The sequence below is a fragment of the Monomorium pharaonis genome, chromosome 4, assembly GCF_013373865.1.
Source record: "Monomorium pharaonis isolate MP-MQ-018 chromosome 4, ASM1337386v2, whole genome shotgun sequence".
In the NCBI taxonomy this organism is placed as follows: Eukaryota; Metazoa; Arthropoda; class Insecta; order Hymenoptera; family Formicidae; genus Monomorium; species Monomorium pharaonis.
In genome coordinates, this window is record NC_050470.1 from 6,147,901 (window position 1) to 6,292,079 (window position 144,179).

Here is a 144,179-nt window from a genome sequence, read left to right on the forward strand (position 1 = left end):
AGATATTTTTCATGCATTGGTAGCGAAAACGTTTTTTTCGGCATCTTTCCATATACACATACATCTGTTGTTATTTTTCATTTCTGAAAGTATTTTTAAAAATCTGAAAAAATCATGAAACGTCTTTGGTATTCAACATTTTTCACAATAATTAAATAGGAAAAAGCAATGATTTGTCAAAATTTTTTTAAAGAAACATTGTTTTGACCAATAACATTTTCTGTAAATAATTAAGTTACTAGTAAAATTACTTATAAAAAAAATCACATATTATATAGCAATTAAGTTTGTTGACAGGATAATCTTAAAGATAAGGAAAAGGACTGGTTACAAGAGAGCCATCGTTTTCCCACGATAGTCCTTCTTAATTACAAAGCTCTTTAAAATTCGATAAAATTTTCTGTGCCTCTTATTACAACTTTGTGAATCGATAGATTAAATAAACAATGTAAACAAGGCTAATCATAAATAATCTCAAGATATTGATATAGACATTATAATTTTTAAAATAATAAAAAATTGTATTAAATTTATATGAAAATGATTACAAAATAATATACACGTTAAGTGTCAGAATATTATTTTTGAATGTTTAAAGTTATCTCACAATCCTTGTTTTAGAATTTTATTAGGATTCTTAGGGGTAGCATGTTAAAATGATTAAAAAATGTCATTTTTTGGTCAAAGAATTGAAAGCTAATTGTCTCGTTACCATGATATCTGACACGGAACAGAAGAGGAGCGTGTCATAATTTCGACAGGGTGGTTTTGCTGTCAGTATCGAAACTCTCGGGTAACGGAGTTAAAACGCAAACAAAACAATGCATTTTTCCCTGGGTAACAGGAGGAGGAGGAGATTCTCCTCGGCCCTTTTTGACTGCGCGACTTCGACGAGTCGAAACTAACATAATCCAGACGCGCTTCTAGAGGCGCCCGGAACCCTTGACGCGCCCGTGTGGCTGGAATTCGAAAAATCGCCCCCTCGAAACTCGAACTTTGTACAGCGCATTTAGACATATACATATACATCATACTGTCACAATTTACACACACACTCATATATGTATATATATATATAATTTTATATATACATATAAAATTATATAATATTATAATTTAATCTATTACTAATTCGAGTGCAACTATCTCTAAAATTGAAAGAATAATTAACTGTTAATATCAAAAATCTTTGAAAACAAAATATTGTCTCATATGTAAATTTGTTTAACTATTTTACTTTTATGTGTTTTATTAAAAAATATGTATGTGGGTGGAATGAAATATAGAAAATTAAATATTTGAGACAGAAAAAGAAAGAGAGAGAGGGAGAGAGAGATTACATTTTACATGATATTTTAAAAGTATTAATATAGAAAAAATCACAAAACAGTTATTCCCACGAAGTCTTCTTGTTAACTGACGCGATCTTATTAATGCGCCCTGTTAGTCACGCGTGTAATTATATACATGCACAAGAGTGGCGCGTGCGTGGACATACGTTGGGCTTCATGCGTGGTAGGCGCCAAAAGATAGCAAGGCAGGCGCCTTCTTAACTGTGGGAAAGAAGCGCCGGCGTCTGGAGAGTCCTGCGGAGCCGCCGTGTGAGCGTCCTCACGACGAATTTCTTAACTAACTTTTGCTCTTTAGTTTGACTACAGATAACGCTGTTTCTTAAGAAAATGATCAACAAATATTCTCAGAAATGTAAATCTCTTGTAACATCTCTTGTAAAATCAGAATTTTTATATAATAGAGAAGTTAATAACTTTTAATTAACAATTATTTATAATTACTTTTATAGAATTTATCTCGATACAAATTTTTATTATAAAATATGTAAAGTTTTGTAATATGTTTATAATTGAAAATATAATTGAACAATTTATTCCAATAAAACGATTATACATAATCAATTATTCTAGCATGATGAAATATATATAAATATAAAATCTCGTTTTATATAACTCAAATTAATCAATTATTTACATGGAATATTTTGAAAATTTCTGAACTATTAGTATAATGTAAAATTTTAACATTGTAATTATAAATACCGAATCTTTATATGATAGCTTGACCGAGAGAACATTGCGAGAGATATTTACATTTAAATTTGCGTAAATTTTATTATTCGTATCAGATAAATTATTAGAAATTGAAGATTGCGAACTGAAGATCAAAATTTGGTCGATCAGATTATTCTAATTTCAATTTGTTTTGTTTTAATTGATTGAATTCTAATCTTCAATTCGTAATCCTCAATCTCTAATGTGCAGTATAATATAAGCTTATGACGCATTAGAATTGACAACCGGTTAATCAAGCATCCAAAATAAGCAGAATCGATGCATTTTGATTGCTCGCACGCTAAACTGTAGTCGTGAAAAGAGATCTCGGCATAATGCGGTGTCCAATTGCAAGACGGACCGTGTTGCTGCATAAATGGGCCCTTTGTGCTGTCGTCTCGCGTCTAAATAGCCGCATGCGGCCTCGGATGCTCTATCTGTGATAGTTTATAGAAAAATCTCGCACGGTGGCGTGTATTGACCAAAGCACGTGGGGGGTCCTCATGCCGCCCATGGTGAGGCGTCTGCATTTTCGGAATCTGCTCTTTTTCTTGTCACTATCGATGACTGCTACACATTACTAGACAATACCAGAACGTTACTATAATAGGGATCTTACAGGTAGCACCTAAAAAAAGTTAATGTGTACATTAGTGAGTTCCGGTCGATTTCAACAAAAGAAAGATCTTCAGATGGTGTCAGCAATATAATAATCGTAAATTTTTTCCTATAGGTTTATCTCTCTCTCTCTCTCCAAAATTGGTTTTTCTTTTTTTCTTGGCTGTATTTTTTTTTCTTTAATGCAAAACGTCTCAATAATTGATTGATATTATATAACATTCTCGTGACTAACGAGTTAAAACAATATCAGTGTCAATAAAAATCATTTTAAAATTTTAAAATTGACGTTTAATTTAATAATTTCTCCAATTTAATACTTTTAGCTCTAAATTGTATCCATATATCTAAATAACTTTTTTGTAATTATATAATTAAACATTAAAGAATAGAAGAAAATTAATTTATTTTAAACATTGCATTAAAAACTTATTCTATTTTATCTATTTTATATGTCAATAAAAATCATTTTAAAATTTTAAAATTGACGTTTAATTTAATAATTTCTCCAATTTAATACTTTTAGCTCTAAATTGTATCCATATATCTAAATAACTTTTTTGTAATTATATAATTAAACATTAAAAAATAGAAGAAAATTAATTTATTTTAAAACTGCATTAAAAAATTATTCTATTTTATCTGGAGTTTTGAATAAAATTCCTTGAAAATTCGAGATTTCTCAAAGTCTTCTTTTATAAAAAAAAAGTTGAACGGACCTGACATTAGATCTTTAAATTGTGTATAGAATCAAAATTCTATCAATCAAACAATTTTGTATAGAATCTGATTAATGCTGTGCGAATATACTAATATGTTAAGGAATAAAATAAGGTATTAGTTTCTGTTATTATATTTTTTTATTTGTATCTATCTTTTGATCATAGTGCCTGCAAAAACTTATAATAAATTTTTTTATTTTATTAATGTAAATTTACATTTTGTGTGCATATCTAAAAGGATTTATGAACAAGATGTTAACCTATGCGTTTTCAACTTTATTTAAAGATATAAGAATCATATTGAATAGAATAGAAAAAATATACTTAAAATTAATGACATTATGTGTTAAAGAAAACTTTAACAAACTCATAAACAGTTAAAGTCTGGAAAACGTACTGTTTGATGTTGTCTGCATATATCCAAGCTTACAGAATAGCAGATGAGGATGCTCTCTATTATGCTTGAAGAGGTCAGCTTGACTACGCGTTTCTGCGCTTAAATGCATCGAAGATTTTTGTCGTTTTCCCGTGAGTGGCCCAGACAATTGCGTGTATCTGGATGTCTAGACGACGGGTCGTTTCACGTTTTTTCTGTTGAAACAGAAATCACGTTAATTTGAGTCTTTTCCGTTGCTTAGTGCTGACAATTGCCGACGGAAAACATTCACAAAGAATAATCTCTATTTTTTCAATATTAAATTTAATATAAACTTTGCTTTTAGTTATTATTTGGGATATTATTTGATAAATATTTTTTATTTTGTTCTTAATATAAGTTTTTTAGCTTAGTTTAGTTTAATTGAAAGAATGTGAAGATCAAATGCTGTATTAACTGAGATTTGTAGTTGTATCGCAAATCAAACTGTGATAGTTTTCAACATTTTACAAACATGTTTAGAAAGATTGAAGAATATTTTTAAATTTATAAATTATCTATTTAATAAAATTTATTTATTTTTGTTTACCTTTGTGCAATGAGTAGATGAGATATATTATTATTATATTAATTCTACTTTTAATTTTTATTAATTTGTAATAAATTTTGAAGCGATCCAAGAGCATGCACGGTAAAAAAATATACCAATTAATTATACTGTACGCTGCTTCCAGGAAAAACGATGGTGATTAATCGGGGGAGAATAAGAGGGAGCGTATTGCGCAAATGATCGTTTAATCGTTGCTTTTAGAAACGCGGCTCGCAGCAGGCTTTGATTGGTTGGATTCGTCTCGTATAGGCGGGTCTTTCGTACTCTCCTCCGCCTTGCGTTACCAACGACTATGGCTGTCACGACGCAAAAAGATATTTTGCTGTGCTCTCAATTATTTAGACGTTTTCGATATTAATCATTATTATATGTCGCAGTCGTCGCTCTCATGTCGACTGTATTTTTTTATACGATTTCTATCAAGAAAAATTGATAGTCGAAAGGTTTTTAATAGGCCAATTAAAGTTGATTCACTTTCTTAAATTATAACAAATTTGGATTTACATATTTTTTCGCGATTATTTATAAAGTGGAAATGTAAAATTAAAATCTTATATTCTGCAGTGTGTAATTCTGGAAAAAATATGGAAAGTTTTTAAAATAAATTTACATATTTTGAATTTTAATAATTATGTTGAATTAATTTTCAATTACTCAGTCTATTCAAATTTTTTTTATTTAAAATTTTACATATTTCAAATTTTATGTTAACTTTTATACATGTTTTTATTATTTACTTTGTAAGAGATCTATTATAAAACCAATATTGAATATTGAATACATTTAGAAGTCGTTAATCAATACTTTCTAACGTATTAACTCAAAAGTACATGTTATAACAATTATAATAATTTAAAAATACTTATCCATGACATTCTTTTTCAATAAATTACTTCGTGAAAATTTCCAATACACGGAGTTATCGTACGCAACAGTGGTAGTGAAAATCGTCAATCGTACACCAACGCATCCTCACACTCACATCAGTGTATCGCCATGACGTTCCTGTGCGACGGGACCAACACTTGACTCCCTTGCAAGACCAAGTCACATTATACGTCTGCCCTCCGACCCGACCACTCAACCGTGACCATCCCTCGAAACAGGGATAGTGCATCGATAAACGACTTCGCTATTTTTGCAAATTTTACAGATACTTATATGTATCATTGGACATAGTGATGTGTTCGTCTAGTGACAGCAAGTTTTATGGTTGATAATATCGTAAACAAATTTTTAAGATGCAAGTTTAGAAGTCTCAGTACGATCTCATGATTAGATTTGATAAAATATACCATAATGGTGTAACGAATTTCCAAGCTCTGCAAAGTAAAAGTAGAACTTTAATTGTTAAGCTTCATTAGAAGTTTAGAAGGATGAGACTGACTTAAAAAAAATACAATGTGCTGATAATTTTTTTGAAATAGTGACATTTAACGCATCATAAGTGATTCATTTGAAAATAGGAAAATGCTTTAGAATGTTGTCCTCTTCGGTGTCGACTCCATTCAGCGTTCGTGACATTCTCAACGAAGATCAACAACTTGGCGTTATGGATTGTTACGGGCATCATCAAAATCAAACTCAACAACATGTGCATCAAGAATATTATTCGTATAACGTTGTCCCTGAAAATAATTGGGAAATGGATAAGTTTAAGGATCAACCAATGCCTAGTTATCCACATTATTCGGATCTCAATCATGTTCACCAGTTGAGTCAGGTGGTACCACCGTATCAAGAGACTTCTATCACTGAAGACGGTACGTATATTTTATTATAAAAGGTGGTTGAAAGATGTATTATTTGTTCATTATATAATTATTTACATGTAAAGAATAGTTTTGCTAAAATATTAAAAAATTTATCAGATCTAAGATACACATCTAAAAATAATTTTATTTAATCATCAAAATAATTACACAAAACATTTATACATGACGAACACAATACAAAAAGATTCCACGTTACTTAATTATTTTAATGGTCTAATAAAATTATTTTTAGATTTGTATTCAGCTAAATTTTTAGATATTTAGCAATCTGTTCTTTTTATGCATATAGGTATATACCAGAGCCTTTTTTATATCAAGATATTATTCTGCGTAATAATGTTTTTTTACCAAACGAGAAAGTAGTAATTTTGACAAATAATAAAATATATTTACAACAAAAATTTTCGTTATAAATTATTGCTGCAAATTATTCGTGCATGTAAATATTTTTTTTAATGTTACATATGCTGATTTATAAAAAACAAATATTGTTAGAAGACAAATTATGAAAAGAATAAAATTAATTTTTAGATTTTAGAAACTATATTACATGAATCAATTTAAGAATTAGTTCTGAGATATACTTTGCTAGCATTACCTCTCGTATATGAGTTTTAGTTTTAGTTCTGAGTTTTAATTTTAATTGGTAAAAATTATTAATTATAATAAATTCTCTAAAGATAATGTTTATTTAATAAATTATTTTTATAGGTAATATTGTAACGTCCAGTAAGACAGAACTGCGCAAAAGTCAATCTGGTAAGAGAACAAAGCGGAAGCCAAGAGTACTGTTTTCACAAGTAGGTTTGATTCTTTTTAATAACTAAAATCTATAGTGCGGATAGTAATTTAATAAAATAATTTTATACAAATAATTTTATGTATGGATTTAAATTATTTTTAAATGTATTTTTTGCAAAAAAAATTTTTATTAGAGACATTACGGATAAAATAAATATTATAAGACAAATAAAATAAGCCTACAATCCATTTCGCAGACACAAGTTTATGAATTGGAGCAGCGATTCAAGCAGCAAAGATATCTGAGTGCACCTGAAAGAGAAATGTTGGCTCAGACATTGAAGCTAACTAGCACTCAAGTGAAGATTTGGTTCCAGAATCGACGATACAAAAACAAACGCGCCCGGATCGAGGACGCCGAGAAGTTACAAGCACAAAACATGAAGAATCAACCTTTGAAAAAGATCGCTGTGCCGATTCTTATTAAGGATGGTAAACCCAACGTACAAGAATCTTACAATGCACCTTATTGGTCAAATATCAGATCAGATTTGAGCACTTCGATACAGACAGATTTTAGGACAAACGAAATTCGTCTCAGTCCTGACTTTAGATCCAACTCGACCGAGGTGAGGATTGACTCCAACATTAGCCCGGAATATAAGCCGGAAGTAAACTCAGATATGCCCGGAAGATCAAGCCTGAACGATATGCCGGACAGGCAGCATGTTCCAGAATACAGGAGCAATTTTGTGACGGAAACTCCGCCGAATGTGCACGATTGCAATCGATTAATCAAGACCGAATTTAAGACATGCGCGAACGTCAATGAAACCGTATCGTATCCAGATCTGAAAACCGTTCAGTCTGACAACAAACAGCTTATGACTGATAGGCGGATGCCTATGGAAATCTCTAATGGCGAGTATGGGTTTTCGAATTACATTACTCCTACCAATTACCAAATGCAGTACGTGAATTATATGGAGCAAGTACCTATGGATCAAAATCTGCAACGACTGTGGTAGGTGTGCGCCCAAGAGAGAATTGTCTGACGCGAAAATTCTGAGTAATTAAAATCGTATTACTGTTTCTATCTTCGGATCTACAGTTCTGTTGATAAGAACAATTTAGATTTAGTAATAACAATTAAATTGTCACTTTCAAATAGCTAATTAATTATATGCTATTATAAAGAATTTTACATTTATTGATAAATATTTAAATTTTATTATCAATTCAATTATCAATATTAATAATTGATGAGTTTAGAATTGAGGTGATGATTGATAAAGAAAGATAATTTAATCTTCGAAAATTGTTAATTTTTATTTTTTTATTATGTATATGGTATTTTTTTTAGGCATGTAACATAATAAAAAGGTGAAATATTCATTAATCCTCCTGTAATTATCTAAAAAATTAAACACTGTTACGTTAATAAATCAATGTTAAATTAAATCGCTGAATTTTTGGCGAAGGCCAATGCTGAAAAGAAACAATACACCAAAATAATTAACCAAAGATATAACCTTTAATTATTATATGTAAGCGATTAATGTTATGTTAAAAATATGCTTAGAGTGTATTATAGAGAATAAGCTTACAATATTGGCAGCTGTTTTTTAGTTGATTAAGATTTTCTCTTCGAAATAGTAACGTACCGTACAAGAGAGCGGAAATTGCTTCAAGTGGCCTTTGCGGAAACATCAAGCACTTTTCCGCGTATGTTATGTGCCTTCGAAAGTTTTTTCCTTTGACTTTCAAGTGCAGACGCTAGTCGTGCAATAAATTAATTTGGTTTAAATAGTTTCTTGCTGAACAGGAACAGAATTGTGTATATTTGTCATTATTGTCAACAAATTACAAGAAATGTTCAGTTTTCTATTAAACGTATAACACAAGTAAAATAAAAGTGTTGTACTTTTCCTATATACATGTACTATACTTACTAGGATTACTTCAACTGGACTCTTAAAATTTTACGTGTAATATTAAAATAATTAGTTACGAATACGATAGAATAATTAATTTGACTTTGTTATGATTAATATTTACAAAAATTCTGCGAGAAAACAAGGTTTTAAATTATATATTTAGTAACACAGATAATATTTTTATTTTATTTAAAAAACAGATTAAACGTTTATCTTATAAAAAATTAATGAATACAATCTTAATATTAAGCAAGAAATATTTTACAATTAGAAAATAGCAATTGTATAACTGATGTTATGTGAGCATAAAATGTACGTAAGTATACTGAGGAAAAATGTTGATTTTAAAGTATTAGTTTATTACATTATTAAATTCGTAATGTCAAATTATAACTAATTTGAGTTTTAACCATAAATTGCTTTCCTTAGGTGCATACATTAATATAAATAATGTTTAATTTAGAACTAAACAATTGAACTACAGAAATTGTTTTGATTATATGAAGTTATTTTTCACATCACATATTTTATGTTAAAATAATAAATTTTTTTACACACGGAAATTAAAAATAACAAAATATTATGTAATTTAATTTAATCTAAGCATTTAATCACCCACAGCTACGGTCTCATTTGTGTTCATAATTTTGTATTATTTTATTTTATGTTTCTGTTATCTTATTACACTTAATAAAATTGTTATTACAATTGATATTGTAAGAAATCAAATATTGTGTGTTTGTGTGTGCATATTATTTATTTGACGTATTTGCTACCAATTTAATACATGCATCTATATATATGCTTCGAATATTTACGACTGATGTCGATTTCCGCCGAATTAAATTTAATCCAGATTCCTCTTGTGAGTTCGCGGTTCGATACCGAAATATGGCGAAATGGCTTTTATAAATAGGTGAGTTCTGACAGCTTGAGCGAAGCCATGGGCGCCTTTTGGGTTATCGCGCGAACACGACGGGTCATCTGGCAGTCAAGTGCTGCCCACATAAGACGATTTATATCAGTGTAATCGCGTTGATGGTGCTACTGGTGCCATAAAGGGCCATGGGAACAAGCTGATAAGAATGTCACTGTTAATTTTATAAGACTCACGTGGCCATATTGTATCTACCTAAATGAAATGCAACCTGCACCGCAATCCCGTTCCCGATATAAACCTACAGGCTGCACCTGTGATATGTAGGTTTCAGTCTGCTGAGATAAATTTGTACAATTCTCTCACTAGTACATATCATGCACACGAACAAAAACAAAAATTTATGTACTACAAAAAAATTTTTTTTGATGAAATTTACGTCAAAAGACACAAAAGTGAAAATAGATAAATTTGTTGGTCAATTACATAAATCTGCCACGTATTCAGAATTAAATAGTTGTTAATTTTTAAAGATTAAATGAATTAATTTTTTGAGTACCATATCCTCTCTCGCATTTCTCATACTTATAACGTCAATGCATCACTGCATCACTCCACATGCACCGTATATCTATGTCCTGTGATCAACCCAACTCCATTACGATATCATGTATTCAGATAATCAATCACGAAACATTCAACATAGAAATTCGATCCTATTTGCTTGTAAGCCGAAGGGGAACCGCGACGAACGTTTGCGCGAAGTCCCAACACAGAAAGCACGCGACGCTGTGCAAATAGATGAACATATGCATAAAAGGGCCAATGTCTACAAATCAAAAAACTGTAGTTATAAATGGGGAGTTTTTTTATATAGAGATCATTAATCATCCTTCTCAGTTAAAAAAAATTGAAAAGAATTACGGAACAGAAAAATCTACTTGTTGCGCTTTATATTGAAAAAAATTAACCACATGATGAAAAATAGATGAAATATAAACACAAATATTTAATTTTGTTTATTAAAAATTAAAATTGTGTTACTTTATTTTGAATATTGCTGATTTATTAATGGTAATAGATTAAGGAATGATATTAATCTAGAAATTTGAAATATTTAATATTGCTTTTTTAAATTTTTAAATATTTTGCATTTATTTAAGCATTAAAAATTTTATTATACCTTATTCAAAATACAATAAAGAAATTGTTTTTGAAGATGCTTTCTTCGCATATTTATGTTCATTTTCAATATACATCCATCATGTATAATGTATGTCCATCAACAATGTAAATTAACTTTTATCGGTTTAATTTATCCTTTATCTTTTTCTAAGAATTTTTAAGAAGTTCTAAGAATTATAAAAAGATAAAAAATAAGTCAAATTAAAGATTAAAGTTATTATTGACAAAAATGGACGTTAGTCTCTATTTTGATAATAATTTATAAATGCATAGCAAAGTTATCGAGATAAATGATATATTTTTCATTAAAGACTTTTAATGTTTATTTAAATCTATCTACATTTTTGTATATGTGTGTGTATCTCTCTAAAATTATAATTATAATATATTAAAAATAAATGCATTTATTGTCATGGAGGACTCTGTCTTACCGTGTGTGAAACTGTAACCGTTTGTCGCTTGCATCCGAGGACTGAGAGATCAAGGGATGTAAAACGTACGCTTCTCTCAAAGACCTAAATATCTGCTTTACCAGCTTATGAAACAGTCATTTTCAGTTGCCTTTTATCATTAACATGTCCTGCACTCTGTAATTTGCCTCAAAGAATATTTTCAAAATATTAAAATATGAATTACATATATTTCTTTTTGTTTAAATTTCTACCTTTTTTCAAGAAATTTTATGTACTTTTAAATTGATTAAAAATTGGGGTGAGATTGTCTTTAATGTGATTGTTATTAATGAAACATTATCATCGTTTTATTATTTTAAAGGCAGTTTATGTTTTCTTCACAAAATTTATTGTTTTGCTTTTATATTTGTGCAATTAAATTACATATAATTTGTAATATCGAGATGGAACTAACATAAACAATATATCTTTTTGTTCTCAGAGTACAAAGAAGTCGCTAGTGAAGACCGACAGTAACCAGCCCTCGTAATTCGTAAGTACGAAAAATCTATGAAATATTTGAAAGAATTTCTTTGAGTCGTGGCGGCTGCATGAAACACCGCTGATTGGCTGCTCGTACGCCAATTTTCCTCGACGGCGCTTCGCCACGAAAAATCGCTAAATTGCTTCTTTGAAATGCCGGAAAAGCGAAGGAAACGGTTACCTTCGTAGTTCGCTCGACAAGTTCTTCTTGGTAGACTTCAAGCGTCGTTACTCGCTTGATGATCCGCGCGATGTACTCGGGCTGATTTTCTCCTACCTCCATAAATCTACAAAGTAGAGCAAGCATCGAGAAAAAGAAATATTTTTGCGAGTCTATATAAGAATGCGTGTTAAATTTAGAAAATACAATGAAATATATAATTTTATTCTTATGATTTAATAAAAACACATTTAATTTTAATTTATCAATTTTTGTTATTACTTTTTTGTGAACATTTTCACATTTTAGAAAACATTAGTTAACATCATTAGATTTTCTGTTTTTTTGTAACCATAACGCCTTATATCTTTTAGTAATTTTATAAAAAACTTTATTTAGAAGAAAATTATTAAATTATTTTATTTATTCTATAATATTAGTTAACTTTGAAAGAGAAGATGATGTTATCTTTCTCTTCATTGTACAATAACTTTGTCAATCAATACTTTTAATTGAAAACTTAACATTTTTATTCGGCAATATGTGATAATACACCTAAATTTAAAAAGAATAAAAAGTATGCATAGTATAATGTTGAACTATAATTTGAAAAAGTTTCAAAATGCTCAAAAGTAAAAATATTTCATAACAAATTTTGGTTGTTATGTATTGATATATTAGCGCTACAGCATAACTATAAGCTATTATAAATAATTATATAAATAATCATTAGAATTATTTATGTAATAATGAAGAAATTAGGTCATAATATAAAAAAGCTATTTAATCTACATGTGTGTAAAATGATACGTGAGATTTAAATATTTGAATCATGTCAAACTGGTAAATCATATTTGTCTCTAACGTTGCGTTTCGAATGTTTTCGGCGAAATCGGAGAGGTGTCCCCTTTAACGTCTTCAATAGTCCATGTGACACTCCGGCTCCTAGGTCTCCTTGGCAACCATCTCAATTGAAACGCGTGTCAGAAGTCGGAAGAATGGTATATAAGAGAGATAGGAAAAAGTGACGACCAAGACGAAAGTAACGACTGAAATCTCAAACTTGGAACCGGCAATTTCGTTTATATTACTTTGAGGGGACGGCGAAATCAAATTTACATCATACATTTTTTGTATTTATAAAAGTAAAGAGAGCTTGTTACATCTCTGTAGCTTTTTTGTGACAATAACGGATTTATTACGTTTTCGATACGTTTTTTTAAATAATTTGTGTTAAAAAATATCTCACGAGATCCCTAAAATATTGTTGAGTCATACTTTATGTAGAAAAAGGTCTGCATTATACTTTTAAATTTGATTATTCATTTTACATCTATTGTAAAAGATACTGCACGCGCTTGAAAAAATCAGACTTTTTTACCGTGTACGTAAATGGCTCGTGCAAATTGAGAATGGCCGCTATGTAGTCCCAAGCGGCTGAATTGTCCTTTTTGTACGATTTTTTTAAATGAGATTCAAATTGATCCCGCTTTGGTAATTTTTTTGCAATAAATCTAACTTTCGATGTACTTATCTACGAATTTATTAAAACAGAATATTTAGTCAGAAATGTTGTAAGACTATCTCTCTCTTATTTTAATTTGGCTTTTATTTTTTGAATATTAAAATAAGTTTTTAAAATAAAAACAAATTAAAATTCTTAAATTCTAATTTAAGTCTTTGCAAATTCTTGACAAAGACAAAATTTAAGATATTTATTTTAAAAGAGTATGAAACATTTTATATACATAATAGCAACAATTACAGTAATTAACATTTTTATTAATAATTACGAAATATAATAAATTGTTATAAATAATATCTTTTTATTATATATGAGATGAAAGGTATGTTTCTATTTACTGTTTCTGTACTGAGAAAAAGCACTTATATACAATATAACTATATATTATAAGTGATATAATATCATTTATTTATAATGATATTTAATCATTTATTTATAAAATATAAACTTATTTTAATATAAAAATATAATTTTTATACAGCAAAATAAAATTTTATATTCTTAGCAAAGAAAAACAGTAAGGAAAATGAAATTTTGTTCTTTTACACAGATATTTTACAGAAATGTATATTTCATTATCGCAATCAATTTCTTTATAACTAATCAATATCTGAGAAAACATCACATTTATTTCTGAATATTTTGATTTTTTTCTCAATATAATGTAAAAAAATTAAAAACGAAAAATTTATAAAAAGAAAAACGTTTATCTTAATTTTACTTTTAAATGTATTATATATATTATGCATACTGAGTTACAGTACTTTATTATTCAACCGATAGATTTTACGTTAATTTTGCAAGTTTCTATTCAGTATTATTTAACGTGTGAAGCTTTCTCGTAACAAACGAAAGACGTGCGCTTGGAGAACGGTATAGCGAGGGGTTAAGGCGTAGAGTCATAGAGGGTGATCAAGGGAGAGGGTGGTCTTGCGCTATTAACAGCTAATGAAAATTAGCTTTCGTCGGTTGATTGAGCGTTAAATCGTTCCTTTCTCGTTTTACGAGACAAGTCCATCAGTGGTGCACTCGAACGAGCGTACTTCTGCTTCAAATTGTGAGCTTGTTACCGTCGCGTCGATAGCAAATTCCTGAATCAACGATTGAAAATAGTTTGTTGTATTCGGAACTAATATATCTGAAGTTCTAGATAGGTTTTATTATAATTAAATATTTAACTCTAAAGAAATGAAAATTGCTAATCGATAATATTGTATTATTTTTGAAGTGAATTGCAATTTAGAATTTTATTAAAATTCTAAATTGCAATTTTTTATTAATTTTGTAAACATCCGTTTTATTGATAGACTTATTTTATTAGGCGCGCCATGTATTTATTTTATTTTTGTAACTCTTTATTTAACTATTTAGTATTACGTCACAAATAAGAGGTTTATAGCATTATTGAAATAGTTTCAATTTATTTAAAAAAAAACTAGAGCAACACATTTTCATTGCAACAATTAACACGATGACTTCTATCCGTGCTAATCTGTGCTCTATAGTTTAAACGTACGCGAAAATCAGTGAGGCTGTATAGACTTTATAGTCGCTTCTGCAGTCCATTATTGCTTCGTTTAGAACAGTTCTAAACATTGTAAAGCCATAATGCTCTTGCGCTAAACGAGGCCTTGTGTCGATGCACAGTTGTTCTTAGTGCCATGCAAAACTCATCGTAATAATTTGCGGCTTACGTCACGAATATTGTGCTGACCACTACAGTTTATTGATACTCAAAAATGTAAATTACGGAGCAAATGGATGGTAGATCATCTGAGTTTTTTTTACCGCTTGCCAAAACTGTGTTTACATAAAATACCTTTCATTTAACTCTGGGAAAAATAGTTTTCTCAAAATATGATTATAGCCCACTTTGGGGCCCACGATTAAGTAATCAAATTATTTGGATTACTCGTAACCTTTTACGTTTATTTTTTTTAATTAACCCTGTATTAACTAAAAATTACAATTAGTTATTTTATCTATTTCAAATTTTTTTTAAATTATATTAGTTAAATCTCTCAATTAGTTTCGTCGATATTCAGTTACGCAAAGATAATTTTTACTTAGAAACAATCCAAATAATTTGATTACTTAATCGTGGGCCCAAAAGTAGATTGTAACCGTATTTTTAGAAAACTATTATTTGGGAAAAATATTATTTCTTTAATTATATTATTTTGTTTATTTATTATAAAGTACTTTTTATTAAATACTTCTATTTTTATACAGATATAACAGATGTTAAAAAGTACAGCTTAAATCTTCTATAATTCTAACTGAAAAATCTAATTATTTCTGTTATGTGTAAGCATGCAATTAAAGCTTAAGTAATCTAAACAAATAAATTACAAACTACTACTACTACTTGACATTCGGAGACAGTTCCATAAGTAAGAATTTACACGGCGGAATGTAAAAGACTTCGGCGAAGGCAATGTAACACTTTTGTTTACAACAGATGAGTGTCAGATCTAGGTTTTTTCTCGTCCGTCGGCCTGCTCGTCTCCGCGTCTGAATAAACATATCTGATGTCTGCTAGGCCCACCCAGACACAGCCATTAAAACTCTTATGAGAAAGTCAGTTGCAATATCACCAAAAGAAAGCCTATTTTCTACCTGCGACTTATATTTATTAAAATTGAAAAAACTTTGAGGAGAGGGAGGGAAATTGAAAAAAAGAAAGCTCCACGGTATATTCTTGTCAATATACATATATTTGAAGACATTTACGCATCTGTATTTAAACGGTAAATTCAGTTTGAACATGGTACACGCGTGGCGCATATTAAACAAGTTTAATTATAATTAAATATTTGTAAATTTATTTTACATTTTACATTGCACACGTTTCCGCTAATTGCATTTCTAATAATTGCACATATTCCGTTAGTAATTTGAACATATTTTTCTTTAAAGATTTATTTTAAAAAATGGTGCTCCGCAATTTCTACGCGTCAAATATTCTTGCAATTAAAATTAAAAGCACAGTAATTTAGCATGTTACAATATAATAATTGTGCAACGTAATTTTTATCTGAAAGTTTAAAGAATCAAAAGATTAACACGTTCCATGCCATGACCTTACAGATTTATATTGAACTTTTTGATTAGACAGTTTTATATTTTAATTATAAAAAAATGTAATAAAATAATTTCTAATGTTGTATATGTAAATAAATAATTACGATATATAGTGCATTATTAATGCATTAAGCCTTTTCTTCCTTATAATAATTTTTGTAATTTTTAACTATTATGAAATATATTTTACTTAATAAATATAAAAGATGTAGGTTTACGCGGCATGAACAAATTACCTATTGTCGTCGCAGAACGTGTTAATAGGAAGCTAACAGAAGTATTAAATTACCAGAAAAAATATAGGAGATTTAATATTTCATATTTTATACATTTATTTACAGACTAATTTACATGGTAGTTTTTATATCGCCATTGAATTACAATAAATACGCGTGCGATGATCTCAGACAGCTACAAGATGATTGGTAAATCCAGTTATTTATACGTGTTAATGTAATTCTGAAAAAAGGGCTTTTTATGCACACAAAGTGTTCATAGATCGAAATGCAATTGAAAAACTTCGAGAAAACAATTAAGTTGGAGCATATTTTGCAACTGAGCTATTTAATAAAAACTATCAGAAATTATTAATAACAATTAGCATAGGTATATCAAATGTTGAACATATATTTTTATTTTCTACTTTAAAAAATGCAAGATATACTTCTTGACTTTGATTTATAATAATAAATGTAATAAATATGATTTTCACGCTGTTGTTTTAAGTCCTTCAATTCATTTCAAACAAAGTAAACATTATAAATTTTCCAAAAAAGTCTTCTCAACACTCTTCATAATACGCCTATCTAAAAAGTATTATCATTTTCTAAACGATAATATTTTGCTTTTTTTTTTCATGAAGTACCATCATCTTCGTCTTTAAACAGTTGTCGGTACTTCTCAAAAGTAGTCTATTGTTCACTTTTCGTCTTTGATTTTCGAGATTTGATTTGGATCGAAATCGGGTGTGATCGGGCTTTGTACCTGAACATGAGTGGTATGTAGGGGCGGGCAGAGTAGCGGGTGATACGGCAGACAATAATACGGGAAACCGCCGAGCGCTTTGTTCGCGGGATGAATTTGCGGGCTCGACATTTGCCCGGGAAGTTGTCCGGAACCACGAAGAGGCAATCCCCTCAGATGCTCGTCCGGATGCACGAGAACGCGTACAGCCACGCGCCTGGCGCTTCCAGAGTTTACGAGAGCGCCCAATTCTTGCTGCTGGCGCCGCTTGGTCTTATATCTAAAGTCAGTTAATGAAATCGTAATTAGGAAAAAAATGTTAATAATAAAATCAATTTTATTTTTCTAAAATTATATTTTCAAAACTTTTGTATTAAGTCTAAATAAGTAATGAGATGTGCCAGCATATAATAAAAGACTGCAAACCGTCGATTCTGAAACCAGATCTTGACTTGCGTCTCCGTCAATTTTAAGCCACGTGCCAGATCTGCCCTTTCCGGACCTGACAGGTATTTTTGAGCGGCAAATCGTCTTTCCAGCTCATAGACTTGCGCATGCGAAAATGCTGCCCTGCTACGTTTTTTTCTGTTCTGCAAGCTCTGGCTTGAATTTTGCGATTCGTACGCGTCATCCTCCGTCTCATCTGTAAGATAGGTGAACAAACTTCTATTTTATAAATAAAATTGCGATCTGTTGCTATTATAGATAAATTTTGATCAATAGAGGCACATTAAAAAATAGTTTTTATTATAATTTCCATAAAATTTTGATTTTATCACACACATTCTAACTTATATCTTTAAGTCATTATAGTTTATTAAAAGAACAGAGCTTTTAAGCTTTCACATATCGACGAACGGCGGAGCCTCATTTTTCGAATAACGCGAGCTTGCTGTTCAAATTCATTTGCGGATAAATATTTAGATTTGCGCGAGAATCTGCAACTATACCGTAAAGCAATCGTTTAGCCCGAAAGTCAGAGTAACCATCAGCAGCCATAGAGACGGTGAACGATCGGAGAGAGAAAGAGCGAGAGAGAACTTCGTTGCTTTTGATGTCTCGTACAAACATTAACACATGTACTCGCTACTCCGACATGTTTACGCTTCTGTTCCGCGGTAATTCTCCTCTAAGTTTAACCAGTGGCACTAGAGTACAATCGTATTGCAGATCAGACTAGCTTCTTCTACTTGGCAACGCGCTTGAGCCGCTACTTTGCGATACATACCTCTTACTAAGAACAAAAAATAATGTGCTTTTTAATCCAGATAATAAAAATTATTACATTGCTAAGAAAATAATAGCTATGCTTTAATTTTAAAGTATATCTTGAGCAGATTTTTTTTATCTATGTAACATGAAGAACTCTAACTCCCACACATTCAAAACTGAAAATAGTAAATCTTAAATAAAAATGATCTCAAAAAAATGTGTTTTCTTCGTCCATTTTGTCCTCGAAATTCAAATCAAGTTGTATGTCAAACAAAAGGCTAATTAGAAGTTATCAGAGTATCTCTTATCTGCATAAACATTTATTATTTATTATCTTGAAAAAGTTAACAATATAACAATATTTAGTAACATTAAAATGAATAAAATTAAAGCTCAAAGTTATATTATGCGCTATATTATACATTCCAATTTCAATATTGTTTTCGGGATAACATGCGGATGATACTACAAAATTTCCTTCTACATAAAATAAACATGTCAAACTCAATATAACGTTATTTTCAGAAATTATATTTCTTTAGACGCCATTTCTAAGAGATTAATTCAACAAAAAATGAAACAGGTTTTTTCTTGTGCAGAATTTCAAGGCAAACAATTTTTATTCCAAAACATTTTTCATATTTGCATCTTCGAAAAATTTTAGCAAACATTTTTGGAAATAATTTCATCTCTTTAAAACATTAAACAAGAGGTTGAATTTTCAATAGTAATCAGAAAATTATTTCGACCAATTTTAGTAAAAAATCTACTCTTATTTAAAAAGTTTTAACATGTTTGTGTCTATTGTTAAAGAATTAATATTTTGATATATAAAATATACTGTGTTTAGAAATAATATTGAAAAATTTATCTTTAATTATTATAATGATTTATTGAATGAAGTATTTCGAAAAAGACAAGTGCTTCTATGTATTTTGAAATAATATATAAAAAAAGTTGTTAAATTTATATTTTCCACACCAGAAAGCATACGCGTATAAATCGCGAAGTTTTCCAATAGTATCATAATTATTTCGCGCTCGAAACGCTCATCCTACGTCAATGTTTATCGTCGGTGGTCAGCAAGAGAGACGCGGAGCATTTAGAGAGATCTATATTTGATCACTTTCGACGTCGACTAGATGCCATCTCGTCCGGCTAATGCGTCCATCCTTCGGTGCTCGTCAAACATCCTATGGATGTTTATATCGAGTCTATATCGAGAGTTCAGTTCCAGGCGAGCAAGTGGCGTCGACTGACTCTGATTACACCGATGATCCTTCGAGACCACTAAAACGCTTTTCGGCTCCTCCGTCGCGATCGGCAAGGACGCGAAAATCGGAAAGGGTTTTCTCACTTATTACCGTAATAAGTGGTTAAGAACGATTTGCCGTGACAACGACGATTCTTTCGACTATCCATTACCATATTAAATGACTGGAGAGATTTCCCCTCGAAAGTGGACTCGTAATTTTCTGAGTGCACCTTGAATCGGTGCCAGCTCGTGTCTACCTCTTCACCCTCGAGCCGCTGCAAACAATATGCTATCGCACAATTTCAAGGGACGATTCTTCGCTTGAGAGTAGACATTTCTTTATAATATAAATTATTTTACGTTTGGTGTTATTTTTACACGTCCTATTTTTACAAAATTACTATTAAAATTTTACATGTATATATGTGCGTCTGTTTTTTTATACATTTTTTTATAATATATTTTGAAATTGTCAATTATGTTTTCTTGACTTTCCTAATACATATGTAATAGTATTCTCTTTTTCTTACAATACAATACGTGCAATTGGCGTAAAATTATTATAAAATATATACGATCTTATATTACAATTTAATACATAGAATTTGCTAAATCTGGAATGTGAAAAAATGAATGGATCACAGTTAATGATGGTTCATATTTTATATCTTAGATGTTAAAAAAATGTTTGTACCTTTTATTATTATTATTGTTATTATTATTATTATTATTATTATTATTATCATAAAGGAATACAAATTCTGCAGAATAGAAATCCTGCGTACATCTTCTCATGAATGCTGTTAATCATGATTGATTTCACAAAGCAGTTAGTGCGAGGGAGAGTATCTGTTTACCCACATACTAAGATAACACTATTCGACCACGTAATTCTATACTTTCGTGTCAGTAACAAGGGCGAGTATTACGAAAAAATGGATGCGACACAGAGGGATGCAAAGGTAAACTATCTCTGTCTTGCGTACATAGCGCAACATACATATGGTACAAGAGCAACTCAATTAAATATAAAATATTACTGTTTTATGGTGTGTAACATAAAATGGCAATACTTTATATTTGTGTGCAACACACAGTGCACACAACGCGTATAGTATTAGCGGATGCAAACGATTAACTAAGAATTATTGCTATTCTATATGGAACATAGCGCTACATCAGTCACGAATAAATCAATCACGAACGTTTACTCGGAAATGGTTAGCGATCGTAACCTTGATCTAAAACGGTTTGGTCTGAACGATGGTAATCCGCGAATCCTTGCGTGCTCGAGGCACAGAGGAACAGAGTGTGGCCAGAGATCGAACAAGTGCAAGAAGTAGCCGGTACTTGTGACGTCTGCCGAGTCGAGTGCCACTTATGCTACTAAAATTACATTCAATTACGTTATCTGCGCTCGGGTTAACTTTAAAAACCCTTGAAAAGAGCTCGCCTGTTACGCGCGTATCTGCTCAAATGACCTCTTAAGCCCGCATCCTCGTGCCCGATACCAAGATTCTCCGGCAGGTCCCCATCTTTCAGGATCTCGAAGATATTGTTTTCAATCGCAACACATTTTACATATCACCTTAATTTCTTCTTTCAAAAATTTGATTTTATTTTTCTGGGAATTTTACGTAATTAAAAACCAAATGCTATGACATTTATTATATCTTCTAATTTTCTTTTTTAAAGAAAAATTGCTTTGTAGTTACATGCATGTGAAGTTATCTATCAATTATTACTTGTGCAGATTATTTTACTGAATTTAGTACAGCAAAATTTATTAGGAAAATTGGAATTATGGAAAATTTAAATACGTACTGCTATTTTGATATCGTACACTCCAGGATAAAAAGAAATCGCAGACAACACATTTTTGGTTGCAAAATTTATAATTTATGCATAATTTATGCAAATAGGATCACATACCTAGATATTTATTTTTACTCATGTCTAAGGCTTCATCTTGCTGTCTATGAGAAGTCTCGATCGGTTCTTTAACAGGCTGGTACGTCAGGTTTCCCAAACTCTCTAAGTGATTCTTGAAGGTTCTTTCCGTCAAGTGCGAAATGCCTCCGAAATTCGATAAATTCGCTTGCGCCAGGTTTCTCCTCAAGATGTCCAGCTCGTGCGCCATGCTCAACTCCGGGGTGGGCAATCTCGGATAATGAATCACCTGATCGTGATCGTAGCTTCCGTCAAGCTGCTCGTTCTCCACGCGCTCGTACTCGCGATTATGTCTTCTTATCGGTGTGGAGACAGCGGCCTGGATTTTCTCCAAGTCACATCTCCTCGAATCCGCGCAAGAGTTTCTCCGGCTCAAGATGTCAGCGATACTGAAGGGAGTCGGTTGAAAGGGTTTCGGCGAGGCTTCGCTGCGCTTGTCGTCCTCCATCACTTCGTACTTCGCTATCTCTACTGCGTTCTCTTCGTGACAATCACAGTGAGAGCTGCCTCGAAACAGTTCTTTCTGTGCACTCGATGTCTCCTCTCTTTCAGACTTTTTTCCCTTTTTCTTCAATCTTCTTCATAGTTACAACTATCATTGATTAGCCACACACAAGAAAGCTCCTTGCGTCACATGTTACAAATTTCCACCGTATAAGTTCATCACTGTCTTGTTTTTTTCTTCTCACAAACTTGGACTTCTTTCACTCGTATAAACTTGTCGGAAAAAATCGAAAGATTTTACGTCGAATTTTTTCAATCACGCATGCTGTCATTCTCGCTTCTCCGTCGACACGTTGGACTGGAGGATCGGCTGACGAATGCTAGGCGCCTTCCGTGTTCACATAATCCCTGGAGGGCCTCGAACAGCCAGAGGATCGCCAGTAGGCCGACTGGCGTTATTAATTGTTATTCCCGAGTGCTCGACCCTTCCGATTCGAGTGTGCTTCGGTCAAGTGTGCTTGTCGCCCGCGAAGACTTATTTTTCGAATTACCACACTCAACCCGCAGCTCTCCCTTCCTCCCTTGAGAAGAGCCTCCCTCTTTTACTCGACCAACCCCCACCTAAGAGACGCTTTGCTCTCTTCTCGCCCTTCTCTTCGTCTCTCTCTCTCTCTCTCTCTCTCTCTCTCTCTCTCTCTCTCTCTCTCTCTCTCTCTCTCGCGGTCTTTTTCTTCCCGGTTCTCTTTTTGTTTCGCGAAGTTCTCTACTTTCACGTAGATGATCTCACTCGTGATAATTTTGTCTGTTCATCGAAAAATGAAACTTAATTTATTATTTAAGTCCAACGACGCTTTCATCAGTTATCGATCACTTTCTCACTGCGTCTCATAGAAATAATTTTTCTCTCCTCTCCTTAACAAGCTCGGTGATGCTCTTCGACACCCACCCTCTCGATCCTCGGCTCTCCTACGTGAGCTTGCACGCGCGAATACCGCGCGTTCTGAGGTAGGTGGAGCTTTGGCTGTTCTACGTGCGATCGGACGTAACGCTTCCGTCACGACGCAAGCCTCGCCCTACGGCCAATCCACAGCTTTTCCCGCGACGTCGCTTTTCCGTGGTGGCCAATCCAGGCGGAGGCACGAGTCGAGAAAGATTCTGCCACGGAGTGGGATCGCGGGAGATTTTTAGATCATTGTGATCGTCGCGACCCCGCCGGAAACGTACGGGCACTTTAGAGATTTTCTCGTTTTGTCATCCGTGTTAGCGAAGATGATAAAAGGATGCTTAAGTTCTTGCGACGAAGCAATCACTCACGATCATTATATATGACAACAGTTTTGTTGTTGATGTATGCTTCATGATCACTTATACTCGCATGCGATTAAAGTGTGCGTCAACACATTAGGAAAGTAGTTAACAGATCAATCTATTGATCCTATTATCTTTTTTTACAAAATGTGACAAAGTTGTCTTATAATTTCTCAATCAATATTTTAACATTCTTTTCTGTTGATTCATCTTTCTCGAGCGTTATATCAATCGTTTCTGTTTAGTTATCACGTTTACGTAGTAATTATTTTAATAAAAATATTTTTTTATCAAATTTAAAGTTTTTCTACTGAATAAGCTAAAGTCAAACAATCTATAATTTATATCACAGAATTCAGAATAAAATTAACATTATTATGTAATATGAAAGATGTTTGACAAATTAGAAAAAAATATATATAATGTAAAGTATGCACACACATATCAAAATGCATGATAAAATTACAAAAAAATATTGTCTTATTAAATCTAACGCAAATTAGGTACATCTGAAATGGATACTTTTAATACTTCTTTACAAATTGATAAGGTATCTTAATGTTGAAGTGCTTTATTTTTTGCGTGAAAAGTGAAACATTTTGATATCAAAGTATGATAACATTTGTTTCGAAAGCTCGAGTCGCCAGTCAACGAAAAATGATCAAAATTAGTATCGCGGACGACAGTTTCAAAAAGTTATTCCATTCTCTTTGTACATAGGTACAAGCCGAATGGTAGATGCCTACGTACTTCTCGTCTCGATACGATACGAGAGAAACTGCGCGGTGCATATATAGGGTGTACTTTACATAACAATCGCCGCTAAAGACTCGCGGTATTGTGCGCCACGTGCTGGCACCCGAGTTCCTATGGCGGTTTAATTAAGTGTGAACCACAGGAACGTGGATTACGCCTGAGTTGATCCGATGATGACCTCGCGCGCTCGAGATATCGATGAGAAAATACTTTCGCTCTCTAACTCTCTCTCTCTCTTTCTACCGTTGTTGCGTTGTCCATCATTCGCATTTTCGTTGGAAAGATGCATATATATCGATAGCAAATTCTATTGACACAAAAATAATTAAAGTATTAATACAAATTATATTATGTTCTTATAAAAAGAGAGAGTTATTTATATGATAGACTTATTTTATTTGCACAAATTGAAGATTTTTTTAAGATGATTATTTTTTAATTGAAAGCAACTTTGTCCACGTTAAGCTGTCAAGTAGGTAACAATGGAAAACTGTACGCAATGTTATAACATAATGATTAAAATAATATAAAAATTTTTTTCTATATTTTTTAATAAATGAAAAATATTTAGTATAGCCGTCGTTAAAATTTTTTTCATTATTCATGGTATATATTATGTAGTCACTTTTACATGAAATTATTTGACAATTATCTTTTTATTCGATTCTGTATATACAACAAAAGAAACCAATCAGACAATTAAATTACGAATGACATAAGAATATCCGCGAATTGTGATAATTACCTGCAATCAACAAACTGTTTTTAAGGATATATCGTGTATCGAGTAGCCTTAAATATTGGATCGGAAATTGAAAAAATGCCATCCGCCATTTGCTCGTTACACTCTGTTATACATAAACGATCTCAGGCCAATCTTAAGTCTACATACCGAGACCTCTTTTTTCTGGATCCGATCTAATCAATAATAAATTATAGGGGGATGGTGGTACATCTCTCCCCTAAAGCTAAGGCTCTGACCCTCCCGCTCAATTGGTCGCAATTCTTAAAGACCTTAATTGGCGCGGAAAATTATACCTTATTTCAGTTACCCCCGAACAAGACCGGCGTCCGCCCTTTGCCGTCATCCTTTACTCGACCTCGCTATACTTTGTTGCCTCTCGTCTTCTCCTCCTTCGCTTGATTTCTGCCACTCGGATATTTCTTTTTCCGCCATGAGCAATCGTCCGAAATATCGAAATCGCGCGATGACGAGCATCTAGAGCAAATGGAATTTTTACTGAGAGACACATCGCAAGAGATAGGTCGACCAATTACGAGACGAAGTGTCGGTCGTTTATGAAGTGAAATATCTGTCAGCTAACATCTCGCCAACATCCGTCTGCCAACTCCGGCAGTCGTCATTCATACGACAAGTCAGTCCCGTTGCGCAAAAAGTCACTGGCCTTAGCGTTTCGTCTCGCGAACGGAGCCTCGCGGTTACCCTTTTAACAAGCTCGTCGTCGCCTGTCGCGCGAAGAGAGCGACTGGAGATGTCTCATAAAATCAAATAGTTCCGTACGTGGCTTCTTCCGAGCCCGATTTAACCGGCAGTCAATAAAGGCTGCGGACTAACGGCGGAGCTCGTTCAACGACCGTATCGGAACGAAAGCGAAACGTTAACGTAAACTGAAAAACAATCGTCGACCACGGCGGCTGTCACTCCAACGAGGAGTTTGGCATCCGCGTGGCAGAGTCATCTGTTCCCTACGCGGTCGCGATCGTTTATTTTTCCAGAATGGTCGCTAAAACACCCTCGTTCCGTTCGGTCCTCCAAGTAATTTTAACTATTTATAACGCGGTCCACGAGTTATTGGGACATTTTTTTTTTTTTTACAGAGAGAGGTGCTACGGCGAATCGATAAGTAGCTTATTAGGGCTTATTTACGTAATCTGTATGTCGCGGTTCTAAAGTCTGCAATTTTATATATTTTCTAATTGAACAATACTAATTGAAATAATCCCTTGTCACACAAGCTTGTTTATAGTTCAGGAGAATATTTGACAGTTCTTTCATAAATTGCATAAAGTTATTTTTTTCATAATATGACGAAACATAATTTTCATGTAACGTATAGTTGTTATAATTTATAAAATTTATAAAATATAGCATTTTAATTCAAATTTTTATTTTATTAATTTTATAAAATTTAACAAAACAGAGAAATTATATAAAATGTACAAAAACATTTAAAAAATCTACAATTTTATAATTTAAAATTTATAATTGCTGTACCATATACTGGCATTATGAAGATTCTTAACTTCAATAAATATATATGCATGTATATTTTAATCGTACAATGAGAATAATGGCCTGAAAAATCAAGAGAAGAAGCTAATCATACGGGACTCACGATGCAGAAGCGCAGTAAAGAGAAAAAAGGAGAGAGAAAAGAGAGAGGAAGCGTGAATGAGCGGGAGTGGCGGCGGCAGCATACACTAAGCACTAATATTACGTCTCTGGACTGACAGACGCGCGGACTTTAAAACCCAAGACTAACAAACAGTTAGCAGTCATCCGGTCTTCTTGCTTTTATATTCTTATGCGTACGTTCACGCGCGGGGCCGCCCATATCGCGCGCCAACGCTCGCGCGAGTAGAGCTCTCCTTCTCCCGCACCCACGGTTACTTTCGCGTCGTCAAACGGCGATCGAAATTTCCTGCTCGTCTTCGCCGAAGGCAGAGACGAGATTTCCTGTCGACGGGGAATTCAAGGCGAAGTCGAGCCCTCGTCAAAGCTGAGAGCGATTTTCGTCGCCGCAGGAATGGCCATTCTTAGATATCGTTCGCAGAAGGATTGCTTTTATCCATGGTATCTGCAGAGATCATCACACACGCAGATTGGCAGTCACACATATTTGTGTGTGAATTTTATTACCCGTTATCCGTGATTTTATTAAAAGGATAATTCATACACTTTTATTAAATAATAAATACCCTACAATACTTCAATATCTCAATGGTTTTACACACTTTCTCGCATCTCACGAAAAATTAAGTATCTCAGTGAGAAAAATTGTGAATGAATTTTTAAAATGCATTTTACATAAAGAAGAAAGCTAAAGCTTTTTGTCTTTTAGTTTTCTCTTTACAATATTTGTTCCTAAATTACATACAATTGAAAGTTGATATATATATTTTTTAAAGTGCTGTGCTTGATAAAACCATCATCAGAATTTAATAAGAACAAATTATTATAAAGTAGGCTTTTTAAGCTTTACATTTTTTTGCAAAAATTATATTAAACTTCTTGTATAAAAATTTATTTATTTATTATAAAATATTTTGTAAGTTTCATTGTCTTTAAACCGTTTTTAATTAAAGAATTTTTAATTAAAGAGGAAAAAAGAAAAGAAGTAAAAGAATTGTTTTAATGTATTTGATTTGTACAATTTTTTTCAACAATTAAACAATTTTTTTACACTTTTTTTATGTAAGATGCAAGAAATCTCAAGTGTAGTCGTTTGAACTTTTGAGCGGTAAATCAATTCTTTATTGCAAATTATACTTGCATTTCAAGAGAACTGAAAAAAACTATCTGTGATATCATTGTAAGAGCAATTCATTGGAGCATTAATGGTTAAGAATCGGTTAAGAACTTATTGGCCTGTATTCAAAACACACTTATAACAATATTAGCATGTTGTTTGCATCATTCTATTTTTGTTTTATGTATAATGAACGATAAAGATAGAATGATGTTTTATAAGCATCCTAATTATAAATACGTTCTAAATATGTGAATTGTTTCTTTATGTTGACTTCTTGAACATGTTCTCTACATATTACAATTTCATCCCAAATCTTTGTACATAATAATTATGTTCTATTACTTTCGTGAATATTAATAGACAATTATGTCTCTTTTTTGTTTAAAAATATAATATAATTTTATATATATAGTTATCTATGCTACATATACTATTTTGAAATTGTAAATATAAAATAATTTATTATTTATTGTTTGGTTTATAATTTGTAATTTGAAATATGAAGAGCTATTTTATCAATGTCAGTATAGATTATTACGTAGGAAAATTAATGATTATATTTATTAATAAATATGAAATTATGTAAATTAATATGAATTAATGAATATAAAAATTATGTAAAGATACTTTATTATCAAGAGATACTTAATGTATATACATCAAATGTGAAATTCACATGAGAACATATCTCTTTTGATAATCGAAATATTCGTCGCGATTATTTTATCGTCAGGAGATAAGAAAAGAGAATTCTCATATATTGATATTTGTTTAATGTTCATGCAATTTCTACTCTATCAACCGATGCGAAAGGGGGTTCTCAAGTATACCGATGTGGTTGTTTTGGATCTCACCACAGATGGCTGACGATGGTCGTGGTTTCCCTTCTACTGAATCTCCTGCACATTTAGCTTTACCAGTAGAACGAATCTTAATAGCCCATAAATCCCCCGTTTTTTTCCCTAGAAACCATATCTTTTTCTTATTTTTAACCAAGCGAGTGTGAATAATCGAATAATTATCTCTCTGAGTCGTAATTAGGCCACCACGAAGGACCTTTTTTCGAAAGCCATCGTGCACGGGAATTAAAAATCGCGGGTAACGGAATAACATTTCGTATAATGACACGTATATTTTACAACAAATTGTTTTGCATTCTTTAAGATAGATCGTCGTGTGACATACCTAATTATAATTATTATTAAAATGTGTCAAATACAAATTCTAGATAGAATGAATATTCAACTAGAATTTTAGAAGATACTAGAAACTAGAAATGCCATTAAATTAAACAAAATTATATTGAATTTTATTTAAGATATATATTTAATCTATGAAAAAATAGAGCATGCAAAACCAGTTTCGCACGCGCAGAGTTAGAGCGCATTTATTTGTTATACTTTTAGGAGTAAGATTGCATATTACGCGCGAAGAGTTAACAAGCTTGAAGAGATTTGTTGAAATGTCGTCATCGTCAATGTCGTATCTTTTTCGCGGATAATCCTTTCACCTCACCTCAAGGACTACGAACAGGAAAAAGAAGAGATTGGTCGGTTGAAGTGAGCGATTCGCGAAAGGAAGAGGACAAGGAAGAAATAAAGAGTATGGCGGACGCGGAGCGTGGCGGGATCCCGGTAACTCCCGGGGATCATGATTAATCAATTAGCGATCTTGGGAGCCCCTTTAAAAATCGACGCCGGGGAAAGAGAGGGTTCGGGACAAAAAAAAAAGGATAGCTGCCCAAAGGAGCCGCCGATGACGCGGCTGAATCCGCTGCATGACCGCCACTGTCAACCGATTTTCGAAAAAATTCGATCACGTCGATTGTTTGCCCTGCCGATCGCACCGCGTTTGGATTCTACCTCATCTTCTGCCTACCTTAACAGAGTTCTTCATTAACCGACAAATTCTATTATGTCGACTGAAAGAGAGAATTCCTCCTTCGTCTAGCAATCTGTTTCGATCCGTTGAATTGCGTAATTAAGTTGTAAGTGGATTAACTTTGAAAGCTATAAGGAATTCGGACGAGCCTTCAGAAACATTGACTTTGACATTTTACAGCATTTTCATAGCGGAAATGGATTTCAAAAAATCAAGTTATTTGAAACGCGTAACCGATTAATAAAATTTTAAAAAATAATGGTGTTACAATTCTTTAAAAAAATTACGTTGATATGAAAGAAATTGTCCATGTATTGCAGTTTGAAAAATTACGAAAATTAAATTTTAATCGTTCGAATATCATTCGCGTTAATAAAAATCATGCTGTAACATCCAAGTTGCATATGGCATCCGCGTGTTTTCAGCATGCGGACGTGTTCGATCATAGGAAGCCTGAATTTTATTATAGGTCCAAAAGCGGCCGCACAAACCCTTCAGGTCACTCAGGACGGTTATCTCCTCCTTCCTGAAAGCTTTTTATTTTATTGCTGCATCCTTCTATAATGCATACCTCGGATCGTGTTCTTACTTTTATTACGAGCCCGCGTCGGCAGTCTTTGATTTAATTAACTCTTAAAGTTCTGTTACCTTGTCCGTTACCAACACGTTCCCCAAACGGTAAAAAGATAGAAATATCAAGAAAGAAAACTATTCTAAACCGATGTTATATGAAAAAGCTAACATCGAGATTCTTTACGGGTAACAACAACAGGTAAATAACTATAATAAACATGGTTTTATCTTTACTTGCTCCTTGATTTTCTTCTGTGTTTAGAACACGAATTTTATCAGCTTTTTTATCAAACTTTATCTCGTATTGATATAAATTAATAAACATACGTTATTATAGGCTCAAGATTAATAATAAATGTAATTACAAATAATAATTATATTAGTACTTATATTGACGGTTGCAGCTTTGTGTTTAAAGTTAAAATTGTTCTGTTATTATCGTACTTTTTTTCGAGTAAGCCCTCCTGATCATTATAAAATCGATTAATGAAGTAGACAGTACATATACGGAGGGGAAGCTATTATTTCTATTATTTTATTTAACATTCGAAGCAGCTTTGCTGTCTAGAAACTGTATGAGGTAAACACAACCTTATATTATCGAAGATAATTTTCTCGCTCCCGTCCACGTACCGCATTCACGAGGCTACACTACCACGAGTTATTGCGAGTCGGATATCTGACTTAGTTATTATGTAGTTAGATATTTACAGCTTTATGTCGCAAAGAGAAAAACTGTTTGAAGAACTAATGGAAGACGACCGATCAATTAAATGATTATTAATCGCTTGAGCTGATGTATAAATGCACCGACGGATAGGCTCATCTTTCCTTAACGATAACTACCGCATTTCTCATGCCTGTAATTTTAAACGACGTTTTTTTTCTTCTCGAAAACGTGGATGTCTTATCAGAAGAATCGTCCAAAGGCAAGTGTAAGAAAAAAGGCAAGAGCCACAACAAATTAATAATTCAAATTTCAAATATTGAATAATTTATCGATTGATATTATCAAATTGTAACATTTCATAATATAACTCTTTGTTGTCCAAGATAGTAGTTTTATTTTATGTTTGAACATGTTAAACCATGTGAGAGAAAGTACTGCAAAATTTTTACGCTTGTGTATTTATGATGTTAATTGCGATTAATCATTATTTGATTGCGATTAATCACGCATTACATGTTTTCTAGTTATATTAGTATTAAAGTAGATATAGATTCGAAATACGGTTAGAAAAAAATATGGAAATGAATTTGAGATCTCAAATATTTAATTAAATTTAAGACTTTTGTTCTTTACATACAAAACTTGTATCGCGTCATTTGATATTAATTTCTGCATTATTTTTTATTGAATAAAACTGTAGTGAACTTTGCAAAAGTCTAAAAAATTGAGGAACGATCTCGTAGGGATGAATTTAAGAAGATCGGACAACAGGATAGATCGTTGACGGATAAGCGAGAGTTTTCCAAGTTCAGCACTACGAAACGATCGATCCTGTCATCGAGCTGGGTAGTGAGAAAATTACTGGTAAGACTCCTCGGCTAATTGTTTAATTAGGGTCTCCGTATATCTACGTAGGATCTACTCGGGGATGGGAGGAGAGAGGGGGACAAGGAGAAAGGGAGGTACACTGATCTCCAGGATCGCTCGATCTTCTCGCGCCTTTGGGACCAGGCATTCGCGTGACCCGCTAATTTCCCTAATAGATTAAGTATCGGAAGAGGTTGTCATTTGGCTGGCACGCTAAGTGAGGCGAGCACCGAGCACCATTGTTTCACAAACAAAAGCCGGCCGCTTTGCGAGTCATGGCGGCGCTCTTTGAACGCCCCTCGACCAATCAGCGGCCGCCTTTAGAGCGCCAAGTACAAAAGAAACCGGCCGGAGATGATTGAGATTTTCTGTGTGTATTGCCGCTGCCTTATACATCTTACAAAGAGAGAAAGAGACGAAGGTACGAAGAAAGGAAGGAGAGAAAGCACGGTGTGACGGAGCGTAAGAGAGGAGAGACACGAGTTTGTTGGAAATAGATGAATAGAGAAACAACGCCGGCTATCGATCGATAAGAGAAGGAAAAGAGACTAATGAGCACATTCGTAATTTGTAATGTCATGCAATTTTTGTGCAAAGAATATTTATATATTTATAATTGTTGTAGCAGCCAGAAAAAATGTATTTGCGAAACACATGGCGAATAAAAAGCAATACAATAGGGTGTTCATGTTTGCAAAAAAGTTTGCCATTAAACATGCTCGCTAATGGATTACTGTTTCTGTACGCATATCTACGGTACGTTTCGCGATGCCTAAATGCAGCGTTTCACGGAAACGTACTTACGGAGCACACGCGTCCGGTACTCAACTGTTTCCATGGAACAGAACGGTGACGGTTCAACTGTGAACAATTCTGTTTACGTGTCGAAGGAAAATAATGGCTCTTTTGAAATTCAGTACAGAATAGCACAGTCATCGCATAGTCGAAATAACATTAACAGAAATTCCAAAGGGGTCGACCTCTTTGTGCTAAGATTCATCCGACTTTCATCTAAAGATTCTACATATATTATTTACATCGGAATTAAATTAACGTTTCAACAGATATAAAAGTCGCATTTAGAATTTAAAAAAATTTCACAGAAAATTTAGATTCTATGGCATCCAATAATTAAATAATTCATCCAATAATTAAAGATTATCGACAAACTACGACATTGTAACTACAACAAACCGCAACTCGCTTATCGATCCTTTTTTCCATAGAAAGGCCGAATTACCAAACACGCTTTCATCAAAATATCAGATATCGTAAAGCTGTCGAGAGAAGCGAGAAAATGAGTGATCAGAGAATCAAGAGATACTACCATGTGCACGAGCTGGTGACTTGCGAGCACACAAGATTTCCAGATATCAATCAAACGTCTAAATCAATCAAATTCTGAGCAGGTTTAATCAATAGCTTGAATTATGTAATAAAATGTTTTTATTTACTTATTTATTGTCCCCTCTAAGGGGAGATATTGCAAAGCAAAATCCGAATTCTGAAAATCAAATTTATGAAAGAAACGTTTAAGGAAATTACATTTAAATTTGTCAATCAAAAATAAAATGAAAGATCTCTATCTACCTATAATTTAAAGAAATTTTTGCAAATAAACATAGTGAAAATTATAAAAATTTATGCCCAAGCGCGCATTGTTTAAAGGCTCTCATAAAATATACAAACGCTCATTTGAGCTTCATTAAAATACAAATTAAATATTATAATATTAATCTACAGATGTTTAGTTACTGTTGAAACTAGCGAAATTAAAACATTAATTTTTTAATTTAATTTCTAGGATAAAAAACCTTATGTCAGTTATTTATATCAATTGTTTTGTAAAAACAATTTTTACACATTTTAGAATTATTGAAAAAGTTTTTTTTTTATATATTTTATTTTAATTTCAATGATAACTAAACATCTACAAAATTTATATCTAATTTTATTATCTTTTTGTCTCTGATCACTGAGTGTCTATATTTTATAAAAATTGTAAAATAATAAATGCTCAAAGAGAGACATTAATTTTTTTTTTTTTTTTTTTTTTTTTTAATAATAAAAAACCAAAATGTACTACATATGCTGGTAATTCTATTCAAAGGTCTTGATCAAAGCATTACTGGTCTTCTTTCATCAACGATATCTTTTTTAATGTTAATGCTCATTTTCGACGAAATTCTTGAAACTTCTTGGTTCATTGCACCGTCATAAATATTGCAATAATCAGAAAGAACGTGTGCCATTGTTGTCTCGTCAAAGTTTTCGACGGAAGGGTATGTATAAATTATAATAGGGTGCACGAAAATGAGTATTCGAAGTTTACCGGCTCGTAGAACTGTATTTTTTTATGTCATTTTTTTCTTTAGTTACCGAAAACCTTGCAGACGAATAATCGTAACCGCGTATAAAATTTTTTTTATAAAGAGACGAGACAAACCGTTAAAAATTTTATGTTGAAAATGCACAATTTTGTATCCTTTTTGTGTGGCTAAAAAATTCCATTGCAGAGAGAAAAGAGTTACCACTTGTGCTGGAAATTGTAGTTTTTTTCTTTTATTATCGAAAACATTTCAGATGAATAGTTGCAACCGTGTATAAGATAAAAAATTTCTTAATTTCATCATAAGAAGACGAAACTTCAAGCCGTAGAAAATTTCGTATAAATATACAGTTCGTATCCTTTTCGTGTTGCCAAAAAATTTCATCGCAGAAAGAAAAGAGTTGCCACTTGTGCTGGACATTTTGGCGATGCATTATTTATAAATCTATAGCTGCTATCGTTTTCAGCTGAGGCGTCACTAACACAGGCTTGACAAAATTCCATATTTTGGGGGTAAAGTCCATGTCAATAGTAAAACCAGTATCTTTATCAGCATTCTCTGAAAAAAATTAATATAAAATTTAGTTGACATTGATATCTACAAAGTTTTTATTTAAAAAATGTATATTACATAATAATTAATTTAAATTTAAAAAAACAACAAATTCTTGATAACAAACTAAAATATATATCACTTAAATTTTATTTCTTAAAAATACAGCAGTTGTACAATAATTTCGAAGAAATAGATGTAGTTTCTTTTTAATTGCTGTAATTTAAAGATTTTATACATTTCTTTTTAAATACATCACTTGAGTTGAGTTACATAACGCAATTTTATATTATTTTTTGAAGGAAAAATTAAACTATTATCACTTGAAAAAAGAAAACATTTGAAAGAATTACAAACATAAGTATCATTTAGATTTTATTTTAAAAAATGAAAGATATTGCTACTTGGACTTTTTGATTTACAATAGTTTTTTTCGAGGAGCACATCGGTGCCTTAAAAAAATTTTTTTTTTATAAGTAATTTTGTTTAGATAAGATAGACGCGAAAAGAGAACAGGGACAAAAAACGAACGACGGCGGAACCGTGCGCGGGGGTGAGCGGAGTTAATGTGGAAGAAGAGGAGGCCCCTCGCGGACTTACGACCCTCAGTCGACCGCGGGCCGGACTAATGATCGAAGAAAGAAGCCGCCTAAACGACCCGTGTCCTCGGGTGTTAGGCTCTCTTTGGATCGCGTCTCGATTCGCCGTAGAATCTAAAAGGCTCCCTCGTTACCGACTGCCGAAGACGCCGGCCGTGAGAGTCGCAAATTTTTGCGTTCGCAAAGGACGGAAGTGCGCGAGATTGAAACCGATATACGACGATCAAAGTGAACTGCGTTATAAAATCGTAAATAGCATCACGCAAAATTTAGAGCACATTTGTGGAATGTATAAAAAAATATTCAGTCCCAAGTATACGATTTCATATCAACGTTATTGTCGGTACAAAATATGTGTCTCTAATAATTAGAAATAATTCTCACATTTTTCTCATACTTTTCTTTCAGTAATGAATCATCTGTCTTGAATGATTCTTGTCGGACTGTTGTAAATATTCTAGGCATTTCAGGCTTGAGACATCGGAGCGAAAGAATGGTTACCCTAACTCGCGCCGGTTATCTACGGAATTCCGATTATTCTCGCGATGTGGCCGACCGATAAGGAAAGTAATTAATATTAATTTTTACGTTTCGGTGATACCGGCAATTTTCTACAATTAACAAAGTACAAACACCGTTACTTCTCTGCAGCACAAACGTCATCCCGCAGACGTCCCGCGGCGACGGGTATCGAAGCGACGAAAAAACGCGCACGTACATACATACATCGAGCGATTAACCAAACGAGACAGGGGTCTCCCCGTATCGAACATTATCTGGCCCATGTCGAAACACCAGTGAGCGATTTCGTCCGTCTTGTTCGTTCCCTCGCTCGTTTCGTCCTCGTCATACCCCCGTGACACGTTTTAACCCCGTCCTGCTCGCACTCCTCAACGCAATGCCCACCGGTCGTCCTTGTCGCACGCTTCCCTTCCTTTCCTTGCCACACCTTCTATCACTCAGTCTTCCTCTCTCTCTCTTTCCCTCGTTCTCCAATTCCCCCCTCACCTGTTATCCCTTTCCCTCTTGCAGATCCATACAAGACTCGCCTCGTCCTTCTCCCTCGCGCCGTTCAGGTTTATCCACCCTCGACGACCCTCTCGCTCGCGCCCGAGCGACGCGCATGGCGCGTATAATTTTCATATAGTTCCCTCTCGCTCCCAGCCGTCGGCCGGCGAGCGAGCCGCCGGCTCTCTCGCGCCTGTGGCGGCGCGGATGAAGGAGAGCGGCGCCCTTTGAAGTCCAGTTGGGAGCCAATTACACGAGTCACACAGGGCCGCACGCACCGCGTGGCGCGGCACGGCGCGGCTGCAGCACCGAAAATATTATTGCGCCCTCGCGCGCTCGGAGATCGATTAAAATCGAGAATTATGATCGTAGACGCGCGGAACGCGCCGTAGAAAAGGCACGGTGGTTGGGGACGGGGGATTAAGCGCTTAAATTAATTAACGATTGGACCGACACTGACGGCTGTGCACGGAAGCGGATGGGACTCGCGGTAAGCGACATCGATTCGTCTATCTCATCTAGCGATGAGTTCGACGTGTGATATGCTGGGACTCGAAGTGTAAGAAAATATTTTTCATTTGCTCCACAAAAGTGAAAAACTTAATGATGGAAGAAGCTATTTTGCGACTATTTGTTGAAATTGAAAAATTCTGATCGTTTAAACTCGATTAGCTTTATTTAAATAATTATTTCTTTATTTAGGAATTGTTACTTTATATAAGATTTTTACGCTTTTTCGATTAAAACCAAATAATCGTCCTTGCGTCAAATCTTTTAACTGTGTATAGTTGTTAATTCGTATGATAATTTTTAGTTAAGCATCGGTTTAAGTAATAAAGATTGTAATAACTAAGAATATTATTACTTGCTTGTAATGAACCTAGCTTATCGCTCATGATCTGAGCAACTTGTTAACGCTTATTAGACACGTAAATGCCTATTAATATGATGGTAATGCGAAGGCATCGAAAGGATCGAAGGCCGGCATCATACGCGTTTTGATACGAATCGTTAACCGTGACTAAACGACTAATTATCTTGTCCAAGTTTTTATGTTGTACGAATCGATCATACGCGCCGATAAAATATTCGTCGTTCATATACTCATACCAACGCGATATCAACGCGTAATCCACTTGATTTATTCTATCTTTGGATTTATTCCATTAAAATATTTCATATAAATTATAATGTAAAGCTTATATAAAAATTTGAGGTTGAAATATTTAGGTGTAGCAAAGAGCACGAGTTTCCTACGAGAAATTTTTACCCCTATAGAAAATTTGCTTTGAACGTGCCTCAGACGTCGTTTTCAAACAATGGACAATGAAAGGTAGAAGAATCGCCGGCGATTGCGTGCTCAATTTCTTGAAATCAATGTCACAAATTGAAGATCACAATCCTGCGCTTCCGGACATGCTTTACTAACGAAAGGATCAAAAATCAATTTCGAGAATGAATCACGGCACTTTGCGTTTATTGTTGCTCCAACCATGCACGTGCCTATCTACGACACGGTGCTTGGTACGGCGCACCATAGCGGCCCGATGCCTACAAACACCCACATGTTTTCGTATCCACGCGAGAATGAGAGAGAGAGGGGGAGAGAGAGAGATTGTGTGAGGTGGGCAGCGGGAGAGGGAAGGAGGGGAAGGGGGAGACTTGCGAGAAGGAGGTAGGGTGTGCATAGTGTCGGTCGTAAAGTTGCAAAAGCTCGCGTGCTAAAACGCAACCTCGGCCAACGTACAGACCAACGAGAGTGGCAAAGCCCGGGTTTCATCGTCGTTTCAAATACCCGAGCCGAGCTGTCACGAACGATCTTCTCTCGTGACGAAGTTCGCGGCTATTTGACCCTCCGCGCTGTGGTAACCTGCTTTGCACCCGAGTAGCGTGCACGCCGCATGCTTAACGAGAAGTGCATCTACGTGGAAAACCCCGGCGATTTCACTGGCGTGTCCGCGGATAGAATGCCTACGGTGTATATATCCGAGTATCTGTCGTGGTTAAAAAGAGGGATATATTTTTTATGACGTTATAAAAATAAAATTATAGTTAACGCTTGTAAAACAGAAAGCTAGTTAATCGTTTCGTTGAACTCTCTTTGTAAGCAGAGATTTTTATCTCTCGTTGTATTTTACTGCATTTTGTGAATTAGTTATTGTTGCCACGCGTGCGTCGCCGTCGGAATATCCTCCGTCGTTATGATACTCTGCTTTCATTACTTTCAATCGCTCTGCAAAAGTTTGTCTATTGACAGAGATTCGAGGTGTTGGTAATCGTAGCACAGCGTCAACTCAATTATACTTCTTATCTCATACGGCACGAGACCACCCAAACGGTGCGTCCGTTGCCCATCCGACGACGACTGCAAGTACGCCTCGAATCCTCCCTTTTCCCATTCTCGTGGGTAGAACCAACAGAAAGGGGCAAAACAGATAGGTAAGGGAAAAGAGAGAGAGAGAGAGATAGCGAGATTTGCGGTAGAAGAATGGACCAGGTGGCGTAAGAAATTAGTGGTGGCCAAGCAAGCACAGGCGTTCTCGCCCTCGAGGTCCCTAATAGCCTGAATCGTATTGACGATGCCACCCCTGCAGTTTCCCCCGCTTCCTCCTCGTTGCATTACCCTCGGCATCTATAGCTCAATTTGCCGACACCTCGCTAAGTATAGGTTGGGTGGGTGGTCCTTCCTTGGGACCACGGGACCACGAGCGCGGCGGAGTGAATCTGACCCGGGATACGATAGGTGAGACAGAGCGCGCGGGAGGGTGAGAGCCTCGAATTGAGAGAGGCGAGGGGATTGCAGCTCATATATCTATCGGGCCATGAGACAATGGGGCTCTCGATCGTGCCAGCGTCTTCTGATCGGCCGTGAAGAGCGCAGAAAACGCCGCCTGTCCCACCCACCGCTTCGACTTCGCGCGCGAGCGTATTTACGCATCGGATGCGCCGAATTCACGTTCTTCGTTTTGCACATGTCCGGTACCACCTACGCGCACCATGCGCGAATCGGTTGACAATTGTTTAAAAAAAAACGTCTGCGTTTTCAAATTGCAATAGAATCAAATCGTTACTGCAAAATAGGATGCAATTATATCAGGCAAAATACTTCTACATTTGTGTTAGAGAACCTCTTCTCAAATGCTTTTTAAAATCGGATATCATCGAGGATTTTGATGTTAAGGTGTGACTCATTTGAATATGTTGCTGTGTTAAACTATGCTAATTCTCGTGGACGTAAGCAAGGCATTTTTGTTGGTTTTATTGAGATCCACGCTAGACGTGCCACATTTTAAGAATCCTCGTACTTTCGCCACCACCGTCCACCAATTTGACGCGCGATCGTTCGTGATGGCGGTCCAGATGGCGAATGGCATTGTCTGGAAACGTTTCGTGAAGTGGTCAATATTAGTGCCAGACACAACACCTTTTGACGCTGATGGGAACATTTCTCTGCGAAATATGCTCCCGGATGGAGAAATCATCTTAATACGAAGGATGCGGTGATGTATTAAGACGGCAGACCGACACGTTTAATTGACGTTCTCATTTGCATGAAACACGTCCAATGCGTTAACCGCTATTACAAGACGTTAACGTATTCCTTTGTCATTTTAAGCATCGCAATAAATACAGGAATACTTATAGTTCGTTATATATACAATCAGATTACTTTTAAAGTCGCCTTTATGTCTTGTTTTTTTTTTTGCGATATGTAAACTTGTATAATATATAATAAACCGTTATTTACCTTTTTATTTTCTTATTTATCTTTTTTACCGAGATTTTTTTTGTTTATCGCGCTAAATACATATATTGCGTTAGAAATTTAAGACTATATATATTCTTGCTGTCTTCTACATTTCTGCATTTCTGCTTCATCGAGTACTTTGGGAATTAAGGACAATACGGCGCTTCGTTCTTAAAAAATTATTTTACGCAATGTAAGTAAAACGTCTTTCTTACTGCTTCCTCCGCTATTTAGCGCGCCTAGACAACCTGTCTCGGTATGCACGTACAATGAACATCTCTTCTATCTTTTATCGCGCAGAACCAAAGACGCAGAGTCGGCGTACGATTAGCGAGAATAATATTGCGGTCTCCTGACCGCAGTACTTTTCCGGCTCGTCATTAATGTTTGTATGATAATGGCGAAGGTGTGGAGAAATAAGAGATACTCAGGAAGAGAGAGAAAGAAAGAAAGATAGAGATTGTGTGCGTGTGTGTGTACTAAGAACCCGATGGCGAAGCGGGACGGAAGAAAGAGCGAGCGACGAACGCGAAGGAGAGGAACATGAAGCGAGGAAGGAAACGAGAAGAGAGTGGGCGCGCGGAGAGAAAGAGAAGCGCGGTGGGAAGGAGGTGGAAAAAGGACGTGGAACGGAGGTACGGAGAGGGAGGAAAGCGGTCCTTTTGATGGGGCCTTTGTCGGGTCTCGCGGCGCTTTGCGATTTGCAACTAAAATCGTCGCCCTCCCTGCCCGCGCCCGCCGCTCTGCGCCTCGCCGAGTGATTTGCTGCGAATTTATTAATGCGACGATCGCGCGACGATCGAACGCGCACGTTCACGCGTTCGGGCCGCTCCGGACCTTACAGCACGCGTGCTGTATTCAATCGAGCTTCTGAATTTTCAGGTCGAACGCAATCTTTTGTCGCTTTTTTGCTGATTAAACTATGTAGGTAATTTTCGCGGGGGCATTTAAATCCGAAGTGCGAGAATTAGCATAATTTAAAACGCAGATACCTATTACCGAAATTTCATCGCAGTTTTTATGCAGTTTTATGCTCCGATTTGAATGATAATAAGATGGAGGGCTGTAATGTTTGAAAATTTAAGAATCAAGACGAAGCATAAGTATGAACATCCAACAGTTTTACAGTTGACGCATTTAAATATATTAAAATATAAAATCCAAAATTTTTTCCACCGATCGGAAGATTACAAGAGTGCGCGGCAAAAGGAATCCTGCCAGGATCCCCGTAGCCCATTCCGAAAGTCGGCGAGTCGGTCGGCAATGCAACACACCGTCGAACAATTTCGCGAGGCATCGCGGCCTGTTGCGGGTCCGCCGCCGTATGGTAACAGGCACACGGGGAAGATCGGCGAGAACGTAGATCGTCGAACCACATAGAGTCGAAGAATATGAGCGTGGAAATATGAATAATATAAGCGCGAGAAGGACGGCGGCTGCGAAGCGAGAGCGGCGACGCCGAGGAGGGAGAAAAAGAGAGAAACCAAGAGAGCGAGGCACTCTTGGTAGGCAGCGGCTGAGGAGAAGGAAGAAACGCGAAGGAGCGCGGGTAGGGACCACCCCGTGGCTCGTCGGCTCGTTTGATCTTCTCCCACCTCGGGACGGTCCTTTACCCCCTGCTATCCCCCTCCGAGCGGGTCCCGAGTCGTCTCGTTCCCGCTCATTCGCCAGCCGATATCGTCGTCTCGCTCGATCTGCCGTCTCGCTTCCGCGCGGCTCGGCCCTCTCTCTTCCTTCTCTCGTCTCGTGATCTCTCACCTGCGGAGAAGAGGCGTCCGACACGTCAGAATCACACCTTCTACGACTACCCGCTCACTAATAATCCGAAGCTCCGTGCTGTGGTCCTTTTCTCGGGATCCGTGGAATCCTTCGAGAAACGATGGACGCCTTTTGTCTCTGCCGTGAGCGCCGCACGGATGCATCTTCTGGGTATCGGCAGCATAATAAAACTGAGGATTGCTAATTTGTCAAGTAATTTATTTTAGTTAAGTCTGTCTTAATTTTTGAGGAGCACGGTCGGAAAATTACGAAAGAAAATTATGCGGGATATTCCATGTCTAATATAGATTATCAATTATTCTTGTTTAACAAATTTTGATTTAAAAATGACACAATTGAAAAAAACTTTGAAAAACTAAAATAGAATATTTATAAATGGATAATATTTATAAAAATATAATAAAATTTTTTATTACACAATTTAAAATAAACATTTTTTATTACTATATTTTCAAGCTATTAATACTTTTTATATATTGAAATATGTAGAATATAATGTATAAGAAGTTAAAGAGAATGCAAATTATGCTCATTTATCAAACTTTAAGTGTAGAGAAATCGATTTGATACTCATAAAAGAATCTGTGGTTGTGAGATACATATATTATATTTGGAAATACTTAATAGTAATATAGCGTTATGCTCGGACTAAGAGCGAAAAAAAATTATGACATTATTCCTGGAAAAAATGTTAATTGATTAATTTTATCCGCTCGATCTGCACGTTGTAATATAACGACTACTGAAAAATTAAACATGGAACACGATCGTGTCTCGCGAAAGCATCCGGTCACTTTTTGCTCTTTTTTTATTCTTCTTCGGCGAAGAAGATGTCACTATCGAGTAGATTTGCCAAAATGGAGCCAAATTTCTCAAAAGGAAATCCGTGGCACGAATATCGGGCATCGGCGTGTTGTGTATGGCTGGGTGTTATTCGAAGGCGCTACTTAATTATCTCGCAGCCTCTAATCTGCCTGAGCCGACATACACACGCCACGCAGCGCATCTAGCGCGGACGTTACCTCGGCCCGGCCTATGCCTAAATCTAAATCTCCCTTAACTGGAGGGCAGACTGCATAACGATCGTATTCAAAATATTACGCATTCTGACGCACGAGCGCCTGTGTGTATCGACAATGGCCCGAAGGGACTCATATAAAATTATTTGAACAATGTATTTTCGAGTGAAGGATCGTGAGTGACACTATAATTTAACCATTCATCTCCTCGCGCAAATAATGAAACATTCGGGGGATTCGAAAATTCCTTCCTATAAATTTACTTACACAAAGGGATCTTAAAATCGATAGCATAAAAATCTAAATTGCCAGATTTTTTAGAAATCGCGAGATTCAAATGGACCTGAGAACGTTTTGTTTTGACAAATTGCAAAATTCAAGGAATCAGAAGTCTCCCGCAGGAGACCCCAGACTGAATTGATAGATTCGAACGCGTGATGTGTGCATCCTTCGAGGAATCTTAGGAATCCTAGAGCAGTCGTGAAGGACTCGTGGCGACTCACCGAGCCACCGGATCGAACCCGATTCGAGTGATCCGATGATGTACACGAGCCTCGGGAACACGACGGAGCATCCTGAAACGCGGCATCGCATTAGCGGGGGGGGGGGCGCGCGGAGAACGCCACCGATAAATTTCTCGTGAAACTGGAATGCCGGGGACCACCTTCACGCTTACGAGTTACAACACCTCCTTTCTCGACCGCCGTCGCCGCCGCCGCCGCCGCCGATCGGACAAACTGCCGGACGGCCGGTGATCTATAGTGGTGTCCCGGCACCGCTCGGTACAATAACCGAAGTGAGAGCGAGAGTGTAGAGTATCCGGTGGTCTGTAATCAGGAGCCGAGCCGCTGGCAGACCCTACCTCTCGGTCCCGGGGCCTCCTCACCATTAACCTATCCGATACCCGTTCCGTTCCGTCAACCTGACGTCATCGTAATTCGTGATCATTCTATACGCACGCATAGCACCTCGCGAGCAAACGCCGTCCACCACGAGTGATCCGCGAAACAAGGTGGAATTAACGCACACGGAGGGCCTTTTTGCGGGGAATCGGCTGTGTTATTAGATTACCGCTTCTCCCCGTGAACGCTGGTGCACCATCCTCTTGTTAGCGGGCAGGCGGTGCGCCATCGTCATGGCGTTTCGCCACGACATCCCACGGTGGCAGTTTTCTCGCGTCACGCGCGTTTTAAAATCTTTAATATCATATATTAAATCAATCCTCTTTCACTTCGAGTTTCGTTCTCGTTAATTATTGCAAAAATTTAGGGCAGAAACGCGACGCGGGTAGCATATAAAATAACCAGCGCCGGAGGAAACCAAAGTTTCGAGTAATTCAAACTCCGTCAGGGGGGAAAAAAAAAGGAAAAAAACTTCAAAGTAAGCGTTGCACTTTGTATACCGCGTCCCCGTCCTTGTGCTTTTCCACCGCGCCACGGTTCCGCCGCGGCAACGCACGTATAACGCGGCAGTGTTCGTTAGCGTCCGGCTGTTGAATATCATGGCTTTTTAGCCTGCAGGTGTCATTAGGGTGCGGACGGACGAACGAACGCTGATTGGTCTCGGCCGATCGCCCTCGGGGACACCGGCCCATCAGCTGTCCCATTCGCGCCAACGATGCCGACGACGAACGGAACGGCTCGCACGCTTATGCGCTTCCATTTACTTCCATCTTCGTGGAACGCGCGGTTTCTCTCGCGAGCCGCCGGCTTTCCCAGACCCGTCTTTTACCCGATAAAACGCAAGTGTGAAGGGGTTAATCACTTAGCGTTTCAGTTTCCCAGATTCCCAGACTTCTCGGTCTGTCTGCTCTCGCGCGACTTATTAATTACACGTGTGGCGAGGTGCGCCACGATAGATTTGATTTTTTTATTTATTTTTTTTTGCGAAAAAACATGACACACTTGATAAACAGAATGAGGCGAAGCTCTCTCTTATGAACGTGCGAACGCTGTAACTTGAGAAATTATACGTAAGCTATAGGTTACAAAAATACTTCTTTTCTCCAGAATCACTTCTTTCCTCCGGAATCTTGGGCGAACCGCGTTCCTGCGCTCTATTATCCAAACATATAATACATATTTGTAGGGTATAGATTATCCCGCGCGTTACACTCATTACTGTCGAAATCATAAATCATAAAAATCCGTTATATTCACTCATCGTCGGTTACCTAACCGAGGCAACGTTTTGCAGAATTCTAACCGCGCGAATAATATATCGTCTTGATCCCCCACCCAACTCTCGCCTAAACACTCCCACATATTAATCTTCCATCGTCGGGGCTCTCGTTAGTTGGAGCCGTAGCGCGCAGCTAGTCCACCCGAAAGAAGTCCTCCCGCCGTGTAAATGGACCTCGTTGGCGAAGACGAGATGAAAGACCGCGCAGGTAGAAATCAGCCACGTGAAAGAAGTCAGTCTATGAGGGAATCGAGAGAAAAAGAGAGAGAGAGAGAGGGAGGGAACAGCGAGCGAAAAATAGGAGCGCGGGCGGGCGAGAGGATATCGGCGTGCTAGGATCGGCGGCTCGCCGTCGCCGCCGCGGCGAGAGGGGAGATATCGCATTAACGAGGCCCGCTGATGGGCCGGAGCCTAGATCCACGTCTAATTACATCCGCGCGGGGAGCGCGGGGGGGGGGGGGAGAGACTCGTTTCTCGCGTGCTGAAACGGTTCGAATCGAAATTATGGATCTGCGGCGCTCTCCCCGCGCCGCGCCGGCCGGCCGGTCGGCCGGCTTGACTGACGCATGACTGGCTGGCGGGTTAAGCGAGTCAACGAGTAAATGAGTCCGAATTACGTGGGCGTGTCAATGCCGGGAAAATGAGCTCTCCGCCGAGGTATCTTCCGGCGGAGTTTGTTATGCAAAACAACGCCGGATAATGTTCCCGCACGCGCGGTCTTGCCTGGCGATCGGTAGCACGGGTCGCCGACACGTGCGACGATCGCATGTAAGCGTTTTTCTCGCGTAAGGGACAAATTAACGTGGCGTGAGAGACGCGGGTTAGACTGTGCCCGAGGAGGTCATTCCAAGTTTTATGTATCTTGACTTGCGGGGAGTTCATATTATATTTAGAATGCAGGTGTGCTTTACCGTAGAAAATTCATCTAATAGCCGACGATCTCATTTATCATCAATGGGCTGTCGTTCTTGTCACTTTGGATACCTGAGCAAGTCGTTAGCCGTAAACTAGAAGGATCGCTCCAGAATGATGTCTGATGGCGACTGGAATCTGGATGCCAACGATTTTTACACGCGATGATTTATCGTCCTTCCCCCCCCTTTTTTTTTTACTTTTGCGACATACATAACAGCGACGTATGAAAAGATTAAATAAATGTCTACACGAGCTACTCGGTAAATTTTAAGCTGCGAATTAGTGTTTTCGAATAATTGCTACTTGTCGTTTCTCAGTATTATAGCGGAATCGCCGGGGAGAAAACTCACGAAATTCAATTAAACGAAATGAAGAGACAAGTTTTTAATCGGGCCAATTGGAGACTTCGTTCAGGAGTGCGCCAAATAAACGAGGACAGTTTGCCCGCCGCCGATAATTACCACGAAATTAATATTTCGATAATATGATGTGTAATAACATTCGTTTCGCGTTTAATCTGCACGTTGAATAAACTCGGTCCCCGGGATCCGCATTAACGAGCACCGTTTCGCAATGCCATTTAATTACGGAGCAATATATCGAGAATAATTAAGAAGGTAGAAAAGAGGGGATCTCACGATGTTAAACTTTAAATTAAAAAAAAAATTGCGTCCAATACCAGGAGGTAAAAAGTGCCGTGTACGATCTTATGTCGCGTATATCCATGTCGCGATCGTGATAATAAAAACACATTAAAACTTATAAAGATATGGGTACACGGAGTCCAGTTAAATTGCGATTAAACGATAATTCGTTAATGTCGCGCGTTATCTGCGCGATTTCATAGATACGCGTTTAATGCGCTTCAAAAGATATGGGAGAGGCGGGAGGGAGAGAGAGAGAGACAATGAATGATATCGCACGCTCATTCCGATCGGAGATCACCTGGAATTATTGGTGTATCGGATATATCGAGAAAATTGGCGGTGGTCATCATCGCCATTATGAATTCTTTATTTGGATGTTGCGGCGTCTGAATTACAGGGCGGTATGGGCTACCTTGCTTACTGCTTCATATATGGGCCCGTCAATATCAGCGATGGCTACGAACGTCCTCGCATTCGTTCAAGTTCATATGAAAGTCGCCTTACTTTGCTACGATCTGGGTGTCGTAAAATGATTTGTTACGAAATAAAACATTTCTCACGTTTTACGCGCTCAATCATCCTTCCGGGTAGTAACTTTAAATACTTTTGTTCTTAAAGCATTCCAATTTCTTATAATAGTGAATCACGAAATTATCGAAGCCCTCGCTTTGACGATGATCGCATGTATCGATCAGGCCGATCGTAACGAGCGCAATAAACAGTCGATTTCTTAAAGTGCTGGATATTTTGAGAAATTTTCGCAGATAGGAATTTACGTATAAACGTGGGGAAGCTTGGAAATATTTTTCACATAAAATATATAAGTGCCATAAATAGAGCGCGGCTAATCGCATATCAGCGATGAGACTTGCAATGCATGATATACGAGCAGATAGCTCGACATTACCAGCCTGCTTCCTGTTACTTGAATATCTGATGCTAAACGAAACCATTTGATGCGAGGCCTCGTTAATGAGTCTATCATTAACTTGTCGTCATTATCTCTGATATAAAACGCGTGCTACTGCCACAGCAATAGATTAATCGAGTCAAATCTAGAATGTTTATAACGGATGTGAATACGTGTGTTACGCGGGTTAAGTATATGCTGATTATATGCCACCTCTCGGGTGTACTTGAGTGCTCTCTTTCAACGTTTCTAAAGGCCCGGCGGCTTTTGCAAGTGTCTAGCTTACGATGTTAACCTTGCTGCTACATTGGAGTTCTTTCTTTGACATAAGTATACTCACCAAATGTTTTATTTTTAATCGTAAAGTTTTTCTTATTTACCAAAGTTTCTTCGTAGTTAAAAAAATAGTATAAAGAACTAACCTTCATAAGGAAATGCGATCAATCTTTGGTTAACAATGACTGGATTACTTAAATATATATTTGTAGTTTTCCATAGAAATAGTGTTATTAAACAATATTTAAATATTGCATAATATTAATTATCTAGAAACTATATTGAGTTTATTTTGAATTGCTTAAAGGAATATGTATAATATTGTTGATTGTTTAGGAGCCGCTTTACATCGCAAGAATAGAAAAAGTCGAACTCAACCACTACTTTTTTCCTGCGGTTTCTATCTAAAGTAGATTATTTTATTTTAATAAGTCTTTCGTTAATCTCTAAAAATTCGTGATGTACAACAATTATTTATCAAATTATAATTAAAGAGAAATTGATTTCACCTACTAAATTGTAAGTGTAGGCAAGCAATAAATATGTTTTTAACATCGTAAAAATAATTTGCGGTCTCGAATTTATTTTACATGAAAAGATAGAAATGTATATGTTCTCTAGGTGTAGTTTCGATACTTCGCGGTTCGCAGGTCCCAAGTTCTAATCTATCGGTAGCAAAAGCGTTTGGTTATGATGAGTACCAGACTCTGTACCGGCGGATACAACGAGGAAAAGACCCGCGAAATGACTTCATCTTAATAAATTACATCTCTTGAGTAAACCTCGCGAATGGCTTCAAAAAGATTCTCAGAAGAGCCGCAACGCGTTACGCGCTATTTTTGGAGAATAATTCCTTTTCATCTCTATGCACCGCGTCTCTGCAGCTTGCATGCTCCGACGCACGTCAAGCCTTTTTTACGTACGGTATTACGCAAAGCGTAGTAAAATGTAAATCTTTCCTCGTTACACGCTTTGTGCGAATTTTGTTATCTTACGTCTTCTTCGATCCAATGGAGAAGAAATCACATTTTAATAATATGAATATGTACTTTTAAAAATAAAATTAGTTTTGTATTTTATTTTACTTACATGTGATGTTTTTTTTTTTATTTACGTGCAGGATATTGTAGAAGAATTGAATGGAAAGAAGGTTAGAAAAAAAGTTGGTACAGAAACAGTTTCGGTAATGTTTCCATTTATTTAGCTTCGCTATACACTGTACTAAGTCGGTTTACACACGCGCTCCTAGTTCTTAGTCTCACGCACCTCACTATCACTTTACGAATCGCCGTATGCAGATATACATTTTACTCGCGCCTAAAATTCATTAATTAAACTCATAATCAGGTATATTGCAGTGTCCCATCTATGCTTATGGTTTCTTTTAACTCTAATTATGTATAACGAACTCTCTATCATACCTATACGTAACATTATCGAGGAATCGATGTATACCTATATACAGTATATGTACACAATGGCGCCACAACGCGTGGTTATTTATAATTTATGGAATAATACTCATTTAATAATTTATTATCGACGGTTTTTTTTAGCCAACCTTCCTCACGGCTCCCGTTCCTCAATTTTTTTTCTCCGTTTTATAATAAATACAATATAATACACCGCGCTCTGCGCGTAAAATTGCAGCGGACTATGATATGCTTTCCATTTAAAGCCGTAAATTACGACATAAGAACGCCACATTTTTTCCAGTTCTAACAAGCACAACGAAAATTCCTTTTGAAAATTTCAAACTGATATTTCCTCCCCCTCCGTTAAATGTTTCAATATATAGAATCGTAACTGTTTTATTTCTAATGTATAGAATATTTTCTGAAAAATTGAATGCAGTAACAATGTAAACAACATTTATAGTTTTACAGTTTTACAGTTTTGAGGAAAATGAAGTAAACGTTGAATCATAATAGATTATTGGACAGATAGCGTTAAGGATATTTAAAAAGATGTTACATATAATATATCGCGTAGACTTTCCTCAACTTCTTCAAGGAAGGACATTAAAGTGCCTTAAGAAACCAAATCACATATAAAGTAAAGACTACAAAAAATACCCTCGTTGACGCATGAAACAGTTTCCCGTACGTGCTTGCCTGAATTATAACATAAAATTATGTATCATGGTTCGATCTTTCCTCTCGGTCGATGATACTTGATTACACGAGTAATTGTCCGTTGTCCGATTCCCCCGTCGAGCCTCGATTGCACACAGAAGGTCGAAATGGCGATTTCGAGTCGACCTCTACGATTTCTCGTCCATAGAATTTGGCAATGGTCGTTTCTTTAAGATTCCCAGGTCTTGCACGTTCTCTAGGAAAGTCTTGTGATGCTGGGCGACCAAAAGTGGATTCACAGTCTGCACGTCCTTCTTAAGCTCCTCCATGTCCCTCTTGAGCTTCGCCCTCCTGTTTTGGAACCACGTGATCACTTGAGCATTGCTCAGACCCAGCTGAGCGGCGATCTCGTCCCTGTCGGCCGGACTCAAGTACTTCTGATACAGGAATCTTTTCTCCAGCTCAAAGATCTGCTGATTCGTGAACGCCGTCCGACTCTTGCGCTTCTTCTTCGGCTGCTGGCGATTGTTGAATAGGTTCAAGTGATTGGCTTGCTCTGCAACACAAGAAATTAGACATGGTTAGAGACGCGTTTATGTACTTATTTCCTCAACATATCGTGTGGCAAATCGATACATAAAATATATACACAGGGTTAACGTCACTCAAGTTTTTTTTTTGTAATTTCAATTAGTCTGTTTTAGGTTGTTTTTAGTATCTTTAATGAACCATATCTTTGTCGTTCTTTCGAGCATGAAATATCACCCTCGTATTTTTTAAATAATTTTAATGCGAATACCATTTAAATATATACAAAACGATTTATTTCACCTTTTTACAAACGTGCATAATCAAATTTCAAATCTGCAATTTAGCTGAAAATAGGTGTTCCATAATAAGAAGCAAGTGATAATCGGCAAAAATAATTAAAGGACGTTTTATGACGAGGTATAATTTTATCGGAGATCCGTACGATTTCTCACGGAAAGATCTGAAAGTGATTCTGCCTTCGTGGTAGCACCGCACCGCACCGCATCGGTTATCGCGCGCGCCGGATAATGAATGAGCGAAGGCGCGGGTATTGCGCAAACGAACCGTCGATTCAGCAGCAATTAAATCCTAACGATAACGAGACCGTCGGTCCCGGCGAGCCGTGTCTCTCGGGAACGCAACGCGATAATTAGCTACCGATACGAATAGGTGTATTAAGATTGTATCGCTTGACATTGTCTGAGTAATCGCTCGCGAGGCTACGTGGCGGAAAAAATTCTTCCTCCGTGAAAACGCGTTAGGCGTAAAATACGGTCTCTCGAGCCGTAAGAGAGAGAAAATAGAATATTGGGAAATGAAATGAACGTTCAGTCCGCACCGCGGAGCTTTTATCGTTTTCGCCACTTACTTAACGCACATTATGCGTAGTTAATCCCGCGTATGGGAATAAGGCAAGATAAGATAGAGAGACATGATAAAAATATATATTATAGTAGATTGATCCGGCGTGTACATGGAGTTTCTCTATATATTGCATAAATTTACAAATGCATTAATAAATACAGAGATATGTATACATTATGTGATACAATCGGGACAAGATAATTACCAATTTAATTTCAGATTGCTTATGAGCGACACATATCAATCAGAGATTGAAGTATGTACAGCTGCAAATAATTATGTTTTGGGAAACAGATTTACAAAGTTGACCTTTATACTTTTTTAATCGTTCCGGTACTTTGTTTATACGTATTGCAGTTTTGATTTAAGTAAATATGTTAACAGCACATGACTCGTTTCCTTTGCATTCTACCTCAGTCTACTTCAGTTTCTCGAAAAAAATTGATAGGCCTGTTCTTTTTCGCAAGTTAGAATGAGAAAAAATATATTTGTCTTACTCTACCCTATTGCATTAGTGCAGCAGTGTAGCGAAAAAGAACAAGCCATATATTCTTCTGCATAAAGTGCAATTTCTGAAAAATTATACATGTACGATACATACACGTAATGATCGGCGTTTCATGATCCCGTAGCGATCGAGATATGCAAAACGAATCGAAGTTTTCTCAAACGGCCGCCGTTAGAATTGTAGTTCAGGGAATCGTCTCTAAGGGCTACAAATTAAATGTATTTTCGAGACATGGAAGGGTTCTCCCCATAAAAGTATTACGCATTCGTTACGGTGCTCAGTCCACGGAATTCCGAGAGCTATAACTATCATAGTTCCCGTTTACTGGCTAAGGCTGTAGTTTCAAAATGTTTCTACCAGACGTTCGCCTTTAGCCCCAAAGCAATTTGTAAGTTATAAGAGATCAGCCATATGCGGATATAAATAATGTCATTTTGCGGTAATGCTGTATGTGCGCAACGCACACTTCTAAATAGAATATAATACAACCTGTTAATTGATCGTGTATAACTTTTAGATGTATCTAGATTAAAAATGCAAATTTTTTAATTAAATAATTGAGCAACTTATTTTTAAATCATTAAAGTATTAGAATATATTAATGCGTATCTTTTATTACAATCTTCTTATGTATTGAAATACTTGCTAGGAGATTGGACCTGAGCTTTAAACAATTTTTTAAGTAAATAGTCTATAAATATATAATTAAATTTACATATAATTAACTCTTATGAGATTTAAAAAATGTAAAAATAGCAAACTTTAAGATTTCAATAATGGAAAGATAATAAATTGATGAGCTCTTCGTTGTCAAGCTAAAATATAAAATATTTAAGAAAACTGTATCTATAGGGTGTCCCCTATAGCCAACTTGACTACTTAAAGGTTAAAAATTTCTGCCGTATCTTATCGAGCTCGTTGTAAGCAATTTTCTTGAAAACCAGCTTGTTATTATAAATTAATTGCCGGTTTAAATAGCCAATTGAAGCAATCATCTGTGCGCTATCTTATCTGATACTGTTTCAGAAAGGTGAACACTGTAATCAAATTTTTTCGAATACACGTTACAGCGTTATCTGTCAAGCACGAGAAATTGATTTATTTAAATATATGCTGATTATTTCTATAGATATATGATCTCCTTAGATTAGATCGTGGAAAATCCTATCTCGACGGTGTGTAAAGCTTGACAGGAAAATTGCCGTATCGATTCCATCGACTAATCGCTTCCTCGCGAAGTAGCCTAAAATAACCGCCCGTCGTCGTATCCTGTTAGCGGATGATGCCGCGTAATACCGGTTTCCGTTTTATAATTTTCGTTATGCTCGCGCTGATCCTCGGAGCGAGGAAAATATTGTCAATTAACGTCGTTATCCAATAACCGGAGCGACCCCGGTGCATTTTTTACTTCGCGTAATGTTTACCGGAGAATGTATACGCGATGGCCGTTTTCGCAATGGCGTTAGCCATTAGGAAATAATCGAATCGAATGATGAGAGATAGAGAGAAAGAGAGAGAGGAGAGAGGCGGGCGCGATGAGTCGTGGACAAAGTAGCCGAGGAGTCGCTCCAGGATCAAAGGCCGCCGCCATCGGTCACACCTGCGCAACCCGACCGTACAGTCTACTTTAAAAACTCTCGCTGACCGGCACGGGCGGTATCATGCACATATAAGGTGACTGGATGGTCTCATTTTCGGGGGAAACAGTCCACCTTATTTGAAAGAAAGAATATAGTTTGCGTTCTTACCATCTTAATCATTTTACTACGCTAATTGGAGATGGGAGTATGCGCGCTCGGTGTTGAGCGCAACTCGAAAATGCGGAGTAACACGTGTTTCGTTCAATCCTCAACATGCCCGGCTTGTCTAATAGCCGACATTTATGTTCAGAGTTAATTAACCGTTGGTCTAAACATTTCAGAATCTTGACGCTTGCTGAGAAAATGGCGAACGTTAATTATGGACATACCGTATCTGTAATTTTTCATTACTTTCTGTCAAACATATTCTTAATTGCGCTTGTGTTTGGAAATGTTTGATTAAATCGATGAAGGCATGTAATGGTTATACTGAAGAAACAAAAATGCAATTAACTTTATGCACGAGCAATAAGTAAATTGAACATACAGCTGGAATGTCTAGCGAATATTCCATTCGTTAATATATTAATTTAGTTATATTTACGACTGAAATCAATATTACATAGATAGCAATATTAATAACTAGTGCGCGCGTACAGAAGAAAATTAATTTCCGATCTACAAACTTCAGGAAAATAATTAAAGAGGAGATTATCAAGCACTTTGTAACGAAGGCGAGCGAAAGGTATACTGATTCGATTACATGTACTGCAACCCAAATACAACGTACGTATTCACATATTTAAAAAATACAGAAGGAAAGAAGTTAAAAATTCTGACATCATATAATATAAAAGTGTATATACTAAATTGACGTATACGTCATTTTTATACAATAATTATCCAAATTATGATGTTTTGTATCTAGTAATATTCATTTTATATCAGTCTATATTATTTACAATTTTATATTATTCCTGGATTAATTGGATTAATTATACATTCTTTGATTTCTTATTTACGTTGTTTGCACTTGTTCGAGTCTAATGATTATTTTTAGCTTCTAAAATCAGATTTGAAAATATATTGACAAATGAAATCGAAGACAAAGCGAACGAGAATTTTGCACGACAAAGATGTTGAGACACGACGATGAAACGGTGAGCGAACGGACGAATGGACGGACGGAAGAAGCGTCGAGATATTAGTTTCTGCGGTCGGTTCTCCGCAGAGATTTAATTCGTTTGATGTTCACGATTCGCCGCTTCGGCTGTCTTTTCGCAACTCGTGTCTTCTTCTCACTCTTTCTCTTCCACTTTCCAAACAGTTTTAAGAGCCATCGTCGATGCTTTCTTTTCTAAAAGATTTTCTCACCCTTTTGTCGGTAAACATTTTGGATCCTATAAACTTTATCCTTTAAGAGCGAATATTATTCACGTTTTATTAGAGGAATAAAATACTATCTACTAAAATATATTTAAAAAATGCACCTTATACATGAAATATTGAATTTTATTACATTAGTTGAAACTTTTCAAAATTATAAACGATTAAAGATCTAAATTCTTTACACGTATACATTTATAGATGCGCATTGGAGACAATTGCATACAAATAAATTCCTGATAAAGGGTAGCCGACGCGACCACCTGCCGTGCGTAAACCATATTCGTGTATGACATCTACTAGGGCCACAGATGGCGGCGAAATTCGTTTGATTAATGTGCTGACTTGGCCGAAAATTTGGTTTAATTACGCGAACCGGTATACTTTCGTATATCTGTGCTTTATCTCCTTATGAACTTAATTTAACCGCTCTCATAATAATTCGCAACAATTAATAACAGATTGATTCTCTTATCACTAAAATAACGTATAATCTGTAAAGAGTAACCCAATTTTAAAAAGTGAGTTATATAGTTCTTCATAAACTATATTATGTATGAGGCATTCTTTTTATATAAAATTCACATTTCTATATAATTTATAACCTTATAGTTAGAGAAAAAAAGACTGCGGCGTTAATAATATAAATCGTGTTATAGAATTTTACTAAATTTTTTATATAATATTGACTTTCTTAGCCTAGACACAGAATGCATAATCAAATATTAATAATTGATCGAAAAATTAGAAGAACGTGAGTTATGCATCGAAACTTTTTATATCTAAATTAACCTTAAATACAATCATAAAGATGAAAATAATCCTTCAAAATAATATTAGAATATTTAACTATAAAAATGCACCTAATTTATAATATTTTTATTGTCAATTTGCAATCGAATTCTCTACAGCAAAATTGTCGATGAAAAATTGTTATTCGCTAGAAATTTTCTAAACAATGAGTACAATAATCTGTCGTAAACAAAGACTACATATCATAATGTTAAAGAAATGTATGTTAGAAGAAAAATATGTTAAAGAAATTCTTGGAATTTGATTTATCGCGGCACAACGACATAGGGGAAAACAGCCTTAGAGCAAAGCGACATGATATGTCTCGCGAAAGACCAACAAAACCGTTGCGCGGCCATCTTGGTTACGCTCGAGCAAGATTCACTCGAGTAGAATAGTGACGGAGTTAAGAGGCGCGACGATCTTGAAACAGCTTAACTGGCGTCTCGTCGAGTAGATTATTCGACAACAGTTTCTTGTTAAGTTGAATTTTACGGTCAAACTGCAAACGGCCTGTGACGCAACAAAGAAAATCGTTGCGCTGTTAACGAGTTCCGGTGTACTTTCGATACATTTATTTTTCGTTGCTCATCCGCGACGCTCAAGGTGGTTGAGATTAACATTTAATTCCGGTCGCCTACGGTTACAAGATATTGTCCAAGTATTTCTTGTTGCGCTAAAATATATTTTTTGATATTGAAATTTCTTCCAGTAACGATTTTGATCTGAGCAATTAGCGTCATAATCTGCTTGAGAGCAAAAAAGAAGAAAAGAAGTGTATGTATTGTTGCGATGGCATGATATATTAACACTTTCTGTACGGCGCTAGTTTTAGATAACTTGTTCATTACGCCGTGTGAGTCACCAATGATCTATTTCTAGTTGTGTTCATTGTACTTTGTTAAATACAATATAATTATTAAAAATTATAAAAATAAAAAAAGCTTGCTAACATTGCATCGTATATCATAATTATGACATTAGAAATTGTTTTATAATCACGTTACTTTTTATAGCTAAAATATCAAATAGCCTGAACGGAAAGTTCAGCATGGGTTCCCAGGGATTCACGAGGCATGAAATTCATCATTTTCAAGTCTTCGAGTGACGTTAATTATTCCGGGACTCTTTCGGGAATCGGCGTAAAAATTCCCTCGAAGAGATAATTTAGCGGATTTATTTTGACGCGCGCAAATTCGGCATCCGCGGTATGCTTAACGGGTTTAGGTAATGTATTTATTACAATTGCGAATTGCAGCGATCCTGTCGGACGAGAGAGCTGATTCTAGCGCGAGCGTAAATCACGCGACGCATGTTTGTTCGGTATGCCGACAACGTGTCCACGCGACGATACCGCTATCGCGTAAAGAAAGATCGAAATGGGATAACGATGTGTGCAATGCATCACTCGAATTCTTCCCTGTGTTTATGACATAACGTGATGTTCCCAACACTTCTTATTATTGTGTGGATAACTAGTCTCTCGAGATATTTTGACGTCTTTATCGGTGCGCGGGAGCAAAAAAGAAAAAAAAAATCAAATCGTTACACCGTCTTGACGTGCTTTTGACGGTACTCTTACATTACATGTTTTTATAAGTGACACCACATGCCGGCGGCAGTCTTTTGTGCCACCACTGGGAGTAGTTGAAAACGTAATTCTGTTACCCGAGAGTTTTGTTTCATTAAACGCTTTAATATCTTTGATACTAATCTTAAAATCATTCGCGAATAAACTATAATATTCTTATGTAATTACTTATTGTATTAAAATAATTATTGACTTTCTTCTGATTATTAATAAGAATGAAACTAGTAATTATTATAAATACTAATATCCTTTAGAATTACGTTAGTATCAAAAGGTGAATACTAAATTTTTATTTAACAAAAATTAATTTAAAAACTTCTTTAGTGCGTAGCAAACCATAGATAATAGCAAATCATTAATTTTATTTGCAAATTATTTAATTTTGTTTTAAAATAAATATTGGAATAATTGATTAATTATATTAACAAATAAATTATAAAATAAATAATACAGTTCTTTTCGAAATTATATGATTTTAATTTTTTTTTAAACATGGAAATTATCATCAAAATTAATTCATTACTTTGATATAAAATGTAAAGAACAGTATATTCAATGAATATATCTTATAGTGTTAAATAATTTTTGCGGCAATGAATTGGTTGGTGTACACTCAGCCCTCGGTTCTAGTTGTTTTTGTCTTTTGCGGTGTACGCCGCCACCGCACTGTATACACGTGGTTTATTGTCATTTCGAACGATGAGATTTCAGTGGTTAGGGAGCGTTATGTGTCGTATTGTCCATCGAAATGCGATCACGAGAAGTACTAGAGAATAATAGGCGCGAATTGTCAATTAATTAATCCCACAATTAATGGCAAGCGTATAGAGACGATATTTGGATTTCGTGAGATTCTCATTGAGATATTTCAAAGCGTGAATCAAGTGACATTAAAACATGTTTAATTAAATGAATACCATTTTACTTAATATTATATCTTAATACATATCGAATGCCGTTATCATAAATTAAATTTGCAGTTTAAAATGACTCATAAGAATCTCTTCATCGTTTAATAATTTGCAAGACAATGTCGAATATATCATACTTATTCGTATAATCTTCCCTCGTATTATTAAAGCGCGCGTTGCGATTAACGTGAGAATGTGCAAAGTGCCGCGCGATTATGATATCTCAGTCATTAGTGTGTGATCGTAATCGACTATATTTTCGCGAGATAAAAGAAAGTAAAAGAATAAGAGAAAAGACAAAGATCGGGCATCAGAGCGCGTGAAACATTTATGAAATAAATAACGTAATTTATTATTTATTATTTTATTTGTAAAATTGACAATTATTTAATGCGCGAAAAAAATAATTTTCTGAAATGTTGATTTACTTGGAGCGTTCCTATAATTTGAATATATTTATGTTTTACAGATCAACGTAGTTGCAAAGTCCACAACTCCTGCAAATGCTGCACATCGTACTGGTGAGTGAGAAATAAGAAACATTTCTTTAAATTTAAAATATTGGATCTATGTCTGTATCAAGTTAAGAATTAAAAATATTGAATAAGATTAATATAATATTTCCTAGATCTATTATTTTAAAATAGATGGGCTAAAACAAGTTACTGCTACATGATCTAACAATTTAATCATGGGACTTATACAGATAAAATTTTCAAGAAACATAATTGAGAGCGATAAAACTATAGATTATGATATATTAAGAACAAGATTTTTTTTAATATTTAATATCGGATTTATTATAATTGTTTAAAAATATCGAGTCCACTCCTTAAATACCTAAATAAAGGAAAAGAAAAAATAAAGCAATAGAAAATAAAATATTGGTATTCTATATCTATTGGTAGGCTATAAAATTTTTATTTCAATTTTTAACTTGCTTCATGTTTACATCTCATGAACGATGAAGATAAGAAACAGCGAATAAGATGTTTTTGTAATGTTCATATTTGAAATGAAAAAATTATAAATCGTTAAAGAAAATGGATATTGCGAAGTGTGTGTGTGTGTGTGTGTCGACGGGTTAAATCGAGGAATAAAAGCTGGGTTCGCTTCTTGCTTAGAGATCGGATCGCGAATGTATAACGGGCGAAACAAACAGTCGCTCGTGCCACACGTCCGCGTCCCGCGATATTTCGCTAATAAGTCGTCCGCCCGCTACAAGTGAGCATTCGAAGAATATACGAAGAGACACGCAAAAAGAGGCGGGACTGCGACACCGTGGAGCAATTTGGAAGTGTCTTCCGTCGGTCGGCAGTCATTTGTCTCCCGACAGCATCTCCGGGAGTCTGCTCTCCCTGCCGCCGTCCCTCTCCGGCTCTCTCTCTCTCTCTCGCTCTCTCTTTCTCTCGCTCCTGCCCCGGCTTACTACCCCGGCTCTTAACCCGAGGGGCTTTGCCCACATGTCAACGATATATTTTCTGCCGGCCCACAAATCGTTTAGCGGGTAATTTTGAAATTGGAACACTTATTTAGTCGTTTAGACCCAAGGGCATAACCGCAGCCCCGAGTTCGAGATTTATCGTTTGATTTTTCGCCGGTTTGTAAGCGCGACCTGCCACTTCGCTTTCCTGCTCCTTCTTTTCCAGCTTGCGTCTCTGCGCCTAAGTGCGAGCGACAAAGTTACGGTGTCGTTCATCTTGCGTTTTCTTATTGCACCATTCGAAAGAAGAGACAGATCGTTAATGTGAGATCGACGAGTCGTCATTTATAAGAGCGTAACCCGTTCGATCAAAACCCGTTCGATGTTGAATCCAATTTTCATTCAGATTGAAAACACATTAGCGATTCCAGCCAAGATTTCAGAACATAAAAATTAAATTAAAATCGTGTATCGGAAATTACAATTAATTTTTTACAGGATATTTACATTGAAGCAAATCTGATCATGATGTTATTTTCTATTTGATTTCTGTATATACTTCTAAAATTTCTTTTAATTCGGATAATAAATTCCTACAAATTTTTTTTGATGATTTTTAAAGTACTTTTATAAGTAATTTTCAGAATTATTCTTATTATACTTCTTTTATCTTTTAGTTTTTCAATTTCTTATCTGCAAATTTTTTTAAATGTCTGGAGAATGAAAATATATTTAATATATGATTTCAAAATTAAAAATTTTTTAAATTAAACTTTAAAATAAAAATCGATATTGCAGATAATTTTTTCTACAGATTTTTACACGAATATAAATTTTTCTGACAACTGAGATTTAAAAAAGAAAAATTACTTTTGTGTTTAAAAAAAGATTAAAATTGACCTCGTGATAAACTCACTTTTATCCTCATTCAGAGAAACCGCATCTAATCCTGAGTTAATCGCTTCCGGAGTATTTCAAAATCGCCTCGGTCGTATTATCGAAGTATAACGGATGCTGCTCGAATCGTTATTTAACGAAGAAACGAAGTGCAAGAGTCTCGTTTCAGCGCAGAGGACGTAAAATACAGTAACTCGACTGCCACATAAGGATCCCCTCGGGAATACGGCGTGTCGGCTCACACGCCACGGCTAGGCTCATAAAGACACGTACGGAAGAGAAGAGGGACGTAGGGCGTGGAGCGAAAAAAATGCTTAGTGGCTTCTAATTGCAGAAGTGACGACGCCGTAACTAATGACCGGGAGACGACGTCCTTTGTCAGTCGCGACGAAACGCTCGCGTCCTTCTACGAGGTGCGGACGCGGGCCGTTTAAAATACCTGGAAGAAAAGTCGCTTCCTCGGTTCGGCGACAAATTTTTCTTTCGCTCGTCGCGATTTCGAGAACTCGCGCTCGATTTTATTTTCGTACGAAGAGTATCTCTCGACTTTTGTCATCACAGAGAACAATATTTTATTTGCCGAGGCATTTAAAAAAAGATTTTTTTTTCACCTACAGTGACAGACCTACAGTGGCATATATGAACTACTTATATTTCTAGAGAAAAAAGATTTTTCAAATTTTTAAAATATACTAATTATTATAAATCGCGTTGTATGTACATTAGTACTCTTTAAAACTTTAATTCTTAATAATATTTCAGATAGAAAGTTTAGGAAATAGTTTGTGTTTTCAAATTCTATATACCTATAATCAATTTAATTACAATATCATTAAATGTTGAAGTTTTCATTTTAAATCTTCTGTAGAACAATAGTATCGTTGGTTTATGTTGTCCGTCTGCTTAGATTCTATGAAATAGTACTTCAGATACCTCACATATAAACTGTAGTTGCTTATACGTGGTTGCGTGGCATTAATTTAAATTGAAAATACCAGCGTAGTAAAGTTTAATGCAATTTGCGGGGAGCAGCGTTTGCGAGGACGATTCCGTGAATTTCAAGAACGACGTAATACACGACGTAACGTCGTAGCTTTGAGATGTCTCTTTCGTATCTCTCTAAATAACAGCGGCTTCAAGGATCGTTTGGCCGCGACTCTCTGATCCTATTAGCTCAGACTTCTTTCTCAGATTTTCATTCCTCTCGCTGCACATCTTCCTCCTCTCGTCCCTTTCGCACGCGTAACCCCTTTATACCGGTCTCTCGCGTCTATTTCCGGCGTCTCTCTGGTCCTTTACTCGCTTTTAGCGGCTTTGAAACCGTTGAAAAACAGGCAGTCGATTCACGTGCCGCTGATTAGCGTAATTACGAGAGAAATTCTTTAGCCCGGCTGGATTGTCACGCTATCCCTCCCTTTTTTCCTTCCTCAAGACTAACGTCCGAGGTCTTCCGCCATTAGCCTCATTACCTTTACAAACACAATGATCCATATTCTCATCGTGTATTTAACGCTGAATGCGATTTCCCGACTCTGAATTCTATCTCGTATAAAGATCGCGTGATACAAACGCGCAGTGAAGAAGTTGCACAAATCTAATGTAAATCTCGTTAGGGGCAATTACGCACGAGTGTACGTCTGTTGTATTTCAAAAAGTACATATTCACCTGTACTTTCTCTCTATCGAAATAAAACTTACTATCAACAAGAATTCTTCAATTTTTTTCGTATTAATCATAATTTGATATAAATCTAAATAGAAAGATGATTGATTTATTTCTTTTCTTAATCTTTCATAAATTGGTTCTTAAAAAAGAAATTGTTTAAAAAAATATTGATTTACATTCAAAAATAAAACTATTTAATTTTTCCAAAAAAAGCTGTTGTATTTAATTTTTTGAAGAAGAAACTATTATTATTTCTTTTAAATACACGAATATGGATCACTATGTACGAAAAATGTTTCAAAGGAGCGCCAAATTTATGGACGATCGCGTGTTCCGAGCACATTCCTTCAGGCGAGTCAGAATTCGGTTAGAGAATGTATATGTTGCGGTAAAGTACAGGTAAAGTTATGTTCAGGTGAGTCGGGTAGAGGTAGCGACACGTCCGGTACTTTCGTAATAAACGATAAGCGCTGCTTCGATCAGGCGGTTAGGCACGCGCTAAAAGATACAGGGTGTATCTAATACATCTAAGAGACACATAGGGGGGAAATTACCGCGGGCAAAAGGAAGAAATATTATGCAAACTTGCGCGTGTAAAATAATCCAGGCCAGAGCGTGGGCCGTCGTGACAAATGGGAAGAAATAGAGGGATAAAAAGCGCAGAGAAGCGTTTGTTTCCGCGCAAAGATATCGTACAACGTTAGGTAGGATGCATGTCGTTTAATACGTAATCAGTGTCCGTTCTATTCTATTACTCCCGTATTGCACGTGAAATAAATGCGACTCGGCGAGTTGTGAATAAACTAAAGCGGTCCCTGAGAGCGGTACCTTGCACGTACTTTAGGTACACCTTATAACAACGCACGGCGAAGGGCCGCCTTGGTAAATCCACATCAGGGGTGAATAAGTCAGCTCGGCTTGTAAGTCCGAGCGAGGAAGACGAAGGAGAGAGCCAACTGTTCGCGTCTTCATCAACGACACCGAGGTGGGGGACCACCCATCAGGAGCAATATCGTTTCATCAGCCGCTAATATCACCGCTTCGAGTGGTTCAACACCTTATAACGCCAGGTGGGACGTTAGTGGCGCCGCAGGAAGTCCTAATGAAGACAAATCTCACCCAAAATGGCGGCCGAACTTATTTCCTGCTCCGCCTCTTTCTCTCTCCGTCTATCCCTCTTCGTTCGTCTTGTCGCCTTTCCATCGCCGGTCCCCTTTTCTCCCTTGTGAATCAATTTGGCAGCGGTACTTTTAACATTTTCCGCCGCGCGATTGAGATAAGAGAGGAATACGAATTGAAACGACAATTTTAATCGATTGGACAATCTTAATCGTGCGCGTGGGCCGCGATGTTGTTTGCTTCTGCAAACGTGAAGATTCGAATTTAATCTGCACTTTACGTCATGTTAGTTTCTTTAAAAGTTATTTTTAAACGGTTATAAGTTTTTATCCTTATTCATAAGTTACATCCTTCTTTTTTCTATTTAGATTCAAAATAAATTTTATCTAGATTTACTTAAATAAATAAATAAGTTAAACAAAGTGCACAAATAAATAAATCATATATATATACGTATATAAAATTTTATTCGTAATCTAAAAACAAACTTTATTTAGTTGTAAAATTTATAATATTTAGTTTTATAATTACATTGTAAAGATATTAATCTCTAAATTTGCATTTTATATTTATGCACTATCATCCTAACAACACCGAGATCCTTTGTGCTTTTTGGCAAAAAAACCGTAAAAAACTCAACCGATCGTGTAAAAAGAACGTCAATATAAATAGTAATAAATGAACCGCGACAATAGTTTAGAATATATCCGAAGGAATAAAAATAGCTTTACTTTTATTTAGACAACAAAGAACAAAGACTTTTTGTTTCGCGATCTGGTATCATTAGCCGATGCTGGGTAGGAAGTTACGTAGCGAGAAACTTTTCGTAATCATACTATCACGTATATTTGCATATGTAAGTGGGATTGTACGCGCGTATACACGCTTTGGAGGCGATAGTCGCTGGATCGACGCTAGCTGGCTATCGATCGTACATCCATCGTGTTACAGGCAGTAACGGAAATAAACGGCTCGGGTGAAAAATCATAGGTGCCTTCGATCCGAATGAACTATCGCGAATCACCGACTGAATATATCACAGTTTGCGTCATGTATTTGCATTGTAAAGGCCGATGTGGCGATGAGACACGTCGCGTTACGATATAGTGAAATGATATAGCCAGCGCACAAATAGTCAGAATAAATCCTTACGCAACCGCGGGGATTTTTTTTTTTTCACAAGATTTTATTCTTGTTGTGCGACAATGAGTCATTGTGTCGTCAAGGACTTTGACACTTTGTATTTCAAGAACCCGCGCCCGCGTTTATTTGTAAAAATATAAATTTTGAGAACGCCGGATATGTCCACACATTTTCGGATATCTAATCGCCTCGCGGACCACACGTGTCCACCCGGAAATAGTTTCAGCTCCCCTGGGTGTAATATTGCGACTGAATCTGTAGGGCCGTAGGCGTCGAATATCATGCTTGCTGTGTAGCGATAACTTTTTGGACAATAATTTCCTGCGACATGTCTTTTTCTCAAACAACATCATAGGTTAACGTGTCAGGTCGACGTCTTGGTAGTTGTATAACGTTTCTTTTTCGCAAATTTTTATATCATTTGTCAAACGTTCTCAAAAATCTGAGAAGTGATAAAATTATTTGGATACTTAAGTGAAAAAGACTGGATATAATTCACGTAATTATGGTAAAAAGTTTTTCTCGCATTTTTTTCGATATAATATTATATTTAAGAAGAGAATGCATTCACTTTTAAATAGAGCGATTTATGACAAAAATGTTTTACGCAGAACTTTTTTTTCTATGTAGGATTAAGTGAAATAAAAAACTATATAAAAAATGTATGTAGAATAAAATATTATCTATATATAATATTTAAAAAACTGAGCAGAGAAAAGCTTTTGTTTTATATTTATTTATGTAGTAAAATTTAAATATAGTTTGCATAGAGATTCTGGCGCAAACAAAACGCTTTGCCAATTCGATTAACTCGCTACAATACCTCGCCTGATAGAAACGTCAGCAGGTAACGCTGGACCACCAACAATGCGGAAGGCCTCGGATGGTGAAAAGAGCGGTATCGCATTGCAAGCACAGCTGCTATGACTGAACAAACGATAGAACGAACCTTTGAGGGTTAACGGCCATGTATAGAACGAAGATAATTCACAGCACTTCTCGCGACGTATTAATTGTAGGAAATAATCAACATTGGAAATCGCTTCGCTTTTGTGATAATTTTCTTCTCTCTCGTTTGTCACCGACGCTCTTCTCTTTTGCGGGGATATATTTTTCTTTCCTTTCACGAAGAAGCTACAGATGTCCTAAACATGTAGCTAAAGCTAGCAACCAAAAGCCGCAGCCAAACATCGAGCGGCCAAGGCCGAACGTCATATAGGCATTTCCAGGGGACACCATTCAATCAAACGTTAAAAATTCCCTGGTTATGAGATTTTATCAAACTTTGAAAAATTTGCATAGAGTTTAGTCATTATAATACATAATCGATCATTTGCAACAAGACTTGTAATTTACCAATTGTTATAAATTTTTTAAACTAATTTTTATCGTTTTCCGCGCCTCACCCCTAAACGCAAAATACGATTTCCTTTAAATTTGGCTGGAAATATCTTTCCGTAACGTACAATCGACTGATCGATTATTCGCGAGAGGACGTGCATTTTTCCAATTGTTATAAATATTTGTTTAATTAATTCTTATCGTCTTGTGCACCTCACGCCTAAACGCACAGTACGATTTCCTTCAAATTTGGCTGGAAATATCTTTCCAGAACGGACAATCGACTGATCGATCATTCGCGAGAGGACGTGCATTTTTCTAATTGTTATAAATATTTATTTAATTAATTCTTATCGTCTTGTGCACCTCACGTCTAAACGCACAGTACGATTTCCTTCAAATTTGGCTGGAAATATCTTTCCAGAACGGACAATCGACTGATCGATCATTCACGGGAGGTCGTGCACTTTTTTAATTGTTATAAATATTTTTTTAATTAATTTTTATCGTTTGAAGCCGTGAAACCGCTACGTTCTTGTCGTCGGCTCTGGGTGCGGCAAAAAGCGGTAATGTACTTTACAAAAAAATTGCTGCATTATTCTGGTAATCAACTATGTTTTGCAAAAATGTATTTTCATAAAAATTTTTCATATACGGTTAATTAAGTCGTTCTAGACTTCAAAAAATATTTTCGTAGAAATTTGAAGACAGCGTTCCTTGTATTTATCTGACTAACGTAATTAACAATTTAAAAAACCACTAAACAATTAATAACAATCGCGAATGAAAATCTCATTACCAGGGAATTTTTAACGTTTGATTGAATGGTGTCCCCTGGAAACGCTTATATGACGTTCGGCTCTGGCTGCTCGGCGTTTGACTGCTGCCTCTGGCTGCTAGCTTGTGTTACATGTCCTAGGTGACGTTACAACTCAAGTCCCTAATGGTAATCTCGAAAAAGTAAGAGCTACAGCGTCTCTCCGCACGGTAAATCAAAGTGTAAAGAAGCCGAAAGTACAAATATAGAAAAAAAGAAAGAGAGACGAAGTCGTGCGATGTCGTCATCTACATGACGAACGTTGATCGTAATCATCGGCGAGTGGGTCATTAGCTCCGGCATAAAATTAATAAACTCATAAACAACCGCGTGAAACATCTTGCGATAAGCTGGAAAAAAATCCGGCCGTAACGACGTCGGATTATCGCGCGACAATCGCGGGGCCCTAAGTTCAGGGTTCAAGGTCGATGACGACGGCGATGGCGATTACATTGGCTCTTTAATACAAAGTGCTCGTTTTACGAGACATTAATACGCCACATTGGTCGTAAACCGATCGGGTATTATTTCTTTCATTCTCTTTTTCCCCCCCCTCCCTCCTCCCCTTCTCTTTCTCTCTTTCTCTCTCGCTTCCGGCACGCGTAAATGTCGCTCAGCCGCGAGAATGACAAACGTCGCGGAGGAATGAAAAAGGCGAGTCGCGCGTAGCGCTGCACAATTAGCATTTATAACGTGGTAATGGCGTAGCGCAAAATTATTGTCGCAACGCGCTCGCGCTCGCGCCTGAGTTGGCTGACGCGCGATGAAACTGATGATGCTGAATAATCACACGGTGAATGGACTTTTTGCAAGAGGCACGGAGGCTTTTTTGCGACGCGAACCCACGGCGGGTCGAGACCGCCGCTGGATTTCCCCGCGTTATTTAATGTCAGCGAAATACGTATACGTGTTACACGGATGCGGATAATTTCGCGTTACAAGAAATCAGTGGACACACAGGAGGGAGTCGTTAATGAGCCGCTTTATCCCCGTGGGGGTGATTCTAACCGGCTGTTAGAATTGAGGATTATCCGTAATCTTAACTCGCGCAATTGTGCCGCTTGGAGAATTAAAAGTATTTCAGATTTAACTAACTTAACGAGACCTAAACGAAAGGAGTTGCCGTTCCGCCAGTTCGCGCGACTTTCCAGGGGGATAATTAATTGTAAATCCAACCCGGCGTTCGATTACGATCACGCTCAGACGCAGTCGAGAGCGCTTCGCCCCGAGGGTTTCCAATTACGACAAAAGACGCTTTTCACGCGGTCGAGAAACCGGGGTATTAAAAGTGCCCGATCGAACTCGACCAATTAGACTTGCGGGCATTACGAGTAATGAGCCCGGTGTTTCTTGTTCTTTCATTCGCGCCGCGCCGCCCTTGTTAACGTGTCGTTGACCGTAAATCCGACGGAATGGAATTCGCCGCGGTTCTGCAACGTTGTTTGAATTTTGCGCCATTGCTAAAGGGGGAATAAAAAGGCGCATGGCTCTTAAACGCTACCGCCGCGGGGAGCTAACTGAATCCTTATTTAACATCGAATAATATTATCACGAAACGGCCAAACGAATACGGCAGACACGATAATGACGCGCTTTCAGCTTTCGGATCCCCCGATCCTTTTATTTTTCCTTTGTTTTTACGAGATCGTTAATCGTTAAGGAGCAGTGACGTAGCTAAGGAAGCGTGCCGCGATCGCCATCAGAATTTTGCCTTTATCGAATATATCGGCGGCAATCGGCCGACGCGGAATCGGCGCAAGAATTTCGTTCGGCAACGCGTCTCATTTACTTATAAAATAATAAAGGATTATCGTTAATGGGGAGGGCGAAACAGTTGCGGCCTCCACGTCGCCGAGCCTCCCCCCACTCCCCCCCCTCCCGCTTTAATGGCTCCGCAAGAAGCCGCCGGGACGCGGGCCTGAATTCTGTGCCCGATCACCGTGAAATAACCGACCGGGCCGGAATCGGTGTGCGTAGAACATAATGCACGGTAGCGCGGGGTCTTCCTAGTACTGCCGGCGATAAGCAGGTACGGGACAAGTCGGAACCGCATTAAGGCGGGCAGCACGCGGGAAAAGAGCTCTATCGATTTCACTATTACGTGCCGTTAATAATATCGACGACAGCCATTTCATCGGCGGATTCGAAAGCGAGAGGCGTGTACGCGTGATATATCAGACATGTCTTTTTTTTTTTCCCTTCGTTCTCTTCGCGGAGAACCACCACTCGACACACGGTCTTTCTTAATCCCTCAGCCATAAGTTTCTCGGAATATATATGCGCATACGAAAATGCATACTGATATAAAGTTCACTTTAATCTTTAAGTAGGTAGATAGTGTGATAATATATTACGTTATATAGTTAAATTTATATCGGTTTATACCCTTGTGAGATAAGAGAACGAAAAAATAATAAATTTTAGGACTTTAACAATGGAAAAGTAGAAATCGATCAGCTCTGTTGCCAAGTTAAAAATATGAAATGTATAAAAAACACTATATACTGGAGTGCTATGGCCACCCTACTTATTCACTTAAAAGTTAACGTATTTTAATTTTAAACTATTAATCAAAATATATTCATTAAATTAGAAAAATTATTCAACTAAAATTATCGCTGTTATTTTTGGCTCTATGATAAAGAAATTGCATAATGCTTAACTTTTACTGTAATATCAATATTCTTCTGCAGTTTTCTCGGCTAGAAGAATTTACAGATTTATTATGTCAATGATTAACGGCAGAGAAACTATCTTTTACGGAGAAAAAGGGAAAAAATGTGTCAAATAAACTGAACGAGGAGAGAGGAGAAACTTAAAACCTGCTCGACAACATGATTAGCGTTCGAACTTCTATGCTCGTATTATGGGATGTAGGCGGAACATACGCATTATGAAATATAAGGTGCCTTCACAGTCGCGTACACTTCCTTTGAATCGCTGGCACACACACGAAGCATACGCAAATTCAAGGACTATCATTAAAAGCTATTAATCTTTCAGCCCTGATCAATTTCAAGACGACGTTTTTGCATCATTGTAATTTAAGCCTCCATAATTCGAAGATCCCGAGAGAAACTAAAAAGCACAAAGATTTCAACGTAATTAATCTTGCAAAAGTACCGGAGAGAGAGGGAGAATTCTTTGTTATTAATCTTGCAAAGCTTCATCCCGTTAGACCGCTCCTGCGTGACGTAGGCTCTTTGTTTCTTGGACGTAATTTAATGAGACAGTGTTATCGTATTAACTACCTACTTTAACTGTGTGTGCGGTGGTAATATGAACGACATCTTTACAGGACGTACATCGATTTCCTTTCACTGCCACTCCCGGATACTATTGCTCGTATATATCAAGTATTTATCATTGATGTCATTCGATGATGGAGACTCGGAATTAATTCAAGAAGGACGGTTAAATATGCAGATATTAATGGCAGCGATGACATTCTCTACGAGTAACATTTTTCCATCGATATCAGTTTTATCATGTATCGCGGACGTGTCGCGATGATATGCAGGTGAAAGAGAGATTTCTTCCCGAAAAACGCGATATATCCCTGCGTTTCCGTAACATAACAGAAGTACTTACGCATCCTTAAACTTTCTAATCGCGCCCTATCATACCAACATGATGAAAACAATCACCTTCTTATTACCCGTTTTGCCCGATCTTGTTTTTCACTTCTTTCAAAATCATTAAAGCGAGGAAAATGACGGCGAAAAGGGCGGTAATACGGAAAGAAGAAGTTAATGGCTAGACAAGCTTCGTGAGACTCCATCCGACGTTCGTCGCGCTTCGCCGAGAGAAAAGAAAAAGAAACAATGAGGAGGCGTTTCTCGATCGCGTTCTTAATTTCCTGTCCGATTGTTGCCAATCGGCCGCCTGTGGCCTCTTTTGTGCGACGCCGAACCTCTTCTCCCGGTCGGACCACCTCGAATTAATTAGGTTAGACCAAGTAAAAACTGTGTGTGCCTGTTCACACCTAACTTAGCAAAGAGGCGCACATCAGCATATTGGCACAACAGAATTTTTTAGCGAAACCTGTTTGTATGAAATTTTATTCGTTTCGTAGTTTCGAGGCGCTATGTTTAATAAGCAATGCTCTGACAATTAAAGAATTTCAGAATGTCTCGCAACGGAGGAAAATTATTGAAAAAAATGGAAACGTAATTGTAGCAAGTTTCTTCAATTTAATATAATCAATGTAAAAAAAATTTGATTCGGGGATAAAGTTAATAGGCACTTTATATTTTTTATGAACATTTTTATGCGATTGCATATTTTTTCTGAAAGAGATACAAACTCTCTAGAAACATTTTTTATTTCGTGGAAGAACGACACTGTGCGCCTCGCGACGGGCATATCTCTTTCCTTTGAAATCGTTTTGCTTCTCTCTCACTTGGACTGATCCTCTATTTAGTTTCGGCGGCGCATGAGAGCGCGCTTGACGATGCGCGACAAACAGTGCAGTCTAATTAGCAGCCGTCTAATCCTACTCATAGCCGTGTAAATTTGCAGCGAGCCTAATCGTCGACAGTAATGCTACAACGTTTCTGAATACCGCAATCACAGGCGATTGAAGTAGACACGGAGAATCTGTCATGTTGTGCCGCAAGTGTGTGCGCCGATTTAGAGAAGAGCGAATCCCGTGCATACGTTGAAAGAATATATATTCACAAATGCGTATCAAAGAATACTCCGAAGAGAATTTTTTTTTTAATTTAGTTTTCCCCCTGCAATCGAAAACAAGATGTTTCTCTAAAAAATGTTACCTTGAGAGAATTATTTATTAATAATAAAATGATTTATTTGTATTCTCCTAAATATTTGTTCACAGCAAATCAATACATTTTGTTAATTAAAAAGTTTTTTAAATTGATAAAGTATTTACTTGAAAGAAATTTAATATGCTTGCTCGATCTCATATATTACAAGATATTTAATTACTTAAATTATATAAATGTTTTCCGAAATTCAACAAATCTGTTAAGAAAAACACAGAGATACATTTGTATTGTTTTAATAAATATTTTTCTCGGTGCGCTGTTATTGCTATTTACAAAACTCCTTTTTTTTTATTTTAAAATAACCTGATTTACATGCAAATAGATTTTTTTACAGAGTATGAGCAGTATTTTAATGAAACAAAAGTCGGGGGAATTTATTTCCGTAATTCGTTTTGGGTTAGGAGCATCCACATTTCTTAACGCATTACTTTGCACGAATATAAATTAAGCGCTCGATAAAGCTTACGGGGCGAGATAAATTTCCGATTTCCACGAGCGCGGTTAATGGCGGCGGTCAAATAGCGCAGGAGAGAGAAGTTGCTTTGCGTACCGTTTCTGGAATGCGGCGAATACGCTTTAGTTTCAGCATCCAATAAGTCCTATGCCGCATTTACGTAGACGAAGCGTATATATCCGATGTGTAACACAGCCATACGTGTAACGCATTAAATATTGAGAAGACTGTGCGGAGAGAAGAGAATTAAGCTCGATAAAGCTTTATATTTTTTTTTTGTGACTTGATTTTTCCTTAATTTTTTTTAATGAGAAATCAATGTGCAAGAATTCGCAAACACGAGTCCGCCGTTTCGCAAAAATTTTCACCGCACCTCTTCCGCGTGACTCTATGTGTTTTCCGCCGCACAATAGCCGACGTATCACAATGCGCTACAGTTAGAAGAATCATCTAGCCGATCAATTTCGCGAGATGCACGCGAGATGCATTCAACCTATGCGCTACATCGCACCGACGCGTTAAATTGAGCCGCCGTCGGCATCCTCCTCATTATTATTATACTGACGCATTGTTTCGTTTACCGAGCTCAAATTAATCCCGACGAGCGAGCGTCTCTCGCGAATTACCGCGGATTTCAAAAGAGATTCGTTGCAGGCTGAGATGCTCCACGCGAACAGAGATACGCGATTTCGTCCGGTGCGAATTGCGAATCGCGTGGTAATTTGGATAATTAATGAAATTTTATTTCGGCAAGAAACTGACACGAATTCACTGACACTACGAAAGAAGAATTCCACATTGATGTAATACAATATTATCTTTAACAGGAAATTTACGAATTATGAATTTTATTCCTGCTCCGAACCCTTTAAATCTCGTTAACGCGACACAGAATGATGGTGTCTTCATTTTACCAAATGACAGTGTCATTTATTAAACGGCAGAATGTACAGTGTGTGTATATTTTGATGTATACATTCTCCGCCTTAGGCATTGAATCTAATCGAAGGCGGCTGGAAAGCCTAGGGGATGATCATCTTTAACACCATCCGAATCACCGTCTATTGTGGTACGTAAAAGTCTCCCGATCGATCAGTCTCGCCGATTATAGGGAGGACAATCGCACGCGTCGCGAACCGAAGGCTCGCGTACGCGCGCATACCGCGCCGTGTCAAGCGTCACCACCTGTGCATACCGTGGCTAAACCGATTTTGCTTTTGCCTTAGCTTCCCGGGCTTTCCAGTAGATTAAATCCCGATCCTGTAATTGGATGTTCGGCGACGAGGAAGGCAGATGTCCGCCGCGAAAACGCTCGACCCGACCGAGTACGGCGCACCCGTTAAAATCATCCGCGTCGAATCGGGACACGGGGGTATATCGCAAACACGAAGGCGCGTTTGCATTTTGTCGTCCCCTTTGTCTTTTAACAATTAGAATATTCTTCTTGTGGGGGAGGGGGATAATCCATTTGGAAAACTTGTATCTATTACAAATGCACGCTTTTCACGCTTGCAAAATTGTTGCAAATATCCAATCTGAAACTTACACTTAATAGAAAAGAAATGCATTAATACTATAATAATACGTACGCTTTCCGACGATCAAAGAAACATCGCGCCATCAATGAATGTTATAAAGGCTCATAAAATCATTATCAAAATTATTTATTACACCGGATGCATAAAATACTAATACATAAAATGCTAAAGGCAAGTCGTAAACGGAAGAACATCAAACTCTATGGATGGAATTTTTTGCTATCCACGGTTATCTTTATGGGATATATGTTGTTGCAAAAAAAGAAACCTATAAAAATATGTTGCAAAGTTTTCATTGCACAATGATCAGTGGAGGGTTCACTCAGCACTCACACTTGTAATTACAAAAATCTCTTTCTCTTGGCACATACTGAAAATATTTCTCGTCAAGTAAATAATATCGTGAAAGGTTGAATTTAGATTTTGATTAAGCGTAATTCATAAAGGATAATTTCGTTGACGTACGGATAAGTAAGGCGAATAGATAAAAGATGCCTTCTATCAACGGGATGCACCTGTCGAATCCAATTAAGGTCTCCCGACCTTCGGTAATCTTTGGATGAGGTTACCGCGCCGCTCCCCGCGAAATTGAAGGAATCAATTCCTCGCGATTTTCTCGCGGAGCTAATTACAGAAAGCGTGCGAAACTTAATCTCATTACGAGTGACTGTGAGAAACGAGACTAACCGAGCGAAAGTGCATCAAAATGACGGCGTTCGCGTCCCCGCGGCTCTTCCATCCGATTGAGCTCCATTCACGCCTTCAAAAATGCACCGGGGAAAATTTATTAATGGGCATTAGCAGGTGTCTGTTTCCGCCAGAGTGATCGTGTTGCGACTCGTCATACACCAGGCGCGCGTGTCCAATTGGGATGCGCTCGAAGTTACCGATGACACGATGAAACTTGTTTCGAAAAAAAAAATGTCTTAACGTTGAACCATTTAAGTAGAGTTTAACAGGGGAACAAACACAGGAGACCGTAACGCTTTTTTTTTTAGTTTTTCGGTAGTTTTTACAAACGCAGAATAAAAATTATTTGTTTCCAGCTTACATGCCAAGGAGAGAGACTTGATTTACAATATATGAAACTTAATGACACACTTAATCCATCCATATCCCTTGAGTTTACTAGCCAACTAAAATCTAATCGCTCCAGTCGACATTTATTACCGTCTATATGAGCTTTTCTTCTTTTTAAGCCTACTTAACGCAACCTATTAACGACTTGACTTAGAATTCTTATTTTCGTCATTTTAAATGACAGAACTTTTTTTAAAATCAACTGAGAACTAAAACTCTTGCGGAGGCAAACGAAACTCCAATTTTTTTTTCGAAATTAAAAAATGTGGGACTAACTTTACATACATGCATTTTGTTTACGAGAACACGCCATGTAGCGGTGGATAGTGAACAGAATACCATCTTAAGAATAAAATACGTTCTATATGTAAAAATATATAAGCTTAAATTTATATACATTACTCTTGTCTCAAGATAATAAGTCAATCTTATTTAATTCGAAAAAGAAGAACAGAAATTTCTAATTTTATCTTAATCTTGTTTTATTTTTATACTACATGAGATTGTAATAAGATTAAACATGTCATATTTTTTGTCTTGGTATCAGAAATCCTTTCTGAGAAGGTGTGTGTGTATTTCTTATAACTCTTAGCAGAAAAACAACATGAATATCTTGTAAATGTTGCCTACGAATTAAGTTTACGTCGTTTCTGCCGAGAAGAATGTAAATCCTGCGAAAGGAAAGCCTACAATCGGAGGAGTTATTTTCCACGACGCGACTACTTGCACGACGGGGTGACGTTTTATATTTTTCATCGCTGGCGCGCCGCGGTAAGACAGGAATATTTTCCGCGTCAGCTCTACAAATCTTTCGTCACGGCGGCGGTGGCGGCGACGGGATAGTCAGAAGGGCGCGAACGACTTCATTCCTCCGAGCTTGCGTGGAATGTTAGTTGAAACGTGGCCGTGCGAAATACATGCGTGCGGAAAAGCGTGTAAAACGCTATGGATGTGCGCGTGGCGCCGCGCGTCCCTTTTCCCGACACACTCGCAGGGTCGCGTGTAATCTCTCTCTCTCTCTCTCTCTCTCTCTCTCCCTCTCTTTCTCTCTCTCTCATTTGTAAAACTCCAATCCGCAAGCGACCCTTTGCCATTTTCGTTTATTTTCAACGGTTTTAATTTAAATCCGCGCGCGTTAATACCGTCGCGCGAGTTCTACATCAACGTGCGTATGCTAAACGCAATGAGGACGGAATCCGTGGCATTTTTATATGCAAGGCGATTTAAACCCGCGAGACCAATTTCTCAAATCTTTGTGCAAAATGCATTTTTTTTGTATGCATTTCTACGAATAGGGCTATTATTGAAAGTGCTCCAGTTACATTCCTCTCATCTCCGAGCCTATTATCCCTTATTAACGAACGCTACGCGAGGGCTTGTTTAATTAAGCGGCGCAAAAGAGGGACGATACTATCGCAAGCTTATTCTCTCCGAGAAGGCGAACGGTATTTTCAGTAACGGATAAAGTATCTATTCAGACGCGAATTCATTACGGGCCAAAAGAGACCTGACAGAAGTCAGATTCTCCTTAGTGGTCTATTTCTACGCTAACATCGTTCTATTTCGCGTGGCGCATTTATCTTTCTCTATTTCTCTTCCCGCGTTAGCCACGAAGAGGCAGATGACAGAACCCGACGTGTAAGTATGCATAAAGCAGCACGGGTGATTAGGTAATGACTCCTTTAGCACTGGAACAACGCCAGCACCGCCCGGCACGAGAGATACCGACGACACTAACGACACTGCCGATAAAAGAATTCCTTGTTCCGTCGAGATCGTAGATCCGCGCGCGAATCCCCCATTATCCAAAATCATTACCGACGTCACGCGTGATTTGACGTCATTTGGACCGCCAGTTTTTAATCCAGTTTTATCTGCGCGCGTGCGACTTCCGTGCGCGATGGGCAGCGTAAAAAAGATCGCAAATTACAGTGCGCGGCGCCTTTTTACCGAGGTTCGTTGGCATTTAATGCGTTTTCGCGGAATTATGTTTAGCGCGTCTCCTCCCCTCCTTCTCGTTTCTCATGCTCTTTCTCTCTCTCTCTCTCTCTCTCTCTCTCTCTCTCTCGCGTCTAATTAGATTTGTCACGAAGCGCGACGCGTCACGCGCGACGATATTAAGTAAATAGCTGGCGCACTCGCGACTTCGTTGTCGAGTAACGAGGAGATGACACATTTAACGCTGGCACACGTCCAGTGCTTGGCACTGCAAAGTACCGAGCATTGACGATAAAGGTTCAACGATATTCAGCATGGCGGAAGATTTCGATCTGCAAGCCGGACTCTCCGACAGATCGCAATCGCGTTAATGTGTGCCACATGACGTTGTTAGTCTATTATTAATATGACGTTCATGTAGTGCCTCTCGAACGTAATTCCGAAATGTAAAGATATCCCGGAGCGCGACTACATTGATACAGTTGGCCGCATAAATTGGCGGAGTATAATTCGTGACATGAGGAACAAGTATCGTTTGAACGATGTTTCCAAAATGACGATTGAAATACATTTAAGAGAGAGAGAGAGAGAGAGAGAGAGAGAGAGAGAGGGAGAGAGACGAAAGTATAATTTATTTACGACAGCACTTTTGATGCAGGAAATGCAAAGCAGCCTCTTTAAACGAAATGTTGGAATAATAATATATCGTAGCTTTCTCTCTCACTCATGCAAATAGTCCGATACATTTTACCGTCAGCTTTCTCGGCGGAGCTGGATAATATTTTAGAATTTCAGGCTCTAAAATGCACTCTCGTCGCGAAATAAAAATTCGCAATTATTTTCAAACGTAATGCGTTCGATCGGATCTCGTTAGCGTAAAAAAAAAAAAAAAAACGACCCATGTAGGGTTTTACAATCGGCTCAGTACTGCGCCAACAGTAGTGAATACTGGCCGTCGGAGTTCGGGTACTGGTGCGGTACTGAAAACACTATTGGCGCAGTACTGGCGCAATGTTGGATGATAACTTGGGTCGACTATTGACAGACAGTACTGGTTCAACCGTCGTAGCCAGTACTGCCCCAATACAAGCATTACGATCGGCCCTGTACTGAGCCACTACCGGTTGCCAGATTTTCAATACCGGCGCACTACTGGTAGCACTAACGGTTTAGTACTGGTCGCAGCATCGGATTACAACTGATCTGGATGTCGGCAACTTATGCTAGTTTATAGACATTAATTTGATGAATAATTGAATACATGTATTTTTATGGATATGACATTTTATTGTATTAATAATCTGTCACATATATATATATATATATATATATATATATTCAATTATTCATCAAATTAATGTCTATAAGCTAGTATTAAAATGTTAACAATGTCAAATATTATAAATATTAATATTAAATATTATTTATGTATATAAATATTATTTTACACAATGTTATTTTTTTCTTTCTTTCTCTCTCTCTCTCTTTCTTTCCCTTTCTTTCAATTTGACAATAACACTCTTTTCAACATACATTAATTATAATTTACTTATATGTGTACATATGTACACATAGACTTACTTTATTTTATTCTTCTTACTTTTCTTTCTTAATTTTTCTTAACTATTAAAATTTTTTTTTCTCTCTCTCTTCTTACCGACTCTTTCTTTCTTTTATCTATTCTTCTTCTATTCTACTTTATCTTCAAATACAGTGTTTCTTCCTCTCTTTCTTTTAATATATAACTAAAAATAAAACATGGCACAAAGTATATTGACTTATCATAAAATAATTATTTCCATTAAAAAAATGGAAAATTTTATATACTTATCTGATTGTACAATGGATAGTACGTTATACTATAATCTCTCCTTCCAAAATGTAATATGCGTACAGAAACTAAATAAAAACTTGCTCGCCATTAACCTCGCGCATGTCACATCATTAATCCCGAACTGTCACATTATCGCCGTGAAGCTCGCCGCGGACTCGTCTGCTAACGTCAAAGCATATTCGACTGTATATTAGTCTGGCAGTAGTGCGCCGGTATTGAAAATCTGGCAACCGGTAGTGACTTAGCCAGTCACTTGCCAGTATTGGCCCAGCATTGGTCTTCGTTGTAACGCCGGATTATTTTATTAAGGTTATGTTAGATAGACAGCCAGTCACTTGCCAGTATTGGCCCAGCATTGGCTGACAGAATCTTGGCAAAGAATCGATTGCCGTAGCATTGGCCAAGCATTGGTCTTCGTTGTAATGCCGGATTATTTTATTAAGGTTATGTTAGATAGACAGCCAGTCACTTGCCAGTATTGGCCCAGCATTGGCTGACAGAATCTTGGCAAACAATCGATTACCGTAGCATTGGCCAAGTATTGGTCTTCGTCGTAACGCCGGATTATTTTATTTAGGTTATGTTAGATAGGCAGCCAGTCACTTGCCAGTATTGACCCAGTACTGTGTGCCAGAATGTCGAGCAATGTATGGGTGTTAACCATCGGCCAAGTACTGGTTTTTGTTGTAAGTAGACAGCCAGTCTTTTGCCAGTGATGGCCCAGCACTGACTGACAGAACCTTGGCCGACAATTGGCTGCCCTAGTGTTGGCTAAATCTTGGTTTCATTGTCACATCCGGCAACCCTATATGGGGAGATGGCTAAACGATAGATCGTTAATGAGCGGTGCAATGCACCACCTTCGTCGGCTAGATCGTCCGATCGAGCGGCGCGCGATGCTTTATTTGCATCATTGACGTCTAAATTGGACGCGTGAATGGAGGTCGCCCGCGGCGAGCGGGCTAACGGCAATCGGCGGACCTATAAGAGAAGCAACACGAGACCAGAACTCGAGATAAGTCCTCAAACGTGCCGCCCATGCGAGTATCTGCTCGTGATTCGAAGCAGAAGCCTCATTCGCCACAGGAGACGCTTCTGCTTATCTGCCTTGTTCGCCGCTGTGACAAAAATGGCCGCGGCGGAGATTTTCCATGAAGAATTTCCGCTTCCGAGCGTCATCTTCGCCTCTTCGTTCGTTATATAGAAAGCAGTCAGTCACGTCGAATCCTCAAAGCATAACGTCCGCGATATGCTGAATCTCTATTAAATAAAAGCAAATCAGATATCTGACTTAAACAGCGTGAAGTTTCCAACAAGAAACGCTCTTTCGCTAATTTCTTCTTTCTGACGAAAAACGCTCGAGTGAGAAAACTCTACAACAGTACCAGTACAATTATATTTAACGTATCTATTGCTAGACGATACTATTTAAAGTAAAATGTGTACAATTTTTGTGATAGAACTGGCTTTTACATCTATATTCATATGAGTATAAACATCTATAACTTCTCTAGATCCAGCTTCAGCTATAATTCACAAAGATTGCATAATTCACGAAGATTTCAAAATCGACAAATTACCGAAAGGTGTCTGCGTTTCTGTAGTTAACGTTACATAAATCGTCGCATTAACGCTGCGCAAACTCTCGCGGATTAACGGCGTTAAGCCCGCGGCGCGGTTTAACGTTCGAGAATCGCGAGCGACAGCCCGAAAGCCGCCTGTTATTTCAGCGTCCACCATCCCACTTTCTTTCTCCTTCCCCCCTCCCCCCCCCCCTCATCTCTCTCGCTCCGTCAACAGATTGCGGACTTAATCGGCCGTGAAAAGAGCAAATCGTTTCGCGCGATTATCCGGGTGTATTGTCTCCTTTCCATCGCGGCGCGTCCCTACCCTCGCTCGGCAGGGAAATGCGCGCGGTCCTTCGACGAGGGACGAGATATTAGCGCGGAGAGGTGTAACCGATTCGTAATGCCCGCGGGATCCACGATGTGAGTTCGGGGAAGACCCAGGGGGGAAGACGTGGAGAGGGGAGCGAGGAGCGAGGGCGCGTCCGCTTCGCGAGAGGGGTGACATTTAATTATCCTCTGAGAATTCAGTAATTTTCCGTTTTGTCGCGTACGTATACTGCTAGTCACTTCACTCAGGGATTGCTGGACCGCGCCACTCTCGGGGAGACTTTTCCGCGTTTTCTCGGGAAAGTGTCACGTCCCGACGCTTGCGCAACGTGAAGTAAGTTTTAGAAATCTCTTTAATACTCAGACTTCGCGAAATAGAGAGATTGCGATATTTCTCGTCTCAACTTACGTATACTTTTATATCGGAGATCTGCAACATAGATCCTCTTATATCGTTCTGATCCTACGGACACAGCGTTATACCGCGATAGCAGCAATTAATTCTTGCAAACCCTTCTTTTTTTTCATAACGGAGAGATGATATACTTTTTTTTTCTCCGCCCCCTCTTTATATTGCGATATAAACGAAAATTCCCGGGGTGCAGGGGAAAAAAAACGACTCGACGGCCGTGCGTCGACACGTTTACACGCAAAGACGCGTGTATACGCCGTTTAATTATTCCCCGGGAATCCGGCAATTTTCCGTTTTATCGCCCTCCCACTTTTCGCGTCCCCTGGTAGAAGAGGGTCCCTCGCCCTAGACTTTCGTACCGTATGGCGGCCATACCTCGAAGGCTGATCCGCATTGCTCTTGTCGTAACTTACAAGTGCCCATTTCTCCGCCTATCACCGCTCGTAGAAGCACCGACATCGATATCGCCATTCACCGTAAGGAAAAACGCTTTCCCATCGAAGGTGACAAAAGAAGCTCGCTTGGCCGCTTAAAATAAATGGACCGATTTATGAGCCACGGCTGAGGTCTCGGCTAATCAACTTTCAGTCGCGATAAAAACAACTTATGAAATATAGCTGCTCCTTTTTCGGTCGGTCATTTTTCAATTTTTTTCAAATATGTACTTTTGTTCGGTAAAAGTCGTCATACGGAATGATTAAATACTGTGATTTAATGATTTGCGGAATGATCTCTTCGTGAATTTATTCACAATGAAATTAACGAAAGAAGAAATCTTATATATAGCGACATTAGAAACTCATATTATTACGGGTTTCAAAGCTTCTTTAAAGGATTTCAAACAAATCCATGAAATTAAGTTAGTTTACATATTTTGTAATAAAATTGCGTATTATTGCGAAATATTTAAAAAAAAAATAAATATTTTGAAAATAGCACAGACTTCGCCGTCGCCTGTACAATTTTAATTCTTTCTCTATGTAGCGTTTAAAACGATCAACTCGTTTAGATTGCACGCATGAATCTCCGATGAATCCACGGCAGATTGTGTAAAAGGGCGCGACCACCGCGGCCCTGCACCCACGTACATCACCGTCCCAAGTTTCGCGTCCATATAGCTTCGCGTTCCTGCCCAATGACCGCGGTGTGTTCGCCCCATCCCTTGCCGTCGCCCTCGTAATACCGGCGGGCGGAGCGAGCGGCTCTTCTCTCCCGCGGTGATCAACCATTTGTCACCAGGCCGCTGGATTTCCCATTTTCCGCCCGATTTCCCGGCAACGACAGTGATATCCCCCTCTAAACGCGGCTCTCAACCCTCGTCCGCCACGTCGTCCGCTTCCACCCTCGTTCCTCCTCGGTGCGAGGTGGAAGAACGAGGAGGAGGTGGTACTACCATCGCGACGCCCGACATCAAGGTATCACTGCCGGCTCAAGAAGAAGAACGCCAGGGCTGTGTTTGTGCAGGTTCAAAAATTCTATTGTTGACAGAGAACTCACATTTTTTTTATACGAAAATTTTTTAAAATTAAATAGTCAATGCTAAAATTAATTAACTGTTACCTTGATAAGAGAGTAGACAAAATAAAATGTGCGGATAAAATATTATAACAGACAGGAAATTTTTCGTTTTTATTTGCACATTATAGTGCGAAAGGAGTGCTAATAACTTGTTTAATCTGTCTACTCGTTAGAATATGACAGCTCTTTAGTTTCAGTAACTTCTCGATTATCATTTTGTATCGATTTTTATAGAAAAAGTATACAAAGTTATATGTATATCAATGTAATATCAAAGTAAAAATTTCTTGTGAAATCTGATGCATTCCTAATTTTTCAGATTTAATAATTAGATATCTCGGTATTTATATAAGATATGCGAGTCATATTTTAATAAAAATAAAATAGAATTTTGACGCGACGTTGGTTTATTTTATTTTACTTTATTTTATGATTCTTAATTTTTGCCCCAATTATTTAACACTTCGTCTTAAATCACGCGTAGTGTTAATGTCCTCATTGCAAAATTAACAACCGTTTGGAACGAGGACGAGCTCTGTGCAAGGACAACCCTGAAGGGGGTTTCAAACTATCATCAATGCGAACGGTGGCGTACACCCACCGTTATCCGTTGAAGGTACTCCACACCGATAGTGGGGGAGCGCCGTCGGCGTTTCCGGGCGATGCTATTGGGGAAAAGCTCATTTTCGCTGTTAGCACCGACGCGCCTGGACGCTCGTTTGTTTTCCACGCCAACGCCATTGTCATCGTCACCGGGCGGAAAATCGATACTGAGTCTTTAAATGCTTTTCGTCTATCGACGAGCAAGGAGAGGAGGGTGTACGGGGGCATGGCGGGCTTTCTGTCAATGTGATGGAAGGAAGAGGATGGGAAATCTGAATCGGGAGAATTTTCGCCAAACATAAATCCGTTGTGCAGTGCACATTACGGAATTTGTTAGATCGTCCGTATTCTCTACGTGTATTGAAGTATCGAATTTGCTCGAAATGGAATGCGGCAGCTGATGCATCCGGAATTGGACGGTACCGATTAATAGGTATACCGCTTCAGCGTGATAATATTGACGACGAACACATACAAGCGTACAAAATTGGCAAAATAATGTCCCATACGTGCAAGATTCTTTCGGATTCCGCGATTTTATTTAGCGAGACGTATAATGGGGCGACTATTATCCCCTGTATGATAATATAATATTCCGGAAGAGGCTCTCTGATAACGATCGTGACGCGCCATTCGCGTAATGAGGATCGCGTGTGCCCTGTGCGGAGGTTGGGTACTCGAATGTCGGCAGAATGTTTTCCTTGCACACAGCACCCCTTCCTCCCTCTCCTCCCCTCCCCTCCCCTCCATCCATCGTGCTCTCCGGTAATATCTTGGAACATCCGCTCTTTAAGGGTGAAACGCGATACCCCGCCGCTCGTTCGATACCTCGTTATTATAATGTGACTAACACTCGTTAACCTTTACAGGGGAACTCTAGTTCGCGCTGGTAACAGTATCCACCTCCGAGTTAACCGACGTTTTCGCCACTGTTCATATTTGCAATCCATACGAATCGTAAGTATTATATTATAAAGTCGATATGTATCTATACAGTTCTGCCTCTAGTACACATTCTCTTACTTATACATTTTTTATTCATTTAGCGTTGTTATATGAGAATATTAAATAGCATCAGAAATCTTTACATTAGAGAGTACCTGTTACACTGTATAGAATACATATTATTATATATATATTTATAAAATAAGAGATATATACATATATATATATATATATATATATATATATATGTATATAATGATTATTTTTTATATTACATTAGCATTACGATGTAAAAAATGTGTCTTAACAGAGGGAAAGTAAGCTGCGTATAGAGTTTTTTGTTAATCTAATATGCGCGAGACTTTTTTAAGCGGACTTAAAAAAGTTACGTTGCCACACGAACTACTAGTAACAATTTCACATTACATGAATATTAGCTTAATAGATATTCAAATGTAAGCCATTTTAATTGCGGAGACTTGACGCTTCCGCGGCACCATAAATATAACTCATAAATCATGTCAAATTATGAATTGAATTTTGTACGACGTCGCTCCTTAAGACGCGTCACACTAAACTGCAACATCATAAATCGTTTCTTTTGCCGGCTATATCGTCAGCCGCGTGATGATGAAGCTACCAGGGCTAGAGTAAGCGAAGGTATATAACTGAGATTGCATAAGGCGTCCGTCATTCGTATTACGCGTTATTTATTTCAACGTCGCGTTGTCTTCCAAGTAAGAATAAATAAGTAAAACACGATGTTATCATTATGCCTGATACACATCAAAAATAACGTAAATGAGAATAAATAACCAGAAACTGTACAACATCTACCGAAAAAATAGCGTGTCAAAAAAGCGTGTTAAAAAAGAATCAAGATTCAGATTAAACCGTATCTTTACAAGAGAAATTGTAATTTTATTTATCAAGAAATTCAAAATTTTTAGTTCTCTCAAAATGTACAATACGTATTATGCGGTAATATGTATTGTTACATGACGCTATAAGGATATATACTCACATGGTCGCGTGATACATGTAACTTATGGACCGTGCCTTATTTATTTCACTCATACCATTCTCCACGTGAGGTCGTTCGATTGTTGAATTAGACATATAGTAATAAGTGAACTAGTTAACGTAAGCGCGAGGTATAGCCATAAGTAAGCTGTAAAGACAGTATTGCAATCGGAAGGAAGTGTGAATTTTTCCCGTGGTGCGTGGCACGAATGCGTATTACGCTCATGTAATCTGTTGTGCGCTGTAATATTTTAGAGAAAAATATTGCGTTTACTTCTAATCACTGGGATCAAATGAATAACGACTTTTTTTCGGCGCCATACGTCTCATAATATCTATAATATTTTCCTGCACTGATTCTAAATTACTTTACGAGAGTGTTTGTTAAAAATTTAAAACTAGCACTAACATAAGTTCGTATCGCGTTTATGCAGACATTTGGTCACCTTTTTCCTTTTAAATATTTAGATACTTGTCAATGTGATAAACTATGATAGCTAGTTACTCGCTCGCCTTATTGTGTTAATATATGCGCTTCTAACACAGTTTGAACTATCGCGCAGGCATTGTCCGCACCTCGGCATTGCCCTCAAAGTTCCACTTTGATGCATAATTGCAGATTCCTTATACTCGTTTCCATTATTTAAGGCGCTGTAATCTTCAAACTACGGTGCCACTAGAGCGCATTTTACGTATCGCAATCCGACAGATACAGTACGGCCGAATACAAATAGAGCATACGGAGACACGAATCGATCTTACAGTCATTAGCACATTGAATATGATTGCTCGATAAACAGCTGACCAGAACGACCGCGTTTGCGCTAGATTAATGTCTCGCGGACATGAACCGCGCGCGTTTCACATTCTTTAATTAGACAGGTCAGGAAATTCGCCGCAAGTCACAGCGCGACGGACCTGCAGGTGCGTTAATCTCGAGATCTCCCCGTGGGTTTTTACAGTGAATTGAACAGGCGGACGCGTTGAATAAACGAGGTCGGCGGGATCCAATTGTAAAGGTCGAAGCAAACCCGCGCCTACTTATTTTAATTATGCGAGTGACGCGCTCTACTTCGTGCGTCAAGTTAAAAAATCGACCGACTCGCGCCGTCTTATTTCCCCGAGAAATGACAAGGATACTCGCTCTGAATGGCCAACACGGAGAAAATACACGGAGGGAACTTTATATAAAAAATTACTGTGTACAATAGTAGCCACGGACCACAAGTAAAAAACATAGTAATTTCTTCCTTGGTCCGCGCTTACTATTTACTACACTGAAAAAAAAAATGTTAATTTGACTAAATTTTTCAACTACATTAAATTTTGTCTATTCAAGTATTCATATATTTCAATTAACTATATAAATACTTCAATTGAAATTTGTGTATTTCGGTTAAATGCATAAATTTTTGAACTGACAAAATTTTAATTTAGTTGGAAAATTTTGTCAAATCATTAATTTTCTCCGTGTTTTCTCTTAATCAAAATTATCAGATAAATAATTTACTTTTAATAAGATTATGTATAAATGTAAATGTATATTGTCCTCTGAAAATGTGCTTGCTGAGCTATCGAGATTCGGCGGTATGCAATTGTAAATGTGCTCACACGGGAGGGAACATAAATTCTTATCCGTTTTTCTATAACCGCACTTTCGCGCGGTGGTTCGCGTAACTCGCACGTGGAATATGACTATGTGACTGATAACGTTAACAACACACGTTGCGCGACTGCAGCCGAGGTTTAAGGTCGCTCGTAACGTTGCCCATTATAAGATGTTTGCGGGTAATATCAAACGAGATGATTTTCAAACGAACACCTGCCGTCGAGTCAACACCGGAGGCCAGAGTGACGTTAAGTGAAATCCTGTTTTTCGTTTTTTTTTTTCTCTCTTTTTCAGGATCACCGGGGTCGTAATTAATGTCTATCAATTACGAATTGCCAGATTGCACATTGTTGCGCCGCGTTGTCGAGAGTCCTTTCCGGTACTATAATGCTTCGTTTATAGCCGGTCTTTAAAGGCTACCGCGTACCGCATCGTCCGAGAAAATTCATTATTCTTACCGCGGTGAGGAAAATCGTAAAGTCTTCCAAAGAACGTTATTTCGAAATCCGCGCGAATTGCGTGCTCTCGTTAATGATACCGATTTTGCGATTTTCCTCGCTGACAATTGAGTGTTAATATAATTTTATCATTATTTATCTTAGCAAAAATTTTTTCTCTTTTAAATACGTACGTGATTTCTGATTAAGAATAACAACACGATATTGCCTCGGCAGTATTTTAAGACAATTTTTCCAACACATTTCCGAAGATCCGCAGTCCGTGCCATTGTCGTCGAATAATAGCCGCGTTGAATTCGCCGAATCGTTAGCGCGATCCCCGGAATTAACGCTGCTCGCGCGACATCGCGTGTAGTAATATGTATATCGCGCGTATGGGAAAAGGGAGACCGACGCGGCGGACGAAAGGAGGACCGGGAGGAACGAGGACAGAACGGAACGGCGATGAAAAGGGATGCGCGGAGAGAAAGGAGAAGAGGAAGAAAAAAAAAGGAGCCAATACGAATGAAAAGAGAAGCGGAGCCGCGGAATAGAGCCATAAAGGCTTTACTGCTCGCGTCAGACCGCGCGGTTCGCGAGGCTCATTGTTTCGAATTCGAGACTTCCGTTTGGTCGGAGCGGCCCCGACCAGATCCTACCTATTAACTGAGGAAGATACACGCGAGTGTTGTGCAGCGATGGATACACGCCGGGGTATACGGAGACACCGCTGCGCATTCATAAACGGCTGTCGAGCGGTGAATGGCGGTACTTCGGGGAAATTTGTGGGCTATTTGAAAAGAAATTTTTGTCTCTATTATGAGATAAATTGCGACCGAGAAGCCGCCGGTGAATTAGTCCGTCCGATTCACTCTCTTCTCCCCCTTTTGATACATTGTATGCATCGGGGTATAATAAAATAATGACGTCCCGGTCATTTTGACAGGCATTTCCTATTCCGCCGTAGTAAGACGTCTGAAGGAGACTGAATGAAAATATAAGAACACGAGTCAGGTTTAAATTCGAATCGGGGGCTTTTGTCGATTTTGTTTGTGTAATGAAATTTTCGAAATTCGCTTCACACGGCTTTCGCGGCGGGCGGTCTTTAAACTCGTAAGCACTTGCGTGGGGATCAATCTGATCGAGACACGCAAACTATAAATTCACTACTAACTATGTTACATAACAAAATGTTTCGTGAAATACAGATTTTTTTTTTAATTCTCACGTTTGGAAAATATTACAATCACTTACGTCAAGAAATGAAATTAATTCGGCGCTATCTCGAAAAACTTTCTGCGCGGAGCGCAGAAAGATCGATCTCTCGCATCTCGCGCTTCGTTCGTTTTCATATGCAAATCGATTCGAGGTAGCTATCTTTACGCTCGATAGTATCGGACCTCCGCGCGAGGCTTTATTACGTCGCTAATTAGTTTGGGTGCGGACGGAAAGTGCTAAGTGAAACAAAAGGCCCGAGCTGAATCGCAAAGGTCGCTTCGAATTGTGAAAGAACAGCCGATTTTTCTTTCGGCTCGCCTCGTATCGCCCATCGTGATCTCCAGCGACTTCCTGTTCTGGCTTTGCTAGGAATTAAATTTCCGCTAGGAATTAAAGGTAAATTTCGCCTTTACTGACAAAGAACCTCACTTCGCACATGATAACGCCATCCATGAATTATTATTACTCTTCCTTTCGTAGAGACAGAGGCGATGTAACATAAAAAAAAATTAAAGAAATTTGGACTTTGTCATTCTTTGTCATTTGCTTTTCAATAAGTTTTTTTTTTCTTAAACGTGTCGTTCTTAAAAACAAATGAAATTCAAATAATTGTTTTATATTTTCTTATGTACAATTAATTCTTATTAGTAATTAAATCGCACTTATCCGAATTGATAGTACAATGAACGCATTCACTTTTTGCGAGAAATGAAGTGAATCCTTGACCTTTTTTTTTACCGCGATGTAGCCCCGTTATTTATTCTGCGAAATGATATTAAGTTGTTCGCAACTTCAACTATAATCTATACAACGACGACTCAAGTAAGTATGACAATCATACTCCAGTTGTGATTTACTTGAATTCTTAACTAAGAAACTTTGCGTGTAACGTTCGTGGATAGTCAACACCAAAAGCGATATTTAATAGCGAACAAAAGCAATCTAGATTGATGAGTAACAACCAGAAAGATAATACACGACCAGAAAATATACTGAAATGCCAAAAATCGATGCTCGCGATCGGTCGAGATCAAATGACGAAGTATAATAATGGCTCTTTTGCCGGTTTTTTCCTCTCGGTTCGCGTTTTTTTTTTCGCACGTACCCCTCTCTTTCTCTCCTTCGTTTACTCGCTTCCCTCTCAACCCTTTCCTTACCCGCTGCATCTTCGTGTCGGATTCTCGCCGATTGTGTCGGTGCGTCGGTGTGTCCAGTCGGCGAGATCCGGCAAAAAGGATGCCGCTCCCGCGGGCATCTCTCACAATCAGACGGGGCTGCCGAAAAATACGTGACACGCGAAAATCAATTTCAACGGCGGTTGGCTCCGACGGGGTTAGCCGTAAAAGCCATTGTATCGGTGCCCCGACAAGAGGGAGACGGAGGATGACGAACGTCCTTTCTTCTACGCCGTGCGAGAGGAGGACTTTGAGAGGGCACCGCGCCTATATATGCAATTCTGTCGACCGTGCGAATTTCCTGTGGCTGCGGATTGGGTGCTAAACGATGTTTTATGCGACGATTTGCGGCTTTTCGGCAATGCGACCGGACGGCGCGAGCGAAATTACGCCCGCCGACGAGCTCGCTCGTCGATTCTTAAATGAATGACGATGCGCGGGAAGGCATCCGGTCGTCAGTGAACAAAAACTTAGAGGAGACTGCTCCGAAAAATCGGCCGTGCAAAAGTCGGGCTCCTTTAAATTATAAAATCAAACGTAAGCGTTCCTCTATGTTAAAAATCTCATCAAAGCCATGTATTTTTGTTGTAAAAAATTTTCGTATTATTTAATAATGATATTCGATTCTATAATTTTAATATCGTATTTTTTCACTACGTTATATAACTATAGAATCTTATATTATCGCGGAGATATTTTTTTCCAGAAGAACGCGTATTATACGTGAATTGAAAATGAAATAGACATATTTAACTATAATATATCTATTTAATTAGGACTCGTATTATTGTCACCTTCACGTAACGTATTAGTATTAGACAAGATTGAAATCTTGAAAAGAAAACATTAACCAATGTGTCAATAAAGACCGGGGAGATTTACGCATAGACACACGTGCTTGTCCTCGTCCCTTGCCGTGCACCGTTACCCGGAGCGTGTAATCTGCCCCAAATTTATTTCTATTTGGTCTCGAGGGTCGGCGATGATTTGCCCCGGGTACTGAGAAATCCTTGGAACGTCGCAAGGGAGCGATCTCGCTCATGTCTCATCATTTTGAAAGAACGGCGAATGTGAAACGTTTCATTGTGGCCAATGACCGTTTCATAAATCAACTGTGCTTTTAACGGCAACGACAACTCGATCGTTTGATCGATCTTGTCGTCGTTAATCGTTGGCAAACTAACAATAGAAAATAATGTAAATATTATAAAAACATTTAACATTATTGACGTTAAAATTATATTTCATGTATCTCTCTCCCTCTCTCCCTCTCTCTCTACATGTTCTTAGAGGGAGACTTACCCTAGAACGACAATAAACGCTCTCTTTCAAGTTATTATTAAGAAAAAAACGACATCAAGCGAAGCTCGGAGAATCCATATAGTTTGCAAAAATTACTTCTGTACTTACAATTTGCGTGTCGTAAGTGCAGAAGCGGAATACGCGATATCCGTAGAGGGGTGGAAAGTTGGGGAATAGGGTTTCGCCGAAGACAGGATAGCCAAGGACGGGAGGGGGCGCGGAGATCCACGGACAAACTGAGACGGATCGGTCGCATAAATCTCCGGGCTCGGTCCAATATAAATCCAAAGGCAGCGCGTCGACGCCACCGGCGGACATAAATACGACTTAGCAGGCCGCGATCTCCAGCAGCTAATTGAGAATTATTTCCCCGCGATAGTAACTGCAAGATCCCGCTGTATGTTCGTAGCTCCCTGGCTAATTTTCCCGCGAGTTACGCGAGGGGGGGAAACCCAATTGAAACCGACGCTTCGATTGAATTCACGAGGTATTGCGCGTGACGCTTTGGACTGGAATAAAATGGTAATTTATGTCGAGAGAAAAGCAACTTAAACGCGATCGGCCCCGATCCTCGCTAGTCCATTTCTGCAAATGTTTCTGTAATATTTTTTTTATACAACACGCACACAAACTGTTTTTGTAAACGTAATTTATTTGTTAATTGAATTATGGAAATGATTTTTCTTCAGTTTTCATTCTCTTTTTATTCTCTTGTTATTTCTTATTCTTTATTTAATATTATGTAATGTATAAATTCGGAGAGAGAGAGAGAGATCATGCATCAAATAGACAAACAACTCAGATGAAATTTCCGGATAACGAATTATAGAAAGTAGAGAACTTCTGGTTAATTGTATCGTGCTGTTATTTGAAAGCAAATTATTATATAAAGCTATTATGGCCATCTAATCTTCTCAAAGAAATAATTAAACTTCCTCTTTCCATCTGCAATTGTACGTAGATATAATACATGGAAAGAGCGAATCAAAAATACCATCAATTTTCTGATATCAAAAACGAAATCTCGGAGAGAAAAATATTTAAAAAAGATATCGAGTTTACAGATGATATCTTCATACACAAATGTAATTTAAGATCAATTTATTTAAACTGCTTTCTTACAATTAGGTTACGCAAACTCGCGGGTAGATTACGCTGATTCTTGAGATATCTTCGATAAAATACAAAATTGCTTCATGTGTTTGTTACGTAATTTGCATTATCTTGACGGACGTAATTCCGAAGCGCACGAATCGCAGCTTCGGGAGAGCGGGCGCGATGTAATTCGATTCTCGTTCGGCCTGGAAGTAAAGAGAGCAGAGCCGAAAACGGCACCGCAGCTCGGCCGCTTTCGTCTCGCTGAGGTCGAGTGTCTCGAAAGAGCTGTGCACTTATTTCAAAAACGAATGGTCACTTAGCGCAGCGGGGCGCTCGCCTCGCAATCGGTAAAAAAATTCTGGCAGCATCCGGAGTCAAGTAGTAAATGGGCGGAGGGCTGGTGTTTTGTTTGTTCGGCAAACTGTCACAACAACTCGAGCCGTTGGACCCACCTCCCCGACCATCGTCGTCTCGTTTTCACGAGTGCTGGAAACTCGAGTGCCACTGCGACTCGTGTCGCCATACTCGAATGTGATTAATGTACGTGTTTTGTCGGAAGAAAAACGAGATTTCTCGACCGGAAGCAATCAGTATTACCGAATGCATCGTTTTTTCACAAAATCCTATTTTATCACTATACACGCGTACACGTGATTAAAGGATCTTATATTCCATAAAGTTCTACTAAATTCGTCTACTAAATCTAAAAAATGCGGAAATTTTTAGAACTTTAGCTAGATATAGATCTGAAAATAATTTTGTTTTGGACCATAAAATTAATTACGTAGAATAATAATTACATTCGAATACGTTGATGATAATGTTGTAAAAAGTTTTTACATTCTAACAATCAGTTTGAGCGTTCTTTCTAAGGATGATAAATTTTCCATTAATTTAAAGAAACTACACTGAGAAAAATGCTTTGATTGTATCAACAAGATGTACATGGTAAAATGCATTTTAGCGAAACTAAACAGAACTTTTTATTATGATTGAACTCGATATTTTATAATTAAAACGTTTAATTATAGACTTAACTAAAAATTGGGTAACATTTTTCGATTGGATCTATAAAATTTCTAGTTATATTGCAGTTTTTTACGAAAATACATTAAACTGAATATAAATATATGAATTTAATATTATTATCAAGAATTTTTGGAAGAGTCGTTTATTTTCTAACAGATTGGTTGAATCTATCAGATTTTCAATTTTTTAATGAGATTTTTTTCCAATGTACAATTACGTTAATATATTCTCAAATTTTTAGAAGGTTAAATTTCAGAGTGGGTTAAATACAGAAAAAATCTATGATTTACTGAAATCTGGTAATAAATGAGTAGTGAGGCTCAGATCTCTTCCACTTACATCCCGGCAAAAATTAGCGGCGTCGGATCTCTTTTTCTTCGTTCTCTCTGTACACTTAGCCACCGTCCAACTTTTCTCGAGATTTCTCTCTCTTTTTCTCTCTCGCAACGCGTATCAACACAATGCAGAAACGAGCGGTACCGACCGGCAAGCTATTTATGACGTGTGCAGTCGGTGCGCGGTCGACTTTGTAGCTTTTACGACGTACATAGATATTGCTCGCAATAAGCACCTACCTAAGTTGTGCAATAAACTCGGACAGGTAGTTAAAAACCCACTTTGACGGGACTTGAAGCGCGAAACGTACTGAAAAGCGGTGTCCTTGTCCACGTCACTTGTTCGTCCTTGCAACTACCGTGCGAAAACGAAATAAATACGATGATGGGCTTCTGCTGTTTTTTTTTTAATAATAAGAAGGTACCATTGCATGACAAACATTAAGTTTCGAGCATCTGTGCAGACAATCATTGCACAGGATTCTAAATGAAATAAATTCTAACTTTTTACAGCTAATAAAGTTCGTAGGAATTCGATTGAAGTAAGATTATATTACAATGTAATATGATGATACTAAAAATTTATATTTATTGATATTATATAATGTAAACTGTAGAATTTTATTGCCGGTAGCGTATACTAATGCCTAAGCATATTGAATGGTTTTTTTCATAAATTTTTTTTGGCATGTCTTCTTATCAAATATACAATCTCGTTTTTACGTATCTATTCTACGTTAGAATAATAAAGCATACTTTATATACATCAACATTACAAACATTAATATCGAATTTGCATATCTAAATATAGATAAAATGTTTTGAATTACAAATGTGTGATCAAGATTGTACATTCTAATAATTATTGATAATGACGTTAATTGATTGACATCTTACAATTTTTGCGCACAATCAGCTGATTCAGCATAATTAATAATAATTATACAAAAACAGTAAAATTTTTACTTAGCGCAAATAGCTTTATTTAGTGAAAACTTATTTTCTTTGAAATCTGTTGTTAAAGTTGTTTTTTTGCTTCTCAATGGCTTTTCCTATTGCTGGGTTTTTAATTTTAGTTAAACAGCAATTCTTTGGCATATATTTCAGATAATTACTTTTTAAGCTGCGCATATATGTTTGCACAAGTACGTTTGTGCAAGTCTATCACGTTTAAAGGACAAAACTGTACAGTTATCGTAAATATGGTGTACACGTTCCGGTTGACTTGCACAAGTTTTGATAAGTTTACGGTAACACGTGTGACCAGCAAGAGCACTTTAAAAGTAAGAAATTGACTAATCACGGACGATTATTCCCCTCACATTTGATTGTGATTGGTCACATTTTTACAGCTTAAGTCTTATTACACTTATTATAAGATTAACCCTAAAACAATTAATTTTACTCTCGTTATGTCATTTTTAAATTTTAAATTTTTATTCAATTATAAACAAAACCAATTTAAATTGAGATAGTTGCATAGGGAAAATTGCTCTCAAGAAGAAAATCAATCCCTCCCTCCCTCCCGGTCTATCCCCGTCTCTCCCGGTCTCTCCCCGTCTCTCCCCGTATCTGCCGGTCTCTCCCCATCTCTCCTGGTCTCTCCCCGTCTCTCCCGGTCTCTCTTCGTCTCTCCCCGTCTCTCCCGGTCTCTCCCCATCTCTCCCGGTCTCTCCCCGTCTCTCCCCGTCTCTCCCGGTCTCTCCCCGTCTCTCCCCATCTCTCCCCGTCTCCCCGGTGTCTTACGGTCTCTCCCCGTCTCTCCCGGTCTCTCCCGGTCTCTCCTCGTCTCTCCCGGTCTCTCCCGGTCTCTCCCCGTCTCTCCCGGTCTCTCCCGGTCTCTCCTCGTCTCTCCCGGTCTCTCCCCGTCTCTCCCTGTCTCTTCCGTCTCTCCCCGTCTCTCCCGGTCTCAATCGGTCTAAATCGATACTCTTCCACGTTCGGGCATCATCGAAGCGAGTTATGGACTCGAGGAGAGAAAGGATAGGAGGGAGGGAGAGGACGGGGAGAAATAAGAATGCCGCGTAAGTATAGAGAGCATAATAATCAGAAGTAAATTGCGAATACGTGAGGCTACCGTATTGCAGGGATCCGCGGCACTGCGAGGTCTCCATCGTTCCCGCCGTGAGGTCCCTCCTCTAGGGCCCGGCGGTGCTCATCGTTCCTTCCGCAGGGCCTCGTCCCTCGTCCCTCCTCCCCCTCTCTCGCGCTCGTCTGCGAGAGATACATGAACGCGCGAGAGCGCCTGACCTACCGGTAATCTAATTTGAATCCCGGAGCCTCGGTCAGATAATGGAACACGTATCGAATAATATTACGAGCGATTCGATTCGATATCATTTGTAATTCCGGAGCCGGGAGACCGCAGCGCGCCGCGGGTCCACGGAGGCCAGCCGGCCCGATCTGTGGGGCCCCAACGCATCCGTCGTGCGAACAACTCATTTTATCGCGTAGTCCGGGATAGCGGCGAATGTAACGTAGGTGAGAGGGTATATCGAGAAACTTTGGGACCTCGTTGAAGCGTGATCGGAGTAGAAAGATGAGATCGTGCGGCCGAACGCACTCCTGGATATCTCACGGAGGAAACGTTAAAAATGAAGAAAGATCTCGGTTATTGCACGGAGAGAGAGAAAGCAAAGTAAGATAAAATATATTAAATGTGAGTTATGTGGTTGAGTGAACACTTTTACTACGTGAAAGGTTTTGCATTTAAATTAATCGTCAGATAAAAATTATATGAAAGTGTATAAATAACAATGATGCATATTTATATATCTACACAAAACTAAATTATACAATCAAATTAAAACTAATACATTCCTATTTAATATAATCATTGTTTTGTATTGTACAAACAACAAAATAAAATCTTCTTTAAAGAATTTGATAATCTTAATTTCTCTCTCAATAATAAATCCGATATTTCTTTCTCTTAACTCATGAAAACTATTATTGAATAATGAGAATATATTTTTCTTGATAAAACTATTATATAAAATTTCTTTGTGTAAACAAATTATGTCTATTTAATGCTATGTAATCTTATTTCAATATTAACATTTTAAAAGTACAGATATTTTCAAAACAAGATTTTTTTCTGTGCAGCTCTTGGAAATTAATAATTATGCAGTTTCCTAAAACATAATTATATCACTTTAGAAAAATTAAATGACATTTAATAATTAAACGCATTTTATTGAGTTTATTTCCGCTCAATAAAATTAAAAAAAAAGTTTCTTAATGACTAGGACGGATTAGATAGATTGTGGTGAAGGATGATTATAGGAAAAAGAAGTATGCGTACGTGCTTCTAGAGTAAACGGAGCATTATCTCTTTTTGCCATGTGCGAGTAGCTTTCCCAGCTGCCGACACTCAGCCAATCAGTCACATCGAAATGTAGCAGTCAGTATAGCGAGTTAATTTCCAAGAATCCCGATGATTTTGCACGGTTTTCTTGTTTCACGTGCTAACGGTCAGTTGGCGTTCGTAGCGCTTGCGAGGTGTGAGAAGTTCCATGAAAAAACATAATTAGGCCGTGATTTAGAAAATGAGGCAAATTACGCATCCGCCGACTATTAATACACCTTGTTAGTTGGAGCAGTGCGAGATTAAGGCTAGTTGAGTAAACATACGTCAGATATTGCAGCATCTTGGACTCGGCTCCAGTTTTCTGAAATTCTCAACCGTAAACGATCCTCGTATTATCTGCTTTTTCTACTTTTCCCTCTTGCATCTCCTACTCGCCTTCTCATTCTACCTCACGGTCACGCAAATGTGTGATGTAGCTGGAGAGCGCAGAAGAAGTACAAAAGAAGAAGTGACAGCACGGTAATCCGGCCGCGATATATATGTATCTCAATAGGAATAAAAAATCTCTTTGTCCACGTTAATTTGGGTCAGGTCTAACGTCCACTCGCATCTATCCTCACATTCAAGCATTCTCTGTTTGAGAAATTAAATCGTTGGGCTATTTGGAAAAAGGAAGAACGTGGTTTTCCTTTCATGAATACGGACCACTCAAAACTGTAGCTTCACGAGCCTTGAAGATAATACCTTTGCACCTGCTGGCACAGATTACACACCGCGATAGGGCACTGGGACGCTTTCGTAAATTGCGCAATTCTCGGTCGCGTCTTCTCAAAGAGACGTCCTCCCGAAGGACGCGCTAAAAAAAGGAACCCGGGAAGGGCGAGAAAAAGGGAGAGAGAGAGAGAGAGAGAGAGAGCGAATGAGAAAAAGCGAGGAGGAAGGACACGCGGCGCTCCTTCACGACAAAGGCCGAGAGGTGGAGAGGCTACTTTTTTGTTGAAAGTTTTCGCATATTGCTCGCACCGTCGGAAGTCGCGGGCCCCGCGTTTTCTGTATCACGCTATATGCAAATGAGACATATGCTCTCCCCGAGCCACGTAATAAATTACACGTGTATAGGTAGGCCTAAAATTACGTGCCCCGGCCCCAGTGTGTGCCACGCACACACCGGCCTCGGCGGCACGTAACACGTGTCACGGGCGCATACGTGTGCACGAGGATCCGTGGTGTGTGCCTGCCCACACTCTCTTATGGGATAATACGTTCTTTTTATCGGGGACACCTCGAACGAAAGAGCCCGCGCGCGCTCGCGCGATGGTAAACTGTCCTTTCGTCGCAGCGCGGCGTTTTAAAGAGGTAACTCATCGCCGATCTCTCGTCCCTCCGTATGCTCGGAATCACGATACGTCACCTCGAGAAGGCGAAAAAGCCCGTGCGCACGTGATAACGCGACATTCTACATTTCTTCTCCGTCGCATTTGTGACATGCCCGACCCGCGATTTCAGTGGTTATATAATGTATGATATTTATCGGGGCTTTCTCCAGCGCTAAGAGAAACCGTCCCCCCAGAGAAAGAAACGCTCTGTATATAAGTCTTCGATTGTCAGATAACTTCAACATTTTTACATATGCGACGGCAACGGGAAACCCCTTTTTGTTTCCTATTATTTTTGGCTTCCGAATTGAATGTGTTTCCAACACGTTTATCAAAGTGCGAACCGTATTTATTTTCGGATTTTCTGGTGATAATTAGAGGGGGAACATATCCCGCGCACACGTGTACAAACATCGAATTAATCTTCGTTTCCCTTTCTCGGTTACTGGTACGTTTCCTTTAATCCAATTACCTGAGCGCCGAAGAGGAAAATCTGAACGAAGATCTAGACAGAACGGGTTACGAAATCTCTGGTTACGATTTTTTGTTACGGTTGTAAGCCGATCGTAAGGTAAAGATGTAATTCGTCGTTGTGATGTCGGCACTTTTTTCTCGGCACTCGTCCCTCGGAAAGGCTCATAAAGCTATTCGTTTTCTTGTAACGCAGGGGCCACTTTGTCGCAAAATCGGATTCGCCATAGTGTCGCCGGTTAGATTAAGATCACCAGACTGGAGTCCAAATCCACAATAATCATCATAAAATTAGAAGTTTATATACACGTCTCTGCTTGTACAAGTACTTTCGAAGACCATTCTCGTGATCGTTCATGGTTCTGCCATATAGGTTCAATAAAAAAAAAAAACTTCGAGGAGAAGAAACCTTTTGGTGTCGGCAAAAACACGCCAATGTACTCGTAGAAAATAGGGTCACGTGTTTTTAAATAGTTACAGGACGGGCTTTCCAGTTCTATAAATTTTTTTTTCATATTTTTAAGGGCTCCGCGATAAAACTAGAACCGTAAAGATTTATTGCACCCGGGTCCTCGCATTGTTTATCGCTTCTTCCGTTGCGTTGCTCTGTCACATTTGCGTGACCACGCATAGAATGAGAAAGCTCGCCTAATATTGAAAGGGCAGGGCGGACAGGGAGAGAGATACTAGAGATATGTACAGTCTAGTTTTATTTTTAATTAAGAATTGTGAAAACGTTAATCGATTAAAGTGAACAATAACACCAGAGATATTATTATAGACAAATTGTGGTACATAAATTATATATTTTTTGCCGCTTATTCTGATCAATACAACGAATATTTATCTTCGTTTTTGTGTATGACAAGCAGCAATTTGTACAAACAATAGCGAGTGATTTTTCTCTCCTATGGAAGTCGAAGGTGTCACTTTTTGAGAACTAAATTCAACACTCGCGCTATCCGAGCATCAAGTTGAACGACATCATTGTTCCATTGAAATCGCTGGAAATACTTGGCACATCGTATACAACGGTATATTTCACGATAAAAAAAAATGTTCGAAATGTACGCGAAATTGAATGCACGTCGATCGATATCCGTATAATGATATATGCACACTTCGGCATACCACTGACTTGTCTATTAAACTGTTCGCATATTCGCGGCACTTGTCCCTCGTATGTCATCAATCGTCGCGGCACCCTCTTTCGAGGATTAATACTTCCCGGCATCGACGTCGCGGGAGTACACGCCTAATAATAATATCGCCCGGGAGAAGTATAAGCGTGGCCCGAAACGCGAAGAATCCGTCGTTTGCCGCTGAGGTACGCTGAGGGGGAAAAAAAAATCTCGTCATTTAATTACGGCACATTTAGGGCGCGTAGGTCGTAACGACCGCCTCTAATATTAGTATCATTCGCGGAAGCGCGCTTCTGAAAAGCGATTAACGCAATACGCGGCACTCGCGTTAAGCGCCAAGTGATTTCACGCCGCCTCTCGGACCGTGCGTTAATTTCCTTTTACGAAGACCCGCCGATTATAACACTCGAACGAGTTTAAACATTCGTTCTTATTAATTTCGACGTAAAAATTACATGGAAAATATCCATTGGATAATTCCGCACTTAACGTTACGATAAACGTTATGTTTGCTTGCCGATTTCAATGCGGTATTTAAAATTAACATTCTTCCATAGTAACACAATATCTTAAATGGAATAGAACATCTGTTATATTTTATTGTTATTACATATAATAAAGAGCTCTTCTCTACTGTGGAATGTCGACAGCAGCTTAAGTTACGTGCGCTTGCGCATAAATAATATTACAAATTACAGAAGATTGATGCTCACATTTGTATGAGTTTCCGCAAATTCTAATGGCTTTGCAGATTAGTGAACGTAACGTGTACATATGATACATATGACGTAGCAAAACAACTTGTCGACTCGTTGCTCGTACGGTGAGAGCTGTGCGAAAAGTATTGCGAGTAATTACAAAATATTTCCGGTCGTCGCTCGCGTAAAAGCCGTTATTATTATCGACGTTGTTGAAGGTGTGTCACGCGCCGCGAAATTCCCGGGCAGAACGGAAGAAGAAAGGCCGCCCGCCATGGTAATCTCTCACATGTCGCTTCGGGACATCGCAGATGCGTGATCCACGAGCGAGGAATCAATAGAAAGTTTAAGATCATCATAACACGTCGATTCAGGTCTTTAACCGTGATCTCGACCGACACTCATCACCCGATGCATTTCCGTCATGTGAAAACCCGAAGGAGAGAGAGAGAAAGAGCGGAAGAGAGGGGTCTCTGTGTGTGTATCTGTCATTATCGCGTTGAAACGTTATATGGTTATTATGGACGAGTAACGCGCCTCTTGAAATGCGGGTAATTTTTCTGTTATTTATTTTCCGTTATTAATTGTTATCAGCGCGCTAAATCAACATGCATTAATAGGAACTAATTAAGCCAACGGGTCCCATTAGATAAACGAGCGCAATTTGTGCTAGTTAAGTAGGTAATTAACTTGAGAGATAAAGATTTTAAAAACACTAAAAAGATTCGAGGATTATAAAAATCGATCCTCCTCGAGAGGAGGAAATCACTTAAATATCACAAAATCACGCGTATGTCGATAGATGCTGTCAGGTAATAATATTAAAAGTGAATCTGTATCTTTGTGTATTATTAATTGCAAATCACAGCGAATTATAATTTACATTTCAATATATTAAAACTGCATTCAATACCAGGAGTCACGTTTTTTCATTGTGTTTTTCTTTCGATTGTGCTTTCATGTATATTCTTTTTTTTTTGTGCAGACTTTTTCGTCTGCTTTCGTCCGAAACTGTGTTCAGTATGCGTTGATTACGAGTTTATTGAAACGTTGGTATTATACATCGACCCGTCACTTATGATGCGGCGTACAGGTCCGGAAAGGTTGCAGATCCTAAGTATTCGAGCGAGCTCGAATTAGCGTTTGCTGACTCGTATTTTTGGCACCTGCCACACCTAACGCGCCACGAAATTCGAAACGTTCCGTGCATCAGGGCGGTGTAGAAGAGTAAAATAAAGCACCGCTTTGGAAAGAATTGAACACGGCCGGCATTTCCTGACTCTCGTGAGGTGCATCAATCAAAATTAATACCCGTATTTATTGCCGATATATTTAAACTCATTGATAACGAGCGATTACGAGGTTTCGTGAGTAATCAATGGTCTTGATCCTCGCACACATTTTATCTCGTTTCTCGGAATGTAAACGCGACGGAACGATAGTATTTTAAGGCTTTAAGCAATCTTAGAATTACATGGTTGATTATCCGGAACTCATCGTCGAGTGATTTGCATTTCTTTCACAGATGATTATATCACGGCTAGATATCTTTCCTCGAGAAAAAGATTTTCTCGATAAATTTTTTCTGTTTTAAAGGATCGCTATAAACATTAAAAACTACAAGTTGCAATTGAAAACGAAAACGGGAAAATGAAAAACAAGAATATTTAATCGGAACGGACTATTTCCGTTCGTTTAAAACTGTTTCAGTTATTATAGGTAATGTTGCCGTCGCCTGGCTCGAATCGCGAATGTCTTATAACGTAAAGTAAAACGCTTATGTTACATAAAAACACGGCAAATATATAGTACGCTCAACGTATGCATGTGCTGCATTAAAAACAGTAGTTTACTGTGCGAGAATTACTTAATGGGAAGATCAACGATTGAGATAAATAAGTATCATTACTAAACTGATTCTTCTCATTTATTCTAATCATATTTAATAAGATAATCAATTTTCGAACAATTTTATATTAATTATTGTCAATAAATCATTAATCAATTATTTTTGCTGAGATACAAATAAGATACGAAGATAAAAATAATAATACTTTAATGTTCTTTCTTCTAGAATTATTGACCTCCAAGTTGTGTAATAGAATATATATAGAAAATAAGATAAACATCCAATTCAAGTATTAAGCCATTCAGCTAAATGGTATATTTTACAAAATTGCTTATTAATAATTAAACATATTGTATACAAAACACATCAGAATAAGGAAACAAAAAATAAGTAAACAAGATTCATTTCTAGGCAAATTTACATATTTATATCTCAAGAATCATCGTCAATTTGATACAATTTTCCTCAAAATTACTCTGCTATGATTTAGTAGAAACATATTCCCAGAATACATTGCAAATCCGGTCAGAAGTAAAAGTCTGAGGAGTATGAATATCTGCGAGTGCTTACCCTGACTATGTTCGCCCGCATCGAAGGTCTTGCTGGTCATTTGGAAGAGTGCGTCCAAGGGACTGCCCTGCCCTGTGGTTCTCTTGCCGTTTTGGCCAGTGTGGGAGCCGTGCTGTTGCGGCATTTTCCTCTTGAGCTGCTGCTGCTGCGGCTGCTGAAGCGCCGGATGATGCAGACCGGGATGAATGCCCGCGTGATGAAGCGCGGCGTGATGATGGTGATGATGGGCAAGCGGGTCCGGACTACCGGAATCCGACACGGAGCTCCTTCCGGACGACGAGGAGCTGCTGAGAGGTGGCTCACTGATGGAGCTGGACATGGACGCGAGTGACATACCCATCAGCGAGAGATCTCGGGGCCCGGTCGCGTGACTCGGGTGACTACTATGATGATGATGGTGCTGCAGATGATGCTGATGATGATGCTGCTGCAGGTGATGACGCTGATGGCCGAGGCCGGAATCCGCCGTGTCCCAAGGACGGACGATCTTCGCCTTCGGCCGATGCGACAGAATATCGAGAATACTGAAAGACTTAACTCCGCGGTCATTGGATTCTCGTTCCCTCTCGTCCTCCTCATCCGAGTGCTGCATCTGCACCATCTTCAAACGTTTTAGTGGCTTGAAGTAGTCATCCGTAGTACCAGCAGCCGCCGCTCCATTGCTACCGGTCCTGCTGTTCATCTCCTCCTCCTCCTCCTCCTCCTCGTCCTCTTCGTCATCCCTGAGCGTCGTGACCGAATCACCGCTCTCGCGAGTCCTGCTACCTGTTCTGCCATTCGACATCCTATATTCCCCATTGCGAGAATAATCCCTCTCTTCATCCTCCGTCACCGAGTCCCGTGGATAGGTTCTTCTGGGACTCAGACGATCGACATAATCTTCCCTGGTAGAGGCCAGCTCGTCCTCCGTGTTGGGCGTCGCGACTACCAGCGGCAGCGGACTAGGACAGCCCACGGATATCTCGTCCTCGTCCTCCTGGACATCTCCTCGACCCGGCGAGCCTCTGCACGACGTCCGTCGGTGTGCCGACGAGCCGCTCACGCAGCCGGGTGTCGCGGCGCTGGAAGATACCGTCGTTGATGGCGACATCGTGTACGATTCTGTCATCTCCGTGGTACACATGCCGCGCCGATATGAGAAGGAGGGCTGAACTAAAAAGCTCGAGACACTCGCCTGATGGCTTTTGGCGAGCCAGTCGCGAGGCCACGGCAAAATTAACTTCTCAAGCACCGCGCATTCTTTCGATAACGCACTTACGTCCTAAAACTGTTCACGGGATCACCGCACGGTCTATCAAGTCTCATTCACTGGCCTAACATGTTCAAGTCCTCGACAATCTGGTGGCAGCGAGCCCGTTCGAGCCACAGTCACAAAACCAATCGCACTAATCGCTATCGGTGACCCGTCATCGCGCTTCAAACCGGCACACGAGTCACATCATTGACGACCTCCGGATGATCCGTCTTCTATCTCTCGTCGAGACATCTTCCTCGAGTGGCCACCGTTAAATGTCAGCATGCGAAAGAGAGACGTCAATTGTCATTCTGTCAAACGCCCGACTCGTGTGTCCTCCCTCCTTCACTCTGACGCACTGCCACCGTCGTCCGTTCGAAACTCAACACCAAAATATGATACCCAGGGCTTCATAGCGAGCGAGCTGTGGAACGCTTCTGTTCCCCGAGCGTCCTCGAATGACAACCTGTTTCTGTCGAAAGTAGAAACCCGACCGGATGTCAGTCCTCCTCCCTTCGCTATTTCTCACTGAACACCACCAGCACACGGAAAAGGAGAGAAAGAGAGAGACGGAGAAAAACGCGTCCTGACGCCGCGCGTCGCAGAGACACCCGCTGCGAGCGAGATACGCGCGCGAAACGTCAATACGTCGGCGTTTAACGAGTTTCGGTGCTAAGGAGGCAGCCGGGTGCCTCCTCTCAGGCCAGTCGAAGCCGGTGACGCGAAATGGTACGGTGGACGGGGATCCCCCGGCGCCGGCGTTGGGCAGGCGCTTTCTTCACGACCGGCTCGGCGCACGCGTAGAAGGACGGTGGAGCCGTTCGAGTCCGGCCGCACGTTTCGAAGCCGCTGCCACGGTACCGGGTGCCACCTCCGTCGCGAGAACGCGCCCCCTTGGCGGATCCCGTGGGCCGGTCGAGATCTGATCCCGCCTACGGTAATCTAACGTAGTCAGCACGGCAAAATGACGCCGCCGCTGCCGCGGGATGGAATTTTTACGAGACGTACTTAACATCCCGCAGCGTCGCGGCGGGCGCGACCGTCCTTCCTTCCTCTCACCTCCTCTGCTCCCTCCTCTCTCCCTCCTTATTCCACCCCTCTCTATCTCTCTCTCTCTCTCTCTCCTCTCCGCCTCGAAACGCGCGAGCATTCTCCCGCTCTCGAGAATGACGTGGGACTGACCCTCCACGACGCAGAGGGCGACTAACGAGGGCCCACCGTGATTTTCGTCCCACCCGGAGCGTGGATTTCGGCCTCCGCCGCGAGCGAGTCTTGGGAACGGATTATCGGGCGGGATGTTAACGGCCGCGTCTCTCGATCACGCGGGACGGACGACGACTTGGAGATCGACGGGCGGCCCGCAAATACGTCTGATAGCGACGCGATATATTCCACACGGGGAACCGATGAGAGAACTCGTCTTCCGTAGTATTATGCATTATACATTATGCGTAACATCTCTATAATTTGCGTTTGTGTCAGTTACTTCCTCTATTATTATCCACGTCTTTCTACTTTGTGATACCTGTGTTATCGCTTGGTCATTTGAGCATAAAATATAAGTATGCAGCACGATATAAATGTAATAGGTTTTTCTTTTTTTTTAAATATATTTGTGAAGGCTCTTATAAAGCAATGTCGATATGCAAATTGTACCTGCCAATTGCAGTGCGATAAAGTTATCGTCTCGCTCGTGAAACATAATTTGAAAATTGTGTTAGATTCCCTGATAAAAATTTTCTACAGAATTTTTATACGAATTGGGACACTTTTCAGAAATCCTGAAAAGATCTACATCTTTCCTCAGAATTGTTATAATTTTTTAGAGTTTCTGTATGATTTTATAACTTTTTAGGAAATCTTTCAGATTTTTTATACGCGAATCTTAAAATATTTTATACATAAAAGTTACATATAATATGTATATGAAAAAAATTTGAAGAAAGATTTTCTTAGTTTTTTTTTAAATATTTTAGGTTGCCTAAAAAATTTTTTTAGAAAAATTTTCATCAACGTTATATAGTGAAAATATGTTCTACAATCAAATAAATAAAATTAGAATTTTATCTTTTTTTATACGCATAAAACGAAGGAGACATTTTTTCTCATGTAATCGCGACGGATTCTCAAGATTGCAACAAGCGGAAGTATCTATGAATCAGAGATAACTAATCGGATATGGTCGAATTATCAAAGGACATGAAAGACGACGATGGCTGCCATAGATAAGGTCGCTTGACTATTACCGACCCATTATAACGATAGAAGAATATCGCATCTATTACATACGTCTGTTACATACAGATCATTATCTACAACCCGATTTCAGAATCGATTTAGCTATCAATTGTAATTGTGGCACAATAGTCGACAAACTGGCGACTCTCGATATTATCCTTCCGTTATAAGTGTTATTAAATTACAAAGGTTTAAACTGTTACACGCGAAAGACAAACGGGAATTCTGTTGTATTCTTCTTTAATTAATTATCTCAATTATTTAATGATTTTGTCACGTGAAATTAAATAAATAATATACTTATAAAATATAGTGAGAGGTACAGAAAAAAATTTCAATTATATTTTATATATAAAACTGAGATAACTAATTATTTAGTTTCATCTAGACAATCAAAATATATGTTTTATAACATTTTTATGAATACTAAATTGAAATACTTAATTTCAATAATTATTAATATTTTGAATTATAAATTTATGTCGAATAATATTGTTTTAATTACCAAAGTTAAAGTTGATATTTGCATGAGTGTTTGAGCACAAACAGTAATTTTAAACAGACTTCAGCTTATTGTCGTCAGTATCTTTTGTGCAACCAGCCGAATAAAGAAAAAAACCAAGCGTATATCGTATTGAACAGGTTTAATTTAAAGAGAACAGAAACGAAGACCATTGAATTTCCTGCGTTCTATTTTTGTTTCACCTGTTCGTGGTTTTTAGCCGATAGAATCGCTCCACTATGCATCCGACGGATACGTGTACGTTGTTGTCTTTCGAATATATTTTCGAACTCTAACTTTTCCATTGACAATAAAAATCAACAATACATTGCAGAGATATTATTTAATTTTATCTAAATTCTATAAACAAATATTTAAGTTATTGTTTGATATTGTAGGAACACTATATATTCGTTCATTATCGTATTGATATTTGGCATTATTTGAAATACAATTTAAAATACAATTTTCATCCTCTTGATCTATTATTAGGGTAACATTAGAGGAACTTTCACTTATTAATTGCGAATGAAAGTTAATTACTATTATTATATAAAAAAGAAACGTAGCAAAAGCCATCATAAAAATTCATCTTACATTACATAGTTGACGTATATGCACGCATTATACGTCTCTGTCACATTTCTATACGTCGTAAATCGATATTACCTGCCGATTTGTGATGCAAATGTGAATTTATATAATACCGAGAAACAATTTGCTTTCACCGAGCGACGAGTCGCTTTCGTGCCTTCGAAATTTCACAGAAGCGGATTTCGCGAGCCTGTAATGTGAACACCGATAATTGTAATAAATCGCGCCAACCAATTTACCGCGCTTAGCAGTACACGACGATACTAAATTGTGCGCGACTGCATGCATGCAACGTGTAATCCAATCCTACCGACATCCTGCCCATCTAGATTGCCGCGGATTAATAGTCATTATTTCGCATAAGTAGCATAACTGAAAAATACATACCGCGTAAACGCGACGTGTATGAGGAACAATTGTCCCAGGCACTTTGGAGACAATCACGCGCAAGAGATTGATGTCACTCTCCGCGCGTAACAGTGTTTTTGATATTGATAAATTAATACTTAGAAACTTGAGGAATATCTTCCACTTGTCAGCAGTTATCTACGATTGTAGAGATACGGCGAATCAAAGAGGGAAGAGGAGAGGATATCGAGTAACTTCGTCAAATTTTTAATTTTTCAATTGAGACCTTGTCTTTATTTACATTTTATTGATAATTATGAATTTTCTGTCGAATCGGGGCGACATGAATAGACGTACATATAATTCCACTGTCTGTTTTGTGGGCTATTCAAAAGAGATGCATGACACGAGACAAAATGTTCTTTCAACGATTTAGAGCCGTTATTTTCCTATCGAGCACTTGATTAGACGTTTTCATTCATAACTGCTTAATTTTTAACATACGGCATCTGGATGACTAAACGTCAAATTGTAACTCGTTTAAAGCACAATTCACTCGGAGATATGTGAAAAATGAGACTTTATCCTTCGGAAATAGGCATAATAATATTGGTTGTCAATCATTCATAACACGGGAAACAATTGGTCCTCCGTCTCTCGCTACGAGAGAGATGAACTCCGAACGGATCGGCGAACACGCTCGCCCAAAGTGCCTATTTGTTTCACGGACACCCTGTATTTAATCCTAATACACGACATCACGCGATACCGCTCCGGCAATTAAAGATTAGTAGAGAAACATTTATTAAATCAATCAAGCCGGCGTGAAAGCCGGCGGCGCGGCGGCCGAATATCCGCCGATCGCGAGGATCGCAATCTCTCATTCACCGAAATCAGTAAAATCTTTTTAGAGTCCCCTTTAAGTTCAATTTAGCGGGCAGGAGCGGTGTGCCGACCATTCTTCCCGGCCAGTTCGACCAACCGGACCGTCCGTCCGTCCGCGGCCCTTTTTCTTCCTCTTCTTCTGCGTCTTTGCTTCTTCTTCTCGACCTTCCACGTCGGCTTTTCTATCCCGATACAAAGAGGCGCGAGCGAGCCTAATTATTATGATAGCTCGCCACCGGATTCTGTCGGTCCCTTTGATCTGCCGCCGTTTAGCATGATCCCCCGATATTTAGGTAGGCTCTGTTGTCCAGGAAGGCTTGGAGGGGGCACCCTCGTGCAGTAAAAGAGGAGAGAGACGATGCGTGCGTATGCGTGTACGTGTGTGACCGTGGACGAGAGGAGGGGGAGGGCGGGAGGGCGGGAGGTAGGATTTAGGGAAGGAATCATCGGCGGCACAGGGACGCGATAAACTATCCATCAATGAGGATTTTTTTCGAAAAGTTTACGCCTGTGTGTCTCCGTCTCCTCCCCTTCTGTCTCCTCCGCCCTCGTTTCTTTCCCTCCGTCCCGCTTGATTGCTTCCAGCGGCCACCACCAGTTTCGTCGTTCCCGGGCCACACGCGAACGCGGATTACATTAAGACATTTTTTACAAAGTAAGAAAGACCGACCTTTAATTGATAATTCCTTCTTTTTCACGCGCCGCGTTCGTTGGTATGCGCTCCGAGAGGTAAAAAATGGCCTGCCTTTTATGCGTGTAACGAGACGATCGTCTGATACTTTTGTTAAAATTGAATTGCAGAATAGCAAACGTTTTCGTTCTCCCTTTTTGCGAACGTGTATGTACACACAGGTGGATTTGTGTTAATTTAACACAAGATAAATTTCTTAGAAAGTAAAATATTATACGTCCAAAATTAACGCAAAAGAATGTAATATTTTAACACATTTCGTATAACACATCATAAACGTATATTTATTCAGTAAATTTAAACTTATAATGTTGATATATACAACTTATTCATTTATGTTAGAATTTATGTTTAAAATTAAATTTTTTATTTATTTACTTATAAATTGTTATTTTGTTGAGAATATTGAATATCAATTTAACACAAATTTATTTAAATAACTATTGCATTATGTTGACATTAATTAGATACAGATCTAAAAAAATGTTTTGTGTGGTCATCCATATAATTACGTAAAATACTCAAATTAACTGTTAGAATGTCAAAACTTTTTTTGCAGCACTGCTAATGTGATTCTTAAACATTCTTCTGATAATACAACAAAATTATTTTCAGATTTCTAGTTAGCTACATTTTTGTAATATTTTAACAATACCATTTTTCTGTGTATTTCTGCAATCGCAATTTTGTCGTTGTTCACACTTCTACTTCACAGCTGTTTACGGCTTTAAAACACCTAGAAAATAACATAATAACATATTATAATAACTTGTGGAGTTAATCGCATACAATATTACTAGCTATCATGTTCAGTTTATGAGTCTTTTGTAAAATGACTTTCTCCCGTGAAGACGTGACATTTGTCAGAATGTCAAAAGGCCATCGCATATACGTTATTAAAATCGGGACGCAAATCTACCGGCTTTTCAGACCAATTCCGTCAGACTCGCTCAGACACCGCGTAGTTTCGACGTTTGGCAAATGTTAGATAAATCGATGAAAATTTACGTAAAACGCATTTGTAAATATAATATTTTTATACATAAGCAACTTTGATATTTCCTACTTTTCGGAAATCTTTTACTAACCTTTTAGTTAAAGTTAATTGCAATTATATTGCATTAATATCATGATAATACAAAATACGATAAGTATACGTTTGAATTGTTTAAAGTTTATATATTTACGCTCATTTTTGCACCGGTCTTTTAGAACTTCAATTTAGATCTTGAATCGCTTCGAGTAAATTTTAGAAAAGCTTTTCGCAGTTTCGTATTATTTGGGTTACCAGTGATGCGCAACCCGCGGGCTACGGATTGCATGACTATGAACTGCAGGTTACGCATCACATAATGCGCATACAAAGTATCCTAAATGTTCACTGAAAAAAAAATTTGATAACAGCTATCAAATATTGAGTGAAAGAATGTTAATTAGATATTTAGTTAATGTAAAAAATAATTTTATTTTTTTTAAATATTTGCAATAAGTACATAACGAAATTTATTAAATATAATATTTAGAAAAGTAAAATTATTCTTAGACATATTAATTAAATATTTAATGGATTTAACTTTAATATTTGATAGGTATCGCCAAACTCTTTTTTTCGATGTACACATCACCGAAATAAACATTATGCGGCTCTCCTATTTCTAAAAATAGCCGTTAAAAATGATAATTTAAAAAAGATTGCGCATCACTGATTTGGATGATTCTCGTAATGCGTCTGCACAGAACGAAATCTCCCAATGTGCGAGGCAAACAAGCACGTTAACAGCATCAAACGTGACGCTAAATAGAGACGTGTCCTGTATAAATACAGCACTAATTTATCTCGGTGCTACCTGAAGTCTCCGGTCTGTTTAGATATTTACGTTTCACGTACCGGGTAAGATCGGCGGCATACATTCGTACACACATGCACCCGACATGCGGGCCTAGTATTGCTTCTTTTCCGTCTACCGCGCGCGACACCGAGAGAGAAGGAAGAGTTCAGTCGACGCTAACTACAGAGTCGGTGCGACGCACCCTATCTCTAGGAGTACGTTAACCGACGTGTGCTCGCGTAGATAGCGAGCGGAGTTCGATCGCTCGGATAGACGGCAAGTCTCCGTCCCATCCCGTCGCTATGTCCTCCATATTAGACGCGATACGTGTATTTAGCCGTAATTGACGAGAGTTCGGGACGAGGCAACGGAGGCTCGGCGCGGCTCATGGGCGGCCCCCCCCTCCCTCCCACCCTTCGGTGTACAATGCAACGTGCATCGGGTGGATGCGGATGTGTGCGAGTGTACGTGTGCGTCAGATCTCCCCGCTGCAGCTCCAGTCCCACCAGCGCGACCTGCTGTTCGCCCATACCCGCTGTGCCAGCCCCACTTCGCGTACCCGGGACGTCTACCCTCCCTGTCGCGCACTCGGCGAAACGCATTCCCTCTCGGCGCGGCGCCTCCGCTCGCTCGGCACGGTGCGTTCCGCTCGAGCACCGCCTCGTCCACCAGCCGATTGGTCGAGCGGCCCTTTAACGCTCGCCCCGTAAATCGATTTATATCGCGAGGGATTTTTGCTCCCTTCCTCCGCGCGCGTCGTTGTTGCATGCTTGCTCGAACGAGCGAGCGAGCGAGCGAGCGAGCGGACGCGCCGACGATACGATAAAGCACCGAAATTTTCACGCTTTCGCGAAACGCTCGCGCGTCTCGAGCTTTTCGTCGCCCCCTCCTGCGCTCCGACCCCTCCGCGCAAAGCTTGTGCAGGACGAAAACGTGTGACTCGCGGACTCGGCAGCAGTTGATTAGTAATAGAGAAGGTGGTATTATGACTCGTAATATCTCCGTTATTAAGTGAGGAATTCTAGCGATTATTCGTGGAATCATTTGTTTAATAGCTCACAGTAGCGCTAATATGCCAATACACAGCCAATGTTTGTTATAAGGCATTTTTTTAATTTTGAGCGTTTGAAAACTTTTCCGAGGTAATATTTGAGCGTTGAATCACTCGTGCTTCCTTACTTTTTAACTTATTATTATACGAATACATATAGTTAACTTTCTTTTGTTATTTAAAATTTTATTCGGTTATACACATTTTATACAAAGTTAAATATAACTTAAACAATAGAGCATAGGATTTTGCTAGTCTCCCAGATATGCTGATGTTTCAATAATCCTTACGTAGTCTCTTTTTCAAACTTTTTATATCGAAATGGTTGCTTGATAAGTTGATTATAGTTTCATTGCTAATTTATTACATATACAAATCATATTATACATTTTTAATACTACATTCTGTATACACCATCTTGTGTACTCTTTAAATAATAATCAATGTATCATCACTGATTTGCAGTGATAGACTTATAACTGTGATAATTAGTGAGTATTCACTGTCTTTTAGTGATTTTGATTTTAATGTTAGTGTATTATCGCTGAAAGCGTTTTATTATTTTGAGTCTAAAATTAATTGAATAATATATTGGCGAATGAAAATATTTTAATTTTTTAAGGTTTTAATTTTAAATATTGATTATTAACAAATTTTTTGTGTAACATATAAATGATGGCCATAATACTACTTTTTCTTTATGAAATATATACTGTTTTTAAAGATATTTCTTTCTTCTTTTAATCTTCAAAAATCGATTTATAGTATTTTCATTCGATACTGTTTATTTTTTAAAATATTTTACTGGCGAAAGAAATGTTGAAGAACTTGCAAAAAGTAAAAATTATAATCAAAATTCTTGAAATAATTTGATTTATATTGTATGGATTGTTTAGATGTATTATTAGAGATTTTATCTCTGAGAAAAATCATAGAAGAGAATTTATTGTGTCTTATTGAATCTGCCTTGTTATTTCAAATATGAAAACTAAATATAGTATCAATTTCTACTATGTTCCTTATATTGAAACGCGAATCATATTTCCCAACTGAGTGGCCAAGGGTCGAGCGTAAGAGAGGTTTCCGCTCGTTGGAACTCGGTAGAAAATGATAGTCAAAGACGCTAGCGAACGGACGTAGCTTTTCTAGCTGTCGAGGTAAATACCTGCAGATGACCAGCGGTCTTGGAGCGACCGAACAATACGGCTGAGTGGCCGCGACCAATCGAACAAACGACTTGGCTTTGTTAACCTCCGTGAAGGTGACTGTGCTCCAAAGCATCACTTATTAGGCACGCGACCCTCGTAGAGCGAAGATGGCTGCGGCACGACTGTGAATCGAATGGGAAACAATACGTCGTGAGAGAGATCCCCGATCAGCACCCTTGTACAAAAGATTTACTCAGAACCACAAACTCGACGAAATAACACCTCGCGTGAATTATGAGCAAAAGTAGCCGGGCTCTTTTCTCTATTTCCTTTCTAGACTAAATTGCTCAGAGGCTCGCGCTTTTGAAAGTTGGCTAATAATTGTTAAGAGTTTGCCGCAATAATTCGCGATAATTCTTTAATTTTATGAAATTTAACGCTCACGATCATTGTTAATTTAAAAGGTTGCAAACGTAAACGCCGTGATTATTCATTTCGCAATCTAATTTTAATTAGATTTGAAATAAAGATTATTTTTTTACCTAATTTATTTTGAAGAAATTATCATATAAATTTTGTCACAATTTTACACATTCACATATACGTTCACTTAATAATAATTGTTATGCAAATTTCTATGGGAATATTCTATGAGAATTCATATTTTCTGCAAAATTAAATATTTTTTTAATATTAAGTACGCTAAAGAATAAATCGTGGTAACAATAATATAAAAAACTGATAATTATACAAATGTTGATACATAAAATGTACATAGTTGAACAAACTGAAATATTAGTTACAATAACTAAAGAAGTAGTTTGTTCAACGGTTTTAATTAATTCTACATATCAAAGCGAGAAATTATTTGAATTAAAAATTTATAATTCGACACGGATAAATCTAAATATAATATATAGAAATTAGTCATTTGTCAAAATCTAATTTGATTCAAAATTAAATTTGAAATTATAGAAAACTTGTATAAATAATTTTTTTTAATAATTTCAATTTTGACAAAAATTGACTTGCATTGTTTTTTAAATGGCCAATTTATATATTTTAAAAAATTTTATATTTCTAAGGTATTTTATATACACATACGTGCTTTATTCTAAACAATGCCTGTTCGTCAGTTACTTTTTTTTGCTTCAATATTGCGGTCCTAATGTTGAATAATAGATACTAACATTGCTTATTGAGAGGGCGAGCCCTAGTCTATAGATTTCTTACCGTCAGGAGAGCAAGAAAGGGCGAGAGGGAGGGACGAATCGTGCTTCATCGTCCGGAAGTGATTCGATATAGCCTAAGAACGTCTGATGGGAGAACAGCTAGGGAGGTGACAAATTGAATGTCGTCTTCGTCACAGACACTGCAAAATTCTATCTGCTGGTAACAGGATCGATAACACGAGTTTTCCCTCCGTTTACGAGTTTAATCTTGAAATACGGCGTAAAAAAAGAACTCGATACCCAAAAAGTGTATTAAACCGTGCGTGATCGTGTTATAAAATAGCCTCGTTCAGACAAAATATTTCCGCTTACATTTATGCGCGATTAGAAACGGACAATTATATTTAAACAGCTGTAAAGCACCTTTTAAAGATAAACATTTCATCTGCATCTCATTTAAATGAATAGTTTTAATGTCGTCGCCGAAAGCTCACTCTTCAATAATCCGAATGCGCGCGTGCGTTAACAGACAAACGGGAACGGCTCGTAGCCATCAATCTGGTTATTCACGCGGCAATCAAGGCTCTTTCACGTCTCAGACGAGTCCGACGAGTCTATCGGCGATCTCGAGGAGCTTTTCTGCACCGATTTTCTCTGGTTTTTTGTGCGCTCACACGGGTTGACCTGCGCGCGACAAATCGCTCGAGCTCGCATGACATGTAAATCCCAAAATCGGTGAAAGATCCCTTCCCTCCCCGAGTACGCTTACAGTGCTCTTCGTCCCGGCTCGCCCCGTCCATGAACGTGCCCGATGAACGCATTAGACATGCTTGCCTACTTCGGGCAATATCTATGGGTGGGCTCGACGATCCATCGGCAGCAGACGAAGCGGCCGCTCGATGCCCACACAAGCCTCCATCGTGGCGCACGACGGTAACAACGCGACGACGATGGCGATGCTTCCTTCGGCCCTCCGGAGGCGTTTATTTGCGAGTGTAACTCTGAGTCCGATCGATTCGCGATACTTCGACCGACCTAGAGGTTTCAGAGAGAGAGAGAGAGAGAGAGAGAAAGAAAGCTGTTTCCTAGAAAGCCTTTCTGCCTTCTACAAATCCTATCCCGACTTTACGCAACCGGCGGCGTTACCATTTTGTCGCGATCGCGTTAAGCCTATTATAGCCTTGGCCCTTGTTTCCTACATTGCATAAAGGCAAATTTCACCTTGTGCATTATTATCTCGAGTAACGAAACGTGCGGTCTATGTTTTTCTTTTTACAATAGCACTATAGACTTGAATTTATCTTTAAAAAAGAGAGAGAAATTAAATATCCAAAGTTACTTATATTATTTATTTGTTATCGAGGAATTTATCGTATGTTAAGGAGTCTCTGCATGATTTCTGATCATAATCTTTTCGTTCGAAATACCTAAAAATAAAAGCCTGTTCGATCTCAGAGTGTATAACTTGCCCTAAATTGAATTCTATGCCCGAATAATTTGCATCGAAAAAGTCGCGAGAAATCATTAGGCGTTACGCAAGGATGCTCTCAACGATGTATTAGCATGATAATGTTCGCGATTAGGGCGTGCGCGAGAGCTACTTGATTCTCTTCCTGGGCAGTCGTTGCCGAGGAACGCACGTCGTTACGAGCATCCCGATTGAAAGCTGGGAGGGGGCAAGAGAAAATTTGTGATGGCCTTAAGGGTATATACACGCCCTTCGTGGCGGACCTGGCCTAAACTAGACTGACAATAAGTCCCCGGAAGAGCGAGCGATCTGCCCCCCTCAGCACGGCGACCCTCCGGCAATAATTAGGCCCATTCAATGAGGAGATTTATGTAACTCACCATGATGGAATATCTTATTCCATTCGTGGCAACAGATAGAGAGAGAGAGAGAGAGAGAGAGAGAGAGAGAGAGAGAGAGAGAGTGAGAAAGAGAAAGAAAGAGAGCCCAGAGGAAGCGGGACGCCATCACGGGAAGAAGAGCTCGGCAAACCACAGGCAATAATTTATTTATCACATCTATACGGCCGCATGACAGATCCGCCGCGGTAAGTTGTTTCAGGGGGGGTTTCGGAGCGGCGTGTGGTGCGGGGGTAATCCGTTTCCTCTCCGACGATCGAACTGTCGCGATCCGCTGAGAGATCGGTTACCCACGGCGTGGTACTCGAACTCAATTACAGTCTGTCTCTCTCACGCACTTACATCCGACCGGGGAGAAACGCGCGTCTGTGTGAAGCGCCCATATCAGACGTATCGAAGACGCGAGAGTTGCGAATAATTGAAGATTAAAATTCAACAAAGTCGGAACAGGATGGATTAAAGATGCTTTAGTTTACGCAATAACTATATACCTAAAAGTTATCGAAATTTAAAAGGCTTCTCAGATCTCTTTTTTTCCTAATCAACTATAAAACATTTTGATGGCGAACACGCGAATTTTGATTTCAAAACCAATTGCAAAGAACAAATCAAGCAATTTGGCTTAAAATAGCTTATGCAGCGCAACTAACCATTTTGCTGCAATTTTAGATAAATTTTTAAACGAGTAAGTGGATCTGAATAACCTTTTACATGAATATTTATCACGGTTATATTTTTAGTGTTATTTTTAAATTTAATTTGTAAATAAGTATTATAAAACGCAATTTTACATCATGAAAATTAAAAGCGGACCAAAAATGAAACAATTTCTAAATAAGATATTGAGAGAATTGTACTCAAATTTTACAGACATACTCAAACGTAATAATAGAATACTCTATGAAATTTATATATATTTAAACAAATAATAAGTGAGATTAAGACCAATAATACGAATAATACAATTAAGCGAAGAGGAATGATATTTTTTAATCGAAACGTCCAAATATTTCTGTAAATTTTCAGTTTATGCAAGTTACTATTTATTTCTCGATCTTAAAACACAATTTTAAATTAAAAAAAAGTAACGCTTTGAAAAATGACGCATCCTTTAAAATTAAACTTATTTAACAGAATTCTAATCTTTAATTCGTAATTTTCAATCTCCAATGCGTAATCTGATACAGATTTGATATAGAAAATAACAATATTTAAAAAGACCACTGAGACACTTAATAATATCTTATTACTACAACATTCTTTTAGAGAGATAATCCAAAATAAACTCAATATACTCTCCAGATGAACAATAACATTGTGCAATAATATTAAACATCTAAGGACCGTTTAAGTTGCTTTGATTTAAATGTTTGTATATTTTTAATATATTTTTTAATATATATTTATATTTTCCCGCGTCCCAACTGCAGTAGGAACGTAAATATCTCCAATCGAACGTGATTAAAAATTAGAAACTTATTTATTTGCATGCCCAAAGGTCTTCCCGTTTATATCTTACTAAATACTTAAGGATTTATATGACTTCCGAGAACTCTAAATGGTGTTAAATAAATGCGTAACTTTTCAGGTTGATAAAGTTTAAAAATTTTTTTACCTCCGAGAGGAAAAACCATTGATAAGAATAATACCTCAATCTCATTAGGCATCGCAATTTGTCCCTGACTCGTAGATATAATCTCGCGATATAGTAGAGTTAATTAAATGTGGCGACGGAAGAAGCTGTTGACGCAACTTTCTGATATAAGAGTGACTCTCGTACGGCCGGTCCCTGAAAAAAAATATTTATCGCCCGTCTTTACGAGCATCCTCCGTTGAAAGGGCAATTTCGCATATCCTATGCGTCTCTGGATCGATTAGCGAGATCACCATACGCGTTGCCATGTTGGCTCGGTTGCAACTGCCTCGGCTGAAAATGCGCCGGTAACCGCGACAGGAAATACATAAGGAATTTATGGCGTCGTACGGCAACCGTGCGTCGAGCGCGCGGTGAACCGCGGTTAGTATCGAAACGCGCTTCGCAAACGTTGTTCGAAGCCCGAGGCAACATCGTTTCGAGTCGACGTGTTTTCCATAATATGTCGGGGAAGCGTATTGCCGATCGTCGACTTCGAATCCTTCCACGAATGGAACGTATCTCAAGTATTGTCCGGAGAAGGCAGAGGGGGGGCAGAACTACCCTGTTCAGAACTATTATTTCTTCTTCTAACATATCAATTCTTTGATAATCTCTTTTCTTTTTATAATAACAGTTTTACATTGAAGCATATAATCCTTTCTTCTGAATTTGAATCAATAAGATAAAGGATTTGAGTAAAACGTAAGTCGCCAGGTTACGTTGCATTAAAAGTTAAAAAGCAGATCATAAGGTTATCCAATCGCATTTTCTTTTAACGAAGTATCGATTTTAAATACAATGGAGTTCAGAGATGCATACGCTCTTACGTCTTTAGAAACGTTAAAAAAATTCATGTGAATATGTTTAGAAAAAGAATCAAAGCTTCGCCTTTTTTCTTCGGGCCGTAAAATAATGTTGTTGACGTCCCCCCCAGTGATTATGCATCGTTAAACGTTTATCGTCCTGCAACGAGAATGCTTTTTTTATACATCGGCCATATTTGTTATTTACAATTATAGCGATAGTGTCATGGTTAGAATCGAGCAAACGACCGCCATCGTGCATACGCTTTGCGGGTTCGGCCGATAAGAAACTTTTAGAGCTGCTTCCAAGTGCTTCGCGAGTCTATTTTTGCCGAGTATAATGCCAGGTCGCATGAAAGGAGGGTTTATTACAGCCTATTCGAATCGCCTATTGTCATTGCCGTGCATGTCGAAAACACTAACCTCGATAGCGTCTCGCACGCACGCTCAGAACGGTTCCTGACCTTCGAACTTGAATTTAATTGCACTGCACCTTGCTCCCGCTGACGACGCGAGAAGAAGCATTGACGTCAGAGAAATTCCAATACACGTGGAAAATATAAAATCTTGATGACTCGAACGATGTGATCCCTAGATAGTATTTCGATGAAATAACGTCTAAAAATACTCACTATTTACATGAGAAGGAATGAGGATGCAGATGAAACGCTGATAAATTGTTGTACATATATTATTGTATTATCAACTTTCTTCAATTAAAAAAATTTAATCTTGATCTACGTAGTTTTATATCATCGATACAGTATGTTATAAATGCTAAGGATTTAATAGAAAATGTATTCGTCAAAAAGAAGTTGATTTTTCTTTAATTCGATTTTGTAACATTTAAAGCAATATTTGTCTGCACGAAAAGGACGTTAAATCAGGTTCGATCTCTCTCTCTCTCTCTCTGAAACAAATTGCTTCGCTCTTTTCTAAAGCTGAAAGGAAACCACCGCGCCCGGGCGGTCGGGCTAGCCGACTGATCGGAGCTTCACGGCGGTTTACAAAACATCGCCCGATGTCATTCCGCACAAAAGCCCGGCGCGGTCCCAGCAGTCAATTCGAGTGCCATTTAGGCTCCATTTAACTCGAATCAGTTTCACTAACCATCTTCCCCCAAATCTCGGCGCGGAGGGGAGAAAGCCGAGGGTTTTACCCCCATTGAAGTGCCGGGCGGCTCTGTGGATTTTCGTGAAACGCCCGGGGCCGGTGCTCCACGTCGCTCGCGCGCGGGCAGAAGTGATCTCTTTGTAGAAGTAGGCAGTAGACCCTCCTATATGAGAGCAGCCTCGCAGTCCCATCAATTTTCCGTTCCCGCTCGCGCCTACCTCGCCCCGTTTCGTTATAATTTGACACACCTCGCGAACCTCCCTCTCCCCGCGACCTCCTCGGGGCCGCGCTGCCCCTCGTGATCGTAATAACATTCGAGGGCCGACCGTCCTGCGACCTCCTGAAACTCGGCCGGGGGATGAGAAGTGCCCCGCGCGGATTCGTCACGCCCGTATAGGCGCGATTCAACGTTGGACGTGTCTGAATAGTCGCTGATGACTTGATACTCGCGGCATGGAACGATGGAACGATGGAACGATGGAAGCCGGAACACGACGCGGCGAGCCGTGGCGCCGCGCGCCCTGCGCGCTCGCTTTTTGTAGATGTGCTTGACTTAGAGACCGCCGCGCACGTCTTTTCAGCTGAATAGAATTAACACGAAGCTTGTCGAGCCAGCTTTTTAATGGCACGAGATTAATCTACGGCAGCACGGTGACAAGCAATTTAATTGTTTTAACGACGTCAAAAAATATGCCATTCTTGTTGATTTGCGAATTTGAAATAATTGTAAAGTCGAATTGCGAAATTGCGAGAACTTACGCGAGTAGGTTAAATGGCGTCAATGCTTTTAGAAAGAAAACATCTTCAAAGCGTAGCTGTAGCCGACTTTATGATCGGACGTCGCGCCGTAAATCAACATGCTGTTGATCTATCAAAGTTTACTCTGAGGATCAACAGTCATAAATTAATATAACTATGATTTTTGAAGAGAGAGATTTCTGGAAAATACTCTTCGGCGTAAAGTTTGAAAGACGTCATCTAAATTCTCAAAAAACTTTTGATATTCTTTTTAACAAATTGAATTTGCTTAATCTTTCTCTCTTTCTCATAATAATAAAAAATTACGTGAGTATGAAAGGTAATTAAAGATAATAGAAAAGAATATTATGACATAAAAAGAATTAAAAAGCAAGAGTTACACTTGCGACATTTCGGCAAACAATCAGAATAAATAGATCTCTAATTTACCTCTTGTTCAGAGCTCGTTTCTCTCTTTAAATCGATCCGTGTGTTTGTTCCAGGGATACAGCGGCGTGGCTTTTCGCAGTGCTGCAACATTGATGGCGGTAAGTGGCACAAATTATACAAAGAATTTCGTCATACAGAAAGATAAGACGTTTGAAGCAAAAAAAAAAAAGGTATAGAGAATAAAGGCAAAAAAGGTGTGAAAGACGGGAGGATTCCGAAAGTATAAGCCGTGTCACCCCGTTTGGCTGCTGGTAGGCGGAATTTGCGTAATCCCGCGTGCGCCTTTTCGCCGCGGCGCGCCGAAAAGGTATTACACTTCAGTGGTACAGAACGTAAAGTAAGTGTATAAAAGCAATTCGTGTGTGGCCCGGAGATGGCCGGTTCTTCACCTCGCGAACGAGAAGTCGGTTCCCTTTGATGTTGCGCCTACCCGCGTCTGGTGGGAGTCACTTCTCTACCGTCCTCTGCTTCACCCGTCTCCCTTCACCGAGCGAGGCTTCACCCCCTTGCCCCCCTTCCCGCGCAAGCTTCGCCGTCTTGCCCTCTCCTGCGCCGAGAGGGACCGGGGCCCTTTTCCTCCATTCCCGGCGATACATTTTCTATATCGGCCATTTTACCAATTCTCAGAAGTCGATCTGGTACAAAAACTGATAGAACTTGACCCTTTGATTATATTCGGCTGTTTTTTCCCCCCCAATTTGATTTACGATTGCGATATTCACGAAATATTATATTAGAATTTGAGCTTTGAGTCCCACGACTGACAGGCCTCGATAAATAAACCTGTTTAGAGAGAAAAGACGTATGTCATCTTTTCAAATTATACATTATGCAGAATAGAAAATAAGGGGCGAGAAAGAGAGGGGATACGCCACGTTACTTTAGCGTCGCTTCACTCGTGCTGCGTGCCCGCTGGAGTCCCTTAAGGATTATTAAACATCAGGCCTCGAAAAAGTCCACTATCCGCCCTGCAAATTATGCGTGCAAGTTGAAACGACGATCGACGCGATCGCCGCTAATTATGATAATAATAATTGCGCTAATAATACCCCAGGCGATGCGAAAGAGAGAGAGAGAGAGGTAATTAATCGGGAGAGATAATATCGTGACCGCTGTAGCTCGCGAGCGCGAGAAATGGCGACGATAGCGAATCGCGAAAAGAGACGCGCTCCGTCAATAGCGGCGTGTTATCGCCGCTAACATCGCGTTAAACAGTCCGAGCGGTTGGCGTAACGAGTTAATAACTCCCATTAGAAAGTACGCAACTATCAGCTGCGAATGTATTAATATTGCCATAGTGAAGTTTTAATAGCTTCCAATAAACAGCGCGGAGTTGTTACAAATTGCTAAATGGTTACCGCACGCAGCGAGCGCGCGGTTTTCACGGAATATCCAACAATCCGTTTCGTAATAGTCGTACCACATATACGCTTATATATACTCATTTACGTTTATCGCCGGATAATAGCCACTTAAGCTTTTAATCGATGCTTTGAACTTAGATCTCATCCCAAGATCTCATTTCTCATTAATAACGCATGCGACAATAACTCCTCATCAACATATGGCAAAAATCGATTAGATATTAATATAAACTTAAATCTCACTTTCATTAATTTTAATCACGCTTCCCTTAGACATTGTTTGATGTACAAGAACAATATTATTTTTAGTTAAATATTATTATTTATAATAATAATTTCAATATCAGACCGATATGTGAATAATGCAAGAAAAGAAGAGGCGCCATTACTCGGCCGAGGCAGTTCTTCAGTGCTTAATAATAATAATTTTTGTGTAAATTTTTTAATATTCGTTGGTCTTGAAACACAATCCTTACATAAAGTCGGAATACCACAAATTAAACTGACGAAAATTTAATAGTATTGTTGCTAACAAACATTTATAAGATCTTTATCCTCAAGAAGTGTAAATTAGAAATAACATCTCACAGTCAGAATTTTTTCCGTAATAAATTCCTTACAATTTCCGGGGGACACGTAAGGATTGTGCTTCAAGGCCGACGAATATATGCGGCGCGTAGTTTAAGATTTCACAGAAACATAATTACTATTATTATTGTTAATCATCAAGAAATGGCACGGTCTCTTATTTCCTGTATTTATTGAATCTATCGATTAAATTTCATAATTAATTGTATAAAGAAGAAATTACAGTTGTCCCACGTTACATCGAAAGTCGATTTTACCTTGGAACCCCGTTCTTCCTCTTCCCCCGGTAGAACGTTGATTGCCAATTATTTAATCGCGGGATGTTATTTAACCGAGTTATCGAGTTATTCCGATCGAGCCGTGGATCTCCGGCGGACGGCGCGATTTTTCTCAATTATCGCGCGCACACGTGAAAATTCGATTAACGATCGAGGGGCGGAGGGCGTCGTCATAAATCACCGGTTCCGCGCGCTACATACCCGTCGCGGCGCTGTACGCGAAATGAAAAGTTATCTACGAATTAATTAGCGCGCCCGCGCGTGCGTTAACGAAGCGTGTCAGCGTTTGTCTATCTATTATGCAACGCAATGGCGGTCTCGGCGTTGGCGGCGCGAGGTGCATGCGCCGCCGTCGTCACACGGCTTAACACGAGATGCGAGAGATATGCGCGCGTGCGGAGGTGAGGGACGCCACAATCGGAATTCCAGTGTAACGTGAAATTAAGAATTACACAAGCAATTACCCTGCTCGCTCAAGGCGACGGTGTATCATCTTCCAATTATTACTCGCACGATAGCCATCGTCGGCGCGACGATCCTGCGAAATAGAAGTCCGTCGCCTCTGTTGTCCATTCTGAATTATACGGAGAAGGAAATGCGCGCGGTCTTAAGCTAACGACTCCAAGAGACGGTTAACGCGTAATGCATTTTCTATGTGTGCGTGTGAGTAAAGAAAAAATGAATACTCCGCAAGAGATAAAGTTTCATTAAACAAGGAGATAATGGAAAGGACAATCAATTCTTTCATATTACGATACGTCGTACGTGGCCTTACATATCTTCTTATGTGTTGTTTCATACACTGTGAAAAAAATGTATAGTTAATTTGTAGTTAATTTTCTCAACCTGATTGAATTTTTTCAGTTTAAGTGTTTGTGGATTTAACTAAGTATGTAAAATACTTTAACCCTTTGATTCAAGTATTTATATACTTGATTGAAATACGTGAATTGAGGAATTTTAATCAAGTTGAAAAATTGATTTAAATTAACCTTTCTCTCTCGGTATATTAATCGCCAACAATGCAAACGATTAATATTAACACGCGCGATCAGCGCCTATGCTCGTCGCACGCCTCTCCTGTATTTCCAGTGACACAACAGAACAATTGATCGGACAGTGTTCTATCGACATTTCTAAATAAATGATAGAATCGTTTACGTGGTGACGGCGCGACATGTGGCGCATTAAGTGGAGCGTGGTATGTCTCATTCCAATATTTTTAGCCTACATCGCTACCTTGGTATTCTCTCTACTCCGTAAATGATGCCGCATTATGGATATCGCTCGGACGGGCGATCAGTTTGCTGGAAGGAGACTGGCGGTGGGTTTAGCCGGCGAAACGGCCGGCTACGATTTTCATAAAGTGCGATTATATCCTACGGATGCGTAGTCACGATCGAGTATGGAGTTTTGCGCGGCGGCGACGCAAATTTCTATTATCCAGCGCAGACCGCCGCGCCGCGCTGCGTCGCGCGCCACGCCGGGCAAAATCGCAGAGGAAGCGAAACAGCTGCGCGACAGCTGCGTTTTTCTCAGCGCCTTTATTCCTACTTTGTTCCCGATTAATTACAACATTGTAATGCCGAGTGTACTCTCATATTTACTTACTTCCACGCAAAGTTCGTACGTTCCCCGGTGGGGATGGAAAGGCCGCCATCATCATCCGTGCATACCTTCGACACGAATACGATTAGCCGACGACGTTTGCGTGTCGTCGGGGAGCTTAATGGTGAATAACAGAAAATGCCACGGACATGGGAAAATTAATATTGATAATAGTAGATGTACGGAATTAATTAACTTCATATATCGAAGCCCGATCGTTGCACGGGAGCCTGAAAATAAATTTGAAGTGCCCGATTAATCGAATGTGTTCGTGCGGTCGGTTTGGAAAATGTCGGTAAAAAGTCGATTGGTTCGCGGTGCCCGAGAGACGCAAACCATCCCCCCGCGGCAACCGCGAAGGAGGAATCGCACGGAATATCTAATTTGCGCGCGGCTTCCTCGTGCCGGCGCCGCGGGTGTAATTAAAACGATCAAACAGTCTCGATTCGGCCCGGCGGCTGTACGTGCCGCCGTCGACGCTCCGCGGAATTGCGCGCGGTCGATTCGAGGCAATCAACGAAATACCGTAATGTCCCGTTCCTTCAACTCGGCCCTCCCTCCCTCCCTCCCTCTCTCTCTCTTCATTACGGCGTCCACCACCCCGCATGTAAATTGTTCACCGCGTTTCCAGGAGCAGGTATAATATCATTTTAATGACGAAAAAGTCGCGTCTCGACATCAATTAGCGACGCGAAAAAATCCAGAGAGAGAGAGAGAGAGAGAGATTCTCATATCGCTCATGTCGCTGCGTCGATTACAATGTTCTTTTCCCGATGTCTCTTCCCCCTCGTCGAGTCTTCTTCTATTTCGTCACCGCCACATTTTCTATGTCTCTTTCTTCTGATCTGTAAAATTATAGTTCTCGGATATATTAATTAAACAAATATGTAAGGGTTCGATATCTGAAAAATAGATGAATTGATATGATTTTTTATATACACATATGTATAACAGAAATGTAAGATAATATGGATATTGTGTATTATAATAATATTTATTTAGTGAAAAATATATCGTTTTAACGAAGATGTAGGGAATATTTTAGAAATTTTAAGTGAAAGCATAAATTATAGATAAGAAATTTCGTACGTTGGTTAGCTTTTATATAACGCATTCTTATTTCATAATTCCATATCATTTCGCCAAATAGTTTCCAGGATAATCGTAAAACAACGAAGACAGGAAGTAATATCCAGACATAATGCCGCTTGTTCATGTCAGAAATGAATACCAACGATGCAGATGAATCTTAATAGCGATCATCAGTGGCTCAACTCCTTCGATTTGCCTCGAGAGTTGCAATTTTCTCGCGAGCTACTCCGACCACGCGGCAATTCTATTTGCACTTCGGATTTTACTGGATATCGTCACGAGAGCGGATCAGTCCTGTCTAACCGTCTAATTTCGTGGGAATCCCGTCGTTATGATAAAGTAGCTTTGATCACGTATACCCTTCGACGAAACATTCACTCATCGAGATACCGGGAATATCTGAATTGAAAAGATCTTGGGTACTAGAATTTAATATTTGCATGCCTTCGAGGGGTAGAAAACTACTTTTACATACGAATTTGTTTACTGTTCCCAAATATATAATACTTGAAAAACAAATTGATGTGAAGAAAGAGACGAATTGTGAAAAAATAATTTACATGTGATGATTTCGAAAAAATAGAAAAATGTAGGATTACCTAGCAATGTACGCTGTTGCTCAAAAGTTCCAACATGTTTGAGATTTTCTTGCATTTTTTTACAAAAAATTAAAAAGTATAAAAGTTTAAAACATTTTTTAGAAAAGTCTTTGCGAATCAAGCACATGACAAGAAACACTTTTTTCCCTTTTTTCTTTTTTTGTCTTTAGTTTTAAAGTTAAAAAACATTTTATGAGAAATAAATTTTCACATACGCTAATTCAATATTATGTAAAATAATTTTTGTTTGATGATATATTATTGTTACAACGCTTCAAAGTATAATAAAAGAAATATTGAAAAAATACCAATTTTTTAAATTTTTATGTAATTTAGAAACAAAATATCGAAGAGTCAAAACTATAAAAGACAGACTCAAAGCTCTTTTTTATTTAAAAGGTTTTTGAAAACATTTCTGTAATTTTTTTTGTATCGAGATACTTGAAAACAATCGTGAGATATGAGAAAATCTCAAGCGTGCTGAAACTTTTGAACGGTAGTGTATATACCTAAAAAAATGTATAATTATTATATATTAAGTTACCTGTTTATAACATTAAAAAAATGAATCTAAATTTAACTAGAAAATATATCGCGTCATACTGGTTATGTCGAAGTGGACAGCCAACGCGCGTAAAGTTGAATTACGATATCGAGACGAGGTTTCTGATTATTTATAGAATAAAGAGAGAAAAATGAGGCATGAGCATAAATCTCGACGGGATCGCAGATCGCGCTCTTGGCGGTTACTCGTTTCATTGAAAGAGAGTTCCCAATGATTTACGCGAAAACGTCGCGTTTTGCGGAGGCGGCAGTCTTAATCTTACGAGAGGATGGAGCGGTTTTAAGCGGTCATAAATACGAAATCTAATGTACGACGATAACGACACGCGCAATTATGTCGCGTTGGAATTGAGATATTGATATATTGAGAGAGAGAGAGAGAGAGAGAGAGAGAAGAGAGAGAGAGAGAGAGAGAGAGAGAGAGAGAGAGATAAAGAGAAAGAGAGAAAGTTGTGGCGTAATAAGAGTAAATGTACTAAGGATACGCATTAGTGGTGTACGCGAAGTGTGCTCCGATTCCAACGCAATCGCACCGCGATGTCTACTCTAGGAAAAAAAAGATACAGTTATAACTCACTTTGGGACCCACGATTAAGTAATTAAATTATTTGGATTGCTCGTAACCCTAATTTTACGTTTATGTTTTCGAATTAACCCTATGTAACTAAAAATTGCAATTAGCTGTTACATTTATTTCAAAGATTTCTAAGTTGTACTAATCAAGCTTCTCAATTAATTCCGTCGATATCCAGTTACGCAAAGATAATGTTTACTTAAGCACTAACCAAAATATTAAGTTGCTTAACTACAAGTAACAGTCAAAATTTTTCCTGGAGTAAATTTTAGTAATCACTTTGAATAACGAAAAAAACAGCAAAACTATTAATATGAAACATTTATAACTAAACAAATTTGATTAATAAAACAACTATGTCTGGAAGCAATTATAATTGCATAATTTCTTAGCTATGTTAAATCTGTTTAATTATAAATGTTAAATTTGCGTAGCAAACTATATAAAGCTTTGCTATCTTTTTTTCGTGTTCGAATTTTTAATTGAAAACTTCGTCAGCTGACTCGATTATACACGTGATTATAAGTTTTTTCAATTTTATCAAGAAGCCCATAATATTTTGAACTATTTCATGGGATATGCTGTATCTTTAGATTAGTTTTATACTTGTGTGTATTAATTTAGGATTCTATTACTCGGCATTTAAGCCGCGGTAGCGTATTGATTTTGTCTTCGCAACATGTGCATCTTGTTCGGAAAGTGTATTCTCCTCGCCACCATGTATCGTCGAGCCTTTAAAAGCAAATGGCGAAGTTTAGTTTCAACGAGGCAATTTCTTGTCTTCCCTTGTATTATCTACTACCGAACATAGGGTATAAAGGGTATAATCATAAGAGTTACAGTTCGTTTCTTTCATTCTGAATCGTAAAATATTCTCGGAATGAGTGACAACGCACGATGGCAAGTTTTTCAAAATAATTGATTTTAATATGTCTATCTCAGAAATAAGAGAGAGAAAGGGAAACAAAGAAAAAGAAGAACCACTTTCCTTAGCTTATCGTAGAAAATTCAAATCAATCTTCAGAGTTTACGGAGTCACGGCGTTTTTGTTATCACTAGAACATTACAGGCGCGCGTTATTTAACTTTTTACTTTTTAAAAATAGTTTGACAGCTGGAAATGACACGAAGCAAGTCACGACGCACTTGACAACAAGATATCGAGACAGCCAATTAGCATCTTCTCGGAAAAGCGACAACAATATCAATAACATCTCCTTTTTAGAGAGGGATTTTTTAATATATTTTATCGAATTTTAAAATTGAAAAGAGTTTGGTAATAGTAATAATCAAGTCCAGACGATAGCTTTGATAAAATAATTTGAATGTTCGTTAATGTAACCAATAGGATATTCGATTTTTTATACATTGCATACATCGAGTGCTCGAATGACGGAACGCCTATTCTATAAATGGAATAAAAACGGAATGGAGTTTTATTTCTGCTACCGTTATCGTTTAAGAACAACATTGTGTCGCGTACGGAAAGTTCAAGTAACGCAACATTGTCGTTTCTCAGAAGACGCGCGCCCCCCAGACAAAGGACTATCGGTCGAGGCTATAGAATAAGCAGGCTAACAACTCTTGTTGTTTAACGCTCCACGACGCAGCGGGCAAGATGGCCGTCGCCGTAAATGTATCAAATATTCAAGAAATCGAAGCTCATTATGTAATCCCATGACGAGCGTTGATATGGCTAAGCTGTCAGTTTCCAGCTACTCTTCCCACAATTTTAATAAAAAAGTGACCAGCGTCACTTCTTTGCCACTTTAACGTCGTCTCACGTTCGTTTTTCTCACCGCGTCCTATGTGCGTCCGCCATAACATCTCTGTAATGTTAGCCTCTTTCATATGCGTTTTACTACTTTGTAAATTATGAGATATCCATAGGTAATGGTACAAGCAAGTACTAAGAAAGTTTTCTTTGAAAATACTTTAAGTCGTAAAGAAAGGCAATATATTTTAGAATATATTATTTTTTGCGATTCTCGAAGGGTTGAACTCAAAGGCATTCCAAATTGTAAAGAGAAAGATAGCATTTTGTTTACAACATATTGTTTTACGAAAAAAAAAGAATCAAAATTTGGTTCGAAAAGTCGGAATACATTTTAGGCGGAATATGAACAGATATTAATATTCATATTGTCGCCAGCACAACAGTGTTACATCATAGTAAATATCGCTTTTGTTTACAGCAAATAATTTCCACGAGAGAAAGTACAGGGAGAACCCACATGCCATTTTACAATTAACTGAATGTCCAGCTGAGAACTTTGTTCCTCCGGCAAAGTATAATCGCTCGTAGGGTTACGTAACGTTTCACACCTGAAAAAGCTTATGTCACATTCGGGTGAGCGGATGTCCGTAAAAAAAATCCCCCCCCGAGGCGCTCCGCGTGCTAGTCGCTATAAAATTATGCCTCCCGACGAAATTGTTCATCACGCGACACCCATCAGGAAAACGGTCGTCGGGCCTTTTGTCGTCGGCGCGCGAAAAGCGAGGAATCGTCGCGAGGAACCAGCAGCGCGGGCCACGACACGACGACGGGGCCTACTACGTCTATTTGCTGGCGGCGCGAGGCCGAGGCGAGGAGAGACGCGTCCATGTAGCCGGAAACGAATTACGAGAAATGATAGACTGCATTAGCAGCAGTCTGCATCTGCGCGGCGGATCGCACGTCGCACCCCCGCCGCCGCGTCCCAACACAACCCCCCGTGCTTGGTGCTTCAGCCGACAGCTACGCGGTGTTATTATTCTCGATGCTGCTTAATTTCCGGTTTCGTAACAGATTGCACCGCGCGCGGCGCGGCGCGGCGCGGCGTCGCGCGCATTTTCCTCGCGCGCCATCCCTTCGGGAATCGACGCGCCGTTGGATGCAGAATGAGGAGAGAACCACGACGAGAGAACTATTCCTCTCTTGCAGAAAAAAGAAAGAGAGAGAGAGAGAGAGAGAGAGAGAGGTACATCGGCACCTGCAAGTCTGCAAACGCCGGCCCCTACGATCGCGAGAAACCTTCATATCCGTATTCACCAGTTTTGTGAATTATTTGTGGATTTCGTCTTCGGAAGTATCAATTTGCGGTTCGCTCAGAAAGAGACTAGAAAATGGATTTCACATAATTTTTATCGTACGACGTAGGGTTTCGTGACGAGGAGAGGACAGTATACGGTCGCCTCCGCGACTTTATTCTCTTCAGATCCTTTCGTCCCCCGAGGGGAGGACAACTCTTCTGCAACGTTTACATGTATATTCCTTGAAATTGAATTTCTTTTGAAACGCTTTTGTATAGATCGCAAATTCCAAGTGGGAAAGGAGCGAAGGGTTTCTAAGAAGGGCGACGCGCACGCCCGCGCGGGGGTTAATTCGACTCGCGCAAAAATCGATTTGCGCCCGTACACACGCGCGTAATCGCGCGCAACGACTCCCTCGTTAAAGTATAATTTTCAGGAGCGCGTTCGAATTGTGTGTACGCGGTGTTCTTATCATCCCCCGCCCTGCCGCGGGGAACGAGGCACGTACGGCGTTTACGAGCTTACGAGGATTTCGCGTGTGCGCCGGTAATCGCTCTGGTATCATTAACGGCAGCGTATAAGTCACGTATCTCTGTGCGCTCCGTCAATCAGACATACCTGCGTACTGGCAGGCCGTCACGGTCGCGGATGCAATCTCGGGGCTGGGCCGAGTGCAATGAGGTACGTTGATTTTTTAACTCCCTCGACTTCGGCCGTGTCGCTCGGACTCGACTACGCGGCATCGGGTGCATCAGGTCGAGGAATGTATCTCGTTTTTCGCAGAAATGGTCCAACTGAAATTGAAGGACAGCTTGAAAACCTATACAGGTTTATCATTAACTAAGTAGCGATTCCATGATATAGCGCGGAAATTGTGTTAATAGCTTTGGTGTCTTTTCTTCCAATCTTACGAAAGATTCTTAAAATTGAAGGATTACGGGAAAATGAAGAGCGTAAATCGACAATAGCTGTTCTTTATTTTCGAGCAAATTTCAATACACCTTTAATTATCGTACAAATTCAATTCAACGTTCGGCAAGCCTTTTGCAGATCTTTGACACGAGAAGGAGCAACTAAAAAAAAAAAAATGAACGCTGCAGTAAACTACAGCTGAGTAAAGTGTGTTTGCATATTTATGCGTTAGCACGTCATCGATTGGCAACAGAAATTTTTTGCACGCTACTATGCGACGCGTAGCTCTTATCATTAGTTATATCAACAATTGCAAAGGTATTAACAAATTGCGCTATGTAAAATTCTTCCTATAGAACGTCCGTACGTAGGTAGCGTACGGCCTACTGACTTGCTGCAAATTCGAGGTGTACCTATAAACGCACAAAGGCGCAAGGTTAATAACCTGTGTATAATAAGCAACTGTACAGAGCCGGGGGATACACTTCTACTATTATAGATCTATAGGCCAGCGGACTTATCCACGGACGACACGGTGCACGCATATGGTCTTTGTGCTGGAAATTACTACATGCGTGACATTTATGTTGCAGCTCTGTTCTTACTGAATGACGTTTCGCGCAATTATAGCATAAATGCGACATAAACGGTATAAATATTCACATATATATGTATATAATTATTGGATTTCTGATATATGTGCGCGCGCGACGTAAATAAATATCGGTTGAAAACCTTCAACACTACACAAATTTGCGGTTGATTTTGTAGAGTTTGTCAATTCGAAATTGGGTGTGTAGTTTTTTTTTTTATTATTAAGAATTTCAACACACTCAAAACATTGGAGAAAGAGAGAAAGAAAGTAGAGATTTATAACGAGCTAGTGACTCGAAAAATACATTTGTTCCGCTCAAATCGTTACAATAGGTAGAACTTGCGCTCGAGCAATTTTCTCGTTCGTAATTCGTGTGTTTGCATTGAAAAATGAACGAGTGCACGGTGTATGAGATTTCTCATGACTTCTACGACGATGCGCGCATCATTTTGTGCCACGCTAATAACATTTCCTACGATTAAACGCATCCGTTTCTTTTTCCTCGTATCATCTGTTATTTCCTACTTTTGTGTTCCAATTAAAATTACAAATCTCTCATTCTCTCATACTTACTTCATGAACGCTTGTTATTATCCAATTTATTAAACTTAATAATCTATAATTTATAATGATAGTTATAATAATTTATATGCTTCGCAAATTTTTATTATGATTATCAAAAAAAGAATAGATATCGCGTCGTATTTTTGACACATCTTTTATTCCATTTGTTTACGCATAAATGAATTAAATAAACTAAAAAAACACGGTTAAAATTAAAAGGCCGCTTCCTTCTCCAACTATGATCATCTCCCTTGTTTCCTGTACGTCGTCTCGCTACGAGGGTGGCGGTTAACGTGTCTTAAAGTCCGTGTAGTAATTTTTATATGTCGCCAGAGGTATATGCATGTATGCACGCTGCGAGCGATTCGTACTCGTTCTCTTTAGTTTATACAAACACGTAAACGACCGGCGGGAGGAAGGGAGAGAGGAGAGACCGCGTTTCGTGACGGGGCGGCGGCGGTTTGTGAAAAAAAAAAAAAAAAAAGAAGAAGGTGGAAACGACAGCGCGCCCCCGGGGAGTCGGAGCGTCTCTCACGACTTTTGTACACTTTTGCGCTCCATTTTTGCGTCCGGGCTAATGACACGGTGCAAAATCGAAAGAGGCTGCATGTGTGCAACAATGTGGATGCACGTGGCGACGCGACACGACGAGCAATGGTCGTCGTGTACGCGAGGCAATATGTGCAGTGCACACTTTTTTCGGAATCAACAAGCCGAGAGGAACCTGGACTCGTCGCACAACGACGACGACGACGTGGACGACGGCGACGTGGACGACGAAATCCCACTCGAGCTCGCACACACTCGTTACCTCGAGGAAGTCCGGTCGGTCCGTTCCTCCTCTGCAATTTTAATAACCACATCCTTCAGCCATTGGATATGACGGCGTGTCGAGATCGAAGGTGCGGCCCTCCTCGTTGATTCTTCTGGCTCTACCACCGAGGGTGATTCGTCTGAGAGATGCATATTTCCCCCCCCCCCCCTCCTTCCTTTCCCCTCCGCTGCGTTACATCATCTGGATTTCGCCGTTTTGAGACAGGCAAGTGGTTCATCCGTGCATCACCTCCCCGTGCGGCCATGCACGTAACGTGCGAAATGAAATTCAATCGCGCGAGGTAAATTACTCGTATTTACGCAGCCGAGAGGAGCGCGTTCGTGTTAAGCCACGATGTATTTCCCTTGCGATTAAGTGGTTACAAAACAAAGTGGAATTTATTGTAGAGATGCATCGATACGAGGTAATGCGCGCCCGGACGATGCTGTATGGTTAATCGATAATATTACGTTGCCGGATAATAGACGCTGATTACAAGGTAGCACAATTATCGACTTCTAAGTGCATAATGACCGAGAACAGTTCGTTAGATCATACACGGCCTTTTATTTACCGCGAATATAAGCTACGGATAAATCGCTAATCACGATCTATCGCGCGATTCTTTATAGAGATTAATATGATTTAACTCCCTCCTGCTCCAAAATCCGACGGTTCTTGGCACGCACGGAAAGTACGATTTTACTGAGGTATCTAAAAATTTAGCCAAGTGCGAATCTGAAAACAATGACTCACGAAAATAATTATTAATTAGATGATTAGAATTGTTAGGCATGACAATGATGATGCGGCGAAAATGCTTGTGACATTTTAGCCAATAATTCGGGCGTACTGCCTAATTATTTTGACGATCTAACAAAATTCTTTTCTAAGATCTAGCTGAAATTTTAAATCAACGAAAAAGTCATTCTTTTTGTACCGCGTGTGAACCAACTCTTGCACTCTGAATCTCATTATTGAGCGCAGCGCGCTTTTGATCCTCGGATACTTGTATTGTTCTGAAAACAACCGATTCATTCAGCTCGTGAACGTAAGATCCCGATTTGTGTCGCGCGTCTCATGATAGCGTGTCACTTAATGCCGGTGCGCATGCAGAGGAGGAGACCTAGATTTTCTCGAATCAATATGACTCTGTGATATCTAATTGCCGCCTTGTTCCGAGCCCTCACTTACGTGACAGAGATTGTGGAATGAGTCGGCGGTTTGCCCGGCGGCTGTTACACGTCGACGTCGATAACGTGATTGAATTTTCCTGTCTACTACGTAATAGCCGGCGATGTAATTACGAGCCGCGACTTTAACGGATGCGACTTCTGTACTGAAAAGACCGGCATCGCGGAAGTGTCGCCGCGGTAGGATTCTGCTAAGTAGGGGTGAAGGAAAGGGAAAAAGATGCAAATGTTTGAGACATTGTTCGGTTTAAAGGAATTAATCTTAGGACAAGAACTAAAATAGAAAGACGTGAAAGATCTGAAGATGAAATACATTTATGCTATTTTTGTTATTTACTTATAAACTTTGTTGGATTAATTTTATCAGTCTTTATGTTTAGACTCGCGGAACGTAGTAAAAGTTTACTCCGTCCAAGTTGTTTTAAAAGAAATTAATTTAATAAGAAATTTAAAAAAAATCGTAACGATAAAACAGGCCAATATGACATATTAAAAGTTGAAATTCTACACGGCTATGGATTTATTCTGCGAATAGATTACCCTCGTACCGTTACATGAAACCCCGTATTCGTTGCACGGAACCAAAGTAGTTAATGCAATCGACAAGACAAGTACAGGATTGCATACGAAATCACGTAGCAGAATGGATTACACAGCACGGACCGTTCAACTTCACGAAACTCGCGAGTTATGACATGAATCTCGATGTAGCATGTCTCGAAATAGCAATCGAAGAAAAGTAATGATCCCCCTAGTTATTATTACGTCAATGAATTTGATAATGCTAACGAGAGCAAACGTGTTGAAAAGTCTTTGTGCGTTATATCATTTACTGCAACAATGGCATAATTCAAAAGACGAAGTTTGAATATTTTGAATTGTTAAAATTTATATTATTTTTAAATGCGCGATTTAAATTTGGAAAATTATTTAGTAGGAAATTATCAAAGTAAAGAAGGACTTAAGTATACCACCTTTTTAAAATGCATAAGCTATCCTATCAAATTGCTATCATTCAATGTAGCGCTTAACTTTAAGTAGGTGATCTAGTAATAGATTATAAAATTAAATTTAGTTATACCCTTACGAGATAAAAAGAAATGTAAAAATAATGAACTTTAACTTCAACGATAGAAAAGTAAATCGATGAATTTCAAATCTAAAGGTACAAAGTATCAAATATTTACGAAAACTATGCCTTGAGTGCTATGGCCACTCCACCTATCCGTTTAAAGGTTAAGGTGTTAAATAATAGATATGATTTTCAAACTCTCATGTAGCACTTGATAAAGCCAACGTTACAATTTTCGCTAAATACGTCTGTTTGATCTCGCATTGATTACCACCACTTTTATATTTCATAGAAAAAAAAAAAACTCAATAATGATAGTTAGGATTTAGTGCTGAACATATGATGAAAATGTTCTATTGTCTGCGATCAGACCGATTTTAGGTTTCGCCAATGAAACGTTTACACGTCGAAATGTGTTCGTTCGAGTAGTTTGCATCGAGACGTAATCGAGAGGATGCGGAAGCAGCTAGCTACTGCGTAAGCATTTGAATCACATATTTAGCTTATTGCACGTTGATGTCTCTTATCTTATTACACGGTAAAAAACGTTGAATAACATGGCGGAATGATGGCCGTGCGCGGGGAAACCACTTTATTTCCTGCGCCAACTTTTTTAACATTCCCCGGGCAAATTTCATATTATTAAAAAGGCGGCCTGTCTCCACGCGTGTCCTCCCTCCCTCTCCTCCCTTTGTCTTCTGTCTCTCTCATCCTCCCTCGATCGAGTAGATTCGAACTTTTCTCGGTCGCGCGCGTCTTCCACCAAGTTACATCGCCGTTCGTCGTTAGCTTCGCAGTTGAAAACTAATTATGAGGCACGAGGAGAGACGAGGAGAGAACCACCCGCCATTGGCTGATATTCCCGGCTGGGTATTGAAATTGCCATGTCTGCGCGTCGGCTATCAATAATTCGTACGCGACTCAATCGATGTGTGAGCGAGTGCTATCCGCGCAATGCCGATTCCTCGCTCGTTCGTTCTACTGACAAAGGCGGCGGGCGCGCCTTTGTCGGATATGCCTCCCCTGTATATCGCTTCCTTCAAGCGTTTATTCGCCGCTTCTCACTCAGTAATTAATAAGCAAAGGTCAATTGATATCGCAGCGCGTCTTGATACGTCTTGATTCGCTGGCGCACGGTGCAATTTATCGAGCTCCCCGAGATAAATCGATCTAGGCGGCCTAATAGAGGAGAAATTTTTCAGGCGCAGACAGAATCGCGAAATTTTTTGCGGGAATCAGCCCGTCCGAAGAAGCGCGCCTTCCATCTCCGGAGTAGCGGAGTTTATGCTCGGGACGAGCGACGATGGTGGGATAGGAAGTTCCTCGTTCATCAGGAAGGTTTGTCGGATGATCAATTGGATATTGCTGGCCACTCACTCTCCCGTTCTTACTTTCTCTCTTTCTCTCTCCTTATCTGTCTATCTATCTCACTATCCCCCCCTCTCTCTCTCTCTTTCTCGCACAATCTTCCTCTCACCCTCTCCGCCTCCCGGCCCATTAGCCTCGAGACGCTGGGATCGGATAATTAGCGAAGCATTCGCCCGATTCTTGCCTCCTTCTCTCTGTCGTCCGTCCTCTTCCTTCCCGCGCGGCGTGGAGAGTCCTTAATAATTGTAACTGGACACGGAGCCAGCAGCTTCACCTACAGCGTAGAGCTCGTCTCCTCTCGCTCTCGCTTGTCCTATTCCTCACTCCGTCCGCGTCTTCTCGCGCCTTCTCTCGCTTCCGCCCGTGCTCCTCTCTCTCCTTTCCGCCAGCGCTGTCTTCCCGTGCGCGCTGCCCACTTTACAATACACTTTGTCCATCTGCCTTTTAAGGAGTGAAAAAATGAAAAAAGGGGGCGTGGCCAGGGAGATCAAAGGGTGCCGCCGCCGGTGCCTCCACCACCCAGCGCCAACGAGTGCAGGTAAGAGAGGTGCGAAGGGAACGAGCGAGCGAGAGAGAGAGAGAGAGAGAGAGAGAGAAAGAGAGGATCGCAGAGACGAGAGACATACACGACACACCACGACGCGGCCATGCCAACACAACACACACACACACACACACACGCGCGCAGAAACGCGCGCGCGATGGTATGCACGCCACACGCTAAGCTCGCCGCTCGCGGCGCGAGTTACCAAGGCCCGGCCGCCCGCTAACCACGCTAACGCTTTACGATACGGCTAGCCCGCGACCTCGTGGATGTACATACGCCGCGGCTACTACACGGTACGTGTGTAATATTCGCTCAACCCCCCTGACGAAAAGATCGTACGTAGGAAGACGGGGTAGAGGGTGGAAATCCCGAGGTCTTCAGATTAAATACGAACTTTATAGAGATAATATGTGTATAACCTCCGGAGACCATAATCGGTAAAGAATTTTTTAACAGTGCGTTACACGTTATGATGTATCGCCGGGAGAGAAATCTTTAATGATTCCCGGCGAGTTTGACAGCTGTTAGAATGATTAGGAACGCAATAATGGGTATATATCCCGTGCCAATCTAAAAGGGAGAAATCTCTTATTAAGGATTATTTTGTTTGCGCGAGCATACGCGCTCGGCGGCGATCTGCGCGCGTTTCACGAGCATCGATACACGCGCGCGCGCTTCCGCATGTATGTGCTCTCATTTATGTGTACCTGCGCGGCACGGGTTTGCCTCTCTCGCTATACGTTCGATACTAGCCTGTCAAGCTGACACGCTTAACGAAGATAAGTGAGAACGGTGAGAAAGGAAGTGCCTCGTTTATCTGGAAAGGTTTCTCGAATAACATATTCGATGCTGCCTCCGTAATGATCATAATAATATTTGCCGCGCTGGCTCCGTGTGTAACGCCAGTAAGTATCCTTCATTATCGGCCTTTTCGCCTCCACCCCGGGGGCCCCGGGTTTCTGCCTTCCGTTTTTAAAGTTCGCTTCGGCGCGGAGCCGAAGTAAATAAAGTCCGAGTTACAAATTGCGCGGTCATTTTTGCAAATCGTCGGCGCCGGGGTGAGAAACCGTTTTTCCCCCGCGGGGAAACGGCGCGGCGGCGGAGACGGCGCGTGAATGAAATAGATGAAGGGGATTAATAACGCCTAGCGATACATATACAAATTAGGCCCGACCGACCAACTGCGTCCAACTGCGGTGATCAACGCGAACAATGCGAATACGTCGTATATATATATATATATATATATATATATATATATATATATATATATATATATATATGCCTCGTCGTTCCGCGCGCTAACAGAGACACGAGAGGAAAGCTGCGGCCGGCTCGGAAACCGGCCGCGGCGCGGTCGAGAGAAACCTTGTATCACGAGACACACCATTCAGAAGTTGGTAATAATGGTGGCTTTTACACGCAAGAGCACGTCCCGAGGCTCCCGAGGCCGACCGTCGCGGTTTCGCGAAATTTAGATTTGGCGGGCAGAGAATGGCAATGATTTCACAAAAGGGCCCCGTGTACACGGTGCGGGCAAACCCGAACAAAAGGAACGGGAAGAAGCGCGCATATGTTGCGTCTTCATCAATATTTCCGAACGAAATCGGTTGCCCGGTCTCCCCGAGATCTTTGGTGAAAATATGATTACGGCGGCACACAGGAAACAGATTTTTTTCCTTTCTTTTCTCGTTGACCTCCATCTCTCAGTGCGGTTTTTTTTTCTTTGGTTAAAGAATGCATATGTCACGTTTCAAAAGTGTTACCAGAAAAATCTTACGTATCGTCCTGTTATTACGTTTGAATATTTCTTTAAAAAGTCACTCAATTTTTTGTTTATTCTCGTGTCTTATGGTAAAATCGTGCTCTGTAGTAATTATTTGCAAATTTGGCGGAAAAGTAGCATTAAATCAAATTATGTACGTATACTTACAAAAGTCTAATAAATATTTGTGCAAAAATTGATACGAATTTACTTACTCGCTTAACAGTTATTTACCGAAAACTGTAGCAAAATAGGATCATTTTCGCCGTATAAATCGAATTTTTCGTTGCTTCTTTCTTTGCAGTTAGATTCTGCGGCATTTCGATAACTTTTAGCTGTGTGATATCGTAGCGCCGAAATATCTTTAAAGCACGCGAATAGCGAGGGCAGCGCGGAACACCGACTGCACGTAAATTCGTATACGGCCCGGCGAAATGATCTTGTTCCGCGTCGCTCCAAATTGGACAATCCAATTGATAGACGCGCAAATATGAAGTATGAATAATGAAGGCTCGCGTTGGTGGCCGCCGAGCGACCCGCTAATGAATTCCGGACGCTGTTTGCCAGCTATTTATTCGAAGCATCGAATATACTACATCCCGAGTAATTGGTTAATAAAACCCCGGAAGGCCGCGCGCTCTTTTTCGGCGTGATTAATTGTGCCCTCGAGCCGCTCCGCTCTTATTTCGAGACACGGACAACAGTCTCCTCGCGTATACCTCGACACTCGGCCGCTTTCCCTTCCTTAAGCAAACGGCGAATCATTTATCAACTGTGCGATATTGATTTATAAACTTCATCTGGATCTTGTAAAAATAAGCAAGTAAGTACGATCTGCCAGATAAATGAGGATTTAAATCGCGCAAGAAAATCGCGATTTCATTAAGATGTCACGCATTTAATAAAATTAATAAAATCGGAACTTTTAAAGTCTTCTCCTCCTGATTGTATTTTTGAGAAACGGAAATTTTTGTGAACTCTAACTTTCGTGTAATTTGACTTACAACGGACAATGTGCCAAATGTTTATTTAGAGAGAACGTTAATTTAGAGATAATGAGTAATTTAAAATTATTTAGAGTCTCTCAAACGTTATATTAAACACAAATAAACTAACTCTACGCAAATAAATATGGAAGGGAGAGGAAAAAGAGAGGAATATTAGGTATAATAAAAAAATTCTAATAATAGATTTGTTGTTCTTAACCGCATCATCTTGCGCTCTCTGCATTTGAAATGCATGAGATAAGCATATATTGATGCTAAAAACTGAAGAAAGTCAGCGGGGAGATGTAACGAGCGCACGTGTAAAAAGAAGTGATTTAAAAATTTGCAAATAATAGTTTCGGTGCCGCGAGAAACAAGCGACTTTAAACACGTAGTTACGGCGTAACTTAATGCAACTTTTATGCATCCGTGAAGGGAGACACGCCCGCGCATTCAGCGCGAGACGAGTCATCATCTGTCTACGGGCACTCAACGCCGAGAATCGAATTTTATATGGAGATTGCCGTTGTTCCCAGGAGCACTAAAGAGAGTTAAGTGTCTCTTAAAATGGCTGTCGTTTGTTCGAGTAAGAGGGGCAGCTACCTCTTCTGCGCCGGGGCTTCTTCCACACACGTCTCTCCTTCTCTCCCTGGTATTATTATTACAAAGAGGAGTCCGCGGCGCATAAATAAATCGTAAATCACCCGCCGTCGTAAACGTCAAAAACCTTCGGGACAGTTCAGACCGCGCGATCACCTCACAATGCCGGCGCGATTTTGCAATTTTAACGCTTATAATCTCCCCCACTTTCTTCACCCTTCTCGCCCTGCGGTTCGCGCGCGCGAGATTGCGGCTGAAAAAAAAAAACGTAAAGATATTTTTTGCGACGCGTATACGAGATGTCACTTTGATTCGACGGTACTTTGGCTGTCGCGATGACGAGCTGAAATTTTGCCGTTTGTACGCTCTGTCAAAATGTAATCCCGTGGCTCGTTAATGTTGTTGCTGACTATATTTAGAAAGACTATGTAACCATAACAATATTTCTTAATCGATTAAATGATACAAATAACGTATATATCGATTAAATCTTGATTCTTTATCCAATCTTTATATATTAAATTATATCTTAAAACATTCGGCGTTAAACAAAGCGAAAAATAAAAGTTTTAAAACTTAGCATTTAAAAATATAAAAATTATGTATTAATATTTTTTAAAATTAAAATCACTTTAAGAGATCCGTGTTTTTTTTTTTAAGACATTACGTGTAAATTGGAATTTATGATAGTACCAAGTGTGAAAAAAGGAACGAGCAGAATTTTCGTGCGTGTGATGATCGGAGATCAAGAAGAAGGGGGGAAAAAGGATAAGAGAGAAAATTCTCCGAGTATGTACTAATTGCAAGTATCAACCCCTCGTTGGTTTATGCCAAACATTTAATTTGTGGCGTGCATACGTTCGCCTATCTACCCCAGACATCGCGTCCGAGAACCTTCGTTGAGTAACAAGACTGCGAGTTGTGAGTTGTTAGCAACGGAGTTTAATTGCCCACTGTACGTTTGTTCTCGCTGGAACTCGTTCGAAACGGCGCTGAAGTTTCCGTCAAATTTGCATAAATATCGGACGAATGACGGAACTCATAGTAGCGATTCAATCACGAATATTAGATGGCGTAGCAAACATATATTCTAAAAGATATATTCTTAGAAATATAAAGATATATTCTTGCAATTTTTTTACTATGCATAGCGTTTTCGAAAATTTTTTAAATATAAAGAAAATTTAATTTCTTTCTTTCCTAATATTCTCTTTTGTTAATGATTTGTACTTGTAAAAAAATTAATTTATACACAAAGTTAATAAAATTTTAATTAACAGTGCTCAATATTGAGTGAATTTTAATATTAAAAAGAAGAAACAAGAAACTCTCACATATCTTTCTTTATGAACAACTTCTTTATAGATCGCCGAAACGTCGATGGCGAGAGAAGGAGAGAGGAAATTATGCCACTATTATATGTTACGTGTGTGCCAGCCACCTGTTTACTCCTTTTCCTACCTCTCATTTCGAATTAACGTTAGAAACGTAGGTAAGGCTGTATGTGTAAGAATCGAGGGAATTCAACTGGTGATCCATCCGCCGAAAATAAGGGGGGAGGGGAGAGAATCTATCTCCGCGCCTTTATTGAGACACCTGACAGACGCAGCTGATGATTGTCCAATGAAAACCTTGAAAGGGAAACGAGAATACGACCGCAAGAACGCTGGATGCTCCCTTGCCGTCCAATAGCGTGGCGAAACCCACCACAAAAATACCGCCTGTTTGATCGATCGCTCGAAAAATGGATCGTACATTACGCGAAGCTTAAACAGATAGAAGGTAGGAAATAGAACTATTGCTAAAAAGCATTTACGAGGCACGATACGTTTCTTTCAAGTGTCGAGAAAAAAATTATATTTTCATCGAAATTAACTCTGAGAATAAATCTGCAGTAAAATAGCTCTTCTACAATGGTTTTTTTTAATATGCAACGTTTCGGGAGACTTGATCACGGGACTTCCCCTAATCTAACGAGATTCCCTTTATTGAAATGTTTTTTTATAGTTTTCAATGATAAATAGATGAATGTGCTCTTTCAGAAACTTTACAGCATGCCATATTTTATATTTTCAACGCTACTTAATATATCAATCTGACTAAATCTGAACCTAAAATTCTAATGAAACACTTGATATTAATGAAAAAAAATTGTATATTATCTAGATAAAAGGACTTTCGGAGAGCAATCGAAAAAACTTCGAGTCTTTCATTGGATCTTCATCAATCATAATTACATAATTGTTTACTTCTTTTTTTACCTGTCTTTTAACATATGTGAAGCGACAGATATACAGCAATTTCCTGGCCTTTATTGCGCGACCTGTACGTTTGTTCGTTCATTCATCCAATTAAAACACTTGTAATGCTTTTTTTTTTCGCGTGATCGCGGGCATACAGTTCCACCGCTGTGGGCTCTAGCTCGGTCGGGATCGATCGGCGAGAGGGCACGATCTCGTCTCTTTTTGTGTCTTCTTTTTCTCTCCCTTTTTCTGTCACGCGCAATAAAGAGGCACCGGCGTGTGTTGTACGTGCGCGTCGCGCACGTTGGACGAAACGATTGGGCACAATGTACACGGAGCACAACGACTGTGGCGAATGAACGTAGCGGGTTCCCGAAGGAGCTACGCTCCGCTGCGCGACATAACGACTCGCTAAGTACGTACTTGTAGGCGGTTATTTTTCCCCTGATATCAGGAGAGCGACCGCCTCGTACTTTTTCGCCATCTTTGATATACGAACGCACACACGATACCGCGTTATACGCGACTCTTCGCGTCGCTGGCGCGCAATTAGGACCTCTCTCGCTCCCCTTCTCTCTCTCTCTCTCTCTCTTTTTATTCCATTCCTCCCGCCGGCGGAATTGATCTGCTTAAATTACCGCGACGCGACGAGACCAAGATGCAGAAACAAAGGAAGGATACAATAACGCGAAGGCGGAGTTGGGCATCGTTCCACGCTACGTTCCCCGTATTCGCAGGAAATAATATAGGTGCCAAACAAAAGAGGCTTACACTCTTAGAAGGAACTACTTCTCGGACGTGGAGTGATATTTTGTTTCTTTTCGCAACGAGAGCGGTTAATTGGTGAAAGCGTTTGTTTAGGTACTCGTAGCTCATCTCACAGCGTTTCATTATGATAATCAATTGTGGCACGTTGCAAGAAAATATTTATAATTTTTAATACTCGGGAGGGGAAATTTCTTCACGAGTGCCCGCACTCGCGGCGAAAAGCAATAATAAGTTGCAAGCCCCGGTAAGCCTAGTGCCATACAAATATCTCGAGTATTTCGTTTGCAACACTACAACGCGTAACGGGAATGTTTTTCGCCCGAGCAATCGTGAATAGTGCAAAGAAGTGCATAGAAGACACAAATCCCGAGTATTCTTTTTAAATGCACTTTATATTATACGAAAGAATATTTTGCCACGAGTAATCGTAAATAATGCAAAAGAGAAATGCATAGGAGACCTATAATACAACCCAGGTATCTAAAATCTTCCCTAAAAAGAATTTTAGAGTACTACTAATTCTTCGAGTCCTTTT

General features: G+C 38.8%; 3 protein-coding genes and 1 long non-coding RNA gene across 5 annotated transcripts; 2 read left to right on the forward strand and 2 right to left on the reverse strand.

Annotated features, from left to right (window-relative positions):
- Positions 1-5,087: 5,087 nt before the first annotated feature.
- LOC105838876 (homeobox protein Nkx-2.5) lies at positions 5,088-8,272 on the forward strand. The gene is made up of 3 exons (XM_012684779.3): positions 5,088-6,155; positions 6,879-6,967; positions 7,166-8,272. The coding sequence occupies exons 1-3, from the start codon at positions 5,873-5,875 to the stop codon at positions 7,934-7,936; spliced, it is 1,143 nt and encodes a 380-aa protein (XP_012540233.1). The 5' UTR covers positions 5,088-5,872; the 3' UTR covers positions 7,937-8,272.
- Positions 8,273-11,300: 3,028 nt separating this feature from the next.
- Positions 11,301-120,847, forward strand: LOC118645112. 2 transcript variants are annotated; one of them, XR_004962867.1, is made up of 4 exons: positions 11,301-11,852; positions 58,656-58,707; positions 83,524-83,611; positions 120,593-120,847. It is a non-coding gene; the product is annotated as an uncharacterized LOC118645112 (long non-coding RNA). The 2 variants fall into 2 exon arrangements; XR_004962866.1 differs by lacking the exon at positions 11,301-11,852 and having other exon boundaries at positions 55,881-58,707.
- Positions 16,224-24,048, reverse strand: LOC105838878 (homeobox protein Nkx-2.5). Its single transcript, XM_012684781.3, has 3 exons — positions 21,974-24,048; positions 18,001-18,217; positions 16,224-17,854 (listed from the first exon to the last, which is right to left on the reverse strand). The coding sequence occupies exons 1-3, from the start codon at positions 22,437-22,439 to the stop codon at positions 17,530-17,532; spliced, it is 1,008 nt and encodes a 335-aa protein (XP_012540235.1). The 5' UTR covers positions 22,440-24,048; the 3' UTR covers positions 16,224-17,529.
- LOC105838877 (muscle-specific homeobox protein tinman) lies at positions 49,127-104,199 on the reverse strand. Its single transcript, XM_012684780.3, has 2 exons — positions 102,242-104,199; positions 49,127-50,579 (listed from the first exon to the last, which is right to left on the reverse strand). Exons 1-2 carry the CDS (start codon positions 103,362-103,364, stop codon positions 50,212-50,214), a joined length of 1,491 nt encoding a protein of 496 aa, XP_012540234.1. The 5' UTR covers positions 103,365-104,199; the 3' UTR covers positions 49,127-50,211.
- Positions 120,848-144,179: the final 23,332 nt, after the last annotated feature.

Excerpts from the sequence above, each read along its gene's own strand:
- LOC105838876 (XM_012684779.3), top strand. The coding sequence starts at position 5,873 with ATGTTGTCCTCTTCGGTGTCGACTCCATTCAGCGTTCGTGACATTCTC. Across the intron at positions 6,156-6,878 it reads GACTTCTATCACTGAAGACG|GTAATATTGTAACGTCCAGT; the intron begins GTACGTATATTT and ends TTATTTTTATAG. Across the intron at positions 6,968-7,165 it reads CAAGAGTACTGTTTTCACAA|ACACAAGTTTATGAATTGGA; the intron begins GTAGGTTTGATT and ends TCCATTTCGCAG.
- LOC105838878 (XM_012684781.3), bottom strand. The coding sequence starts at position 22,439 with ATGGAGGACGACAAGCGCAGCGAAGCCTCGCCGAAACCCTTTCAACCG. Across the intron at positions 18,218-21,973 it reads GAGTAAAAATAAATATCTAG|ATGAGACGGAGGATGACGCG; the intron begins GTATGTGATCCT and ends CCTATCTTACAG. Across the intron at positions 17,855-18,000 it reads ATCTGGTTTCAGAATCGACG|ATATAAGACCAAGCGGCGCC; the intron begins GTTTGCAGTCTT and ends AACTGACTTTAG.
- LOC105838877 (XM_012684780.3), bottom strand. The coding sequence starts at position 103,364 with ATGTGTACCACGGAGATGACAGAATCGTACACGATGTCGCCATCAACG. Across the intron at positions 50,580-102,241 it reads TGCGGGCGAACATAGTCAGG|AGCAAGCCAATCACTTGAAC; the intron begins GTAAGCACTCGC and ends CTTGTGTTGCAG.